Below are 121,896 nucleotides of genomic sequence, written 5' to 3'. Positions count from 1 at the left end.
AGGATATTAATATTTAGTAATTAGAAAGTTGTGCTACTTCACTGTAAGTTTCTTATATACTCACCAGCGTATGTCTGTGCCCGTATATTTCAGCTTTTCTAACATGGGTCTCATTGACTACAGATACAGTGGGAGTAGGGATAATAAATATTTGACTCACTGACGATTTTCCCACCTACAAAGAATGGAGAGGTGTGTAATTTTTATCGTAGGCACACTTCACCTGTGAGAGACAGAATCTAAAAATAAAAAACAAAGTCACATTGTAGGATTTTTACATAATTAATTTGCATTTTATTGCATGAAATAAGTATTTGATACAATAGAAAAACAAGTTAATATTTGGTACAGAAACCTTTGTTTGCAATTAGAGGTCAGATGTTTCCTGTAGTTCTTGACCAGGACTGCAGCAGGGATTTTGGCCCCCTCCTCCATACAGATCTTTCAGGTTTCAGGGCTGACACTGGGTAACATTGAGTTTCAACTCCTCCCAATATTTTATATTGGGCTCAGGTCTGGAGACTGGCTAGGCCACTCTAGGACCTTGAAATACTTCTTACGGAGCCACTCCTTAGTTGTCCTGCCTGTGTGTTTTGGGTCATTATCATGCAGGAAGACCCAGCCACAACCCATCTTCAGTGCTCTTACTGAGGGAAGGAGGTTGTTAGCCAAAATCTAACAATACATGACCCCATCCATCCTCCCTTCAATACAGTGAAGTCGTCTTTTCCCCTATGCAGAGAAGCACCCCCAAAGTAGTAGGTTTCCCCCACCATGCTTCATGGTTGGGACGGTGTTCTTGGGGTTGTAGTCATTTTTCTTCCTCCAAACACGGCGAGTGGAGTTGATACCAAAAAGTTCTATTTTGGTCTCATCTGACCACATGACCTTCTCCCATGCCACCTCTGAATCATCCAGATGGTCATTGGCGAACTTCAAACGGGCCTTAATGTGCTGGCGTGAGTAGGGGACCTTGTGTGCCTGCAGGATTTTAATCCATGACTGCATAGTGTGTTCCTAGTATGAGACTGTGGTCCCAGCTCTCTTCAGGTCATTGACCAGATCCCTCCCATGTAGTTCTGGTCTGATTCCTGACCTTTCTCACAATCATCCTTACCCCATGAGGTGAGATCTTGCATGGAGCTCCAGACTGAGGAAGAGTGACAGTCATCTTGTGTTTTCTCAACAGCTGCTTGCCTATTGTCCTGTAGCCTATCCCAGCTTTGTGCAGGTCTACAATTTTGTCCCTAGTGTCCTTAGATAGCTCTTTGGTCTTGGCCATGGTGGAGAGGATGTAGTGTGATTGCTTTTGTGGACAGGTGTCTTTTATACCGATAACAAGGTCATACAGGTGCAATTAATACAGGTAATGAGTGCAGAGTAGGAGGCTTCTTATAGAAAAACTAACAGGTCTGTGACAGACCATTCTTGATGGTTGGTCGGTGATTAGATACTTATTTCATGCAATTTAATTATTTAACAATCATACAATGTAATTTTCTAGTTTTTATTTTTAGATTCTATCTCTCACAGGTGAAGTGTCGCTACGATAAAAATTACAGACCTCTCTATTCTTTGTAGGATGGAAAACATACAAATTCGGGAGTGGATCAAACTTATTTTCCCCACTGTATATCACATCTCTCAATACCTTCATGTTATCGTCACTGTTAGTATGTTGCTCTTTTTCATGTTTTTTTTTTTTTTTTTTTCAAGCAACGAATTTCTTTTCTACTTAGAGGGACTCTATGAGCAGGATTTCACCCCCTAAACTATATGTATGTGGGTATAACAAATCTACATGTTAAAATGCCAGTTATGTCATGCAACAAGAAAATCCTACCAAGAAGAAACATTTCAGAATCTTTTCCACCTTTAATATCACCTATAACAAGGGGAAAGTTAAAATAAAACTGAAATAATGTGGTTGCATAAGTGTGAGCTCCCTTTTATAACTGGGGTTGTGGTTGTTTTCAGAATTAACCAATCACAATTACCCTCATGTTACAAAGTAGTCTGGGCACGGCTGCCATCATTTAAAGGGATTCTGATAACCCTCATATAAAGCTTTGCTGATCTAGGAGGATTTTCTTGACCTTTTTTTTTAGTTGCATATTGTAGTAAAATCCATGGTCTAAACAGCTGACAACACAGCAAAGGAAAGGGCACAAAATTGTTCCAAGGCATTATATAACCTCAAGAGCAAAAGGGTAACAATGTTTTCCAGGACGTCCTATCCTGACAGCACCATGGGGGGTTGTCCTTCCTTCATCACAGGGACCGGAAATGCACGAGAGGTTAAAAGGTCCCCTCCCACTCTCAGACTCCAGTGTTTTTCCTGTCCCTGTAAGGACAGACATGAGAGCGCCGCGGAGGAAGATAGCCGCGGCATCCAAGAGAGCTTACCAACGGGCCAGGGGGATCGAGATCCAGACATCAGCTCTCCCCGTCAGATGGTCCGAGGCGGAACCCCCTAAGGGGGGTTCTCCGCCAGGCATCCCGTGGAGCGCTGCTCCGGGACTTGGAGCCGCTTCCCCTCAGCGGGGCTCTCGGCTCTCGCCGTCACATGCCGCATCATCCCCAGGTCTGCATCACTTCCGGGCGCCAGATGACAGCTTCCGGTGGTATCCCAGCGTGGACGGAGCAGCGACGCGTCTGGAGCAGCAGCGCGGCTGGGGCAGCGACAGCTGAAGCGGCAGACGGCGTGAGGATCAATCGACACACTCAAGACAAGGTAGGACGATGGGGTGGGTCAGCGGCACGGAAGGCGCTGTGGAGACCTGGCGATCACCCTGAACCACCAATGTCTGTAAGTAGTAGACAGGATGGACATACTTAAGACAGAAGCTTTAACCAAAAAGCTCCTGTACTTTGATAGCAAAAGACAGCATTGACTCCTGCAGCTTCATCCTCCAGGAAACCAGGCAGAGCTAATACCCGTCCGTGCCAGCATGACTACATTTGTCAAAACGCCTAGCGTTAGCCGGGCAGATCACCTGGACTGACGTCTCTGCTGAGAAGGAACCTCGGCGGCTGCAGAGGATGGGAGACTGCAGAGGACAGGGCTTGAGATTCCCCCTGTGCAGTGGGGGAAACTTCACGCCTAATACAGCTATCCCAGGTGCTGACAAGTCCGTAAGCGCAGGTCGCACGGAGCTGAGATGCGCATAGGGGTCAGATAGGAGGTCCACACATGTCCCAGGATGGCTACCTTCTCGGTCTTCCACCCCACACTAAGAGGAGGTGTTAGGCTGAGCAGCCGGCGCTAGTCAGGTGTCAGCCGCTAGGCGGCCAGGATGAGAGTCCGGTCGATCATCGGACAAGTATAAATCATTCTAGAGGAATGGGAGGACGCTGAGAAGTGGCTCATTGTCACCTGAGACTTCAGGCTCTCCTACCATCAACCAGGTTAACACTTGGGATGGAGTTCCTAGGATCAACAACCCAGGGGGGTGTCAGGGAACACTTCAATTCCCTTAGAAGATTCCTCTAGCCCCCAAAAGACCCAGGGACAGGCTCCTAAAGAGGGCTTGGGTCTGCAGTAGCAGATAGGCCACATCGGTCGCCTGATCCACGTATCTAGGATCAACCAGTTGGAGCAGCCACCGGCTATTCTAGGCTGAGCGTGAGTGTATTCGTCAGGTGGCAGCCGCTGAGCAGCTTGAGCCTGGGCTGGGACCCGAATGGGAGACAAGCCCATGCTCTGAGGTCCGACAAGTTACAGGGGAAACCCCTAGAAGTGATTTCTTAGAGGACATTTCCCTGGGAGAGTTGCAGCTAGATTCCTGTTGGACGCTTTGGCCGTATCGGTGTGTTTGCGGCTAGGAATAATTCTGTACCCAAAACGGCTCGCCAGGCCTTATGGATGAAGATCTGGTCAGGGGTTTACCTTTCAGACAGGAAGGTAGTTGGACCGGTCTTAGATACAACACGGAAGAATGCCACTGACATTAAAAAAGGGTCCCGTGGGAAAGCAAAGGGTTTCCCTTCATAGGTCCCGTCCTTTCCAAAGGCAGGAAGATAGAAAGATTGTAAATCGACTCTCTGGTATCACCAGAAGGGGGGAAAAGTAGGATCCCCCTTCTCACTCAGGACAAAGTTCCTCAACAGGCAGTGACACCATACTGGTTGGGGGCGCCTCAAAACACTTCCTGGAACCAAGGGCTCATCCCCCAGAACCAGCGGATCCTGAATACAGGTTCCCAGTGCTATACCTGCGAATTTATAACCCCCCCAGCACGGTCTGTAGTTACGAATCCCGGGCCAAAACCCTTATAGACACTATATGGGCAGACGTAATAGATCTACTAAGATCAGAAGTAATGGTCCCTGTTCTAGGAACACCTCCGGTGGAGAGTCGGACCATTATAAAATTAGAACCACTAAACCATGGGATCCGATACAAAATTTCGAACGAAGTCTCGAAAACCACCATTTCCTGAATAGATCAGATCGCCACAACAGGCACAATAGATCCAGAGGCGCATACTATCACGTTCCCATCCACCCTTACCCTCAGAGGTTCCTGCGGTTCGCACTGGAAATAGGAAGTGGATACTACCATTTTAGTTTCAGGCTCTGCCTTTCGACCTAGCTTCAACACCCGGGGTTTACGAAGCCGATCGCCAAGATCAGGGCACACTTAAGAGGCCTAACCTGTAGGACTTTCTCAGCATCAGAGCTAAGAAAACAACTTGATGGGGTAATCGCCATGCCCGGAGACCTAGGATTGGATCCTGAACAATGCAGCCCGGTACCCGGGAAGAATTCCTGAGAGTCTCGTTAGATCTCAAAACAAGAATCTTGTTTATCGGAAGAAAGAAAGGAGGCCATCAGGAACAGGGTTCATCAGCTATGGCGAGATCAAATATCCAAAAGACTACACTAAAGGTCCTAGAGACCCTGACAGCAGGCATACCCTGCGTAAAGTGGAACCAGGCTCACACAGGAGTCTACAAGGAAATTCAGTCAAATAGGACAGAACAGCAGACCGCTCTTGACAAAAAGGCTCGACCGTCCCCAGCCTAAAATCATCTCCGAGACAGGGAACGGGTCACAAGATCCATCAGCTCAGGGGACCTCGGATCCTATCACCATACAAGACTATCATCACGGACGCCAGCAGGAAAGGGGGGCCCATCTGGAAGGTACCTTCAAGGACATGGCTGGAAAGCACCAGTTTACAGTCCTCAAACTACAGAGAGCTACGAGCAGTTGGGAGACACTTAAACGAAGCCGGTCGAGTCCACAGGGCCAACTTAGGAAAGCCAGGTCAAACATTGTAACCACAGTATCTTTCCTACACCACCGGGGGAAAGCTTCAGGACCTGGCAGCCCGCACCTTCACCTGGGCAGAGAACAAGGTTCGCTCCATATCAGTGATACACCTGCAGGGCCCAGGAACAATATATCCAACTATTTGAACAGACAAGAAGTCTGAGCCACCGAGTGGGAAGTGAGTGAGGAGACATTCATAGGCTTACGCCATCAGGGAGAAGCCCTCAGCTAAACCTCTTCGCGACAAGGAAGAACACCAAGCTACAGGGATTCTTCTCTCGGTCCAGCAGACCATCCAAAAAAGGGTTCGACTCCTTGAATGGGAGATGGAGTGGGGGACTGCTATATGGTTTCCCCCTATGCCTATAATACCGAGAGGCCTCAGAAAGATCCAGGGAAAAGCGAGTGACGCTAGTAATACTCTTCAGGCCCAGACGAAGTTAGTTCCACCTCCGGAAGAAAATGGCTCAGGAAGGACCGCTCCATCTACCAACGCCAGAAGATCTACTTTCCCAAGGCCCAGTTCGGCACCCAAATCTGGAGAACCTACAGCGGCAGCACGGATCCTGAGAGAGGGATCTTAAGATCCAGAGGTCTCTCCGACAAAGTGATCTCAACGATGCAAACCAGCTGTAAGCCCGTTACGAGGGCAATCTATCATAAATCTGTGAGAAGTTCTGCTCAGAAGGTGGTAGTATCCCCATAGATCCATCTTGCCCAGAGATCTCTCAAATCCTTGACTATCCCCAGGCAGGATTTAATAAAGGTCTAAGTCCAAAGCATATTGGAAGTTCGGAGAGCAGCTTGGAGTACTCTAATTCACCTTGGCCTCTCATCCAGGGATGGCTCGTTTTACAAAGGCCCCATTAAGACCCACAGTGCTCTGGGGGACCTAAATCTGGTACTTACCGCTCTACGCAGACCCCCCATACGAGCCAATATCAGAGATAAATGTCACAAGACTTACAAAAAAAAAAAAAGGAAAAGAAAAAGAAAAGAAAAAAACATCCTTTTGGTAGAGATCTCCTCAGCCAAGCGGCTGGGTAACAGCCAGGCCCTGTCAGTCCAGAACTCCTACATTCAACTATTCAACGATTGCATGATGCTAAACGGAACCCAGGATTCCTTCCTAAGGTAGTACCTCCCCAGAATTTAAACCAGGAGATAGTCCTACCCTCATTCTGCCATCCACGGAAGACGGAGTAAGATTCTTTCCCTCATTTGTCGTCAGACGAGCAGTCACATGCTACTTAGAGGCCACTCAGGAGTGGCGACGACGCAGAATTGTTTATCCAATACAATGGTAGAATAGGATAAAGGCGCATCTACGCACACCCTGGCAGGGTGGATAAGTCAATTATCTCCTCCGCATACGACACTGAGGGATTACCTACCAGGGACCTTAGAGCTCATTCAACTAGGGCGATAGCAACATCATAGGCAGAGAAGGCGGGAGCCTCAGTAGAGCAAATATACTGGGCCGCCACTTAGTCTACACTAGACACTTTCTGTAGACACTACAAATTGGACACGCTAGCAGCTAACCAGACGACCTTCGGTCGGTCGTAAGATGCTAAAAGCAGTAGTCCCACCCTAAGCGAATTCCTACTTTGGTATTCCCCATGGTGCTGTCAGGATAGGACGTCCTGGAAAACAGAGATTAGACCTACCGGTAATGTTATTTCCAGGAGTCCATCCTGACAGCACTGGTAGTTCCCTCCCGAGGATTTGTATTGGTAATAATATGCTTGTACTAAATCTAAATAAATAATAATTGCATCCATACTGGTGTGGTACTTGGAAAATCACTGGAGTCTGAGAGTGGGAGGGGACCTTTTAACCTCTCGTGCATTTCCTGTCCCTGTGAAGAAGGAAGGACAACCCCCCATGGTGCTGTTAACATTACCGGTAGGTCTAATCTCTGTTTTTCACTTTAACGTTCAGGCTGCAGATCTCACCATCCACTGCTGCTGCCTTGATGGTGAGACCACCATCTTTTTATAGACAATCATCTTGGCTATCTTATACATAAATGTGACTTGCAGCTATTTAGTGTATGATTAGTTATGCAGATTCTCGTCATCTGACTTCAGTGTTCCTGTTTTTGCCCTTAAAAATCGAAATATTTTTATTATTTTGTAAATCCACCTTTGGCTTTTACCACTGCCTGAACCCGTCTGGGCTGCTCTCGGTCAGATTCAAGCATGTCTCCACCGAAATCTGATCCCAGGTCTCTTCTACACGTTCCCCATGTTGGTGCCTACTGGTCACTTGGGTGCGTATACAGCTATTTCTTCACACCAGTGTTGGATTGGGTTGAGGTCTGGGGACTGTGGTGGCCAATCCAGCTCCTCTGCTTCACCGTCACTGAACCATTTCTTCTCCAGGCTCGGCCTATGCTTCCAGTCGTTGTCCTTCTGGAACACTATGTCATCCTTTTCATACCCATAGTACTCGCGTGTACGAGGTAACTCATCTTGTAGGATACTCGCATACAGCTCGGCATTGAGACCACCATGGATCCCGGTCAAGTATCCAACCCCTTTGGCTGTGAAACAACCTCATATCCTCAGGCTTCCTCCACCGAACATGACTGGTCCTTCAATTTCTCGGTGTTAGCCTTTTTCCCTTGTTTCTTCCCGAACCGTCATCTCATTGCTCGCAATCACCCGTTTCCAATCTTCCACTTTTCGAACTTCTTTTGCAAACTCGATCCGACGCTTCTTTTGACAATATTGAAGTTGAGTCTTCTTCACCTTTTTTCGAGCCACCACCAGACCTGTGTAACGTGCGTCGCACAGCACTCTCATGGATATCGTGATCTCACTTATGAAGCATACGAGCCTCCTCCACTGCCATGTTTCTTGCACCAGAACTGATCGACTTTGGGATGAGCTGATTGTTGAGTCCGATATTTTGCCTGGACGTCCACCTCTTGTCTTCTGAGTGGATGGACTTCATTTTGTGTTCTACCAACCGTCATGGAGCTCACATGATGCAGTTTGGCAATTTTCTTGGCCAAGAGACCGCTATCGAAGAGCTGGATGATGCTGTTTTTCTCTTCTTGGGAAATCTTCTGGCTGCTCCTCGATTCAAACCAGTGACCTTTCACTAGGGAATCAGCCTAATAACACACTGAGCTATTAGGGAATGTGAGGACGGGTTATACTCTGTAGTATTCAGGAAGAAAAAGATTATCCACCTTCAGGAGCGAAATAATAACAATTACAGGGACATGATGAGAATCTGCATAACTTTTCATATGCTAAATAGCTGCAAGTCACATTTATGTATGAGATAGCCAAGATGATTGTCTATAAAATGATGGTGGTCTCACATTGGAAGTAGTAGGGGCTGGTGAGATATGGTGCCTGAAAGTCAGAAGGACAAAACATTGTTACCCTTTCGGTCGTCTGTGCATTTCACGGAGCATTGTGAAGACGTCGTCAAGAAATGGCTTAAATTTGGCACAACAGTGACATTACCTAGATTTGGATGCCCCTCAAAACTTGATGAAAAGACAAGAATAAAATTGATCCTGGAGGCTGCCAAGAGGCCTACAGGAACATTAAAGGAGCAATAGGAATTTCAGGCAAGTACTGGTTGTGTACTGCAGTTGATGCTAATATCCCATATTCTTATGTGCGGGCTGTGGGGTAGAGTGGCAAGACAGAAGCCTCTTCTTCCCAAGAAAAACAGCGTGTTCTGGTCTGAGGAGACAGGTGTTGACCATAGTTGCAAAAGGTACGTTTAGTGCAAAGCCAACACTGCACATAACCAAAAGAACACCATACACACAGTGAGGCATGGTGGAGGCATTGTGCTTCGGGGCTCTATTTTTCTTGGGCAGCTGGAACTGAGGCTTTAGTGAAGGTGGAGGGATTTATGTACATTCCAAATATCAGTCAATTTTACAGCAAAACCTTCATGCCTCTGCTAAAAAGATCAAGAGGGATTTCGCCTTTTTGCGTGACCGTGACCTTCAAATCAGCAAAAGCACAGTTTCATCAGAAGATCTGAGTTTTTTTAATGGCCCCAATTTGAATCCAAGGTACAATCTGTGGTGACCTGAAGAGGGCGCTGTACACAGGAGATGCCCCTTCAATCTGACATGTGGATCTACTCAATGGAAGAGCGGGCAAAGATCACCAATTCTAGATGTGCCTCGCTGGGAGACTCAAAAAGACTGAGTGCTGCCAGAAACTCAGAGGGAATTTAAATAAAGTATTAATGTAAGGGTGTGCAAAATTATGCAACCACTTTTTTTCCCACCTGCAAAGATTCATTTCTGTGTCAATGGATTTGTACAGATCATGTGGCACAATAAAAGGTGGAAAAACTTCTGAAATGATTCTTTTTGGTATGAATTTCTTTTTTTTTTACGTGTTAAAAACACATTTTTAGCAGGGAGGTGTAGACTTTTAAGAACAACTGTAGCGCTTTCAAAGACAAGTCCAGCAATACCTTTACACGGCCAGTCCGTTCCTGAAAAATCAATGTTTAAATTGATATGCAAATCAGGCTAAAGATCTATGGTAGATCCGAAGCTGTATTCCCGATGCTTCATGTAATCCTGCTGACAGATCTGTTTTATACTTTAATCTTCACTTATAATATTACACTGCCCTCTAGTGCCTATCTAAGGGATTACTCCTCAACGGTGAAACAGCAAAACCAAGAAGAAAAAGGTGTAGAATTCTGGAAATCACAGGATGGATTGACGTGTTCCTGATCTGGAAAAACTGGAATCCCGCCACCTCCAGCCTCAGCTGCTATCACTGAGGTCATTAATGGTCATCCGAGGAAGGTTCTGCTGCTCAATGCACTTGGGTAAATGAAGAACTGCTGCAGATAGATCCCTTTACAATTAGACCAATGGCGGCCCTGATTTCTCCAAAGTGTCACAGGCCCCATTTGTCAGTATGGCAATGCCAGGCCACATGCTGCTGGTGCTACTGTGAGGAACCTGCATGGCCTATATGTGCCCCCATGGCCTCCAGCGTCTCCGGACTTGTCTCCTATCAGGGATGTCATTGGTCGGTCATCATACGGGAGCCGCCAGCAGCAGATCTTGATGACTTCCACGCCTAAGTGTATTCAGCGCTGCAGAACCGTCCTTACAAGACCAGTAATAGCCTCAGTGATCGCAGCCGAGGGGGTGTAAGTGTATTTCTACCCATGGTGCCCATACTCCATACAGAATAAATAGATGTTTTGAAAATGTTATTTCTATTTTTTTTTCTCCTTCATTTGCATATCATTACCATGTCTATCCATCCTGTGATTTCCGTAAGGCCACAACTTATCCTTTGGGATGCTGTAATTTCATTATTGAGGAGGGTATGTAGAGGATTACTTTATATCCACTAGATGCATACTGTTTAGTTCTGTACCCTGAGCGCTTCTCTTCGCTCTTTTTTGTGCACATTTTCTGCAGCTCTCTGAGCTCTGCTGTATTGCATCAATATCACAGCTCCGTCTGCCTGTGAAATGGAAGCTGAGAGTAACCTGCAGATGTCAGGTATAGTCACACACAGCTCTCCACTGAGTTCAGGAGAGCAGAGAGCCGCCATCACACTGGTGATCATCACGGTAACTCCCCTTCATGTAAAAGAAGCTCTGGGAGGCAGAGTTATCTTCCCAGCACCATCCTCCCAGAGCCTTATATAACGTGACAAACGATGACTTCTCACCAAGACGTCTGACATTAGACACACAGGGACCACTCTCCTCAGCAGTCTATACAGTGATGAGCAGGAGGAGGAGGAGGTGAGCTGTGACATCTCCTATAGGGAGTGGTGGATCTTGATTTCTAATACAGTTGTGGCCCAAAGTATTGACATCCCTGCAATTCTGTCAGATAATACTCAGTTTCTTCCTGAAAATGATTGCAATCACAAATTCTTTGGTATTATTATCTTCATTTGTCTTAAATGAAAAAACACAAAAAGAATTGTCCTAAAGCCAAATTGGATATAATTCCACACCAAACATAAAAAAGAGGGTGGACAAAAGTGTTGGCACTGTTCGAAAAATCATGTGATGCTTCTCTAATTTGTGTAATTAACAGCACCTGTAACTTACCTGTGGCACCTAACAGGTGTTGGCAATAACTAAATCACACTTGCAGCCAGTTGACATGGATTAAAGTTGACTCAACCTCTGTCCTGTGTCCTTGTGTGTACCACATTGAGCATGGAGAAAAGAAAGAAGACCAAAGAACTGTCTGAGGACTTGAGAAACCAAATTGTGAGGAAGCATGAGCAATCTCAAGGCTACAAGTCCATCTCCAAAGACCTGAATGTTCCTGTGTCTACCGTGCGCAGTGTCATCAAGAAGTTTAAAGCCCATGGCACTGTGGCTAACCTCCCTAGATGTGGCCGGAAAAGAAAAATTGACAAGAGATTTCAACGCAAGATTGTGCGGATGTTGGATAAAGAACCTCGACTAACATCCAAACAAGTTCAAGCTGCCCTGCACAACAACAGTGTCAACCCGTACTATCCGTCGGCATCTGAATGAAAAGGGACTGTATGGTAGGAGACCCAGGAAGACCCCCGCTTCTTACCCCGAGATATAAAAAAGCCAGGCTGGAGTTTGCCAAAACTTACCTGAAAAAGCCTAAAACGTTTTGGAAGAATGTTCTCTGGTCAGATGAGACAAAAGTAGAGCTTTTTGGGCAAAGGCATCAACACAGAGTTTACAGGAGAAAAAAAGAGGCATTCAAAGAAAAAAACACGGTCCCTACAGTCAAACATGGCGGAGGTTACCTGATGTTTTGGGGTTGCTTTGCTGCCTCTGGCACTGGACTACTTGACCGTGTGCATGGCATTATGAAGTCAGAAGACTACCAACAAATTTTGCAGCATAATGTAGGGCCCAGTGTGAGAAAGCTGGGTCTCCCTCAGAGGTCATGGGTCTTCCAGCAGGACAATGACCCAAAACACACTTCAAAAAGCACTAGAAAATGGCTTGAGAGAAAGCACTGGAGACTTCTAAGGTGGCCAGCAATGAGTCCAGACCTGAATCCCATAGAACACCTGTGGAGAGATCTAAAAATGGCAGTTTGGAGAAGGCACCCTTCAAATATCAGGGACCTGGAGCAGTTTGCCAAAGAAGAATGGTCTAAAATTCCACCAGACCATTGTAAGAAACTCATTGATGGTTACCGGAAGCGGTTGGTCGCAGTAATTTTGGCTAAAGGTTGTGCAACAAAGTGTTAGGCTGAGGGTGCCAATACTTTTGTCTGGCCCATTTTTGGAGTTTTGTGTGAAATGATCAATGTTTTGCTTTTTGCTTCATTCTCTTTTGTGTTTTTTCATTTAAGACAAATTAAACGAAGATAATACCAAAGAATTTGTGTTTGCAATCATTTTCAGGAAGAAACTGAGTATTATCTGACAGAATTGCAGGGGTGTCAATACTTTTGGCCACAACTGTATATGTATGTATACGGTACAATGAAGAGCAAAAGGGTAACAATGTTTTGAATGTTGGACTTTAAGGCTCCAGATCTCGTCATCCACTACTGCTCTGAACATGAGACTACCCTCATTTTATAGACAATCATCTTGGCCAATCCAGCTCCTCTACTTCATTGTAACGGAACCATTTCTTCTCCAGTCTCGACGTATGCTTCAGATCATTGTCCTGCTGGAACACTGTCGTCCTTGTCATACCCATTGTACTCAAGTGTTCTAAAGGTGTGTGCACACGTTGCGGATTAGTCTGCGGCTTTTTATGCAGAGAATCTGCATGGTAAAACAGATGCGTTTTTCCTGCGGATTCCTAGCATTTGTACAGCGGATTTGATACAGGTTCTAGTGCGTTTTGGCAGTGCGGATTGTGGAGAGAGTACACTGCAGTTGCTGTTTTAAACCACAGCAAATCTGCACGGAATTTTCCGCAGCATGTGCACAGCGGATTTGGTTTTCCATAGGTTTACATGGTACTGTAAAACGCATGGAAACTGCTGTGGATCCGCAGCAAAAACCGCAACGTGTGCACACACCCTTAGAATACACTCATCAGTGGCGTAACTATAAAGTTATGGGCCCCGATACGAACTTTCAAATGGGGCCCCCCATGCCAAAATACACGCACATCTCCGCTCTGTACACCTTGTACACACGCGGCTCTGCTCCATCCACCTCGTACACACCCGGCTCCGCTCCGTACACCTCGTACACGCACGGCTCCGCTCACCTCGTACACATCTGGCTCTGCTCACCTCGTACACATGCGGCTCAGCTCCATACACCTCATACACATGCGGCTCTGCTCAGTACACCTCGTACACATGCGGCTCAGCTCCATACACCTCGTACACATGCGGCTCTGCTCAGTACACCTCGTACACATGCGGCTCTGCTCAGTACACCTCGTACACATGCGGCTCAGCTCCATACACCTCGTACACATGCGGCTCTGCTCAGTACACCTCGTACACATGCGGCTCTGCTCAGTACACCTCGTACACATGCGGCTCTGCTCAGTACACCTCGTACACATGCGGCTCTGCTCAGTACACCTCGTACACATGCGGCTCTGCTCAGTACACCTCGTACACATGCGGCTCTGCTCAGTACACCTCGTACACATGCGGCTCTGCTCAGTACACCTCGTACACACGCGGCTCTGCTCAGTACACCTCGTACACATGCGGCTCCGCTCCGTACACCTCGTACACGCACGGCTCCGCTCACCTCGTACACATCTGGCTCTGCTCACCTCGTTCACATGCGGCTCAGCTCCATACACCTCATACACATGCGGCTCTGCTCAGTACACCTCGTACACATGCGGCTCAGCTCCATACACCTCGTACACATGCGGCTCTGCTCAGTACACCTCGTACACATGCGGCTCTGCTCAGTACACCTCGTACACATGCGGCTCAGCTCCATACACCTCGTACACATGCGGCTCTGCTCAGTACACCTCGTACACATGCGGCTCTGCTCAGTACACCTCGTACACATGCGGCTCTGCTCAGTACACCTCGTACACATGCGGCTCTGCTCAGTACACCTCGTACACATGCGGCTCTGCTCAGTACACCTCGTACACATGCGGCTCTGCTCAGTACACCTCGTACACATGCGGCTCAGCTCAGTACACCTCGTACACATGCGGCTCAGCTCCGTACACCTCGTACACATGTGGCTCAGCTCCATACACCTCGTACACATGCGGCTCTGCTCTGTACACCTCGTACACATGTGGCTCAGCTCCATACACCTCATACACATGCAGCTCTGCTCAGTACACCTCGTACACACACGGCTCCGCTACATCCACCCTGTAAACCTGACCCCACACATAAACTTACCAGCACAGAAGAGTCCTGCATACAGAGGCCCCTGATCATGTGACCCCTGACTCCTCCCCTCCTGTGACCTCATCACAGGTCCTGTGTGCAGACATCGTCGGGCCAATTGCAGCCTGGCAGCCACTCAAAGCAAGGAGTTGCACAGCCAATAAGCCGCTGTAACTCTGCGATCAGGCCTCTTAACACTCGGGGCCCCGTCGCAGCTGCGACCGCGGTAGTCCCGCCCCTGACACTCATATTACAGGTGCTTCTCACAAAATTAGATCATCAAAAAGTGAATTTATTTCAGTTCTTCAATACAATAAGTGTAATTCACATTCTATAGAGTCATTACACACAGAGTGATCTATGTCACGTGTTTATTTCTGGTAATGTTGATGATGATGGCTTACAGCCAATGAAAACCCAAAAGTCATCATCTCAGTAAATTAGAATTAACAATAAACACCTGCAAAGGCTCCTAAGTGTTTATAAAGGTCCCTTAGTCTTTTTCAGTAGCTCCACAATCATGGGGAAGACTGCTGACCTGACAGATGTCCAGAAGGAAGTCACTGACACACTCCACAAGGAGGGGAAGCCACAGAAGGTCATTGCTAAAGAAGCCGGCTGTTCACAGAGTGCTGTATCCAAGAATATTAATGGAAAGTGGAGTGGAAGGAAAAAGTGTGGTAGAAAAAGTGCACAAACAACCAGGATAACCACAGCCTGGAAAGGATTGTTAAAAAAGGCCATTAAAAAATTTGGGGAAGATTCACAAGGAGTGGACTGCTGCTGGAGTCATTGCTTCACCACACACAGACGTATCCAGGACATGGGCTACAAGTGTCACATTCCTTGTGTCAGCCACTCATGACCAATAGACAACGCCAGAAGCGTCTTACCTGGGCCAAGGAGGAAAAGAACTGGACTGTTGTCAGTGGTCCAAGGTGTTGTTTTCAGATGAAAGTACATTTTGCATTTCATTTGGAAATCAAGGTCCCAGAGTCTGGAGGAAGAGCGGAGAGGCCACAATCCAAGCTGCTGGAGGTCTAGTGTGAAGTCTCCACAATCAGTGATGGTTTGGGGAGCCATGTCATCTGCTGGTGTAGGTCCACTGGGTTTTATCAAGACCAAAGTCAGTGCAGCCGTCTACCAGGACATTTTAGAGCGCTTCATGCTTCCCTCTGCCGACAAGCTTTATGGAGATGGAAATGTCATTCTCCTGCAGGACTTGGTGCCTGTCCACACTGCCAAATGTACCAATACCTGGTGTAAAAACAACAGTATCACTGGGCTTGATTGGCAGCAAACTCGCCTGATCTTATAGAGAATCTATGGAATATTGTCAAGAGGAAGATGAGAGACACCAGACCCAACAATGCAGACGAGCTGAAGGCTGCTATCAAAGCGACCTGGGCTTCCATAACCCCTCAGCAGTGCCACAGGCTGATCGCCTCCATGCCACGCCACAGTGATTGATGCAAAAGGAGCCCGACCAAGTACTGAGTGCAGTTACTGAATATACATTTCAGTAGGCCAACATTCCAGATTATAAAATCATTTTTCAAGCTGGTGTTATAAAGTATTCTAATTTACTGAGATAATGACTTTTGGATTTTCATTGACTGTAAGCCATAATCATCAACACTAACAGAAATAAACACGTGACATAGATCACTCTGTGTGTAATGACTCTATAGCAGGGGTCTCAAACACACGGCCCGCGGCGCCCCACCTGTCTCATGCTAGAGAGGAGTGCGCTGCTCCCTTGTGACTAGACTCCAACAACCTCTTCACAACATAAACATCCCATCTCGTCACTCCTCCCTCCCATGTGACTGACCACATGACCGTCATCACTGCAGGTCCTGTGGGAGCAGTTGCAGCTTTCTCCCAGTGCGTGTGTGAGAGGACTCAAGTACATTTTATACAGCGCTGTGTGCTGGCGCCGGCTGTGGACTGCTCCATGCTATACAGCAGGGGCGGCTAGGGAGAGGTTAATAACTGCGCGCTTGTGTTACCCGCGCTGCACTGTGTCACGTGGGCTGCTCACCGGTAGTGGTGAGAGAGAAGGAGGTAGTGGGGTCATTGCAGGCTGTAGGCTTTCTTGAAGAGGTGGATTTTCAGGTTCCGTCTGAAGGATCCAAAGTTGGTTGATAGTCGGACTTGTTGGGGCAAAGAATTCCAGAGAATAGGGGCTATTCGGGAGAAGTCTTGGCGGCGGTTGGGTGAGGAGCGAGTAAGTGTGGAGGAGAGAAGGAGGTCTTGGGAGGACCGGAGATTACGTGAGGGAAGGTAGCGGGAGATTAGTTCAGAGACGTATGGGGGAGACAGGTTATAGATGGCCTTGTAGGTCAGAATTAGTAATTTGAACTAGATACGCTGAGGGAATGGGAGCCAGTGAAGAGATTTGCAGAGGGGAGAAGCGGAGGAGTAGCGAGGAGAGAGATGAATTAGTCGGGCGGCAGAGTTAAGGGTGGACTGGAGAGGTGCGAGGGTGTTAGCAGACCACACAAAAGGATGTTGCAGTAGTCGAGGCGGGAGATGATGAGGGCATGCACAAGCATTTTAGTAGATTGAGGGTTGAGGAAAGGACGAATTCTGGAAAAATATTTTTGAGCTGGAGGCGACAGGAGGTAGAAAGAGCTTGGATGTGCGGTTTGAAGGACAGGGCAGAGTCAAAGGTTACTCCAAGGCAGCGGACTTCTGGTACTGGGGAAAGTGTGATGTCATTGTTATAGCTAGGTCGGGTAAAGAAGATCTGTGAGATGGAGGAAAGATGATGAGTTCAGATTTGTCTACATTGAGTTTGAGGAAGCGAGAGGAGGATATGGCTGATAGACACTCTGGGATTCTGGACAGCAGAGAGGTGACGTCTGGGCCAGAGAGGTAGATCTGAGTGTCATCAGCATAAAGGTGGTAGTGGAATCCGTGGGACTTTATGAGTTGCCCCAGACCAAGTGTATAGGTTGAGAAGAGTAGGGGTCCTAAAACAGAGCCTTGGGGGACTCCAACAGAGAGAGGGTGGAATGAGGAGGTGGTGTGGGAGACGCTGAATGTGCGGTTGGAAAGGTATGAGGAGATCCAGGATAGGGCAAGGCCTTTGATGCCGAAGGAGGAGAGGATCTGCAGTAGGAGGCAGTGGTCAACTGTGTCAAATGCAGCGGACAGGTCTAGAAGCAGGAGTATAGAGTATTGTCCATTTGATTTGGCTGTAAGTAGGTCGTTAGTAATTTTGGTCAGGGCTGTCTCAATGGAGTGATGGGGGCGGAAACCAGATTGTAGATTGTCAAAGAGCGAGTTAGATGATAGGTGGGAGGAAAGTTCAGCGTGGACGTGCTGTTCCAGGAGTTTGGAAGCGAATGGGAGCAACGATATTGGGCGATAGCTGGACATAGCGGTTCGGTCGAGGGTTGGCTTTTTAAGGATATATGTATGAGATATCCAAGATGATGGTCTATAAAGTGAGCAGTAATGGATGGTGAGATCTGGAGCCTGAAAGTCAGAAGGACAAAACATGGTTACCCTTTTGCTCGTCAGTGTACATATACAGGGGTTGGACAAAATAATGGAAACACCTGGAAACATCAACAATAGTTTAATATGGTGTAGGTCCACCTTTTGCGGCGATTACAGCCTCAGTTCTCCGAGGTATGGGTTCCTACAAGGTGTGAACTGTTTTCAAAGGAATTGTAGCCCATTCTTCAGTTAAAAAACCCTCCAGTTCTTTGAGCGACGATGGCGGCGGAAATTGACATCTAACTTGAAACTCTAAATCGGCCATAAATGCTCAATAATGTTGAGGTCTGGGGATTGTGGGGGCAAGATGAGATGCTCAACTTCATTAGAATGTTCCTCGTGCCATGCTTTAACGATTCTAGCTGTATGAATTGGTGCATTATCATCCTGAAATATGGCGTTCCCCTCCGGGAACAGTGCTTGAACCATAGGATGCACTTGGTCGCCCAAAATGCCTAAATAATCTCAGCTGTTAATTCTTCCATGAAGGGAGATCATTGGCCCGGCGGATCTCCACGAAATAGCACCCCAGATCATCACAGAACCTCCGCCATGTTTTACGGTTGGGAGAAGGCAGTCTGGATTGAATGCCTCTTTCGGCTGTCTCCAAACGTACACTCGTCCGGAGGTCGGAAATAGGGTAAACGATGATTCGTCTGAGAATATCACATGTTTCCACTGCTCGAGACACCAATTCTGGAGGTTTCTACACCACTCTAAGCGCTTGGAAACATTTGTCTTTTAGAGCAGCGGTTTTTGAATTGCAGCTCTTCCGTGGAATCCAGATTTGTGCAGCTCCCGACAAACAGTTTTCGTGGAAACTGTGTTCTGTAGGTGTTCATTGAGCTCAGCAGCGATTTTTGGAGCCGTGGTCTTGGGATCCTCTCTCACAATTCGCTTTAGAGTCCGACGGTCTCTCTCAGTCAACTTCGACTTTCGGCCGGACCTGTGCTTTGCTGCATTTTTCCTTCTCTTTCAAACGCAGTCATTACTTTGGAGACAGTACTTCTTGACACGCCAAGCATTCGGGCACTTTCTGTTACACTAGCGCCTGCCATACCAGCACCAACAATTTGGCCTCTTTGATAATCCGAGAGGTCTGCCATTGGTATCAGGTTCTCATCAATGTTCTTACAATTCTGCAAAACAAATAGTTAATTTACATACACATCTCACTAATAATCAACTACAAAACATTACCATATGTCACGGTTTGCATGTTTATAACATGTTCGAAGATTATGATGCCAAAACGTTAGGTGTTTCCATTATTTTGTCCAACCCCCTGTACATATTGCAATAGATATCAAGATCCACCCCTCCCTATATGCGATGTCACAGCTCACATCCTCCTCTTCCTGTACAATGACTGATAACACCTCTATATACAATATCCACCATTTACAATAGGTGATGTCACAGCTCACCCCCTCCTCCTCTTCCTGTACAATGACTGATAACACCTCTATATACAGCAGATAACACAGGATCCACCATTTACAATAGGTGATGTCACAGATCACCTCCTCCTCCTCCTCCTTCACAGTGGCCTTTGCCCTAATCAGAGCCGGCTCATTACCTACTACATAGGGTCTGTGTCAGTCTATTGCTCCCAATGTTTATGTGGCTTTCCTGGAAAAACAGCAAGCGTGCTTCTAGAATTGGACCTACAGTCATGGCCAAAAGTTTAGAGAATGACACAAATATTAATTTTTACAAAGTCTACAGCTTCATTTTTTCTAATGGCAATTTGCATATACTCCAGAATGTTATAAAGAGTGATCAGCTTAACAGCAATTACTTGCAAAGTCAATATTTGCCTAGAAAATTAACTTTATCCCCCAAAACACATTTCAACATCATTGCAGCCCTGCCTTAAAAGGACCAGCTAACATCGTTACAGTGATTGCTCCATTAACACAGGTGTGGGTGTTGATGAGGACAGGGCTGGAGATCAATCTGTCATGATTAAGTAAGAATGACACCACTGGACACTTTAAAAGGAGGCTGGTGCTTGGCATCATTGTTTCTCTTCTGTTAACCATGGTTATCTCTAAAGAAACACGTGCAGTCATCATTGCACTGCACAAAAATGGCCTAACAGGGAAGAGTATCGCAGCTAGAAAGATTGCACCTCAGTCAACAATCTATCGCATCATCAAGAACTTCAAGAAGAGAGGTTCCCTTGTTGCCAAAAAGGCTCCAGGGCGCCCAAGAAAGACCAGCAAGCGCCAGGACCGTCTCTTAAAAGTGTTTCAGCTGCGGGATCGGGCTACCAGCAGTGCAGAGCTTGCTCAGGAATGGCAGCAGGCAGGTGTGAGTGCATCTGCACGCACTGTGAGGCGGAGACTCTTGGAGCAAGGCCTCGTCTCAAGAAGGGCAGCAAAGAAGCCACTTCTCTCCAGGAAAAACATCATGGACAGACTGATATTCTGCAAGAGGTACAGGGAGTGGACTGCTGAGGACTGGGGTAAAGTCATTTTCTCTGATGAATCCCCTTTTCGATTGTTTGGGACATCTGGAAAACGGCTTATTCGGAGAAGACCAGGTGAGCGCTACCACCAGTCTTGTCTCATGCCAACTGTCAAGCATCCTGAAACCATTCATGTGTGGGGTGGCTTCTCAGCCAAGGGAATGGGCTCTCTCTCAGTCTTGCCTAAAAACACAGCCATGAATAAAGAATGGTACCAGAATGTCTTCCAAGAGCAACTTCTCCCAACCGTCCAAGAGCAGTTTGGCGATCAACAATGCCTTTTTCAACATGATGGAGCACCTTGCCATAAAGCAAAGGTGATAACTAAATGGCTCAGGGAACAGAACATAGAGATTTTGGGACCATGGCCTGGAAACTCCCCAGATCTTGATCCCATTGAGAACTTGTGGTCAATCATCAAGAGATGGGTGGACAAACAAAAACCTTCAAATTCAGACAAAATAAAAGCATTGATTTTGCAAGAATGGACTGCTATCAGTCAGGATTTGATCCAGAAGTTGATTGAGAGCATGCCAGGGAGAATTGCTGAGGTCCTGAAGAAGAAGGGTCAACACTGCAAATATTGACTTGCTGCATTAACTCATTCTAACTGTCAATATAACCTTTTGTTACTCATAATATGATTGCAATTATATTTCTGTATGTGATAAAAACATCTGACAAACACACATAAAAACCAGAGGCCAGCAGATCATGTGAAAATATAATATTTGTGTCATTCTCTAAACTTTTGGCCATGACTGTAGTGTTATTTATAGAAAATTGCAAGGGTTTTTTTTTTTTAATTATTTTTAATCACAATCTGTTAGAAAACAATTCTCAAAAATAAAAATGCATGTAACATAAGCTTGATTAAAGCAGCGGGTCATTTTCTGATTTCACTCCCTTTAAAGAAGCGTTATATCCGCTCTTCTTCAGACGACACTTGTTTTTAGCAAAATCAAAGGAAAAAATAATGTGTGTGTATATACCCTAATGAAAATAAATAAGTAAAAAAGCAAGTGCATTAAATAATATAGGGTACTTGGTAAACACTGTTTTGATCAAAAAAGTATAAAGCTGTCCCACCACGGCAAGGTGTACCCATTTGAGACAGTAACTAACGGTTAAAACCTACCTAGTGTGAATAGTGGCAGAGTCTCCGGGTCCCAAACGGACACCCAGCTTCAGAGGGACTAAGTGAACTACACAGCTCAGTAGAAAGGAGGCCACACTATTTGTACTGAATACAAAAATGCTGAAGAAAAACACTATTCACACTAGGTAGGTTTTAACTGTTAGTGCAGTTACTGTCTCAAATGGGTACACCTTGCCGTGGTGGGACAGCTTTATACTTTTTTGATCAAAATAGTGTTTACCAAGTACCCTATATTATTTAATGCACTTGCTTTTTTACTTATTTATTTTCAGTAGGGTATATACACACATTGTTTTTTCCTTTGGTTTTGCTTGCTTTTATGGCCAGTGTGAACATGCTTTTACATCACGCATGTCATTCAATTCTACTCCAGACACTTGTTTTTGGAGTAAAGATGGAGCGCAGACTGAAAATCTACCCAAACCAGACTCATTTTAATGTAGTAGTAGCAAAAAAAAAAAAAAAAAAAACACTTCTATATTTGTCACATTAGGGTATCAGTGTCAGATTGGGAAAGCTCGCAGCCCATCATATTATGTGTTTTGCATTTAATTTATGCACTGTGCCCTCATTTAGGCATTTTAACATTTTACAACATTCCTTTCACCGTTGATTTCCTCTGTAACTGGGGTTGCTATATTATCCCCAGTTACAATGGAAATTTGGTCTCCTGACTGCATAGCAGACCAAACCAAGTATCCTATGACCCACACATGACCGCTGTGTATGGGAGGATGAGGCGCTGTCAGTGCTTCCTATACTGTATACCTAAGCACTAGTTCGGGGCTATGTATACAGAGATCAAGAAGGTAGTCTTGGTAATAAATCATGTTTCTTCTTTTATGGGGGAGTCTGTGTCTAACAGCCGACTCCCTGCCTCCACAGCTGCACGATCTCCTGCAAGCAATTCACTTTGCATCTATGTTTTATAACGTCAGTGCAGAGTTAAGTGGGGACCGTCAGAATGTATATAGTCTATGGGTGTTCTACAATTTTTAAATAAAAACCTGATGTCGACCTAGCGATAATTGGCACAATATGGCATGCAGAATGAGGCTGCCCATTCCAGGCGGTTGTCATCAGATCCTCCTGCCAGCAGGGCATCAATAGCCAGAATGTAGATGAGAAAAATCTTTTTATTAAGAATAATTAACTATATGTCAGTAAATAATCTCAGCCAATAAAAATAAAAGTAGATAAGGAGTGCGGCGCCCTCCAGAGGACCGCACAAGACCTTACAACAGGCCATGCTCATTCTGGTCTCTTCCGCCAGGCAGTTACACCTTGAGTGTCGTGATGTGACCCTTGGTAGGTGCAGCGGCGCTCGGTGCCGGCGAGTTGATGCTTTCTGGTTTGTAGAAAAAATATTCCTGAACAAACAAACAAAAAAAAATCTCCATTACTGATTGTTGTTGTGTCCATGCACATTACAGGGAAGTTCATAGGGGAAAAAATAATCATTGAAAAGGGGGTGACCAGCTTTTGGGACAAGGCTTTATTTTACTTAGGTGCATGCATTTTTTGCTACAAATCATTTTTTTTTTTGAATTGGGGTGTTTATTAAAAATATTGCAGTATTTGACACTGGCTGCAGAATGAGTTAACCGGGAATCTGTCAGTCAGCCTTTTTCCGCGCTCTTGGCCGATTTATGGCCGCATGCATTAATGATGAACGGGCAGAGAAACGAAAGAGCCTGGAAAAGAGAGACTGGGCTAAATTTTTAGTGACGCCCAAGATTTTTTTTTTTTTTTACATGCATATTTTTGGGGCTAAAGAAAATAAACCACCGTAAAAACCATCCCACTGCGACAAGGTGTAGCCAATCAGAATGGCCCCCCCATCCCTATCCATTTGCCTACCAAGGTCTTAAATAGATGGGGGCAGAGACAGGATCCATGTGTGACGCTGGCAGATCACAGCCCATGAGGTTAGACATACCTTGAAGCCTATGGCCAGGAGCACGTGCATTAGTACCATGCCCACGAGCATGCCCACTGCCACCATTTTATTGTCTTTGCGAACCTGTGGCCAGAAAGCAAGGACAAGGACGAAGCCAGAGAGACACATTGCCACCAGGAGGATGATCCAGCGGAAAATCTCATAAGGAAGCACACAGAGAACCTGACAGGAGAAATACGGTAAGGAAATGTGGTGTCTCCATGGTATCAGTCTGCACACAGACCATTTGCAGTCAGATCCTCCTCCTCATTCAGGGACATTGCTAGGACTCCAGCTCTTATGGGAATGCTGATAAGGGGCTGACAGCGAAGCCCCCTCCACCTGTCGAACACCTTGAGATAGTGCACTTGCTGTTGACCGCAGCATCTGAGTGGTTAGCCATCCCAAATGAGCCCCTCCCTATCTGACCAGGCACATGTTCAAGTTTCTTGGGTTTTTTTTTTCCTCGCACATGCAGGTTTAAGAGCTGGGAAAAAAAAAATTCTCGTTTGGACACATTTATGGAGATTCATTTTTATGTCATAGTCTATTTTTTTGCTGATACCAGTGGGAAAAAAAAAACAAACAAAAAAAGTATGAAAAACAGACTGTATTTTTATTATCATTTGCAAATAACCAAAATGGACCAGTAAAATATCTGAAAAAATGTGGTTTCTTTTCTGTACTGGGGCCAGTAATAGTGATATGAATTTATAGCGGCTTTTTTTTGTTCCTTTTTTAAATGTACTTTATATTTATTTTTCCATTTATTTCACATATTTTATATTTTGCCCCCTTATAAGGTCATAAAAAAAAAAATAAAAAAAAATGATCTCCAGGTGGGCTTTGCAGCATTTAGATACTTTATCTTATTTCCCCTGTAACTGAGGTTTGGAAATTAGCCCCGGTTACAGGGAAAACTCAGCCTCCTGGCTGCAGAGCATCCTGTAAACTAGCAGCTCCTGCTCCCTCTTTAGACCCAGCAATCACATGACCGCTGGGTCAAGAGGAGGAACCGCCGTTTCTATGGGGGAGTCTGACAACTGGTTTTCCGCTCTCACAACTACATGATTGCGCACAGTTGCTCAGCTATGCAGTGATATTTTGGAACATCACTGTAGAGTTGAATGTGAACCTGAAAGTTCATGGCTGTCCATGAGTAGTTAACGATCACTGCGGTTTTCCAGGTGTTTCCCATGCAAGGACAGTCTGTGACCCCTGGTGGACGGAACAGGGACATATCTCCCCTGAATATTTGGGCCTTAGCGTTGTGTTGCTGTTCACAGGTGACATCTCCGGTTCTCCCACACATGTAGGGTATAGAGAGACATCGGGGCAGGCCGTACTCACTGTGGATGGGATGTACGCAGACAGGGAATAGCCATAGACACAGACTGTCTCCATGAAGCTGTAGGTGTCCACTGCTGAGCTCACTCCTTTCCGCCACTGAAGAAACCCCCAGAGAGCTAAAGGCACCAGCCAGGCGTAGCTGTATATGATGATGCCGGCCACTGTAACTACGGGGGCGAAGTGGACAGATTGGTGACAAGGCCGGAATCACCCCCCACGTCATGTAACGCTGACTCACACCCACCTTTGTGGAACTGTGGGCTGTAGTTGTAGCCCGGGAGGCCGTGCATCTGAATAAAGGTCGCCAGGTTCCCCATCACCGTGACGGTGATCACCAATGTGGCGCAAATCCAAAAAGGTCCTAACAAGAGGGCACAAATTATTATAGAGGGCAGATAAGAGCACCTTACTCTGTTGGGGGTATAAACGGACTGCCTTATTAAAGGGGATCTGCTCTATCATATCGGTTTGGACTGACACCTGGCACCCCCACTGTTCAGCTGTTACAGACTCCAGAGGCAGCAATATATAAGAAATGAACGGAGCTGCAACTCAGCTGCCACGCCGTTCAACACTTCCTTCTGTCCGGAGCCTATAACAGATGAGGATTTGGGGTGTCGGACCCCCACCAATCTCACATTAATGACCTATACTAACAACAGGACTTTAAAGTCATTCTGGCCGGACAACCCTTTAAATTCCCGCCTATGTCTTCATGGTGGCAGGAGCGGGTTGACTTTGCGCCATGCACACTCACCGTACAGATCGGGATTATTTCGGAGGTGATGTCGGACAAAGTTCTTTCCAGGCATCGGGATGAAGGACGCGCGGATCCGGTCGAGCACCTGATGAGAGAAATTATTATTTTACCAGTCGGGGGCACCGCTGTATCTATCTTACAGCCGGCACCAGCCGATAACGGCACGACCACCACGCAATGGCTGGTGCGACCTGCTCAACACAACGTACTATTAAAGGAGCTATCTGGAAGAAAGCAACTCTGGACATTCCCTTTAAAAGTAAAAGGTTTTGAAAGGTACAGATGAGAGAAATAATTTGCAGCAGTCTGAGTCAGCGGTCAGATCAGTCGTCTGTGACCGTTGGACGGAAGCCCTGCCAAACGCCTCCTACCTGCCGCCATCCCGACTCCTGTTCTCATTTCCAGTCCAGCAACGACGATGTTGTACCAGGGCTACACATCAAAAGAGAAGCCAAGATGGCGGCAGGTAGGAGGCGTTTTGCAGGGTTCTGGTCTGGTGACTACGGGCGACTGACCGGGCCGTTGGGGTGGGGGGTGGGGTCTTGTGAATCGATTTGCGCCTGTTTAATTAAAGGATTAATATTCTAATGATAATACACCCGCAGCTCCCAGGACGGTCACTCTCAGTATTATCCTGTGGGACACAAGATAGGTGCCATGGATGTTACACCTTATGCCCGTCCAAAAATAAGAAGTCGCTCTCCAACGAGCATCCAAATAATGGCATCTTTATGAATATAAGGGTGCAGGCAGATGGCTGTATTACTCGGACGAGGATCGCATCGCAATGCTCGGACTGGCCATCGGCTCTTCCAACTCACACGTGAGATGCATACAAATACACGCTGTCCAGCTCAGGTGAAGAGAGCCGACGGCCAGTCCGAGCATTGCAATGCGATCCTCGTCCGAGTAATATGGCCGACTGACTGCGCCCTGAGGGCGGATATGTGGAGGACCCACCTGGGAGGTGTCTACATCGTAGAGGTCCTGGTAGTACTGGAAGGTCCAGAAGCTGGAGGTTTTCTTCTGAGGTGCGAGGAGCTGAGAACAAAGAACAGACAGTGAGATCTCACAGGGAGGTCAATGTCTCTGGTTGTTACACAAGGGGCTGCGTACCTCAGTCTGATCCGTCTCACCCTCCTCCTCGCTGTCACCTCCCATCTGTAGCGTGGCATGCTGGGGTCTTGTCTCCTCGCTCACACTCTTTGTTGCAGCATTTGGAGTTTCAGCGAGTAGATCCGCTGCCTCATCGAACTCTGCACAGAGAGGGAAATGATGTCACGCTGCAGCTCTGCGGGTAAATGCAAACTCAACAAAATGGCAGCAGAGTGGAGGGAACACTGAAATACTGCTTAGAGCACACCAGCAGAACTGCAGCGAGGCGACCACCAGGTGGCAGCAGAATAGTCAAGCCGGGTCAATACCAGAGAGTAGCGTAGTACCAAGAGAAATACCAAACGCAGAGTCAGAGGAACACCAAAAAGGTCAGTACCGGTCAGAAGCAAGAGACGGGATCAGGTCAGAGCCAAAGCTGAGTTGGGTACCGGGAAGTCCAAACATGAATGGAAACACTGAGACGGGACAGGGAGAGAGGAATGAACAGACACGGGCACAGTCAGCAAAGTACAGCAGGACAAATCAGGGTATACCCAGAGTCAGCTACTCACGCCGTAGACAGAACATATTACTGACACTGCCTGCAGCACAGAGAAATAGCCAACCTGACACCAGAACAAGGCAGAGAAACGTTAACCCCTGACATGACCAGACCAGGGAAAACCCGGTCTGGATCATGACACATGGGCATCTATCTATGCACTTTACTGTTCCCTGTTATCAGCGATCTGAGCCTTGGGTCCAATCGCCCAAGTCAGTCACTAACAGCAGCAGGTAAGCAGTATGATCCCGACGGGTCATCCATAAACGAGACTGCGGTATGCCAGTGGCATGCCATGCCCCCATGGGGGCTTAGTCAAAGCCCCCTCTTTCGTTATCTTCGTCATCACCACTGGCTGAGCTTCAAAGGAGGCTGTGAATATTATTATTACTATGATATACTGCAACAATGATGCTGCAGATCAGACGGCAGCAGGGGAAGGGAAGACGGGCCGGGGACGGGAACAGGCCGGGGACGGCGGCAGGGGAAGGGAAGACGTGCCGGGGACGGCGGCAGGGGAAGGGAAGAAGGTCCGGGGACGGCGGCAGGGGAAGGGAAGAAGGTCCGGGGACGGCGGCAGGGGAAGGGAAGAAGGTCCGGGGACGGCGGCAGGGGAAGGGAAGAAGGGCCGGGGACGGCGGCAGGGGAAGGGAAGACGGGCTGGGGACGGCGGCAGGGGAAGGGAAGACGGGCCGGGGATGGGAAGACGACCCGGGGACGGCGGCAGGGGAAGGGAAGACGGGCCGGAGACGCCAGCAGAGCAGAGGGGGTGTCACACGGCTGCCGGCAGGTGGTCACAAAATTTGCTGATGTGGCGGCTGCACCAAGCTCCTGAGAGTTGATTCTCTCATCTCCAATCTCTGTAAAATATCAAACTAAAGAAACCTGAAACGATTTCTCCCATGAGGGTGACCAGCTTCCCGAAGAAAAAAAATACTATGGGGGAAAAAAAAAAGATAGTAAAACAGATCGTAAGGTTGTAAGCAACAAAACTAATACAATAAAAAATAAAAGATTAATGGCATCGGTCACATCTTCTTGGGAGAAGGAGCAAAAAATGAAGAGTTGTCCCGCAGTGTGAGGCCACTGTATCCCCATTGTGTTCCCGGCCCCTGCTACGTCACAGCACACACACACACATATATATATATATATATATATACATACACACACACACTCTACTCCCCCCTTATCTCTTCTTCCCACAACCGCATACAAGACTTCTCCTGTGCTTCCCCCATACTCTGGAACTCTCTGCCGCAACACATCAGACTCTCACGATCAACGGAAACCTTCAAGAAGACCCTGAAGGACCACCTGTTCCGACAAGCCTACAGCCTGCAACGATCCTCGGTCTACTGATCCACCGCACGACCTGCTCTACCCTCTCCTACTGTATCCTCACCCATCCCTGTAGACTGTGAGCCCTCGCGGGCAGGGCCCCCTCTCCTTATGTACTTGTGTGTCCCTTGTCTAAAGGCCCTGTCACACTAAGAGATATCGCTAGCAATATCGCTATAACTAGTGACGTTATAGCGATATTGCTAGCGATATCTCTGTGTCTGATACTTACCTACGACCGGCTCCCCCGCTGATTATCGCTGATCGCGCGAGAACGTTCAGGACTGTTTCTCGTCGGTCACTTCCTGCTGTGAGGACGAGCGACGCATGGAGCCGGGCGGGAGGACGCAGGATCGCCTGGTGTGACAGGTAAGTAGCGACCCCCGTCCCCAGCTGGTGAGATCTGCCTGTGTAGCAGCTCACTAGCGACCACTTAGCGATGCACCAGCGATCCTGACCGCGTCATATCACTGGTCGGGATCGCTGGTGCATCGCTAAGTGTGACAGTACCTTTACACACGTTTACTATACTTGTCTATATTTCCCCTTTTCACATGTAAAGCGTCATGGAATAAATGGCGCTGTATAAATGCATAATACTATAACAGCCGCCTATCCGCGCTCCTGTCGTTACCTTGGAATTGCAGTTGGTCGGCAGCCGCCATCTTCATCGGCGCGACATGCCCCAGGTCATGTGACCACCGCACTGCCAGCAGCTCAGCGGCCGCGTCACCACAACGAGGACTGCACCAACTGCTCAATAACACTGGGGGAGGACTTTACCGCCATCCCACCACTGGCCTACATCTATAAGGGTAATTATAAGCATCACACAGAGTCCGCATCCTCCACTGGAAGCGCCGCAGATCTCATGGGTAATAAATGGATCATTAGAAGTAAATGGACCCTCCCTGTGTAATAGTTAAATAGAACATTCTTCCCGGCACAAAAATAACGGAACTTCTACAAAGGGCTACTGTTCCATGGAGGGAAAAGTATTAGGATGCACAGACTGAGAGTGTACGGAAACCGGAAGTGGCTCCGGTGTTGTAGGACAGACATGGCCGGGAGATGTGTAGGAGTCGTATTCAGGAGGTCGTGCTCCGGGTCTGCTACTGCAGTGGCTGCAGAAACCAAGCCGGGGTTTTGGGAGCGAATGAAGGACAAGAAGATGGGTGAGTGGTGGCCATAGACGATGTAGGCGATATAGTATAGGAGGAAGACGTGGGACAGGGCTGACACTGACAGATCACTGAGTGCAACCGAGCAACTCCGACAGGGACTGATCAGCACAAAACTGTAATACTGCCCCCTATGTACAAGAATATAACTACTATAATACTGCCCCTATGTACAAGAATATAACTACTATAATACTGCACCTATGTACAAGAATATAACTACTATAATACTGCCCCCTATGTACAAGAATATAACTACTATAATACTGTCCCTATGTACAAGAATATAACTACTATAATACTGCTCCTATGTACAAGAATATAACTACTATAATACTGCCCCCTATGTACAAGAATATAACTGCTATAATACTGCTCCTATGTACAAGAATATAACTACTATAATACTGCCCCCTATTTACAAGAATATAACTACTATAATACTGCTCCTATGTACAAGAATATAACTACTATAATACTGCCCCCTATTTACAAGAATATAACTACTATAATACTGCCCCCTATGTACAAGAATATAACTACTATAATACTGCTCCTATGTACAAGAATATAACTACTATAATACTGCCCCCTATGTACAAGAATATAACTGCTATAATACTGCTCCTATGTACAAGAATATAACTGCTATAATACTGCCCCCTATGTACAAGAATATAACTACTATAATACTGCTCCTATGTACAAGAATATAACTACTATAATACTGCCCCCTATTTACAAGAATATAACTACTATAATACTGCCCCCTATGTACAAGAATATAACTACTATAATACTGCTCCTATGTACAAGAATATAACTACTATAATACTGCCCCCTATGTACAAGAATATAACTACTATAAAACTGTCCCTATGTACAAGAATATAACTACTATAATACTGCTCCTATGTACAAGAATATAACTACTATAATACTGCCCCCTATGTACAAGACTATAACTACTATAATACTGCCCCCTATGTACAAGACTATAACTACTATAATACTGCCCCCTATGTACAAGACTATAACTACTATAATACTGCTCCTATGTACAAGAATATAACTACTATAATACTGCCCCCTATGTACAAGAATATAACTACTATAATACTGCCCCTATGTACAAGACTATAACTACTATAATACTGCTCCTATGTACAAGAATATAACTACTATAATACTGCCCCCTATGTACAAGAATATAACTACTATAATACTGCCCCCTATGTACAAGAATATAACTACTATAATACTGCCCCCTATGTACAAGAATATAACTACTATAATACTGCCCCTATGTACAAGAATATAACTACTATAATGCTGCCCCCTATGTACAAGAATATATCTACTATAATACTGCCCCTATGTACAAGAATATAACTACTATAATACTGCCCCTATGTACAAGAATATAACTACTATAATACTGCCCCCTATGTACAAGAATATAACTACTGTAATACTGCCCCCTATGTACAGGAATATAACTACTGTAATACTGCCCCCTATGTACAGGAATATAACTACTGTAATACTGCCCCCTATGTACAGGAATATAACTACTGTAATACTGCCCCCTATGTACAAGAATATAACTACTGTAATACTGCCCCCTATGTACAGGAATATAACTACTATAATACTGCCCCCTATGCACAAGAATATAACTACTGTAATACTGCCCCCTATGTACAAGAATATACTGTAATACTGCCCCCTATGTACAAGAATATAACTACTGTAATACTGTCCCCTATGTACAAGAATATAACTACTGTAATACTGCCCCCTATGTACAAGAATATAACTACTGTAATACTGCCCCCTATGCACAAGAATATAACTACTGTAATACTGCCCCCTATGTACAAGAATATAACTACTGTAATACTGCCCCCTATGTACAAGAATATAACTACTGTAATACTGCCCCCTATGTACAAGAATATAACTACTGTAATACTGCCCCCTATGTACAGGAATATAACTACTGTAATACTGCCCCCTATGTACAAGAATATAACTACTGTAATACTGCCCCCTATGTACAGGAATATAACTACTGTAATACTGCCCCCTATGCACAAGAATATAACTACTGTAATACTGCCCCCTATGTACAAGAATATAACTACTGTAATACTGCCCCCTATGTACAGGAATATAACTACTGTAATACTGCCCCCTATGTACAAGAATATAACTACTGTAATACTGCCCCCTATGTACAAGAATATAACTACTGTAATACTGCCCCCTATGTACAAGAATATAACTACTGTAATACTGCCCCCTATGTACAAGAATATAACTACTGTAATACTGCCCCCTATGTACAAGAATATAACTACTGTAATACTGCCCCCTATGTACAAGAATATAACTACTGTAATACTGCCCCCTATGTACAAGAATATAACTACTGTAATACTGCCCCCTATGTACAAGAATATAACTACTGTAATACTGCCCCCTATGTACAAGAATATAACTACTGTAATACTGCCCCCTATGTACTTATTTTCTCTCTTGCTTTTCCTCAGTTATCTGGACGAGGAGCCTCCTGCGTGATTATAAGGAAGCCTGTAAGGATATTGTAGTGGGAGCCAGGGAGCGCCCCTTTAAGGCCTCGGTGTATCTGTCCTTGCTGGCAGGGGTGGGGGTCTGCTCGTCTACAGCCCCCTCTGAGGACTCTTTCCAGTGCTCCCTCCTGGAAGCGTCGGCATGTCTTCTCCTCCTTTCGCCTTGGACGAGGAGCGGGACGTCTGATGGCCACGTGCAGTATCTCCTCGCCCTGAGCCAGCAGGGCCGCCTGCGACACGTGAAGCTGCTGGGTTTGTCCCTGGTGTACGAGGCTCCGTGTGACCCGGCCTGCGATCTGTACACCACCCAGTGCCCGCACCTGCAGCCCCGCGTGTCGGACTTTCCCGGCCGGGTCCTGGACGTTGGCTTCTTCGGACGCTGGTGGCTTCTTAGGAATAAGATGAAGGACTTTGACATCAATGAAGACGAGTTCCGTCACCTTCCTCCCAGCATGAAAACCATCGCCTATAATGATCTCCACTCGGAGGAAAACGAGAAACTCTATGAGCTCAAATTCCAGCCGGTTGTTATGTGTGAAGACCTCCAGTGATGGGATCGGGGGGCTGTATACTATCCAGACTGCTGTGTATTTATAGGTGCAGATTGCTGGAGGAGCGTGGCTCTGATCACACCGGCATCCATTGTAGCGCAAGCCGTGCTGCTCTACAGTGGAAAGAAGCTGATGAGGGGATGGGACACCTGTTCTGAAAGGGGCTGTCCACGACTAGAAAACATGGCGGCTTTTTATAGAAACGGCACCATCCCGGCCAAAGAGCAGTGTCTGTTCTTTATCACAGCCTGGCGTACCACACTATGCTCTAGGAATAAATACATATTGTTTTATACCAGTTATTGCCACTAGAGGGCAGTCTGTGTTGCTATTCAGGTCAATATAAAAGGTATTTTTATTTTTTATTTTTTTTAGAATTACTTATGAAGTTGGATTTCATAAAAAAAATGTTCCCCAATTTGCTTTTATAGGCTTTTTTTTTTTTTTGCAGATTGAACTCTGTCTTGGTCATAAATCGGGTAGGAAAAGCTCAGGAAAAGACAGATGAAGAATAAGGCTATGTTCACACTCAGCATTTTTTTCTCTACAGCCAAGATTGGCTCTCTTGACTGTGTATTTATGGAAAAAAAAGCGTTAAGCTCAAATTTTAGCTTTTTTTTTTTTTTTTTTTCTCCTAGTTTTCTAGGCGTAAAAAAAACAAAAAAATACTTGGGAACATGGCTTCAAGGAGCATTCACACTGCAGCTGAGTGGAAATGTCTGAGTGTTTGAGGAGTTTTTAGATTTGGAAGAGATTCTGCTGGGAAAAAAAAACTCCTTATGCACATAGCCTACAGAGCTCCCTTATAGATTCTCAGTTAACTCATTCTGCAGCAAACACCATAAGTGATTTGTTTTTGTTTGTTTTTTTGCCAATGAATAGGTACGGCTTATTGGGGCCAGCAGCAATGGCGTTTGCCCCCCGCAAAAGTGGCCATGCACGTGTGCGCCCCTCTATGACCTCCCCCCTCCTCTGTACGACATGCAGCATTAGTGCTTCCTGCGGGGTGGAATATCCCCCACCCACAATAACCTTCCTCTCCGGCGGGACTGTGTAAGAGCGACGCTCTGCTCCTCTCCCTGCTCTGGCTGATAACAGAGGGTAATAGCTTACGCTCGGCCTTTATGATCCGGTGGGTGGGGGGGGGGGGGGGTTAGACCTGACATTAATGATCCTCCATTAAACAAGAAAAGCTGAGAATGAGCGGAACAATGTGGATAAAACGTTACCGTGGCAACCGGAGCTGTCACCGTAATTAAGGCGGCGGTGGAATTAATAGCGCTAATTAAGAGCTTTATAATAAGAGGTTGTATCGTCAGAGCCGGGGAGCGGCGGTGTCAGGTGAGGGCTTGCAGCTTTACAGGTAATGCTGGGAGTCGTAGTTCAGTGCACATCTGGTACTGAGCGAGGTCAGAGGAGATTACATTAATGCCTCCCCCCCCCCCCCCAAACTGTCTTCTTTTGTGTATGGGAGGTCTTGCAATGCGCTGAGAGAAAGATGGGGCAGATAGATTTTGACATGTCTGATCGTTTGGGTCACAGGGAAAATATCTTGGGAGAGGATTTTGCATGCAACAGGAGGTTCAGGATGAGCAGGTCCTGGTTATTTTGCTGAGGGCTTAATACTAGAGTACACTATATTTGTGACCACTAGGTAAAGCTTCGCCCGCCCTCCGGTATTATATGGAGGTTGTGCACACAGTATAGCAGTGCAGCACACCCAGGCGGGATTACTCCGGCACAGCGGATTACTCTCCGGCACAGTAGATCCCGCCGTGTGAATAGCTTGTTGTTCGGCCGTATCTCTCCTCTGATCTGTAGGTGATTATCCAGGTCGTGTCTGGACAGGACTGTTTGTGTAACCAGGTACTTGCATCACTGCTGTATCAGGCCGGGGCCAGCCGGACCCTAAAAGAGAGGGAGGAAACTGCGCCTGCAATCCTTACAGCATAGGGGGTGAGGTTTTGGCCCAGTCATAGGGGCTTATATTTTAGGTGCACTGACCTGAGCGTCTAGGGATTTTGGAGGTTAGACCCTGATGTTGGGGGGGGGAGGCTGGGCTCACAGTCTCTGTTCAGCTGGTCAACTTCTTCCACCAAATTCCCCCTCAATATTTGTATGGAGCACAGTCATGGGGAACAGAAAAGGGTCTTCACCAAACATACCAGAAAGCTGGAAGATACATTTGTCACAATGTCTTATGCTGAAAATGTAAGACTTCCCTTTAGTAGAACTAAGGGCCCAACGCCGACCCCTGATAAGCGCAGAGCATTATCCTCCTCCACCGTCGGTACAGCGGGCCCAGTGTTGTCAAGGGGTAACGTTCTTCTGGAATCCACAAACCCAGACTCCTCCATCAGACGCAGATAGTGCGGTGTGGTCTGTCACTGCACAGAACACGTCTCCTCCAGAGTCCAGTGATGGAGGCTTTACACTACTGCATCCGACGCTCCGCCTTGTGCTTGATGTACGGCTGCATGTAGCTGCTCTGCCATGAAGCTCCCGGCGGGGGTGCAGTGTTTGTGCTGATGTTATTCCAGAGGAGGTCTGGACTCTGCAGTTATGGGGTCAGCAGAGCGTTTGTGAGTTTTCTGGCCTCTGCTCCTCAGCACTCGGCCCCCCGCTCTATAACATTACGGGGTCTGCACTTTGTGGCTGAGTTGCTGCGGTTCCTTCCACTTCTCAATAATATCACTCACAGGTGATGGGGGAAGAGTCAGGAGGAAGAAATGTCAGGGACAGACTTGTTACCCCGGTGGCCCTTATTACAGAACCGCGCTGGTATCAGTGAGTTCTGCACCACCGGCCGTTCTGGTTGTAAGGGTGGATGGCATGGTGGGGGGCCAGAGGGTATACACTGGGGGGATAAGGGGCAGGAGGTTATAGACCGGAGGGGCCCGATGTCATACGCCGGTGGACGAGGGGCCGGATGTACAGACACAACTCTATGGGCATCGGACATGCTGATTGTCTCCAGCTTTCCCAGACGCTGGCTACTGTCCATTATGGCCCTGACTAGAATGGCTTCTGTCTCTGGGGGGGCAGCACTAGGTGATACTCACACATTACAACCCCTGCTTTCCTGGCAGGTGGGGTCTGTGTTTTTCGTGCCTCCTTTCTCGGAGCCCTGGTTACCCTTTGTGTCCCGGCTTTCCCCTCTGAATGGAGCGCACCCTTCCGCTGCCGCTCGGCTCTGGTTATTGACATAAAGGCTTAGTTGTCAGAGCGCAGGTGACACACGACGGCTTCTCCTCCTCCAGGTACACAGCGCTGTATTTACCAGCAGCCGTGTCTCCCAACACAACGCCGCCGTGCCGCTGCCTGGAGAGGGGACGCTGCCGGCCACCATGGCATCCAAGACCAGTGGGAAAAGATCCTCTGTGGCCAGCGTGCGGATCAGCCTGGACAATGCTGACAAATCGGGGCCGAAAATGGTAAAGTCTTCACTGAGCTGTAACATTATAATGTCTGCTGTAGCGTTATAAGCTTATTACAAGCCTGACGAGCTACAGAATACGTGAGGATATCTGCAGGTTATATGTGACCCCGCGTGACCTCATTACCTGCCGCACATTCGTGGTCAGGGGTCCGGCCCGGCCACGACTCACCTGTTCCAAACTCAACAGTGTAATGTTCGGGTCAGGAGGGAGACCCCCGGCCGCTCCGGCCCTCACGATCCAAATTCGGACCATGAAGCAGAGATTATAGTAGAGATTACAGGCTCAATCCTGGGGTGGGGGCAATTAATTTTCCCAAGAGCCCACTGGACAGTCCATGACTGCTGTGGAGGCCCAACCAATAGGCTGAAGTTATTTTTGCTCAATATTAATTATGATTTTATTTTAATAATTGCGTGCCTTAATATTGAGCAGAATGAAGTATTTTAACATCCCCTATATACAGTGAGCCCCCACATGGCCTCCTATCTACAGTATGAGCCCACACATAGCCTCGTTTATATTCAGTATGAGCCTGCACATAGCCCCCCTATATACAGTATGACCCACACATCCCCTATCTACGGTATGAGCCTTCACATAGCTTCCTACAGCGAGGTCCATATATATTTGGACAGAGACAACATTTTTCTAAACACTGTATATAGTAGGCTATGTGCGTGCTCACACTGTATATAGGGGATGTGTGGGGGCTCATAATGTACATACAGTTAGGTCCATATATATTTGGACACATTTTTCTAATTTTGGTTCTAGACATTACCACAATGAATTTTAAACAAAACAATTCAGATGCAGTTGAAGTTCAGACTTTCAGCTTTCATTTGAGGGTATCCACAAACATGTGCCACCCTGTTTTTAAAGGGACCAAAAGTAATTGGACAATTGACTCCAAGGCTATTTCATGGACAGGTGTGGGCAATCCCTTCGTTATGTCATTCTCAATTAAGCAGATAAAAGGCCTGGAGTTGATTTGAGGTGTTGTGCTTGCATTTGGAAGGTTTTGCTGTGAAGGAAACATGCGGTCAAAGGAGCTCTCCATGCAGGTGAAACAAGCCATCCTTAAGCTGCAAAAACAGAAAAAAAACCATCCGAGAAATTGCTACAACATTAGGAGTGGCAAAATCTACAGTCCCGTGTTTGAGACTCTTAAATGAGGCTCCACGGACTTTATTTGCATATTCGTATTTCCCAGGGAGCAATGCACCTAGGATTTCACTGATTGAGCGCCTTTGCCGGCTGCCGCAGTGTTTTCTTTGACTGGTCTCCCTGAGGTCAGTGATTGTTTCGAAAATCTACAGTTTGGTACATCCTGAGAAAGAAAGCACTGGTGAACTCATCAATGCAAAAAGACCTGGGCGCCCACGGAAGACAACAGTGGTGGATGATCGCAGAATAATCTCCATGGTGAAGAGAAACCCCTTCACAACAGCCAACCAAGTGACCAACACTCTCCAGGAGGTAGGCGTATCAATATCCAAATCTACCATAAAGAGAAGACTGCATGAAAGTAAATACAGAGGGTTCACTGCACGGTGCAAGCCTCTCATAAGCATCAAGAATCAAAAGGCTAGACTGGACTTTGCTAAAAAACATCTAAAAAAGCCAGCACAGTTCTGGAAGAACATTCTTTGGACAGATGAAACCAAGATCAACCTCTACCAGAATGATGGAAAGAGAAAAGTATGGTGAAGGCGTGGTACAGCTCATGATCCAAAGCATACCACATCATCTGTAAAACACGGCGGAGGCAGTGTGATGGCTTGGGCAGGCATGGCTGCCAGTGGCACTGGGTCACTAGTGTTTATTGATGATGTGACACAGGACAGAAGCAGCCGAATGAATTCTGAGGTCTTCAGAGCCATACTGTGTGCTCAGATCCAGCCAAGTGCAGCCAAACTGATTGGTCGTCGTTTCATACTACAGATGGACAATGACCCAAAACATAAAGCCAAAGCAACCCAGGAGTTTATTAAAGCAAAGAAGTGGAATATTCTTGAATGGCCAAGTCAGTCACCTGATCTCGACCCAATTGAGCATGCATTTCACTTGTTAAAGACTAAACTTCAGACAGAAAGGCCCACAAACAAACAGCAACTGAAAACCACCGCAGTGAAGGCCTGGCAGAGCATCAAAAAGGAGGAAACACAGCGTCTGGTGATGTCCATGAGTTCAAGACTTCAGGCAGTCATTGCCAACAAAGGGTTTTCAACCAAGTACTAGAAATGAACATTTTAATTACAATTATTTAATCTGTCCAATTACTTTAGGTCCCTTTAAAAGCAGGGTGGCACATGTTAAGGAGCTGAAACTCCTAAACCCTTCATCCAATGTTAATGTGGATACCCTCAAATGAAAGCTGAAAGTCTGAACTTCAACTGCATCTGAATTGTTTTGTTTAAAATTCATTGTGGTAATGTCTAGAACCAAAATTAGAAAAATGTGTCCAAATATATATGGACCTAACTGTATGTACAGTATGAGCCCCCACACATCCCCTATATACAGTGTGAGCCCGCACATAGCCTACTATATACAGTGTGAGACCCATATAGCCTCCCGTATACAGTATGAGCCTGCACATAGCCCCCATATACAGTATGAGACCACACATCCCCTATTTACAGAGCCTCCTGTATACAGGGTGAGCCCCACACATAGCCTCCTATATACAGTCTGAGCCACGCACATAGCCTCCTGTATACAGGGTGAGCCCCGCACATAGCCTCCTATGTACAGTCTGAGCCCCGCACATAGCCTCCTGTATACAGGGTGAGCCCCGCACATAGCCTCCTGTATACAGGGTGAGCCCCGCACATAGCCTCCTGTATACAGGGTGAGCCCCGCACATTGCCTCCTATGTACAGTGCTTTCACCATCCTGACTATGATCTATCCATAATTCAGATATTACATTTCTGTGTTTTCCCAAGGCTGAAAATCCTGGCACTTGAACCCACAGAAGCGAATATGTCCCCCGATCACAGATCTCTCCATGGATAGTGTTGGTATCAGAGTATTGTAGGTATGTCCTGGAAATATTGCATTTCCATGTGATGTCCCTGGTGTGGGCTGGAGACGTCCAGTCTGCCTACTGGAAATTATCTTCCCTGAATACATTAGCGCCTTTTTTTTGGGCAGGAAACACACAGAACCCCTAACTATTGTGATTACCGCCTGTGATATCGGATTTTTTATTTCTCTTCTCCATGACATGTAGCATTATAACCTTACTCCAGCCGTGCTGGAATAAGCCAAGTATGATTCTATTGCACCTAGGATTAATGAGCGAGTAAATGAAATAATGCCGCACTTTTCCCATGTGTAGCCTATAAGGAGTAAGCCCTTCCTGGGTAATGTGTCCATCATTAATCAAGCATCTTGGAGTCTTACCGGTCTGCTCGCTGCCCAAAGAATGACCAAGAACCTGAAGGTAAGTCTAGCATGAACCAGGTGGATCAGGATGAACTTGTGATGCAAGGGAGTAATTTGGCCGGCAGTGAAGAGGGCTGCCGGCAATGGGTAATGGGGGGGCATTATAAATTCCGATAAGTAGGGGTTGAGACTTTTGTGGACGGCGAGCATGTGACATGTCAAAAAGAACAAAGTATATTATAAGGTTTAATATTACAACATATCATTACGCTATGATTATTTCGATATTTTGTAATACCACTTTTCACCAGTAGGGGTCAGCACTAATTCCAGTCACTGCCTAGAAAGAGTCCATTTTTCCTTAGCCACATTATGTAGTAGTGGAGACAGCGCCACCTGCAGGCTATAAAAGGGAAATAATAATATTGTGTATTATGATAAAGTACTTACAGCAGATGAATGGCGAACTGCGGCTTCAGATACACGTGACATGATGGGCAGCTCGGTGACGGACATCCATCTACAGGAGTTATTATGGGACCAGTTCTGTAGTCAGACCATATTCACTGCTCAGTGGACCTGAAGAGCCACTTTTTGGCTTCCCACGTCTCTTCCTGGCAGCAGAGATATTGCTCATTTTGTCTGGCACTGTGTATGGGGGCCATGCAGGTTGACAGTTTATAGACGCACTGTTTACAGGGGAGATTCCGACAGCGGATATTGGGCTATTCGCTATCTGACACAATTAATCGGGGTGCATGGTCACTGCACTGATTATGGGGCCATTCCCTGCATTGTATTCTTATTATCAGCAGTCTGTGGACAGTGATAGTTTATAGGGACAATTCCTGTCTGGCACTGGTTATAGAGAAACATTAGCATTTCTCAGGCTGACTCTTTTATAGCGCAGTCATTGTCCTATATCATTGCTCTCAGTCTAGCACTGTATATAGGGACACTAGCACTGCTTATAGCATGACAGACTATTTAGAGGGGAATTCTGACACTGGTTATAAGGGGACTATGACACTGCTTATGTGATCACTGTGTGAAACTGGTTAAAGGGGTGCTTTGGTACTCCGTATGTGTTCACTCTGTCTGAAACTGGTTATAGGGGCACTTTGGCAATGTTTGTGATCACTGAGGCTTACATTTTTTTTAGAGGGGCACTCAGTCATTGCTTATGTGATCACTCTCTATAAAGCACTTGTTATAGGAGTACTTTGGTACTGCTTATATGATCTCTTTGTCTGACACTGGTTATAGGGGCACTTAGGACCTGCTTATGTGATCGCTATGAGGCTGGAGGGGCACTAGTTATATGACCACTGTCTGACACTGGTTATAGGGGCACTTAGAACCTGCTTATGTGATGCTATGAGGCTGGAGGGGCACTAGTTATATGACCATTGTCTGACACTGGTTATAGGGGCACTTTGGTACAGCTTATGTGATCACTATGAGGCTGGAGGGGCACTAGTTATATGACCACTGTCTGACACTGATTATAGGGGCACTTAGGACCTGCTTATGTGATCGCTATGAGGCTGGAGGGGCACTAGTTATATGACCATTGTCTCACACTGGTTATAGGGGCACTTTGGTACAGCTTTTGTGATCACTATGAGGCTGGAGGGGTACTAGTTACTGTATATGATCACTCTTTGACTGACACTGGTTATAGGGCATTATAGCACTGCTTACGTGATTACTCTCAGGCTGACACTGATTACTTGGGCACGCTTAGGCTGGCACTGTCATGGTATGCTGGTACATTGCCAATCTTTATAGGAATACTCCTTTGCTGCCACTATTAATGAGGTCACTTTTAGAGTTTACATGCACTCTTAATTGGCGCACTTAGGCCAGCACTGATTATGGGGGTGCCCCTGCCATGCTGCAGTCAATGGCTTCTTAGACCTTAAATCTCCCCGTTCCCTGTTCCTGATGATGGCAGCCATGCTGTACTCATACCCTTGTATCTCGGTTAGGAGAGACGAGCCCAGAAAGTGGCGCTGGTGAAGAAGATTGAAATAGTAGAACCTCAGGTGAGTGATGCCATCTTGCCCTTTGGGTACCACCAGGGCAGCATTTGGATCATAAACGGGGGGTAGACATGATATATACCAGATGTGGCCCCCCCAAACATGAATTCCTCATAGACCACCCCCACTGTGAAACATGCATGCCTCTTCCCCTCAAACCAGTCACCTTCCTTACGGGCGCTATATACGCGTGTCGCGAGCGCCTCGATGGTCGCTGACATTGTATACGCGCCACAACTCCCGGGCCCATGCTGTCGTTGCCATGGCGACGAGATTTGCCAGCGTTCTGAGTTAAGCAGTGAAAAAGCCTCGGAACTTCATCAAATTCCGTAGCCATGGCAACAATAGAACGTAGCCGGGGTGACTTTTTTTTTTGCAGTTCTGAAGAAAAGAAATTTTACTTAAAGGGCCCATGTATTAAATATGGGGACATTTTTCCCAAAATAATAAATGCTTTTTTTTTTTTATAGTGTCCTGCTGAACTGAAGAAAGATGGATATTAATAGGGCTTCGATCACCCCACGCTCCTGTTATTATACCATTCGTCATACTACTTACTCAGGGGTGGCGCCAGCAATCCGGGGGTCCATGGTGACTGAGGGGGGGCGCACTCTGCCCAGGCTTCGGTTTAAAGAACCCAACATATGGTATCTAAGGCGAGGACTCAGGACTAACTGCTCGCTCCGATCGCAGTAGTGTAACCGCTTTAGGTGCCGCTGTCCATTCTGACCGTGACTTTCAGGAGGTTGGAAAATCATCCGAGTCCCCAAGAGGAGACAAATAAAAAATGTGAAAAATTTAAAAAATTATAAACGTCCAAATCGACTACTTTATCCTGTAAATAAAATCCAAAGAATAAAAAAAACAAAATTAAATAAGAATACAAATAATAAATAAATAAAATATTTTTATTTTTTAATTATATTATCACCATGTGTGCAATTGAAATAGCAAAACCACATCTTTTTGGTTACTTTACCCCTTCAAAAAAAAAAAAAAAAAGTCATGGGGCAAAAAGTGGTACCAATAAAAAACTGCAGCCCATACTGTAAAAAAGTAGAATAACCCGATATAACGGTATCAAACAAGAAGTTTAAAATTTTTAGTTAGAGGAAGGAGGAAAAATTGAAGGTGAAGAGGGTCCCGCTGGGACGACTTAGCCATGTAGTGATCTTTTCTACTTTCTCTAACCCCCCACAGCCTCCGTCTTTTGCCTCTCGGCCACCAGAGAAAGTCCAGGTCTCCGCCATAAGGAACATTCTGGAAAGTTACCTCCCGTTACGGTTGGGGGGCACCACTTATGACCCCCAAAAAGTGCCATCGCTAGTGAAGGAGATCAGCGAGGAGATCAGGATCCAGGTGAAGAAGGTGTTACCTGCACGATACAAGATGCTGTGTGTGGCCACCATGGGCGAGAGAGGGCAGGAAGACATCAAAGTGGTCAGCCGCTGCCTCTGGGACCCCCACGCTGACAATTATGCAGCTCACGTGTACCAGAATGATAGTCTGTTCTGTGTGGTGTCTGTATACACGGTATTCTGCGAGTGACACCGCGTGAGCCTACTATATGACTGTCACTATATGTCCTGTATGTCGTCAGTGTAACCCCGGCTGTGGGGCCAAGGACATTGCTCTGCCCGCAGCCAAAGAAACTATGGCGGGAAAAATGGACTTGTCAGGCTCTGCTGTTTCTAGTAGTTGTGGGGACATGGGGTTTTCAGGTGCTCATAAAGGGTTAATCAGTGGGCACTAAGGATGTCCATTACACAGCCCCCTGTATTGGAATCTGATGGTCTGCACACAGCCCCCAATGTCCATGGCGGCACAAAGACAGCCAAAAGCCACATATATATGTAATAACCCCGAAAACCGCTGTCAGCCCCGACCCCCCATCTCTGGACGTCACACGAGTATCCGACCGTGATTGTGATCTGTAATATGATCCAATAAACCTCCAGTGTCTCGTTACAGATTTACCTCAGAGTCCGGAGCGCAGCGATCCTGCATCATGCCCGATAACATTCACACCTGTATGACTGGAGCAATGGGAGCATAGGCGGACAATGGAAGGCCGGGGAGGACGAGGGACGTAGTGGTACCTCAAATATCAAATGCGTCCTTATCCTGCACCCCGAGTGTCATTATCCTGCCCCCCCAGTGTCAGTGTCATTATCCTGCACCCCCAGTGTCAGTGTCATTATCCTGTACCCCGAGTGTCATTATCCTGCACCCCAAGTGTCAGTGTCATTATCCTGCACCCCCAGTGTCAGCGTCATTATCCTGTACCCCGAGTGTCATTATCCTGCCCCCCCAGTGTCAGTGTCATTATCCTGCACCCCCAGTGTCAGTGTCATTATCCTGTACCCCGAGTGTCATTATCCTGCACCCCAAGTGTCAGTGTCATTATCCTGTACCCCAAGTGTCAGCGTCATTATCCTGCACCCCGAGTGTCAGCGTCATTATCCTGCACCCCCAGTGTCAGCGTCATTATCCTGCACCCCCAGTGTCAGTGTCATTATCCTGTACCCAAGTGTCATTATCTTTTACCCCAAGTGTCAGTGTGATTATCCTGCACCTTCAGTATCATGGTATCATGTACCTCGATTATCAGCGTCGTTATCCTGCACCCTTAGTATCAGTATCCTGTACTCCCACCAGTGGTGCTGCATCACTTGGCCACTGGATCACCCAGAACTGCTGCAGCTGATCAGTCATCACTGATTGTCTGCAGCGGTCATGTATTGCCCCTCACCTGTCTCATCAGAGGAGGAAGCTAGGAGCTGGTCGGGATTACTGGCGCCACCAGCCAGGTTGATGAGGCTGTTCTTTTACCAGTAGTGGAGACCCCCTTTGAGATGACGGCGTGCCTCCCTGCAGACTCACGCCGTCATGTGCTCACTGGAGAGGAATGAGCCTCGATCATCATCCACCCAACACATTTTCCAGTTGCTGTTCTGCCCCCACAACCTGCAGGCACGGAGATGGAGAACGGGGGCGGCTTTATCTCCACCGCAGGGCCACAATGCCTGCCCCCTAGTGGTCAGGGGCAGTGATGGAGCGTCCACACACCAGGACAAGGCGCCAGCTGTCCGCCACGTGTGTCATCAAAGCAGAAACCGCTGCAGGCCGTCCCTCAACACCTACGTACCCAAGTGGCGGCTACCAACACACAGCTGTGCCTTATTCACCCTCCCCAGGTCTAACGCTAAGCCGCTGATCCCAGGGCCTGTTATTACCTGTCACATCAACAGCGCTGCAGCCAATCACTGAGCTCAGCAGCTCTGCCCGAGTTCAGCTCATGACACAATGGAAAAATCCCTTTAATATTTTCTTAAAGGGGCATATTTGTGTTAAAGGGACATTCACAAGGAAGATGTATGCAAATGTATGCAAATTTTGTATAAAAAAAATACTGTAGTTTTTTCTTTCTGGCTGTATTACGCTGAAGATGGACCGGGGCTTTGATAAGTGGCGCTGCCCCAGTTACAGACGAACACATTGTAACCTTCTGCCATCACTTGCTTTTACACCCCATCCTTTCTGAGCCAGGGATGGGGTGCCAATCCTGGAAGTGGGGTCACACCGGTGGTGACCTGTACAACTCCATTAATATATCACAGAAAGGCCAACTACTACCCCAAGGGCTGGAGGGGCTCTGTCACGTTCTCCTCCTCAGCCGCAGTGGAGCACTGACTGCGCATGCGTCACTCTCGCCCAGTGCGGTTCAAGCCTCGCCCGAGATTGTGAGACGCCGCATCCAGCAGCTGATTGGCAGCCGGCGAATGAATGAGTGGACACGCCCCTTACTCATTCTCCAGCCCCCCTTTGTCACGCCCCTCGGTGTCACGTGGCCGGCGTGCTGAGGCCTGCGCCGCCATCTTGGTTAGGGAGGCCGCTCCATTCTTGTGGAAACAAAGGCTGTGAGGAGAAGTTACCTGAGGACTAGAGACGCTGTCCTGTAATAAACACGCGTGGGGGTTAGGAAATCTCCACTAAGGTCATGAATAAAAACAATTCAGGAAGTAATAACTTTATTTATAGTCGGTGGAAGCAAAAAAACATGAAACAGGGACCATAAAAATAAAATAATAAAAACTGATTATTTCATGGTTTCTGTTAAAGGAGCTGGAGAGAAAATCGTGGTGAAAAGTGGCTACGGCTGAACAGCCAGTGTCCTCCGACAACCCCCAATCCCAACATTCAATGATCTGTGGGGGTCCGACCTCTGGGACACCCCCTGATGTAGACATAGGGGGTCACTGCACGGCTCGAGGTCCGACCTCTGGGACACCCCCTGATGTAGACATAGGGGTCACTGCACGGCTCGAGGTCCCATCTCTGGGACACCCCCTGATGTAGACATAGGGGTCACTGCACGACTCGAGGTCCTAATCTCTGGGACACCCCCTGATGTAGACATAGGGGGTCACTGCACGACTCGAGGTCCTAATCTCTGGGACACCCCCTGATGTAGACATAGGGGGTCACTGCACGACTCGAGGTCCTAATCTCTGGGACACCCCCTGATGTAGACATAGGGGTCACTGCACGGCTCGAGGTCCCATCTCTGGGACACCCCCTGATGTAGACATAGGGGTCACTGCACAACTCGAGGTCCGATCTCTGGGACACCCCCTGATGTAGACATAGGGGTCACTGCACGACTCGAGGTCCCATCTCTGGGACACCCCCTGATGTAGACATAGGGGTCACTGCACGACTCGAGGTCCTAATCTCTGGGACACCCCCTGATGTAGACATAGGGGTCACTGCACGACTCGAGGTCCGACCTCTGGGACACCCCCTGATGTAGACATAGGGGTCACTGCACGGCTCGAGGTCCCATCTCTGGGACACCCCCTGATGTAGACATAGGGGTCACTGCACGACTCGAGGTCCTAATCTCTGGGACACCCCCTGATGTAGACATAGGGGTCACTGCACGACTCGAGGTCCCATCTCTGGGACACCCCCTGATGTAGACATAGGGGTCACTGCACGACTCGAGGTCCTAATCTCTGGGACACCCCCTGATGTAGACATAGGGGGTCACTGCACGACTCGAGGTCCTAATCTCTGGGACACCCCCTGATGTAGACATAGGGGGTCACTGCACGACTCGAGGTCCTAATCTCTGGGACACCCCCTGATGTAGACATAGGGGGTCACTGCACGACTCGAGGTCCTAATCTCTGGGACACCCCCTGATGTAGACATAGGGGTCACTGCACGGCTCGAGGTCCCATCTCTGGGACACCCCCTGATGTAGACATAGGGGTCACTGCACGACTCGAGGTCCGATCTCTGGGACACCCCCTGATGTAGACATAGGGGTCACTGCACGACTCGAGGTCCTAATCTCTGGGACACCCCCTGATGTAGACATAGGGGTCACTGCACGACTCGAGGTCCTAATCTCTGGGACACCCCCTGATGTAGACATAGGGGTCACTGCACGACTCGAGGTCCTAATCTCTGGGACACCCCCTGATGTAGACATAGGGGGTCACTGCACGACTCGAGGTCCTAATCTCTGGGACACCCCCTGATGTAGACATAGGGGTCACTGCACGACTCGAGGTCCTAATCTCTGGGACACCCCCTGATGTAGACATAGGGGTCACTGCACGACTCGAGGTCCTAATCTCTGGGACACCCCCTGATGTAGACATAGGGGGTCACTGCACGGCCCGAGGTCCTAATCTCTGGGACACCCCCATATCTAGACATAGGGGGTCACTGCACGGCTCGAGGTACGATCTCTGGGACACCCCCTGATGTAGACATAGGGGTCACTGCACGGCTCGAGGTCCGATCTCTGGGACACCCCCTAATGTAGACATAGGGGTCACTGCACGGCTCGAGGTCCGATCTCTGGGACACCCCCTGATCTAGACATAGGGGTCACTGCACGGCTCGAGGTCCGATCTCTGGGACACCCCCTGATGTAGACACAGGGGTCACTGCACGGCTCGAGGTCCGATCTCTGGGACACCCCCATATCTAGACATAGGGGGTCACTGCACGGCTCGAGGTACGATCTCTGGGACACCCCCTGATGTAGACATAGGGGTCACTGCACGGCTCGAGGTCCGATCTCTGGGACACCCCCTAATGTAGACATAGGGGTCACTGCACGGCTTGAGGTCCGATCTCTGGGACACCCTCTGATCTAGACATAGGGGTCACTGCACGGCTCGAGGTCCAATCTCTGGGACACCCCCTGATGTAGACACAGGGGTCACTGCACGGCTCGAGGTCCGATCTCTGGGACACCCCCTGATCTAGACATAGGGGTCACTGCACGGCTCGAGGTCCTATCTCTGGGACACTCCTTGATGTAGACATAGGGGGTCACTGCACGGCTCGAGGTCCGATCTCTGGGACACCCCCTGATGTAGACATAGGGGTCACTGCACGGCTCAAGGTCCGATCTCTGGGACACCCCCATATCTAGACATAGGGGTCACTGCACGGCTCGAGGTCCGATCTCTGGGACACTCCTTGATGTAGACATAGGGGGTCACTGCACGGCTCGAGGTCCGATCTCTGGGACACCCCCTGATGTAGACATAGGGGGTCACTGCACGGCTCGAGGTCCGATCTCTGGGACGCTCCTTGATGTAGACATAGGGGGTCACTGCACGGCTCGAGGTCCGATCTCTGTGGGACACCCCCTGATGTAGACATAGGGGTCACTGCATGGCTCAAGGTCCGATCTCTGGGACACCCCCTGATCTAGACATAGGGGGTCACTGCACTGCCCGAGATCCTAATCTCTGAGACACCCCTGATGTAGACATAGGGGTCACTGCACGGCTCGAGGTCCTAATCTCTGGGACACTCCTTGATGTAGACATAGGGGTCACTGCACGGCTCGAGGTCCGATCTCTGGGACACCCCCTGATGTAGCCATAGGGGTCACTGCACGGCTCGAGGTCCTAATCTCTGGGACACTCCTTGATGTAGACATAGGGGTCACTGCACGGCTTGAGGTCCGATCTCTGGGACACCCCCTGATGTAGACATAGGGGGTCACTGCACGGCTCGAGGTCCTAATCTCTGGGACACTCCTTGATGTAGACATAGGGGTCACTGCACGGCTCGAGGTCCTAATCTCTGGGACACCCCCTGATGTAGACATAGGGGGTCACTGCACGGCTCGAGGTCCTAATCTCTGGGACACTCCTTGATGTAGACATAGGGGTCACTGCACGGCTCGAGGTCCTAATCTCTGGGACACCCCCTGATGTAGACATAGGGGGTCACTGCACTGCCTGAGGTCCTAATCTCTGAGACACCCCCTGATCTAGACATAGGGGGTCACTGCACTGCCCGAGGTCCGATCTCTGGGACACCCCCTGATGTAGACATAGGGGGTCACTGCACGGCTCGAGGTCCTAATCTCTGGGACACTCCTTGATGTAGACATAGGGGTCACTGCACGGCTCGAGGTCCTAATCTCTGGGACACCCCCTGATGTAGACATAGGGGTCACTGCACGGCTCGAGGTCCTAATCTCTGGGACACTCCTTGATGTAGACATAGGGGGTCACTGCACGGCTCGAGGTCCTAATCTCTGGGACACTCCTTGATGTAGACATAGGGGTCACTGCACGGCTCGAGGTCCTAATCTCTGGGACACCCCCTGATCTAGACATAGGGGGTCACTGCACGGCTCGAGGTCCTAATCTCTGGGACACTCCTTGATGTAGACATAGGGGTCACTGCACGGCTCGAGGTCCTAATCTCTGGGACACCCCCTGATGTAGACATAGGGGGTCACTGCACTGCCTGAGGTCCTAATCTCTGGGACACCCCCTGATGTAGACATAGGGGTCAGTGCACGGCCCGGGGTCTGATCTCTGAGACACCCTCTGATCTAGACATAGGGGTCAGTGCAATGCGCGAAGTCCTGATCTCGAGGGGTCCAAGCAGTCGGACATGTACCAAACAGAAAGCTATCCCCTACCCAGTGTACAGAGGGTAACGTGAAGGGGTCGACCAGCAAAGGCGACGTCTCTTCCCTCTGTGGGGTAGACACTAGCTTACTGGGACCAGTGGATCCCAGACAATCAGCAGAGCGGGGTTCCTTTATGCCCGTTACAATGGAGCCACGTGCCCGCAGAGTTGGACTGACCCACCAGAGAAGTGGAGAATCCTCCAGTGGGCCCTGGCTTCTTCTTCAGGAGAATTCATAGCGCAAACCTTGAGTGGGGCCCTCACAATCAAGTCCTCTGGTGGGCCCAATGTTCTTCAGTCTGACCCTGTGTGCCTGCCCTTCCCCAACTCCATTCATTACCAATGGGGCTGTGAAGTTTTTCTGCCAGTCCCATAGAGGATGAATGGTGCAGCGGTTGGGCGTGTGCACTGCTCCATTGAAACGTGCATAAAGGTGCCCCGCTCTGCCGATTGTCCAGGATCCACTGGTCCCAGTAAGCTGTCGCCTGTCCCGTACAGTTGTGATGACTTCTGACTGGACAATCTTTTTATATGGGAAAAACAGGAGACAAGCAATTCGCCCAGCACTGCCCTGATCTGGTATCCAGTACGGACCACCGGGACAGGCGGCCTCCCCCCCCGCGGCCCACCACCCTGTCCCTTACTAGACCCCGAGATGTCACAGAACCTACCGAGCCCCCTCAAAATGACAATCTAAGCATACAGAAGAGAAGACTACCTGCCACGGTGGTCCGCACTGGACGGCATAAAGGAAGTGTGAACGGGGCGTAACGGTGGAAGACGGGGACTAATCCTAATGATTCGCATGTTTTCATTTCATGAAGGCGCTGGAGATCGGTACAGAACGCTTCCATTTGGGAAACCCCAGTCACACACCCGGGACATGCATTACGGGTACGATCGCTAATAATGGGCTCGTTATATAAGGAACAGCGCCCCTCGCTCCCCGCATGGGGTTACACACAAGTCACATGGAAGATGCCAAAATTACTTTTCCAACATGGTTGTTATAGAGTTAATGAAAACACTTGAAAAGGGGCATCTTGTGACTGTGAAGCCTACCAAGCGGCACCTGCCCTTATTAAAGATGGCGGCTGCTTCCCCCAGCCGTCTCCATGGCAATCAATGCCATCCTTTTTCTCTATAGGACAAAGAGGGAGCAACGTCGTGACGTCACGCCGCCCATGCCGCGCTTGGAGTATATAAAGCGGAGGGGGAGGGGAGCACAGCTTAGTTGAGCAGTGAGCACAGTGTTGGCCGTGGGAAGGGGGCTGCAGCCGGCTGAGTCCCGGAGAACGGTGGCTGCCGGCGGTGTAGAGAGGTGAGCGGCGGGGGCGGCTCGGCCTCTAGAGGGCGCTGTGCCCGGCCGGAGAGGAGGAGGGGAGCGGGCTGGGCAGTCATTGAATGAAGTGGGCGGGTAGTGGGAGGTGCAGCCGGGACAAAGGGGCCTGATTGCAGCGAGGAGCTCCAGGTATTGGGGTGCTGGGGGCAGGGCTGGCACTCACCTCCTGTGTGGGGCAGGGTGGGTGACACTGGGCACTGCCATTGCTTGTGGCATCATGTGCCCCCCTCTCCTATGGAAATCCATCATGTCTGTACTTTCTGTAAGTTGCCCGCTCTGCCCCAAAAGTTGGCGTTGACCTTAGTTTTTGGTGCCTACGTTGGGCAAGTCGCCGGGTCACCGTGCCCCTGGGGTGAACTGAGTGGCACTGGTTGGCGGGGTCACTATGGGCAGACCTGCGGATGTCGTGCCAGCCGTGATGGAGATGGGCGCTGGGTGGCACCGGCATGGGAATGGTTGGGATCGACTGGTAGTGCTCCTCGGTATGGAGGTGCCATGGCAGCGCCATTCTGTGTGCCCGCAGTGTATACGGCATGTCTGGAGTAGCCGGTATTTGCTGGATGGTGACTGGCGACTATTCCTAGATGGCTCCTGGATCCGGACGGCATCGTGGTGCCAGGCTGGCGGCGTTGGCTGCTTATTGCTGCACCTGTCCACTGGTTGGACATTACAAGGCAGAGCGTAATAAAGGGCAGATGCCTGGAGCCATAGATGACCGTTATACCGTGTAGATGACCGGTGTGCGGCATGACTGGCATCTGCCCAGACTGTAACACATTATGCCCATTGGTTTATCTGGGGCATGTGGGATGCAAATAAGGAGGATGCAGGCATGATGGGCAGGGGAAGACTTGGTCACTATGGTGGTCCTCTTTATGGTGCCGGTAACATACTTGATCTTGTGCTATGTCTAGACCCTCTTGTTTCCAGGGGCTGTAGGTGGTCACAGGTTATTTCTAGACCAGGTGGTGGCCTAAGACCCAAGACTAAAGGTGGTCGTATCGCCTCTATTCCTTCCGACTCCACCATACACATGCGTACTCGATTTGGTGGAGTGTGCTCCTGTAGTCGGTGGGGGTGAAGCGTAAGCTGCCGCTAGACTCCTCCGAGGACAACGCTGAGATTCTGCTGTCGAGACGTCATCGTAAGCATTAGACGATTGGTCCGTTGGGCTTGTGTATGGCCGCTTGCAGGGGGAGAGGGGGGCCGGCAGCTGCAGGACACATAGTCCATCTTAGAAGCGGGTTGTTGGCCCCTTGGTTTCCCCCATGTCTGCCCCATACACTCTAGGATGTTGGCGAATGCTATTGGCAGTAACGGATACAGGCAATGCTAACGTAAATCTGCGTCACAACACATCTCTTAGTTTAAGGGCTCCTTCACAATGGCGCTGAAGGAATTGGTGTGACATCTGTCATCACTTTTGTCAGTGCAATTGGAAGATGATCGTCAATGGTTCCTCTTGGTCTGTGGGTTCATTTATACCACCTGACATCAGTCTGTTGCTTGTAGTGGCCCTGGGGGTGGGATGATGCCAGTAGCCATTCTGGTGGGGGGGGTTTGGCTGATAGAGATCCTGGTGGTAGCCCAGGTGGTTGGGGGCTTAGCTGGTGGCCCATGGGGGGGTGAAGCTGGTAGCGGCACTGGTGGCTCAGAAGGGGGAGCTCTAGTACTGGCCCTGGTGGCTTGGGGGAGGGGATGGGATTCTGCTAGAGTCCTCGGTGGCTCAAGGAACGAGGTGTGCTGCAAGCGGCCCTGGTTTCTCAGGGTTGAAGAGTAGTTGGTAACAGCCCTTGTGCTATGGGGAGGGGTAGCTGGTGGCTCGAGGTGGTAACAGGTTGTGGCCTCAGTGGTTGGGGGGGTAGCTGGTAGGCGGTCCTGGTGGCTCGAGGGGTAGTGCTTCCTTGGTGCTTATTTCTCAGGAAAGGGGGTTGATTGTGGGGTTGTTGGTGGTAGGCAGGTCCTCAGTTGACCCCCCCCTTGCACCTGACAACGTCCAGTTGATAGATCTTGCCTTTCTTACAGGTGGGTACCCATCTTCTGTAGGACTCCCCATGTACCCCTGCATGCCATCATTTTATGATCTGTGGAGGTCCGTCCTCCACTGAATCAGCGGCTGCAGCGCTGGCTTAGAGCAGAATCCCGGTGTACGCATTCCCTGCACATCCAGTACTCGCCCCCCCCCCCCCCATTCACTTTAATGGGGTCTTGCACAATTTATGGCATTGCAGGTTGCGTGGTCATCCTTTGTGGTTCTCCCCTATTGTCGACTTTTGTAGTTTTCTGTCCCTGATGCTCCCAAAAAAAGCCGTTGTCAGAGGGTGAAAAGGAGGAATAATGGAGGTGACTGAGCAGAATGGCACCATTGTTCTGTACCAGCTCTTGGAGCTTTCTTCCTTCTATATCCTCCTGCCATCTGTGCCCGTGTGCCGGGCATTGCAGGCTACCGTCCCCTTATTTATGATTTATCCATAGTACCAGGGATTACTACTCCTCGTGCCATTCACCTGCCCTCCATCCACTGCATGGGTCGCTTCCGGCTCTTCCTTTAAATATTCTAGTCATCATTTGTTATTTCTTGAAGTCATGTTTCTTATTTATTGTCTTATTGCATTCGCCAACTTTGTTCCGCGACAAATTTTTAAAAATGGCGCGCACGCTCTATGAATTCAGCGGAGAATTAACATGCTTTTTGTTTTTCTTTACCCGTTCTTCTTTTGAAACTTTCCAGTGGTCATAAGTCCTTTAAAAATTAGCGATTTAAAAAAACTCAACTTGAAAACTCTTCCAGTAATGTTACTCTGGGCACGGACAGGAATGAGGATTGATCCCCCAACGCTTCCCCCCCCAAAAAAAAAAAAAAAAAAATGTGACATTTGGTAAAAGTCACATTTCACAACTTAGTCTACAACATCTGGATAAGCAAGGAAAAATAAAAAAAAAAGAATGTAAATAGTCCCATCATAAAAAAAAGGCAGGGTGGGTTCGGAGGCCAACGGTTGCGTCAGCCTTAAGGATGGTGCAGCAGCGGAGGCAACTGTTTGCGTGGGCCTAGAGGGGGGTGGACAGCGGAAGCTAATAGTTGTTGGCCTGGAGGGGTTGCATTGGCTTCGGGGGGGGGGGGGGGGGGAGGACGGTGGAGGAAGTTAATTGTTTCATTGGCCTGGGGGATATGCAGCAGCGGAAGCCAGTGGTTGCGTAGGCCTGAGGGGGGACAGCGGAAGAGGTCAATGGTTATGTCAGCCTGGAGTGGGTGAGGGGACAGCGGAGGAGACCAACGGCTACGTTGTCCTTGAGGAGGCACAGCAGCGGAGGCCAATGCTTGCGTTGGTCTGGAGGAGTTGCATCGGCCTGGGGGTGGGGACAGCGGAGGAGGCCAACGGTTGTGTCGGCCCATGGAGGGGACAGCGGAGGAGGCCAACGGTTGTGTCGGCCCATGGAGGGGACAGCGGAGGAGGCCAACGGTTGTGTCGGCCCATGGAGGGGACAGCGGAGGAGGCCAACGGTTGTGTCGGCCCGTGGAGGTGACAACGGAGGAGGCCAACGGTTGTCGGCCTGTGGAGGGGTCAGCGGAGGAGGCCAACGGTTGTGTCGGCCCGTGGAGGGGTCAGCGGAGGAGGCCAACGGTTGTGTCGGCCCGTGGAGGGGTCAGCGGAGGAGGCCAACGGTTGTGTCGGCCCGTGGAGGGGACAGCGGAGGAGGCCAACGGTTGTGTCGGCCCGTGGAGGGGACAGCGGAGGAGGCCAACGGTTGTGTCGGCCCGTGGAGGGGACAGCGGAGGAGGCCAACGGTTGTGTCGGCCCGTGGAGGGGACAGCGGAGGAGGCCAACGGTTGTGTCGGCCCGTGGAGGGGACAGCGGAGGAGGCCAACGGTTGTGTCGGCCCGTGGAGGGGACAGCGGAGGAGGCCAACGGTTGTGTGGGCCTTGAGGAGGCGCAGCAGCAGAGGCCTGGAGGGGTTGCATTGGTAAGGGGGGACAGCGGAGGAGGCCGTTTTATCAGCCTGGAGGGGGCACATAGGCCGATGGTTGCAGCAGCCTGTAGAGGGAGGGGAGTAGCAGCAGACCGCGCCGCCGTTCGTTGAGCCGCCTCTCGCCGCTGTGTCTTTTCTGTGGCACAGATAAAAATCGTTCAATAATTAATGCCTTTTCTTTTGAAGCTTCTTTTCTGCTTTTTTCCCTTCTCTCCCTCGTGCTTTTCCCCTTCATCTGGGTAAGCAGCGTCTTGTTCTAGAGACGCCTAGTGCTTTCTCCTTGAGAAGAGCAGATTGTGTTTTATCTCTCCTCCATCCTAATTTAATTTGTATTGTGCCGTACCTGGACGTTGGCGGCCCAGCCTTGTAATTAACGCAAGCAAGACATCAAAGTGCGAGTAATTTCCCGCTCCAATCATAGAAGGGCGTTAATCAGATTCTTTGCTTTAATTAAATCTCCCAGTGCCATATAAAAGGAGCTGCCAGGAAGAGCCGGCCGCCCCCTCCCGCTCCGTGCCATAAATCGCAGCATTACTGTCGGATGGCGGCGGCGAGCACCTACCAAACGTTCTCCTGTGTTTAGTCAGTGACGGTCGGTGGCGTGGGCGGCTGCGTGTAACCTGACAGCTCCATTTTCATTTTCTGCCTCCAGCCGGGAGCTGCTTGATCATTTTCATTTTTTTCCTGTTCTTGATTAATTTGCCTCCTCTGCATTGTGCATGCGGCGGGGATCTGCGCCCGTTGCGGAGCGTCTGCAGCTTTTCTAGACGGAGCTAATGCTGGCGAAAGCAAGCGAGGAAGACGCCTAGTTAGGAGGGCCATGTCCTGGGGCATCGGTGAGGAATGTCACCTTATCGATGCAATGAGTTTGCGTTAGAGGTTTCGATTCTTCCGCTCAGATCGCATTCACTTCTATACGAGTTGAGCTGCAGTACCAAAAATGGCCACTACACGGTGTATGGAGCAGTGACATTTTGTCTCGTTGCATCCAGCATCTGACTACACGGGGTCTGCTCGTAGTCTGTTACCATGGAGACTTATAGGTCTCTATGGGAACAGTAGATCTTGTACATATGGGGAATGTGTGATCTAGTGACCGCTGGTGGATTTTAGTGATGTAATCCTTCCAGATCTGGGATCTCAGACATGCAGGCCTAGGCCACATGAGGCCCCGTCAGTAGTGACAGCAGTATATAAGGGGTTTATTTGAGAGAGTTGTTTGCCTCTTTAAAGGGGTTGTCCACTACTCGTAGAATCCCTTCTCAGTCTGAATGTTTGCCCCCGTTAAAGTAAAACGCCTACGCTGGCGCCATTCCAGTAGATGCCATGGCCACCCAAGGCTAAGCAATGGCATTGAGATCAGCCAGCTACGGTGGCCTGTAAGACCGTGCAGGGTCTAACAGGCGGAAAGCTGACAGATCTAATATGCCGCACTACAGTACAGCCATCGGGCGAGAAAAAGCTACAGGGCCATATGAACGCTTACTGTAGTTGAGAAAAAGAAAAATTGTAAAAATAAAGGGTAAAAATAATACAAATAGCAAAATATTTCACCACAATTTTTTTTTTTTTTTTTTTTTTTTAATGTAAAAATTAAAGTGTCTGTCTACACTCGTCCGTAACGTCCCAGGATATAAAACTACTATGACCCATATGATGAACGGCGTAAATTAAAAAAAAAAAAGTGTCGTCTTCATTACACTGACGGAGAAAAATAGAATGAAAAGTGATCAAAAAGTGGAATAAAAAATTACTGAAAGTTGTATCTCAACTCACAAGGAAGGCAGCCCCTGTCAACGTAAAGTGTTCTTTCTTACTGAGGCCCGTTGACCTCTCTGGGTTTGAGACCCCTGGTCCAGACTGTGTTTTGGTGTGTTTGGGGCGCCCTCTGCTGGGCTCTTCTTTATCGGCTCCCCTCGTCCTTCTCTTTGGTCTGTATCGGATTTGCTAAAAATCATCCAAAACCCGTAACGCCTGCTATGTATGCAGCCGCAGTGGCTGCCCGTCAGACGGAGGCGGCCGGTGGTGCCCTCCATTGATTTGCACGCTCGGGCTTAAGCTGCAGTCTACGTCCCTTGGACTAAGGTCAATTATTGCTGAATTACACCAGGAATACTGACAGTGCAGATATTGCGGGAACCCTGGCTGCGGCTGCCGGAGAGCTCTCTACATCATCCTCGCTTTGTGGCATGGTCCTCCCAGCTCTCCATAATCCCAGCACCCCTGGGGTCATGATGTGGTATGTGTACAGTAGTTTCGGGGGCTATAGGAAATGTGGAGCTTAGACTTTTTTTAAAGGGTTGCTGAAAACTCAGAGCTTGGCAAGGTCATGGCAGACTGTATAATAAATTTTATTTCTATAGCGCCGACATATTCCGCAGCACTTTACATTTCAGAGCGGACTTGTACAGACAATAGACATTACAGCATAACAATAATCACATAGATCATAACAGATACTAAGAGGAATGAGGGCCCTGCTCGCAAGCTTACAGTCTATGAGGAAAGAGGTAGACACGAAAGGTGGGTGGTAACAGTGGCCCTGATTGTATGGCCCAGCCATAATGTTAAGTGTGTAACAGTACAAACACAGAGGGCTAATGGATGCATAAAGCATGTGGGAACATGATGCTGGGAACCTGGTTATGGTAAAACTTTTGGCTGTGCCACACAGGGATAGTTGGGTTAATATGTTGAGGTGATAGGCCAGTCTGAATAAATGCGTTTTCAGGGCACGCTTAAAATTGTAGGGATTGGGGACTAGTCGTATTGACCTGGGAAGTGCATTCCAAAGAATTGGCGCAGCACGTGTATAGTCTTGGAGACGGGAGTGGGAGGTTCTGACTATTGAGGATGCTAACCTCAGGTCATCAGCAGAATGGAGGGCGCGGGTAGGGTGGTATACTGAAACGATGGAGGAGATGTAGGATGGTGCTGAGCCATGGAGGGTTTTGTGGGTGAGGGTAATAAGTTTATACTGGATTCTGGAGTGGATGGGTAGTCAGTGTAATGACTGGCACAAGGTAGAGGCATCGGTGTAACGACTGGTGAGGAATATGATCCTGGCTGCAGCATTCAAGACAGATTGGAGGGGGGGAGAGTTTGGTAAGAGGGAGACCGATTAGAAGAGAGTTACAATAGTCCAGGCGAGAATGAATAAGAGAAACAGTAAGAGTTTTTGCAGACTCAAAAGTAAGAAAAGGTCGAATTCTAGAAATGTTTTTGAGGTGCAGATGACAAGAGTGAGCCAGTGATCGAATGTGGGGGCAAAGGAAAGCTCAGAATCAAGTATGACCCCAAGACAGCGGGCATGTTGCTGGGGAGTAATAGTGGAACCACCCACAGAAATGGCAATGTCGGGTATCGGCTGGTCCTTACAGCACAGGTCTTCCATGTTTATATGCCCATCGGGTCAGATTCTGCTTTATGGTAAATGTTGCAAATGATAAAGAACTAATGTCATCGGCTTCTTCTCTCTCACAGATAAACATTGATCAAGCCTCTGCACCTGTGCGATGTCCACCCCAGATCCGCCTATGGGCGGCACCCCTAGGCCTGTCCAGTCCCCAGGGCCGGGCCCTTCTCCTGGTGCTATGATGGGTCCTAGCCCTGGGCCATCTCCTGGATCAGCGCACAGCATGATGGGACCGAGCCCTGGGCCACCAATTCCCCCTCAAGGTCCCGGTGGATATCCTCCTGAAAACATGCACCAGATGCATAAGGTTAGTCTTTTTTGTGTGGGACTGGCTGGAAGACTGCGACAAATCTACCCGTCACTGCTCTCCAGGACTTGGTGCTGCCGTGTATTTACAAAGTTACTCACTAATTTTTAGTGGAGCAAAGCACAGCGAGCCTAAAGCTGCACCCCTGCCCCAAATCACTACCAGGGAGTGGCTACAAATTACTGGGGGTGTCCATTTGAGGACAAGACAAATGGTAAAAAATTAGACGCTTCCCCTCTCCCCAGTCCGTATGAAGGTTTCCTGCTATCCTCACATGATATCTGCCCAATAATCCCCTTCCTTATTGCAGCCCATGGAGTCCATGCATGAGAAGCCCATGCCGGAAGACCCACGTTATACCCAGATGAAGGGAATGGCCATGCGGCCGGGTGGCCTTTCTGGAATGGGGCCACCACCAAGTCCGATGGACCAACACTCGCAAGGTATATATGGTACAGATGGATTCAACATACGATGTACACCCAGACAGTGCTACCCCTATAAGTGGCATCTTCCATCTTCCCGATATCACGGCCTTAGTAACTTACTGATGTTGAGGGTTGCACTTCGCGTCGTTCTCGAGACTGGTATATTATGGTCTTTGTATTCCTCTTCTCACAGGTTACCCCTCTCCCCTGGGCAACTCTGAGCATATACCAAGTCCTGTGCCCTCTAATGGCCCTCCCTCCGGACCTCCAATGCCCTCGGGCTCAGTAGGGGTGAATATGGAAAACGTGGACCCTCAGCAGCAGCAGCAGCCGCCTTCTCAGCAGCCGCCTCCACAGCAGCAGATATCCCGCAGCCCAACGCCTTTCAACCAGAATCAGCTACATCAGTTACGAGCGCAGATAATGGCTTATAAAATGCTGGCCAGGGGGCAACCAATACCCGATCAACTACAGATGGCTGTGCAAGGCAAGAGGCCCATGCCAGGGATGCAGCCACAGATGCAAACACTACCTCCACCTGCAGCTTCCGGGACTGGGCCTGTGCCCACTACAGGACCAGCACCACCCAGCTACAACAGACCTCATGGTGAGTCGGGCAGCGATTTCCTTCCCAGTATCAATGGGCGGACATTCAGTAGTAGCGTCTCGCTCCTATACACCATCTCATATATTACATGGCTGTTTCCTTCCTATTGTAGGAATGGCAGGGCCAGCCATGCCACCTCCAGGACCTTCAGGTGTTCCTCCCGTTATGCCAGGGCATCCTCCAGGTGCTCCCCCCAAACCTTGGCCTGAAGGTAATGGTACAATAACATAATCTTGAGACCTGACTGTAAATGTGATCCTTTGCTTTCCCTGGTTTATTCTGTACTGCGTCTTCCATGGCACAGTACAATAAGCCCCTTGCCACCCTGGTGTGGTTATCCCCTCCACTCTGATGGCCGGGACTCTCTAATCCCAGCTGTGGAACACTCTGATTGGGTTAAACACTCCCATGTCCTGTACAGTTTCATCAGTTTTTTTTTTAATTCTCTCAGGTCCAATGGCTAATGCTGCAGCTCCCGCCATTGCCCCCCAGAAGTTGATTCCTCCACAGCCAACTGGCCGCCCTTCTCCCGCACCCCCTGCAGTGCCACCTGCAGCATCTCCTGTCATGCCACCCCAGACGCAGTCCCCCGGTCAGCCGGCTCAACCCCCGCCTATGGTCCAATACCATTCCAAAGCCAACCGTATCACTCCCATCCAGAAGCCCAGAGGCTTGGATCCAGTAGAGGTGCTGCAAGAACGTGAATATCGGTATGTCACAAGAAGCCACTCCTTCACCTGACCCCAATATAAAGGATATGCCATCATCTGACATCTCAATAAATATATATATATATATATACACACACACTCACTCACTGGCCACTTTATTAGGTACACCTGTCCAACTGTGTGTTAAGACTTAATTTCTAATCAGCCAATCACATGGCGGCAACTCAGTGCATTTAGGCATGTAGACATGGTCAAGACAATCTCCTGCAGTTCAAACCGAGCATCAGTATGGGGAAGAAAGGTGATTTGAGTGCCTTTGAACGTGGCATGATTGTTGGTGCCAGAAGGGCTGGTCTGAGAATTTCAGAAACTGCTGATCTACTGGGATTTTCACGCACAACCATCTCTAGGGTTTACAGAGAATGGTCCGAAAAAGAAAAAAAATCCAGTGAGCGGCAGTTCTGTGGCCCGAAATGCCATGTTGATGCCAGAGGTCAGAGGAGAATGGGCAGACTGGTTCGAGCTGATAGAAAGGCAACAGTGACTCAAATTGCCACCCGTTACAACCAAGGTAGGCAGAAGAGCATCTCTGAACGCACAGTGCGTCGAACTTTGAGGCAGATGGGCTACAGCAGCAGAAGACCACACTGGGTACCACTCCTCTCAGCTAAGAACAGGAAACTGAGGCTACAATTTGCACAAGCTCATCGAAATTGGACAGTAGAAGATTGGAAAAACGTTGCCTGGTCTGATGAGTCTCGATTTCTGCTGCGACATTCGGATGGTCGGGTCAGAATTTGGCGTAAACAACATGAAAGCATGGATCCATCCTGCCTTGTATCAACGGTTCAGGCTGGTGGTGGTGGTGTCATGGTGTGGGGAATTTTTTCTGGGCACTCTTTGGGCCCCTTGGTACCAATTGAGCATCGTTGCAACGCCACAGCCTACCTGAGTATTGTTGCTGACCATGTCCATCCCTTTATGACCACAATGTACCCAACATCTGATGGCTACTTTCAGCAGGATAATGCGCCATGTCATAAAGCTCGAATCATCTCAGATTGGTTTCTTGAACATGACAATGAGTTTACTGTACTCAAATGGCCTCCTCAGTCACCAGATCTCAATCCAATAGAGCATCTTTGGGATGTGGTGGAACGGGAGATTCGCATCAGGGATGTGCAGCCGACAAATCTGCGCCAACTGTGTGATGCCATCATGTCAATATGGTCCAAAATCTCTGAGGAATGCTTCCAGCACCTTGTTGAATCTCTGCCACGAAGAATTGAGGCAGTTCTGAAGGCAAAAGGGGGTCCAACCCCTTACTAGCATGGTGTACCTAATAAAGTGGCCAGTGAGTGTATATATTTATTTTTTGTGTATAGACTCCAGGCCCGCATCGCACACAGGATCCAGGAGCTGGAGAACCTCCCCGGGTCTTTAGCTGGTGACCTTAGAACCAAGGCGACCATAGAATTAAAAGCCCTGCGGCTCCTGAACTTCCAGAGACAGGTTTGTCCCCGAGTCCTATGTGGTAGGCGAGAGCGTGGACCTCTCCAGACCATTCAGGTTTTTGTTTTTCTGCTTTCCAGCTCCGACAAGAGGTTGTGGTCTGTATGAGGAGGGACACCGCTCTGGAAACTGCTCTGAATGCCAAGGCTTACAAGCGCAGTAAACGTCAATCACTACGTGAGGCCAGAATCACAGAGAAACTGGAGAAGCAGCAGAAGATCGAGCAGGAACGCAAAAGACGGCAGAAGCACCAGGTGAGGAGGGGTTAATAATCGGAAACTATTCTTAAAGGTAAGTGTCTGCAGAAGACTCATGGCTTGGTCTTCTCTGCAGGAATATCTGAATAGCATCCTCCAGCATGCCAAGGACTTCAAGGAGTTCCACCGCTCCGTCACCGGGAAGATCCAGAAGCTGACCAAGGCCGTGGCCACGTATCACGCCAACACGGAACGGGAGCAGAAGAAGGAAAATGAGAGGATCGAGAAGGAGAGAATGCGGCGTCTCATGGTAGGTCCTGATACAGCCACGTTTCCTCAAGCGGGGTTCACCCCTACGTAGGAGGTGATGCCTGCACACTATGGTCAGGTCTCGTGCACCCGTTCTGTTGATCGGCAGTGAGACGGACATGAGCGACACCAGTGCACCTTCTTAAACATTACCCGCCGCAATCTTCCAGGCAGAAGATGAAGAGGGCTACAGGAAGCTGATTGACCAGAAGAAGGACAAGCGCTTGGCCTACCTCCTGCAGCAGACGGACGAGTACGTGGCTAACCTCACGGAGCTGGTGAGGCAACACAAAGCCGCCCAGGTACTAAAAGAGAAGAAAAGGAGGAAAAAGAAAAAGGTAAGACCATCACATGTGTACATGCAGAGAAATGGTGCTGCACCTGTCATGAACCATCTGATATACCGTGTTGTGTATGTGCCAGATCCAGGAGAACGCGGCAGACGGAGGACAGCCGGCACTGGGACCAGACGGAGAGGTGAGGACAGGAGACGGATATCGGTGAAGTACGTGTTAGCAGGTGTGGGGGGATTGCCTGGGATAACTACCTCTTCTCCTTCATAGCCTCTGGATGAGACTAGTCAGATGAGTGACCTTCCTGTCAAAGTTATGCACGTGGAGAGCGGCAAGATCTTGACTGGTGTGGACGCTCCGAAGGCCGGACAGCTGGACACCTGGCTGGAGATGAACCCTGGGTATGTGAGAAGTAATGACTAGTGATAAGGGAACGTGCCGGGATAAAGTGTTATCTGGGCATGCTCGGGTGCTGAGTGACTTCGTTGTGCTAGAAAAATGTTTGCGTCCCTGCTGTTCGACCACTGCAACATGTTTAGGGATTGCCTGGTAGGCATGCCGAAGACACTCGGTTAGCACCTGGTCATGCTAAGATAACCTTATCCGGACACGTTCGCTCATCACTAGTATTGATGTGTCAATAATCTCTGTGCAGTGAGAGCCCCCTAGTGGTACTTATGTGGTAAGTTCAGTTTTCTTTTGGCCTTTGTGAAGTCCATGACTCCGATTCTTTCTTCTTTATAGCTATGAAGTTGCCCCCCGATCGGACAGCGAGGAGAGTGGATCAGAGGAGGAAGATGAAGTGAGTGATTCGCGTAGAGTCTTCATCTATACCTTCACTTTATTCAGTCCGCTTCATGTGTTTTGATAATTTTACATCTTAATTCCAGGAGGAGGAAGAGGAGCAGGTGGCGCCCCTTGTCACCAACTTACCTGCAGTGGATGAGAAGATTCCCGACCCAGATAGTGATGACGTTTCAGAAGTCTACGCTCGGGTGATTATCGAGTGAGTTTTTCTCTTTTGCGGGGTAATGCTGGATGGAGGTTATTGGGCGTGCTTTACTGGACTCCAGTCACATCTAACATTAAGAGGGTCTCCATCCAAAGCCTGCATATTGTATGCAGTGTACAGGTGGTCTTTCAAGTGCCGTCAACTTCCATTCTGGTGAATGGTGTAGATGTAGCTGGACCCAATTCTCCTGGATGCTGCCAGTCACCCCTTGACAGTCTCTAAGAAGGCAAGGCTGTTGCATCAGTAAGGGAGGGGATAAAGCGCATGACAGAAGACTCTGGAGAAATGCTCAGTTGCACTGCAAGTGGAAATTTCACATGCTGAGCTCCAGAAGAAACAAATGTTAATATCTCCGCTATGGAGCAGAGCAAAATGGATAAAAGTGTCAAAATCGGGGGGAGCGCAGAGACTTTTACAAGCTATTTCACTCAATGTTTGGGAGAAGTTGTCGTGCTCTTTTTAAAGAGGTTGTCCACAGGGTATCCGTCCATTGTCCTCTCCATTCCTTCTTCATGGGGCTACTGAAGAGCCAAGCACAGCACCAGGGAGAATGAATGGAGCGCATTGACACACATGCACTGCAGATCTAGTCTAACAAGGCTACAATCGGTGCAGGTCCCAGTGGTCCGACCCCCACTGGTCAACAAGTTTTCACCTAATCTGTCACCAACACCCCCTGACTTTCCCTCCACTCAGGAACGCCCGGCAAGATGTGGACGACGAGTACAGCATCTCGCAGGTGGAGGCCGGCCTGCAGTCGTACTACGCCGTGGCGCATGCTGTGACCGAGAAGGTGGAGAAGCAGTCTAGTCTGCTAGTGAACGGCATCCTGAAGCAGTATCAGGTAAGGGCTATGCGGTGGCTGGGCGAGAACAACATGGCGCTTGCTGATCTGGACTTTTTTTTTTTTTTCCTTTCAAGATCAAGGGGCTGGAGTGGCTTGTGTCTCTGTACAACAATAACTTGAACGGGATCCTGGCTGATGAGATGGGTCTGGGGAAGACGATTCAGACCATCGCCCTGATTACATACCTCATGGAACACAAGCGCATTAATGGACCCTTCCTCATCATCGTGCCGCTGTCGTGAGTAGCTTTACTGTCTCTAATCTGTAACTTCTTACTGACAACTTTCTCTATCAGATTGGTGGAGTTCAGGGGTGTCAGACCTCCGCTAATCTGCTATCTTGTCTCTCTTGTCATATAGTCATAGTATATTTTAAGCCAGGTCAGGTCACCCCCTCTTTGGCACCGTTGAAAGTAAAACCTAAAAAATAGCCAGAATTGCATTTTTTTTTTTTTATTTTTTTTTTTTTTTTTGCCGCTGCCACAATACAATGAGTCGACTAAAACATTGTATCCGCCCTAAAATGCAATAAAAAGATAGTGATCAAATCTTTGTACCCCAAAGTATGTACAGCTAAAAACATCAATGCATTCTGAAAAAATAAAAATGATTTTTAATGGTGGTTTTATTTACAAATTTTTTTTTTTTTTTTTCTCCAAAATGTAAAGAAATTAAACAATTGCAATACCGCCGTAATAATACTAACCAAGAGAATAATTTTTCCAGGTCATTTTTACCACGCAACGAATGTCATAAAAACAATGGCCGAATTGAGGTGGGGGGGGGGGGGGTTGCAGCTGCCAAACCCCCCTACCCCCCACCATTTTCCAATATCCTCATACTATGGTATCAGCGGTAAAACAATAGTTATATCTGTTGTATGAAGCCGCTCTGTGGGTGGCACTGGCATAGTGACTTGGCACCCACTGATCTGGTAGCCGGATAACCGGACGATTCGCCCTCTTATGCAGAAGTTTAGGCTTTTATTTCCCATCCATGTGCATGGAGGATTGCTGTCTGATAGGGAATTGTCCGATTTATTTTTTGTCTTTAAGGACGCTGTCTAACTGGGTTTATGAGTTTGACAAGTGGGGGCCGTCGGTGGTGAAGGTGTCGTACAAGGTAACGTGAAGCATCTTTTGGCTACAGCGTCCAGGGCTCACCCGTAGGTTGTGTAACCTCCGCTCCTTCTTCCAGGGCTCCCCTGCTGCTCGCCGCGCTTTTGTTCCCACACTACGTAGCGGGAAGTTTAACGTTCTCCTCACTACATACGAATACATCATTAAGGACAAGCACATTTTGGCCAAGGTATCGGCAGCTGAGGCTCATAGGAACATTTGTAGTTTGGGACCTGAAGTCTTGGATTCTTTAATGTTCTTCCTATCGTTGGTCTAGATCCGCTGGAAGTACATGATTGTGGATGAAGGTCACCGTATGAAGAACCATCACTGTAAGCTGACGCAGGTCCTGAACACCCATTATGTCGCACCGCGTCGCCTGCTGCTCACCGGGACGCCTCTGCAAAACAAGCTGCCAGAGCTATGGGCCCTCCTAAACTTCCTGCTCCCGACCATCTTTAAAAGCTGCAGCACCTTCGAGCAGTGGTTCAACGCTCCCTTCGCAATGACTGGAGAGAAGGTATGAGGCTGGAGGGGATGGGAGTTGACTCCAGCCCCCTTGCTTTACCATAACCATAAACTGTGTGGGGCATAGCTGTTGCCATCTGTTTAGCTACTGTGCAGGCGAGCACTTTTCCACCTTCAACCTCTGTAGATTTTGGGGTGTGCTGATCTGTAGCAAACCAAGGTCCCTATTGCAAGACAGCATCTAGGGTATGTTTGGGCTCTGCAGCGCTGCAAGTGTCCTCCAAACCCTATATATGCTGTTCACTGCACAGTAATGACCTTTACTTGCATAGTATGACACCACCAGGTGTTCAACTTGTATATCCTTGTGCATGTCCACCTAAGGTGAGCTGTGTGCAAGGAGACAGGTAATGGCCATCATTTTCCCAACTTAGAGAAAATGTTGCCCACACGGGTCTACAATCAGCTGTAGCTCAAGGGTTGCAGTAGGTCTGGTAGCGGTCAAGTGACAGCAGTATTATTGCAGTATGTAGGACTGCCTGAAGAAATTAGTTTTCATGTTCTGTCTGAAATTACGATCGTGGTGAACAATCGGATGTGTTAGTTCCAGAGGATAGGGGATGACCGAGAGAAGCCTTGGAGACAGTTGTGGGAGGAGAGGAGGTCTTCTGAGGACCAAGGATTATGTATGGAAAGGTTTCAGGAGATGTGTGGAGGAGACATGATTCACTGGGGAATTGGAAGCTAATGAAGTGATTGGTAGAGGCGGAGGAGTAGATAGGGGAAAGGAGGATTAATCGAGCAGTGCAGTTAAGGATTGTCCAAGAATGTAGTAAAAGTGTTTCTGTCGCATAATTCAAACTGCAGCCTTTCCTAGTCGCGTATCAGAACGTCCTTCAGTGTGGAAAAAAAACGCAGCTCCTGAGACCTGTGTCTTAACTGTCAGAGGAACTGTGTAGTAAATAATACAGACTTGAGCTTCTGGAGAAGGGCTGTGACAGGAGAGGAAATGTTTTCGTGAGGCTTTGATATGTGTGCTTTGTAAAGATTAGAAAATCTCTTCATGCAACCCTGATCCATGGTCCAGGTCAGTGTTCTATGGCTGTGTACAAAATTTGCACAAAATTCCATACCCTCTGGGATCCCAGGCTAAGCTTTTGATTAGCTGGATTGGTGAAAAACCATCCATGCATTACACAGATGTCACGCCAGGTCGGCAACTTATACGCATCTACGACGAGGAACATGGAAGCTCAGGAAATTTGTGCAGATCCTGTCTACGAGCAGAGAGCACTTATCTGGACCATGGATAAGGGTTGTGTGCAGTAATCTACTCTTCTCCAGTAATTAGGATACATCTTCTCTGACAGTTGAGATGCTGTTCTCATGAGTAGTGTTTCTTCAGACTGCTGCCTATTCTAACACGTGACTAGGACAGGCTGTTTAAATTATGTGAAATGGGTCATTTTCTTACATTCCTGGAGAGGCAGCCAGTGGACTTGTGATACAGGGGAAAGCAGGTATGTCATTTGTTGTGATTGATAAGTTTGGTCAGGGGGGAGTGAGATAGAAAACAGATCATTTCTGCTTTAATATTGTACATAGCGCCTAAATCACTGCCCATACAGTGTATAAAATATATATATATATATATATATATATATATATATATATATATATATATATATATATATATATATATATAGTTTATATATATTTATTTTTTTTTTTTTTCTTTTTCATACAGTTAATTGCACTTTACACTGTTAGTGAATTAAAACCTTTATTGTTTTTACCCAGAGACTGCAATGTCTACAGGATTCACATGATTTCAGTTGTAGCGGCCACGTTGGTAGCCCATGGCCACCAGACCAGATCACTGCAGGCCTCTTTCTACCTGTCTTCAGCCCCTGCGATGCTGGCAGGTAGGAGAAAATTCAGTGCTCTGGTTCGACAGCCACAGACTAGTGACATGGCCACTCGACCAGGGTCTTTACAATCGGTTTTCTTAGTCTATGGAGCATATTAGAAAGCTGTAGGACAGTTTCATAATGATTTTGATGCATTGTTCCTACACGGGTCAGAGTTGTTGATCGCTACAATCGACCCCGGTTCTTCTCAGTCGTGATGTCTTTCTTTATCGCCTTATTGGGGGACACAGATAACCATGGGTGTATGCTGCTGCTGCTAGGAGGCTGACACTATGCAAAACAAGAAAATTAGCTCCTCCCCAGCAGTATACCCCCACCGACGGGCACCAAGCACCTCAGTTTGTGCTTGGTGTCTGTAGGAGGCGGACCGGGATCTCCCCAGATCCACATTTAATCTTTTTCTTTTCAGGTTTTTTAGTTAATTAATGTTTTCCCTTTATTTTCCAGATACAGCATCAGGAAACGGGATGTGAGTTCATCCTGCTTTTCCAATTAATGCGGCTGAGCGAGCAATGTGGTATTGCCCACATCGCAACTCTCAGGCCCGCAGGCAGGACCTTCCCCTATCACCCTCGGGTGCTATGGGCCATGGATGGGTGCCCGGTCCTAGCCGATTGCCCTCCTCATCCCTCTCCCAGGACAGGGCTGAGAGGAAGACGGCGGTCGCCAGCGGTGACACTTCCCCTGACACTGGGATTGGAGCAGTCTTCTGCACCATACGGACTGGGTGCGGGCACTGAGGATTGTGTGTCCCAGCGGCCTCCGCTCTATCGTGGGCCCCTGCGATCATCCTCTTCAGGGACATCAGGTAAGCCTATCCCTTCAGCCCCGCTCTCATAGACCTACCATGGACACATTCAACCCTGTCTGCAATCACAGCCAGTACAGCGCCGTTTCTCATATGCGACCTGCAACCCCCACACACGCTTTCAGAGCGGCACCTCTCTCCTCCTGTTTGAATTTTGAATTCCCTGCTCCTTTGGCCAGCAGGCTTGCGCTTCTTCTGTCACGGGGGGGGTCCGGCGGGGGCTTCCTCGGTCAGCATCCCCGGTACCCCCTTCTCCAGCCCATCTCTCAATCTGCGGTGGTATGCGCTGGTTATTGGCCCCGGGCGCGCCATCGCTAGTGAAAGCAGAGGGAGCGCTTTCATTTTGAAGCTCTGTCTTCCCTCTCCCTGTGCGCGCTTTCTTCGCGCGCTTCTTCAGCCTATCTCAGGGCTGCTTTCGCTTCAGCCCTGTCAGCATGACATTAACCGCGCCCCCCCTCCTCGGGTCTCAGCCAATCGTGCGGTACAGCGGCTAAGCCCCACCCACCGGCAGCGTCTCTTTCCTGTCTTTGCTGAGCATCTTCCTCCCTCTTCTCCGGATCTTTTCCTGGGGGACACAACGCTGTTCTGTCTGCTTCTGAACCTCGGTAGGCTCGACGCTGACTCTCCATGACACTTGACTTAGCTTCTCCCCCCAGTTTCATTCAGGTAGTATTTCTACCACAGAGACTTATGCCCAACCCTACAAGGGCTTTCAGTTCTAGACCCACCGCTATTCACTACGCCTGCGCGTGCTGTAGAAAGAAGTGGGCATCAGGTCAGTCGTCTCCCCTCTGCCCGTCCTGCAGCCCTTCTTCCATGTCTGCCCCTCAGGAGCACTCCGAGCCCCGGGTGGAGACCACCCCACCCCCTGAGTGGGCCGTGGCGATGTCTCAGTCGGTTTCTGATCTGACAAAAGTGTCTCAATCGCTGGTCCAGGTCTTAGAGCGGTTACCTCAGTTATCTGCAGCCACCTGTGCACCGACCGCCTCTCACGGTGAGTCGCCAGCACCTGACCGCGACCCTCAGACGGAGACGCCGGGTAGGGGCTCAAGGAAGCGGGTCCTGTCTGGCTCTTCTTCCAGTTCGCAGGGTCCCTCCGCTTCTCTCAGGCTACGCTCTTCGTCTCCATCCTCAACAGACGATCCTAGGTCAGACGATGATTCCCAATCTGGATCTGACTCAGAGGCGGACAACATAGCTAGATCTCGGGATATGGTAGATAGTCTCATATCGGCTATATACCAAACACTCAAGATCAAGGAGGATAAGGCACCCCCGCAGGAATGCTGTTTCCTTTAAGAAAGCGAGGCCTCCATCTCGAACCTTTCCTAATAACAGAGTTCGACACTTCCTTAGCCAATCACTGGCAACATCCTGAGAAACGTTTTTCAGGTCGCAAGTACTTAGATGTACTATATCCCTTTGATGCGGATCTAGTCACGAAATGGACCAAAGCTCCCGAGGTAGATCCACCAGTTTCTCGTATTTCCTCTAAGACGGTTCTTTCCCTTCCGGACGGAGCTTCTCTTAAAGACCCAACGGACAGGCAAATGGAGTCGTTGGCTAAGTCAATTTTTGAGGCATCCGGCGCCTCCCTCTGTCCTATCTTCGCCTCCGCTTGGGTGGCGAAGGTCATTTTAGCTTGGGCAAAAATTCTGCGCAGGGGCATTTCAGCGGCAGCTCCTCTGGACAAGCTGGCAGATTTAGCAGACCAAATTAATCATGCGGGCTGGGTGCGTAGCTAGAGCTAACAGCAATATAGTGGCCATACGCCGCATTCTTTGGTTGAAGTCTTGTAATGCGGACACCACCTCAAAGAAGTCGCTCACCAACCTGGCATTTCACGGCACTAGGCTCTTTGGCGCCAAGCTGGATCAGATAATCTCGGATGCCACTGGTGGAAAGAGCACTTCCCTTCCCCAGTCCCGCCCTAAGAGGTTCTTTAACAGGAAGGCTTCTCGGCCATTTAGGTCCTTTCGCCCCTTCTCTCCCGCAGAAGGTTCATCCCAGCAGGACCGGCATCCTGCTTCCAGAGACCGGAGAAAGCCTTCCTATAAGCCGGCTCCCCGCTGGAGATCCAGAGGTCAGCCCTCCAGGTCCTCAGGCTCCCGATCCGGCAGATTTTCATCTAAGTGACAGGCCACCCCCACCTGGAAATGTTTCCAGGGTGGGAGGCAGACTTTCCTCTTTCAAGGACGCATGGCTATCCGTTGTCGACGACGCTTGGGTCAGGGAAATCATCACATCCGGATACAAAATCGAGTTTTCTCCCCCCCCCCCCCCCCCCCCAAACAGTCGCTTCTTTCTGTCTCGATCCCCAAGACAGCGATCACAGATTCCAGGGTTCCTTCAGGCCGTCTCCTCCCTCCTTTCCGCCGGGGTCATCGTTCCCGTTCCTACAAACGAACGGTTTTTAGGGTTCTACGCGAATCTCGTCGTAGTCCCGAAAAAGGATGGCTCTCTTCGTCCAATTTTGGATCTCAAGTTGCTCAATCGCCACATGAAGATCTGCCACTTCAAGATGGAGTCTCTGCGTTCGGTAATAGCCTCGATGGAACCCGGAGAGTTTCTCTGCTCTGTGGACATACAGGATGCCTATCTCCACATCCCCATTTCTCTGCGGCATCAGAAATACCTCCGCTTTGCGATTCAGGACAATCACTATCAGTTCACGGCCCTCCCCTTCGGACTAGCCTCCGCTCCCCGTGTCTTTACGAAGGTGATGGCAACAGTCATGGCCATCTTTCGATCCAGAGGGATTCTTATCATTCCTTACCTGGACGATCTCCTGATCAAGGGCTCGTCCCGCCAACACTGTCTTCACAGTCTTCAGATAACCTTGGATGCCCTCAGCCACCTCGGATGGATAGTCAACAAGAAGTCCATCCTGTGCCCTACCCAGCGTCTGACCTTTTTGGGCATGGAGTTCGACACGAATCTAGCCCGGGTGTTTCTACCGAGGGACAAGTTTTCAACCCTTTGCAAGGGGATCCAGTCCCTACGACGCTCGAGGATCATGTCCCTTCGGTCCTGCATGAGTGTCCTGGGGAAGATGATAGCTTCCATGGAAGCAGTGCCCTTCGCACAATTCCACTCTCGCCCTCTCCAACTGTTCCTCCTGTCAGTCTGGGACAAGACCTCGTTTTCTCTGGACCGTCCCATTCCTCTTCCGCTCAGAGTCAGACAATCGCTGACTTGGTGGACATTGCCGGCGTCAGTTCTCCGCGAAAGGTCTTTTCTTCCGCCTCGGTGGCAGGTCATCACCACCGATGCCAGTCTCCTAGGATGGGGGGCGGTTTACCATCAGAAAACGGCCCAAGGGCGCTGGAACGCCCAGGAAACTCAACTGCCCATCAACCTTCTGGAGATCAGTGCAATCTTCCTTGCTCTCCTTCGTTGGCAGCATCTCCTTGTAGGCAAACCAGTTCGCATTCAATCAGACAACGCCACGGCGCATAAACCACCAGGGCGGTACTCACAGCAGGCAGGTGATGTCAGAAGTGGCAAGGATCCTGTGCTGGGCAGAGCGTCACGTTCCGGCGATCTCTGCCGTTCACATTCCAGGGGTGGAAAATTGGGCAGCCGGCTTCTTGAGTCGCCAAGGTCTAGCGTCAGGCGAATGGTCCCTTCATCCCACAGTCTTCAGTCAGATATGCCAGCGTTGGGGCACCCCGGACGTCGATCTCATGGCGTCTCGGATGAACAACAAAGTTCCTCACTTTGTAGCCAGGTCCAGGGATCCGCGACGCCCTAGTAATTCTGTGGTCCCAGTTCCAACTGCCTTACCTGTTTCCTCCCCTTGCCCTCATCCCAAGAGTGGTCAAAAAGATAGTCAGAGGGCATCCTAGTGGCTCCAGTCTGGCCGAGACGCCCTTGGTACGCGGAGTTGGTGAACATGCTCGCGGACGTTCCCTAGAGGCTTCCATACCGTCCAGGTCTTCTCTCTCAAGGCCCCCTTTACCACCAGAATTCTCAGTCTGAGTTTAATGGCATGGCCGTTGAGGCCGCAATCCTGAGGGAATCAGGGTTGTCCAGCCGGGTCATTCAGACCATGATCAAGGCTCGGATGCCAGCTTCCTCCCGCATTTACCATAGGTACTGGAAAGCTTTTTTTCCGTTGGTGCGATGATAGCGATGTTTTTCCACTGTCATTCTCCATTCCATCCATTCTTGGTTTCCTCCAATCTGGTTTAGATGTGGGCCTATCCCTCAGTACTCTCAAAGGCCAGGTGTCTGCCCTAGCAATCCTCTTCCAGAAGGATCTAGCTTCCTTACCGCAAGTGAAGACTTTTCTCCAAGGAGTTGCCCATGTGGCTCCTCCTCATCATTCTCCGATAGATCCATGGGATCTCAATCTTGTTCTTGGCGCTCTCCAGAAGGCGCCGTTCGAACCAATCTAGGACATCCCTCTGTCTTTTCTTTCATGGAAGGTGGCTTTTCTGATCGCCATTACCTCCATCAGGAGAGTTTCTGAGCTGGCGGCCTTATCCTGTCGTTCTCCGTACCTTATCCTCCACCAAGATAAGGTTGTTCTCAGGCCAGTTCCTTCCTTCCAAAAGTGGTATCTCCCTTTCATATTAACAAAGATAACGTCCTTCCATCGTTTTGTCCTGCGCCTGCTCATCCTCTGGAAAAGTCGCTCCACAAACTGGATGTAGTGAGAGCCTTGGGTGTTTACCTTGCCAGGACCGCTTCTTTTCGCCAATCTGATTCCCTGCTGGTCATTTCTGAGGGTCGCTGGAAAGGTCTTCCGGCCTCCAAATCCACGATTGCTAGCTGGATTCGGTCTACCATCCTGGAAGCCTACCGACTTCAGGAGAAACGGCCCCCTCCGGGAGTGAAAGCCCACTCCACCCGGGCTGTAGGGGCTTCTTGGGCTGTGCGACACCAGGCTTCGGCCTTACAACTTTGCAGGGCCGCGACCTGGTCGTCTTTGCACACCTTTGCGAGATTCTACAGGGTTCAAACCCAGGCCTCGTCTGATGCAGCTCTTGGTAGGAAGGTTCTGCATGCGGCGGTCGCACACCGGCCGACCTAAGCCCTTCCTTCTGTCGTTCCTTTATTGCTATTCCCACCCTCGGGACTGCTTTGGAACGTCCCATGGTTATCTGTGTCCCCCAATAAGGCGATAAAGAAAGAGGGATTTTGGGTTCTTACCGTAAAATCTCTCTTGGAGCCTTCATTGGGGGACACAGCAACCTCCCTGTTTAAGTTGTACCGTGTTGGGTCTTCGAGTCCCTTGTTGGGTTGGTACATATGTTCATGGTTTTTGGTTGCTTCTCCTACTGCTTTTTCACCAACTGAGGTGCTTGGTGCCTGTCGGTGGGTGTATACTGCCGGGGAGGAGCTAATTTTCTTGTTTTGCATAGTGTCAGCCTCCTAGCAGCAGCAGCATACACCCATGGTTATCTGTGTCCACCAATGAAGGCTCCAATAAAGAGATTTTACGGTAAGAACCCAAAATCCCTCTTTTGTTCACATCTGTTCCTGAAAGAAATGGGTACAGCAAGACTCACTTTTTTTAAAGGGAATCTGTCAGAGAGCCCGATTCCAGTGATGTCACCTACTGAGCTGCATGTTCAGCTATGATAGTCCCTGCTTTATCAGCAGCAGATGTAGCAGTTCTCTGAATGCTGAGCTCTGTATAACTCTGCCCACACCACTGATGGCTGCTTTCCAGGCACACTGTGCATAGACAGAAAGCTGCCAATCGGTGGTGGGGTTAGACAGAGCTCCTAAATATGTAGGACTAGATGGCAGCGGTTATTAGTGCTCTAGTGATCTCTAGCCCAGTAAGTAACACATCGCAGGAGTTGGGGTCTCTGCCCCTTCATCATGCTGCTCTCACATTAGGTGGCAGACTCCCGTATATAATAATTAGGAGAGCAGTGTCTCCGTCCTGATATCTGGGCCGATACGAGTGACTGATCTCGGCTCTCGTTTTCCAGGTGGATTTAAACGAAGAAGAAACCATCCTGATCATCCGACGTCTTCATAAAGTCCTGCGTCCCTTTTTACTGCGGAGACTGAAGAAGGAGGTGGAGGCGCAGCTGCCGGAGAAGGTGAGTGGTCCTGTACAGGCAGCACCGCTATAGTGACGTGGGCGAGGCTTAGGATGTCATGGCGTCTTATTGGTGATCCATTAGAGGCAATGTGATTTTTCCATTTGGATGACTTCTCATCTGTCTTCAGGTGGAATACGTGATTAAATGTGACATGTCTGCCTTACAACGGGTCTTATACCGACACATGCAGGCCAAGGGCGTTCTCCTCACAGACGGATCGGAGAAGGATAAGAAGGTAAGCATCCAGCCCCGCTGCCTCCGTCTGTACGGGATCGGGGCGGATGCCACGTGGTGCTCAAGGGATGTCACTATTTCTCTCGCAGGGTAAAGGTGGCACCAAGACCCTCATGAATACCATCATGCAGCTTAGGAAGATCTGCAATCACCCATACATGTTCCAGCATATAGAGGTGGGTTGTGTGCACTAATATGTGTGATGGTGGCACTTTTGTAGTGTCTCGCTATGAAATGTGGGGATTCAGGAACCTTCTTTATACCTACCGATATCCCAGTTTTACTTCATTTCACAAGGTCCAGGGCAAACGGTGCTTGCCGTAGAACCGCATCCATCTGACCCTTTTGTTGCAATTTTTCTCCAGGAGTCTTTTTCTGAACACTTGGGGTTCACAGGAGGCATTGTGCAGGGGTGAGTCTTCCATATAATGGCACAATGCTATTCTGTAGGGCTGTACTGTTACACTTCGCTGACCCCCAGCTATCCCTTTCTTGCCCCCTCCATAGGCAGGACCTCTACCGTGCCTCTGGAAAGTTTGAGCTACTTGATCGCATCCTTCCAAAGCTACGAGCCACCAACCACAAAGTCCTGCTCTTCTGTCAGATGACCACTCTCATGACACTCATGGAGGACTACTTCGCCTATCGGGGTTTTAAATACCTCCGGTTAGATGGTGCGTAAACCCCCAACCCTATCACTCTGTCAGATGGACTGAGCCTGTAATGACTTCTACCCTGTGGCTCCTAGTCCTACCATGATGTATGGGTGTGCACACTCCTTATCCCCCGTGATCAGCCATATTTCTCCTGCACTTATAGACTTATCTTGCTCGTTCATTCTTTTACTTTATACATTTTTCTTTTCGTATAGTCTGCACTAATTGAGTCTTTATTTCCCCTCCTTCCACTAACCAGGAACCACGAAAGCTGAAGACCGTGGTATGTTACTGAAGACGTTTAATGAGCCGGGGTCTGAGTACTTCGTCTTCCTGCTCAGTACCCGGGCCGGGGGTTTGGGTCTCAATCTGCAGTCGGCTGACACGGTTATCATATATGACAGCGACTGGAATCCACATCAGGTATATACTATCGCCACGCCATATATTTGTGTGTGGCGGAGGCTGGTACAAGCTGAAGTATGTGGGTCTGTGTTGCAGTACCAGACCGGACCACATGATTGAGTGGCGCCTTTCTGAGAACTTCTTTTTTTTTTGAGTGTCAGTCCACCGTAGCCTCGGACCACTGCGGTCTTGATCGTAATTCCAGTGATTCAAGTACCGTATTTTGCAGATTATAAGACGCGCTGGTTTATGAGACGCACCCTAAATTTTCAGGAGGAAAATGAGGGGGGTGGGGAGAATTTGTAATAAAATTGTGCCATGTGTTATAATCGGCTTTTACGGTAACATACCTGATGGGCGGCGGTGATGAAGCCAGGTACTGGGTTGCATGGTCTATGCTGCTGGCCCCAGGATGGTAGGACATGGTATTCGGCAGTGCGGGGGCCCTGCCAACATTTTGTGAAAGCCTGGATTCCTGCATATTCCATACTTTTTAATGTATTCGACTCTGGGGAAAATGGCCGAGATCTCAATCTGCGTGTGCGCCACCTCCGGCAGCCATTTTCCAGAGACCACCGCATTGAAGACTAAGAAAAGTGTGGGGCTCCAGGCTTTTACAAAATGTCGGCTGAGGCCCTGCACCTCTGAACGCCCTGTCCTACCAGCCAGGGGCCTGCGGCATTGCCATGCTGGTGCCAGAATATTCCTTCAGCAGCGACCTTGGGACCCCGCTCCACCACAGCTACAATTCGGATTTTAAGAAGCGCCACCATTTCTCCTCAAATTGGGGGGGGATGAGGGGAGTGCGGCTTTACAATTCTAAAAATACGGTCTATATGCAACTTCCTAATATTCCAGCTACGGCTGTCCTCTTACGAGTGACCATTCACTTTTTTTTTTTTTTTTTTTTTTTTTTTTTTTTGGGACCTAATCATTAATAATTTTGCAGGACTTGCAGGCCCAGGATCGCGCTCATCGTATCGGACAGCAGAACGAGGTGCGCGTGCTGCGTCTGTGCTCGGTGAACAGCGTGGAGGAGAAAATCCTGGCGGCGGCTAAATACAAACTGAACGTGGATCAGAAGGTCATCCAGGCCGGGATGTTCGATCAGAAATCCTCCAGCCACGAGAGGAAAGCCTTCCTGCAGGCCATCCTGGAGCATGAGGAGCAAGATGAGGTTAGGAAGCCATAAGATGTATATGTTCTGACCGGCACTATCACATTAGAGGTCTGCAGTATACCGCTGGCGGAGATGTTGGGAGTTGTAGTTCCATGACTACTGGAATACTTCAGTTTTAGGTCACTGAATACAATATTGGATAGTGATAGTGCGCGTGTGTGACCACCAGTCCATTCACTTACATGGGACTGTCTATATACTAACTATGGAGCTATGTCTGCCATCAGGAGGAAGATGAGGTACCTGATGACGAAACTGTCAATCAGATGATTGCAAGACATGAGGAGGAATTCGACTTATTCATGGTAAGTCCCATACAAGGCTTTTTTCTGCACTACGGGGTTAATGTAATGTCTATTCTGGTGAGAGGTGACCCCATTTTTGCACAGCTCTGGGCCTCTGCTCCTTTTAGTGTTTGCAGAACTTTCTCACTTTTTGCTCTTTTTTTTTTTTTTTCTTTTCAGAGAATGGATTTAGATAGGCGGCGAGAGGAAGCCCGCAATCCCAAACGCAAACCCCGGTTAATGGAGGAGGATGAGCTTCCATGCTGGATCATTAAAGACGACGCCGAGGTGGAGCGTCTGACATGTGAAGAGGAGGAGGAGAAGATGTTTGGACGTGGATCCCGGAACAGGAAGGAGGTGGACTACAGCGACTCCCTCACAGAGAAGCAGTGGCTAAAGGTTTGTGCTATTGGGTCTTTCTGAGGCAAGTTGCACACTTCCGTGTTTATCAATAGACGGTTGCTGGTGGTCTGACACAAATTCAGCCTCATGTTTGTCTTGAAGGCTGTTGAATTCATGTTAGGAGACCAGGCCGTGCTCAGTCTGTGACTATCGGATGAGTAGTACCACTTGTGAGACGAAACTCCACCCATGTGGCAAACAGTCGCCGCTGTGGGCGTAGTTCTATCCCATCCATGGCGTCGGTGATGTGGCCTCCTGAGCCACATGCACCATCAGTTGACATCTTGCATTTGTTCTCTTCCAATGAGGTCTAACATTCTCAGCACCATCTTTTATGTTAATGTGAGCAGCCGGACAGCCATCTAGGAAGGGTAAAGCTGTAAGTAATTGTGGAAATAAGTACTTTATTTTCTGCAGGCCATTGAGGAAGGGACATTAGAGGAAATAGAGGAAGAGGTTCGTCAGAAGAAGACCACCCGTAAGCGGAAACGAGATGTGGACTTCGGGACCCCAACTACCAGCGTGCGACGGGAGAAGGAGGATGATGGCAGAAAGAAAAAGCGAGGGCGACCCCCGGCAGAAAAGCTTTCCCCCAACCCTCCTAATCTCACCAGGAAAATGAAGAAGATCGTAGACGCTGTGATCAAATACAAGGACAGGTAACGGCCCACACCTTGTCACCAGCTAGTGGTATGCTAAGAAGCACAATCCGCCTCACCGTCTTTTCCTGTGGCAGTGGCTCCGGGCGGCAGCTCAGTGAAGTTTTCATCCAGCTTCCATCTCGCAAAGAGCTCCCGGAGTATTATGAGCTGATCCGGAAACCGGTGGACTTCAGAAAGATCAAGGTTGGCATTGGATGGCCCTGATCGCCGCTCAATATAGGGTTTTCCTGCAAAACACAAATGAATCTGGATGTGGTTTGTTTTTTCAGGAGAGAATCCGAAATCACAAGTATCGCAATCTGAATGATCTGGAGAAGGATGTCATGCTGCTGTGTCAGAACGCACAGACCTTCAACCTGGAGGGATCTCTGGTGAGTCAGTCCACAGTAGACTGCTCTCGACCACCTCATCCACTAATCCATCATCCATGGCAGTGGTGTGTGACTAGCAAGGCTGGGGTAATGTCTTTGCGGCGCACAGGTGATGTCTCGCCATCTTGTCTAATCATAAGCTGAGAATTCAGATGCGTATAGACGGCAATACACGAATCGGCCACGGATATCCTGGCCCCAAACATGCCTGTATGGCTGACGAGCTCGGGTCTTGACCCATGTCTGGTCCATGCATTAGAAATAAACATGAGCCCAATACTTTCAACAAAACAATGCGGCAATCCATGGAACTAAGCTGCCATAATATTATGTTCCGCTCCATAAACATACAAATTTAGGAGAAAAAAGGAGCAAACGAATCCAAGTAGTATAAAGATATCAAAATCCTTTATTAAATGCGAGCACAGACTATATATATGTAAATAACCAGCAAAGTTGCATATGACAAATAGACACCAATATTAAGAAGGCAGGTGGGGGTGAAAAAAACAAAAAAGACTACACGTGTGTGTGTGTGTGTGTGTGTGTGTGTGTGTGTGTGTGTATATATACATATATATATATAATATTACTGATCTCCTTGAGAAAGCTCCTCCTGAGCGCGAAACGTACGTCGGAGGTTTGTTCCATGGCTGATTATTTATATATATATATATATATATATATATATATATATATATATATATATATATATATATATATCAGGAGGCGCTTTCTCAAGGAGATCAGCATATGTTACAAACTATCCTGGCTAATGTTATATGCAGGTGTAGTCTTTTTTGTTTTGTTTTTTTTCACCCCCACCTGCCTTCTTAATATTGGTGTCTATTTGTCATCTGCAACTTTGCTGGTTATTTATATATATTGTCTGTGCTCGCATTTAATAAAGGATTTTGATATTTTTATACTACTTGGATTCGTTTGCTCCCTTTTTTCTCCTAAATTTGCTGGTCCATGCATTGTAGTCCCTACTCTGACATCTGAATTCAGCATAAAAAAAAGTAGTTAAGCTTGCCCTACAAAAAAAAAACCATCCTCCCGCAGCGGCATCACACAACAAGAGGTAAAATTTGTCTCCAGTTCTTGGATTTTAAAGGGGGTCTTTTGTTTGATGTTCCATTGTAATCTGCAGATATATGAAGACTCCATCGTGCTTCAGTCCGTCTTCACCAGTGTTAGGCAGAAGATTGAAAAGGAAGAGGAGAGTGAGGGAGACGAGAGCGAAGAAGACGAAGGTGAAGAGGAAGGATCAGAATCTGAGTGTGAGTGTCTCGTCTGAAGATGGCAGCATGCTATTAGGATTATGATATGCTGTGCCTTTTCTTACGTCGTCCATGTCCTGTGTCCCAGCTCGGTCCGTCAAGGTGAAAATTAAGCTGGGTCGTAAGGAGAGGATGCAGGAGCGAATGAAGGGGCGCAGGCGCACCAGCCGAGGATGCAGGGCCAAGCCTGTAGTCAGTGATGACGACAGTGAAGAGGACCAAGAAGAGGTGAGTGACCTTACTGCAGCCCGTGCGCTCATCTATTGTCACACATTAAGGTTTGGCATCAACTCCTGACATTGCAAATGGACATTTAAAGCTCGATGGTGGGGATTAATGAAAATAGCTCTGGCACAGCTCAATTGATTGCAGGCATTAGTGAGAGTGTATGAGGAGAAGCTTGCAGAATTATGAATGCAGCTCCGACGTATAAAGGTACCCGAGGCACAAATGTGGCAAAAAAAAAAATGTCTGCAACTCTCTCATTCATCTGAAAGTGGCTAGTCTGTAATGGAGGCAGGATGACTAATGGAGGCCCCAGGCTTGTCACATCTACTTCAAACATGGCCGGCCACAAGCAGAACTTGAGTCAGTCAGGTTACCACTACCACCATAGACGTATAGTTACAGACAAGGTGGGCTCCCCCTGTCTGCTTCAGGTTCCGACAGTGAGCCTGCATCTCTTCCGGCACATGTCAGCTGATTTGAACAGCTGACATGTGCCCCGAACAGTTGTGGGTGGAATCGTGATCCACCCGCGGCTGTTAACATGTCAAATGCAACTGTCAAACATTGACAGCGACATTTAACATGCACACACCGGAAGCGCATCACTATTCCCGCCCATCAGTGCCCGTGTCACATGACGGCGGGTCGCCGATGGGTTGGCACGACAACCCTATAGTTGTCGTAGTTGCATAGCTTTGAGCGTCGCCCAGCTTTTAGTCTCCCATGGAGACCATTGAAGCAAGTGTAAAGTGAGGAAAAAAAAATAAAAAAAAAAAAAAAAAACATAAGTTCAAATCACCCCTATATTTGCCATTCAAAATAAAACAATAAAAAATACACACTTCTCTATCGCTTCATTGGGGGACACAGGAAACCATGGCATCTTCCCTGGAATCTGGAAGGGAATCATGCAGAGGAAAATCTGTCAGGACTGGACCTGGTGGATCTACCTTGCACATTACAGGGACGCCAAGAGGGGGTGGACTTAAAGGAAGTCCTTTTCCTATCCTGGCGATCCTGTGACCTCTCTTGGCGGGAGAAATCTTTTGTCGAAGAGAGAGGACCGAAAATTGTACTTCAAAGGAGGATGGCGAGGTTTGGCCTGAGGAAGGAGAGAACTCGTCCCTCTGGTGGCCTACGTAATAATTTGGTCCAACTTGGAGCCAAATGGACAGGCACCCTGGAAAGGCAAGTTGGGGAGGAACTTTTTAGAAGACAAGTCCACCTGCCATGCCTTAATCCAAATACCATGGTTTCCTGTGTCCCCCAAACAAGGCTCCTAGAAACCAATTTTAAGGTGAGTAACCAAAAATCCTGTTTTGGTATCGTTGCGTTCAGAATCAGCCGATCTAACTTTGCATAAAAAGAATTAATCTGATTGGTAAACGGCGTAGCGATTAAAAAAAAAAAAAAAAATAGAAATGCCATAATTACGCTTTTTTTGGTCTCTGCAACATTGCATTAAAATGCAATATCGGGCAATCAGAAGATCATTTTTTTTTTTTTTTTTCCCAGTGTGCAGTACACTATATGGCAAAACGAATGGTGTCATTCAAAATTACAACTTGTCCCGCAGAGACCAAGCCCTTACACGGCTATATTGACGGAAAAATAAAAAAAAGTTATGGCTCTGGGGAAAAAGGGGAGCAAAAACCGGAAACTCAAAAACTAGAAAACCCAAGGTGGTTAAAGGGGTTAATTATAAACAAAACACAAATTCATGCTACATATTTTTGTACCTTTCTGTTACCATTAGCTTTATAGATCGAACACTATTTTACACTATTTCCCCATCCCCCATATGGGTTCAGGGCTTGTGTTTTTTAAGTACTTGGGTAGGTATATTAGCCACAGTTACAGGGGACATTCAGCCAACTGGCTGCAGAGCTGACCTCTCTTACCACCCAGCAGCTCCTGTTCACACTCTTTAGACCCAGTGAGGCAGAAGCGCCATCAGCGCTCACATACTGTATACGCCGAGCTTGTTTAGTTCTATGTATACAGCAGTCGGGATGGCCGAGCCGGTAATAAGCAATCTTTGCCTTCTCTGTGGGGCTCTCGACTGTATCCGGTTCCGGCAAATAGACAATGGCGGAGAGCTGCTCTACTCTGCAGCCACATGTTCCACACGTCCTTGCAGAGGTTACAACAACAAAATAAGTGTGTGGGTTTTTTTTGTTAGATAAGTTGTAGTTTTGATCACTGCTATTTCTATTTCTACTTTGCCTCATTGGGGGACACGGGACCATAGTTCATGCTGTGTCTCCTAATGATTGGCTCAGAGAAAAGGATTTTACGGTGAGTACACAAAAATCCCTGTTTTGAACTACCTTTTTTTTTTTTTTTTTTTTGTTGATGCTCAGTTTTTTGTGTTTTTACCCTTCCCACCCCCATCCTCCTCTTTAAATGTTCATTGTAAGTGGATAAATACTTTAATTTATTAGTTTGGAGAATTATTAAAGCTACAACCTGTGTTTTCTTTTTGTTGAACCTATATACCAAACAGCAATCCTCAAAAAAAGCAGGGGAGAGGGGTAATAGAGCCAAAATGGATGTTCTATATATAAAAGGATTACTCCTGATACTATAAATTAAACTTGTTTTGCAAATTAGTTTTTATAGTATCGACTAATTGTAACTTAAAACACAAATTAAATAAAACTCAAAACATCACATTACCACGATCAAGCACTAGATGGCAGAATTTCACCCATCTTCACCCCCTGAAGAAGTTGAGTCGAAACATGATATTCATCCCGTCCTTCTCCCTCTCCGTACATGACCTCCTTTCTCCGATTACTTTGCAGGACCGCTCTGGCAGCGGAACAGAAGAAGACTGACACTTACAGAACATTCCGACTGATAGTTCCATGTCTCATTCCATTGCGTGCCAACAGGACGCCTTCTCCGCCACTCTGCCCGCCCTTCGCCCTCTTCTCTTTCTTTAGGACGCTAACGGGTAGCCTGAAATGTAGTGAACTGTACAAAAAAAAAAAAATGAAATTCTTCCATATTTATATAACTGAGGAGTCGTAGGGACGGTACCGCCTGTAGCATTAACTATCTGGCTGCACCATGAGGCCTCTCAGGATAGGGTAAGAGGAATATGACTTTTTGATTATATATAAATCTATTTTTTTTTTTTTTCTTTTTGTTTTATTACGGCAGTACTGTTGGAGTTACAGTATGGGAATCACTGTAGTGTCAGCTGTGGATGCATGCAGGTAGCAATCCACTCATTAGTACTGTATTTTACAAGAAAACAAAATAAACAGGTCAAGATGCCGCCGCGTCCCCTTCCCCCTTCTCGCACTGCACAGGGAGGGGCCCGGCAGTGGTAGCTGTATGTTTGTGTGTCAGTGTCACTGGATTATAAATTAAAACCAGATGAAATACCTCGTCCAGACTGACTGGTATCTTTCTGTATAGACTTGGGCTCTTTTTTTTTTTTTTTTTTTTTTTTATAAATTTTATTTTTAATGTTATGGGACAACAAAATAAAATGATGAAATCATGTCAAAGAGCAGAGCAGCAGGAGTTGTCTGTCTTCATTCTGACAGGTGTGGTTTTATTTCACACGAGTAGAGGGTTAAAGACTGGAATAGAGCATTGGACTATGGGGATGTTCTAGATGGAGAAAAGTAATGGGCGTCTTTATGATTGTATTTGTCTGTCCTGGTGGGTAGCGTCTGGTCCCCGTCGTCCGCCCTGGTGGGGGGGGGGGGTAGCGTCTGGTCCCCGTCGTCCGCCCTGGTGGGGGGGGGGGGGTAGCGCCTGGTCCCCGTCGTCCGCCCTGGTGGGGGGGGGGGGGGGGGTAGCGTCTGGTCCCCGTCGTCCGCCCTGGTGGGGGGGGGGGGTAGCGTCTGGTCCCCGTCGTCCGCCCTGGTGGGGGGGGGGGGGTAGCGTCTGGTCCCCGTCGTCCGCCCTGGTGGGGGGGGGGGGGGTAGCGTCTGGTCCCCGTCGTCCGCCCTGGTGGGGGGGGGGGGTAGCGTCTGGTCCCCGTCGTCCGCCCTGGTGGGGGGGTAGCGTCTGGTCCCCGTCGTCCGCCCTGGTGGGGGGGTAGCGTCTGGTCCCCGTCGTCCGCCCTGGTGGGGGGGGGTAGCGTCTGGTCCCCGTCGTCCGCCCTGGTGGGGGGGGGGGTAGCGTCTGGTCCTCGTCGTCCGCCCTGGTGGGGGGGGGTAGCGTCTGGTCCCCGTCGTCCGCCCTGGTGGGGGGGGGGGTAGCGTCTGGTCCCCGTCGTCCGCCCTGGTGGGGGGGGGGTAGCGTCTGGTCCCCGTCGTCCGCCCTGGTGGGGGGGGGGGTAGCGTCTGGTCCCCGTCGTCCGCCCTGGTGGGGGGGGGGGTAGCGTCTGGTCCCCTTCGTCCGCCCTGGTGGGGGGGGGGTAGCGTCTGGTCCCCGTCGCTCCCATCTGCTGAACTATTGGGAACTCTACCACAAAGTGGAGACCCTGTCACATTACAGAGCGGGGAGCTGAGTCGCCAACGCTCTGCTGACCCCATAACTGCAGTGTCAGGATCTCCTCTGGTATAACATCAGCACAAACACTGAGCGCCTGCTGGGAGCCTTATGGCCGAGCAGCTGTGTACAGCCTTGCATCACCAAGCACAATGCCGAGTGTATGATGTAGTAGTGTAAAGCCGCCACCGCTGGACTCTGGAGGAGATATGTTCTGTACAGTGAGGGATCACACTTCTCTTTCTGCGTCTGGAGGAGTCTGGGTTTGGTGAATGCCAGGAGGACATTACCCCCTGACTGCATTGTGCCCGCTGTCCAGTTTGGTGGAAGAGGATAATACTAGTGGATCTATTAATCTGCTAGGAGAAGCTCATTGATTTCTGAACTGTTGAAATGAATGATGTTGTTTTTTTTTTTTTTGTTTTCTTTCTGTAACAAATATACCATGTGAGAAAATACAAAGTCCTTACATGGCTTTAGTATGTTTTGTATTGAAAAAAAAATGTCTCCTGGCAAGGAGATGCAGGAGATTCTTCCTCGCCCTTTGTGTAATCGGGCAAGAATTGTCCCCCCCCCCCCCCCCCCCCATTCCATAAAATTATGCGTAGGAGGTCAGTGTTGATTTTATTCACGTCTTTGCCTAAACTTTTGGATCATCCCATTTTCTTTTTTGTAATTTTTAAAATGTAAAACACATTACAGCAATCTGCATGGTTAGTACCTAGTATTACTCCCCTTTTGAAAGTATCACAGATTTTAAACACTTTTTGTAGCCAGACAAGAGTCTTTCAATTCTTATTTAAGGGATTTTCATCCATTCTTCCTTGGAGAATTCCTCCAGTTCTCTGAGATTCCTGGGTCTTCATGCATCCTCTATTTTGAGGTCTAGCCACAGATGTGCAATGATGTTAAGATCAGGGGACTGTGAGGGCCATTGTAAAACCTTCAGCTTGTTCCTTTTGAAGTCATCTATTGTGGATTTTGTCGTGTGTTTAGGATCATTATCAATTATCATTATCTTTTCACATTCATCTTTTTTATACATGTTTGCATTAAGAATTTGTTGAAATTTCATTGAATCCATTCTTCCCTCTACCCGTGAAATGTTCCTTGTGCCATTGGCTGCAACACAACTCAAAAGCATGATTGATCCACCTCCTTGCTTAATGGTTGACAAGATGTTTTCCTGAAATTGAGGACACAGGAGAGGTTTTCTTCTGATGACTCATCCATGGAGGACATATTTGGAGATGTCTCTGAACAGTAGAACAATGTACCACAACTCCAGAGTCTGCTAAACCTTTCTGAAGGTCTCTTGCAGTCAAGCAGGGGTCTTGATTTGCCTCTTCAGCAATCCCGATGAGCAGCTCTCACTGAGAATTTGCTTGGTCTTCCAGACCTTAGCTTGACCTCCACTGTTCCTTTTAACTGACATTTCTTAATTACATTTCAAACTGAAGAAGGGGCAACTTGAAAACGCTTTGCTATCTTCTTATAGCCGCCTCCTGCTTTGTGGGCCTCTACCATTGTCATTTTCAGTGTACTAGGCAGCTGCTTGGAACCCATGGCTGCTGTTTTTTGTTTTTTTTTTGGAACAAAGTTAGAGATGGCTGGAGTTTTATAAAGCTGGGAAATTTACATAATCTGGCCATTCCTAATGATGGTGAACAAGTCGTAACCCCAACAGGCTAAGGTCTGAAACCTTGGTCAGTTATCTAAACACTCAAATCTCCAAGTGTGTCCAAACTTTTGCATCGGCCCATTTTCTCTATCGCTTCATTGGGGAACACAGAAACCATGGGTTGTATGCTGCTGACACTATGCATAGAAAAATGTTAGCTCCTCCTCCGCAGTATACACCCCACCGACCAGCAGTAATTTCCTCAGTTTAGCTTAGTGTCAGTAGGAGGTGGACACGGGTCTTTCTTTAGACCCTTATCTACCTTGATGTGCGTTGTTTCTTTTCAGGTTATCTGGAGGGATAGAGTGAAAAGTCACATCTGTACTCCCACAAAGAGACACTGAGTACGGCGTGTACTGCCACCCCGTATCCTCACAGCTCTCCGCAGCAGGACCAGCAGCTCTTCTGGCTGGCCGCCAACACTAATACGTGTCAGCGATGGAGAGGGTCCTTGCCTTCCGTCTCCCACCCACTCGCCTACCAGAGCCTGTCGGTTGGATGAGGCGCAGACATACTCAGGACAAGCAAGGTACCTTTATTCAACTCTGGTCTGGGATAGGGTGAGTATTGGGTACCCATTCTACTCAGGCAGCACGGTTGCAGCTTCAGCGTCTTCTTTGGGGCGGGTGGCTGTGGCAGCGCTGTGGGCTTCCACGGCCGTCCCGCGCCTCCAGGCAGCCTCTGCATTTGCCCTCCAGCCCCCTCCCGCCCCCTCCCTTCACCCCGGCCAGGATTCTCTCAGCAGCGTTCAGGATGCGTCACCTCTGCGCTGCCCCTTGCTGACAGGCGGCCGCCGCTATTAATTTAGGCCCCGGCTTCACTTTGGGCCTACTACAGCTTCGCGGCCATGTCCCCCGCCGTCATTCTCAGGCGGGCTTCCCTCCCGCCCATCCTAGGCCCGCCCACCGCCTCTCCTCATGCTCCTGTCGCACTCACAGCGCTCAGCCCACCTTTTACAGCGGGCGGTACCTTTTTTCTCAGAGCGGCATTTAGCTCCGCCCTTCGTCTCAGAGCGCGCTTTTCCCTCAGTCTCCTCTGGTGGCCGCCATTTTCCATGATCTGGCAGCTGGACACATCAGCCGGACTCCACACTCTCCTGCGACCCTGCAAGTACGCGAGCTGCGCAGCATCGCTTACTGGGGTTATCCACAGGGCAACGGACCGTGAGTAGCTCTGCTTCTGCAGACTGACACCCTCCTCCCTGTCCCCCAACCTTCCGGCACTCCTTCAGTGACTGTCCCATTATGTCTACCTCTAAGCCTGACCATTCTCGCCCCCCCCCCCTGCTCCCACGGGCACTTTAGTCACGTTCTTTGCACGTTCTTCTTGCAAACGCAAACTTCCCTCAGGTCAGCCCACTCCCCTCTGCCTCGACTGCAGCAATGCCATTCAACCCGATGCCCAGGAGCTCCCTATGGCTACCCGTGAGACTGAATCCCCCATTCCTGACTGGGCTTCTTCTCTATCACAATCAGAGGGGGATCTTACTAAGGTGTCTCAGTCCCTAGTGGTCGTTCTTGATAAGTTGCCCCTGGACACTTCTACAGTATTCAGCAGGGGTACAAGAGGTTCCATCTAAGCCAGCCAGCATGAGCCGCAAAAGGCCCAGGCAGGATTTCTGGCTGGAATCCTCCCCTCGCCCCATCTCACCGCATAGTCCTTCCCAGCAGTCTCCTTCCCATGCCTCCTCACCCGAGTCAGGCGAGGCGTTCTCGGACGCGCCATCCAAGGAGATTTTAGAGCTGGATTCGGACCATGACGCGGACATGAAGGTTACGGTACAGAACCTCATTGCTGCGATTAACCACACTTTCTAAATCAGAGACTCCCCTGCGAAACCCTCGGATCAGGAGGTTTCGTTCAGATGGGCAGAAACACCTTCCAGAGTCTTCGCCCCGCACTCGGAGTTTGACGAGCTAATTACCAGGGAGAGAGAAAATCCGACCAGGCGCTTTCAAAGAGGGAAGCGCCTCGGCGTGCTGTATCCATTTTCAAAAGAGCTCACCGACAATTGGTCGGCCTCTCCCTCTGTAGACGCTCCCGTGTCCAGACTATCTAACAACACGGTCCTCTCGATTTCAGGTGTGGCGTCTCTGAAGGATCCTAACGATAGGATCATAGAATCCTTAGCAAAGTCAGCGTTCGATGCGGCTGCGACGGCGCTGAGCCCTGCTTTTGCTTCAACTTGGGTAGCTAAAGCCATAGCTACTTGGGCGGAGGATCTCCGCCAGGGCAAACGGAGCGTTTGGCGGAGCTAGCCAACCAGATCTCCCATGCAGGGGATTATCTGGTCTCGGCCTCCTTGGATGCTGCATCTTGCGCAGCTCAAGCGTCCAGCGACGTGGTAGCAATCCGACGTACAATTTGGCTCAAGGCTTGGCAGGAGGATTTGTCTTCAAAAAAGTCTCTTACCAATCTGCCTTTTCAGGGAGCGTGTCTTTTCGGATCCCAGCTGGACCAAATTATTAAAGACGCCACTGGAGGCACAGGCTCTCTTCCTCAGTCCAAGCCTCGTAGACCTCCTCCAAGACGTCAGTTTCGGCCCTTTCTGTCTTTCCGCCGCTTCGCGACGGCAGAATCCTTTTTCCAACCAACAAAGGTCGCAAGCACGCCAGGATAGGAAGAAAGTCTCCTTTTAGGCCCACTCCCTCCTGGCGATCTCTCTCTTCCCAGGGAAGATCCTCCAGGTCCAGAACTGGACGGTCCACTTCAGCATGACTATCAACGGAACTCCGAGGCACCTTCCCACCTGGGCGGTCTACTCCTTTTCTTCAGAGACGTCTGTCTTGCTTCAGTAGAAGACTCTTGGGTCAGGGAAGTTGTATCCTTAGGATACAAAATAGAGTTCCCCTCTCGACCCCGGGATCGTTTCTTCGAGTCCCGACCTCCAAAGGACCCTGCCTTGGTTCCAGGTTTCTTTGCATCCATCGCCTCCCTCCTCAATTCCGGGGTGATTGTGCCCGTTCCCGAGTCAGAACGTTTCACAGGGTTTTACTCAAACCTGTTTGTTGTACCGAAAAAAGGCGGCGCGGTCCGGCCCATCCTGGACCTCAAGTTACTGAACAAGAGTCCGCCTACGACATTTCAGAATGGAGTCTCTTCGTTCAGTAATAGCTTCCATGGAAGCGCAGGAATTCATGTGCTCAATAGACATTCAAGACTCCTATCTGCATGTTCCCATCTTCTCCGGGCATCAGAAATTCCTGCGTTTCACCAGGACCACTACCAGTTTGTCGCCCTGCCGTTCGGTCTCGCCACCGCGCCCAGAGTATTTACAAAGATCATGGCGGCGTTGATGGCCTCGTTGAGGAGCAGAGGTCTCGACCTTTTTCCGTACGTCGACATTCTAATCAAAGCTCTGTCTTTTCACCAGACTCGCCAAAGTCTTACCATCCTTCTTGACACCCTGTCCAATTTCTGGTGGCTCGTCTACAAAAAGAAGTCCTGCCTTGTTCCGACTCAACGCCTTGTGTTTCTAGGCCTATTGTTCGACACCCGTCGAGCGAGGGTTTTTCTTCCACAAGAGATGTTCTCTCTGCGGCGAGACATACGATCACTGCAGAGCACTCGGCTTCCATCTCTCCGGTCAGCCATGAAGGTTTTGGGAAAGATGGTGGCGACGGCCGAAGCGGTCCCCTTTGCCCAATTTCATTCAAGACTGCTTCAACAGGCCATCCTGTCTCGGTGGAACAGGTCTGTCCTTTCCCTGGATCGTCCAATTCGCCTTTCGCGCCGAGTCAAACAATCCCTCAATTGGTGGCTGACGTCACCCCTCATTTCCCTAGGCCGGTCATTCCTCCCGATTCACTGGCAGATTGGGACAACGGACGCCAGCCTTCTCGGCTGGGGTGCAGTGTTTCGCAATCACACTGTTCGGGGTCGGTGGTCGACTCGAGACAAGTCTGCGTATCAACGTCCTCGAGATACGAGCGATTTATCTGTCTCTCATTCACTGGGAAAGACTTCTCAGGGGTCTGCCAATCTGGATTCAGACGGACAATGCTACAGCAGTGGCATATGTCAACCACCAAGGGGGAACTCTGAGTTCCTCTGCTCTAGCGGAAGTGTCCAAGATTCTTCACTGGGCAGATATATCAGTCCCAGCGATTTCCGCAGTGCACATTCCCGGCGTGGACAACTGGGCTGCCGATTTTCTCAGCCGCGAGGGTGGTCCTTACATCCGGACGTCTTCCATCAGCTTTGTCGTCGTTGGGGGACTCCGGACGTAGATCTACTGGCGTCTTGCATGAACAGGAAGGTCCCACAGTTTGTATCCAGAGCCCGAGATCCTCTCGCAGTGGGCACCGATGCTCTGACCGTTCCCTGGTCTCAGTTCAAGTCCCCTACCTGTTCCCTCCCGTTCCTCTTCTTCCCAAGCTGTAGAAGAAAATCAAGGGGGAAGGAGTTCCGGTCATCCTCATCGCTGCAGATTGGCCCAGAAGAGCTTGGTTCTCGGAAATCGTCAACCTGCTCACGGACGCCCCCTGGAAGATTCCAGACAGAGCAGATTTGCTGTCTCAGGGTCCGATTTGCCACTCCAATTCTCGGCCGCTCAATTTAACGGCGTGGCTGTTGAGACCGCGGTTCTGAAACGTTCAGATTTTTCAGATCGGGTTATTCACACCATGATCCGGGCTAGAAAGCCTTCGTCTTCCAAGATTTATTATCATACATGGAAGGCCTATTTCACTTGGTGTGAGGCCAATGACATTCCGCCCATGGCCTTTTCTCTCCCTTCTGTCCTAGCGTTCCTCCAGTCAGGCCTTGATTTGGGCCTTGCCCTCAGCTCCTTAAAGGGTCAAGTCTCGCCGCTTTCCATTCTGTTCCAGAAGACGTTGGCCTCCCGTCCGCAGGTCAAGACCTTTCTTCAGGGAGTGGCTCATGCGGCACCTCCGTACCACGCGCCTGTGGATCCATGGGATCTTAATCTTGTTCTCGAGGTTCTACAAGGTCCTCCCTTCGAACCTCTCAGGGAAGTTTCCCTTTCCCTTCGGCGCTTGTCAGTTGGCAGCCCTTTCTTGTCGCTCTCCTTTCTTGGTGCTCCACCAGGATAAGGTGGTCCTGCGGCCCCCGCCCTCTTTCCTTCCTAAGGTGCTATCCACTTTCCACCTGAATGAGGATATTGTTCTCCCATCCTTTTTTCCGGGTCCAACTCGCCCTCGGGAGCACTCCTTGAACAAGCTAGACCTGGTCAGGGCGATGAAGGTCTACCTGGCTAGGACGACTCCTTTGCGGAAGACAGATTCTCTCTTCATCATTCCAGATGGGGCGCGGAAAGGTCAGCCGGCCTCCAAAGCTATTGCTCGCTGGATCATTTTGGCAATTTTGGAAGCCTACCGGGTCAAACATTGAGTGGCCCCTCCTGGAATTAGAGCTCACTCTACCCAGGCAGTGGGTGCCTCCTGGGCGGTGCACCACAGAGCTTCCGCACTGCAGCTTTGCAAAGCTGCAACCTGGTCATCTGTTCACACGTTTGTGAAATTCTACAGGGTTCATACCTCATACCTACGCTTCAGTGGATGCTAGCCTAGGAAGAAGGATCCTGCAGGCAGCGGTGGTGAGTCCGCTGGCCTGATGGAAGTTTGCTTCTCCCTCCCCAGGGACTGCTTTGGGACCTCCCATGGTTTGTGTCCCCCAATGAAGCGATAGATAAAACAGGATTTTTGGGTCGCTTACCGTAAAATCTGTTTCTTGGAGCCTTCATTGGGGGACACAGCACCCTCCCATGTTCTGCAACTCCTGTTTTCATGTTTGTTCTTACAGTTGAGTTGTCCTGTTTCAATCTATTCTGTTACTTCTCCTACTGCTTTCTCACTAACTGAGGAAATTACTGCTGGTTGGTGGGGTGTATAATGCGGAGGAGGAGCTAACATTTTTCTATGCATAGTGTCAGCCTCCTAGTGGCAGCAGTATATAACCCATGGTTTCTGTGTCTCCCAATGAAGGCTCCGAGAAACAGATTTTATGGTAAGCGACCCAAAAATCCAGTTTTCCTTTTTGTAACTTTTAAAATGTAATAAATGAGGACTCCTTTAAATGTGTCATCTTTTAATTTCAGGCCTTTTAGAGATCATTTTATCTTCAACTTGCTTAACCGTTCACGATAACTGTAATCTTGCATGCCACTGTAGCTGAGGACTGTGCACCACTACAGCTCCATTTAAGAAAAAAACAGCCACTTTAGAGCCCCTTTCTCAGGACCAGTGGGAGGGTCCCAGCGATTAGTAGTTTCTCATATTCTGTGGATAGGTGATAATGTGCTAAGTTGGGGATGACTTCTTTTGAGATGTTCATTGGATGAAAGTTGGCAATATCTGCAGATTTCACCAGGACTGACCAATCATCTAAGGCAGACCTGGGCAGGCTATGGCCTTTGGGCCATACCTGGCCTTTTGCCTGTTCCGGTCCTGCCTACTAGGATATCCACAGAGCTGGTAACCTCGCCACACAGCTGCCCACTGACTGTTTCAATTTCGGGGAATTTGCATCCTCATGATGCAGACACAAATTTAATCTAGTCCTTCTTCCCGTAGGAAGTCAATGTCTGAGTCACAGCGCAGCAGGCACAGTGATGGCATTAGATTGTACCTGCTGCGTGGAGTCTCAGTCCACATGTTGCACAGAGCGGAGCAGCGCACCAGGAGGACTGGGTGAGATTAACTTTTTTTTTTTTCCGGTCAGTCTGTACTTGTGGGGGCATTATGTTGTATTTGCAGTAGGAGCTAGCCAAAATACTTAATTCTGCTCAATATTAAGACATAAAAAATATTGAGCAAAATTAAGCTCCCTTGGAAAAAGTCATTTCCCACCCTGATTTTATGTCTATGGGATGGCAGATGTGAGAAGGGAAAGAAGGATCAGACATATATTGGATTTCAATAGAGCTAAAACCTCTACAGCGAGCTCTGGCCGCACCCCATGTCCCTCTTCTTATTGAACACATGCAAGCTCTTCAAAACTGAGGGTGCATGTGAAGAGGCTTGGGCACAATGTTGGCCAATGAATGTGTCAGTCCTATTCACACCTCACTTGCCAGAACCTTTCATCTTCCCTTCGATTATAATTTATGTAACTTAATGAGACTGGGGATATCACCGGGGTGATACTGATCAGACAGTAGGGGGCGCTGGAGCTTTGCTTAAAGTAAATCAGTCTGAGCTGATGTCTCTGTTTTACGTCATCATCCGACCGTTCACATTAGTTCCTTCCCCCCTGATGTGTTTGCGTATCCGCTACATTACCGTATGTTCACATGTAGCCTTTTTTTTTCCTGCATGGGAAACAGATGGTCACCAAAATCTACAGTGGAAAGTGTACACTTTTTTGAGGGTTTTTTTTTTCATCACTTGTTTTTGTGCTAAGCCATTTAAAAAAAAAAAAAAAAATCAGGTGAACTGTAGTCTCATTTTTGGTGGGGAAGTTCTGCCTGTTTTTCCTTTTGGGGGGAAAAAAAAAAAAGAGATCTGCTTCTTGTTCACAACGTGACTGGTGGCCGCCCGTTCTCATCAGTGCTTAGTTTATCACAATTTCTAGGTTTTTTCTTTGTCCTTCCTCCACTTATTGAACGACCATAGGTTTCCAGTAACAGTGAGATCGGGGGGAGAGTTTTTTTGATGTCGCTGTTTTGTTCCCTGAGCCACTTGGTCATCACATTCGCCTTGTGATATGGTCTCCATCATGCAGGCATTATTCATCACCACCTTGCTCCTGGACTGTTGGGGAAGTTACTCTTGGAGGAGACTTGGATCCCATTTCTTATTCATGGCTGTGGTGTTAGGCAAAATTGTGAGTGACTCCCCCCTAGATGATTGAAAAGTCCCCACTTGTGAATGGTCTCAGAATACTTTCCTGTTGGCAGACACAGGACTCATTGCTGGTCTCATCTTTTCTCCTGCAATCTTTCTGCCAGATGTCCCAAATAGTCTGAAGGGGGGCTTCCTCTGGGAAAGTAATGTTACCCCAGTCCTCTGCAGTCCAATCCCCATTCTTCCTGCTCGGTGGTCTCCTGACCTGAACTAACAGATCATCCTCAATAATCCTGCGGTCGGGGGACCTATTGCCTTCTGAATAAGGCCCAATTATTATGTTTTGGTAACGGTCTCTCTTAAAATTCCCCCCCACCAAACCTGTGTAAACATTAGTGTACGTCAGTGTGTTACTGTGCACGCCTATCTCTGTTCTCTCTAGTATCCAATGCAGTTTTGCTCCTTCGGCTAGAGTTGACATTCATGCACTCAATGCCGACTTTTATTCCCCATTGACGTCGGGTTTCGGACGAAACGCCGACTTTTTTTTTTTTTTTTGCCCTAGTCGGACCAGTTTCATCTGAAACAAATTTTGTTTCCTGTGAAACAAATTTTGTTTCCTGAAACCCGATCTGACTAAAGTCGCTCAACTCTAGTGACGGCGATTCAGACTCTCCAAGTCACAAGTGGTTTTACTATCTAAGCCATAGAGCGTCAGAGGTGGCAGTCGGTCAGTATATTAACACACTGATACTACACCAACATCTCGGCCTAGCGGCTTACATATTAGAGGTGGCTACACACACACACTCTCTTACACATTTTGATTTTGACAAAAGACATGTCATAGACTCCACAAATGTATGAAGGAAGATGCTGTTGTCAGATGAGACCAAAATTGAATGTTTTGGCCACCAAGGTGAACACTTTGTCTGGTACCAAACCAACACAGCTCATCACTCCAAGAACACCATCCCCACAATGAAACATGCTGGTGGCAGTATCATGCTGTGGGGATGTTTTCGGCAGCATGGATAGTGAAAATGGTCTGAGTTGATGGATGGTGCGGAATATAGGAATATTCTTGAGCAAAACCTGTGTTTGTCTCGGTGATATGAGACTGGGATGGAGTTTCACCTTCCAACATGGATCAGGGTACATGACTTTTTCATTTTAACTACCTGTGCAGAACTGTGGTTTTGATGCTGCCAGGACTTAATGTTGCCAGGAGGAAAAAAAAGGGAGCTCCAGCCGAAGAGCACGATAGGTCCACACGGGGAGGTATGGAGTAGAAAGGTTAAAACTCCATTTACTTCGTAAGGGGGAGAAAGATTCCTATTCTCCCTTCCTTTCAGGTCAGCCTCACCTCCTCCGTTCATTGATTGCGTTTAAAACCGCTGCATGCATTGTCGTCTTACTGTCTGTAAGGTAGCGCTGTGATTACTTACTGCTAATGAGACACACATGCTGTTCTGCTGCACACTGACTCTGCACGATATGCTGCCCAGCACGTGAAACACAATTTCTCTCATGACTGGTATAAAAGGGGTGAGAATAAAATAGATTAATACCCCACCCTATCTTGCCTTGTATACCTTCATAAAGGGGTTATCCACTACTGGTACAACTCCATGTTAAATACTGTTTTCCCAAGTGTAAAATAAAAATAACAGATACTGGCACAATACTTGCAATGTTCGTGACAGGTCTTCTGGCACACTGGCTGCAGTGCTTTCTCCCATCAGTGGCCATTAATAGGCTGCACTTCTCATGTGCTATAATGTCACACAAGTGTAGTAGATCTGACACTGACATCACTGTAGCGGCACCGGGGTACCAACAATTTTGACCACGTTTGTAAAACAGTGAATTTATCACCTGCTGCCCTGTAGTCCTAAATATTCATGGGCTTAGTATAACCCCGGCCCCACCAATGACTTGACAGATTTCTGTGTACACGGTACATAGGCAGAAAGCAGCCAATCAGTGATGTGGATGGGGTTATACAGAGCTCAGCCTTCAGAAAACTGGTAGAGCTGCAGCAGTAAAACTTTGTATCAAAACTGCAGCCCAGTAAGTTACACATCAGTAGATTCAGTGTCTCTGCCCCTACATCATCCTGCTCTCAGATGGAGTCACAATAGCCTGCTCAACGATTCCCTTTTAATCATTTCATAGAGACTAGTGGCTGTAAAAGGTGTCCAACGTCACGCTGCACAGTACACAATGACACGGCTTAATGACAGGAAGAATTTGGCAACGCGCCCACATCCTGCTGCTGTAGCATGCTCTGATCTGTATTTAACCTCTGTACGGAGGGATTGTACATCCCCACAAGAGCACTTACTGTACATAAGGGGATGGATCCTTTGCTATTAATAGGAAGTATTTCTACATCTGTACTTTGCCGACAGAAGAAAGCAAGGCATATAGTAATAACTAGCGAAACCTTTGACATGCAATACCTGACCCAGCCTATGGACAAGAGTGGCACAATTTTTATTTATATTATTTTTTTTTATTTTTTTTTTTTAAGAAACCATGGTTATCTAACTTCTTCCAAAACCTACAAGTTTCTTAAGTTTAATCACCCCCGGTCAGTACCTGTACCCATCATTCCGTAGAGAATTTTGGGCACAGCAATGGGCTTCCTGCTTGCCCAGTGCTGTGCTTGAAGGCTAAAGATTTGCTTTTGATATACAGTGATATCCCAGATCCCACTCGTATTGTAAATATTTCCTTCCTATTTTTCTGCTGCCGGAAGGGGGTTGAGCTGCGGAGTGGTGTGATCTTTCCACGGGCGTGTTTCCCCTCACCTCCTGGTAACCGCCTGCGTGCACGTTTGTTTGAGTACATGGGTAGAGGGAAGTTCGTGGTGCAGGGAACAAAGCACAAAGCAGACGCTAAGGAAACACTGTTTGTAAACAGTGATACAATAGTGATACCATAACTAAGGTGTGGGGGGGGATTTAATATAAGACTACGTGCTGGACACTTTCTTTCATAGCACCTACATAGAGTGGCTCCCGAAATAATCAATTTGTTTGGCGGCACCGGGCCACCCAAACAACCCAGGGCAGTCCTCACAGTCACGGAGCCCCATTGCTGGCACAATGCTCATTACAGCCACAGTGACCCCAATATTAATTAAAAAGAAAAAATAACAATACTTACAGCCAGTGTGCCCCATTGTAGCCACGGGGCATCCATAAAAGCCAAACTGACCCAATTATGCCATTATCTTACGCCATTACAGACGCAGTGCCCCAATTTTAGCCACAGATCCCCAAAAATAGTCACTTTGTCTGATTTAGGATCACTAGTGCCACCAAAATAACCATAGTGCCATAATAGCAGTCACAGTGCCCCAATAACTGTATGGTGCCCACTATAGCCATACTAACACTAAAGAAAGACATGAGACCTCTATCACACCACATTTTTTCCCCCACTGGACCCAGTTACAGACACAGTGCCCATAAACAGGGCCATTATCACAGCCACAATACCCCTCTAACAGTCAGTGGGTCCCATTACCGCCACAAATCCCTCATTGGGTGCTTTTCTGTTCCACGTTGAGACTTTTGGTTTCTAGGCTTCAGGTTCTGCAGCCCTGGTTTACAGTTGTGATGGCTGCACAGGGAAAGGAGACCAATGGGTGTGGATTACAAATGAAGATCTCTGAACCCAGAAATTGAAGGGAATCAGGTTCACAGTCTGCTCTGGTCGTACGCCAGCACTAGGATCGCTGCATGACTAACACAAAGGGAAAGGCGCCCTAAGCAAACGTTTAGGGAGCTGCCTTGGATAAATCTTGGTTCATGGTTAGAATTTAACATAATCCGGCCTAGGAAGTGTCTCACGAGGTGGGACAGAAGCTTTGGCTGCAGCAGCTCAAATGGACGGAGTCTATGCTGGAAGCTTCTGACTATCGCACCAGAAGCCTCTTCATTATTTATCACCTAATCTCTAATCCACTAATGCCAAGTACCAGACAGCTGATTTACAGGAGTGTACTCCAGAGCTGCATGCACGATTCTGCAGCGTTTGAGACTGAAACATTTCAGTATTTTCTCGCCATCTCAGTCTGTTTGCAAAATAATGAGTGCAGCTCTGGAATGTAATACAGACTGTAACTCGGGCTTAGTAATGAAGTGTGTGTACAGTGACACCACCAACAGAATTGTGAGCACAGCTCTGGACACAGGATACAGGATGTACAGTCATGTTCGAAAAGTCGCTACCTATAACAATCAACAAGCTTCTGACACCTCTCCACTGGAATTTTGGAGCACTCTTCTTTTTCAAACTGCTCCAGGTCTCTCGTATGTGAATGTGCCTTCTCCTAACAGTAATTTTAAGATCGCTCCACATTTGTTCAATGGGATTTAGATCCAGATGCATTGCTGGCAATTTCAGGATTCTCCAGTGCTTTTGTTTCCATCCATTTCTGGGAGCTTTTTGACGTATGTTTGGGGTCATTGTCCTTCTGGAATACTCATGTCCTAGGATGCAAATCCACTTTTCTGGCACTACAAGATCCTGTAGTAATCTTCAGATTTCATGATGTCTTGCACACAGTTTAGGCACCCAGTGCCAGAGGCAACAAAACAATCCCAAAACATCTTTGATCCTCCACCATATTTGACTGTAGGTACTGTGTTCTTTGCAGGCCTCATTCCGGTTTCAATAAACAATAGAATGATGTGCTTTACCAAAAACTATCTTGGTTTCATCTGTCCACAAGATGCTTTCCCAGAAGAATAATGGCTCTTGTATATTTTGCCAAACTGCAGTCTAGGTTTTTTTTATGTCTGTCTCAGCAGTGGGGTCCTCCTGGGTCTCCTGCCATAGCGTGTCATTTATTTCAAATGTTGATGGATAGTGTGCATCGACATCCAGAACCTGCAGGACAGCTTGAATTTCTTTGGAACTTGATTGGGGCTACTTATCCACCAACCAGACTATCCTGCGTTGCAACCTTTCATCAATTTTTCTCTGCTGTCCACATCCAGGGAGATTAACTACAGTACCGTGAGTTGTAAACTTCTTGATTATGTTGCATATTGTGGACAAAGGAACATAAAGATCGCTGAAGATGAACTTGTAACCTTGAGATTGTTGATATTGTTCAACAATTTTTGTTCTCAAGTCCTCAGACAGTTCTCTTCTCTTTCTGTCGCCATGCTTAGGCTAGTTTCACGCTGCATGCGCCCTGCGTCCCCTATCTTTATCACAGGGGGCGCAGGTCGTGCGCAGTATGCGTTTGGCGGCGCATGCGTCCTTTTGACGGTGCGCCGAACGCAACCTGCTGCAGTTTGGTTGCGTCGGCGCACCGTCAAAAAGGCGCATGCGCCGGCAAACGCATACTGCGCACGACCTGCGCCCCCTGTGATAAAGATGGGGGATGCAGGGCGCATGCAGCGTCATGCGCCGGTGGGCGGAGCTACCGGTGGGGGGCGGGGCTTAGCGGCGGCCGTGCGCAGGCCGTCGCTGCGCTCATAAATGCTAGTGTGAAACTAGCCTTAGTGTGGGACACACAGACACACAATGCAAAGACTCAGTCAACGTCTCACCTTTTTACCTGGTTTCAGGTGTGATTTTCATATTGCCCTCATCTGTTACTTGCCCTCATCTGTTACTTGCCACAGGTGAGCTTGAAGGAGCATCACATGCCAGAAACAAAGTTATTTACCCACGAGTTTGGAAAGTTGCCAACAATTTTGTCCTATTTGGGGGGTTTTGTGTGAAATTATGTCCAACTTGCCTTTTTTTTTCCCCTCTTTTTTTTTTTTTTTTGTGTAGTTCCAATACACAAAGGAAATAAACATACAGTATGTATAACAAAATGTGTAATTGCAATAATTTTATGGAAGAAATACTTTATTTTCTGGAAAAATTTCAAGGGTGCCAACACTTTCGGCCATGACTGTAACTCGCGATCAGTACACAAAAAGTAATATGTGTACACAGTGACTGCACCAGCAGAATAGTGAGTGCAGCTCTGGGGTATAATACAGGGTGTAACTCAGGATCAGTAATGTAATGTATGTACACAGTGACTGCACCAGCAGAATAGTGAGTGCAGCTCTGGGGCATAATACAGGAGGTAACTCAGGATCAGTAATGTATGTACACAGTGACTGCACCAGCAGAATAGTGAGTGCAGCTCTGTGGTATAATACAGGGTGTAACTCAGGATCAGTAATGTAATGTATGTACACAGTGACTGCACCAGCAGAATAGTGAGTGCAGCTCTGGGGCATAATACAGGAGGTAACTCAGGATCAGTAATGTATGTACACAGTGACTGCACCAGCAGAATAGTGAGTGCAGCTCTGGGGCATAATACAGGAGGTAACTCAGGATCAGTAATGTAATGTATGTACACAGTGACTGCACCAGCAGAATAGTGAGTGTAGCTCTGGGGTATAATACAGGATGTAACTCAGGATCTGTAATGTATGTACACAGTGACTGCACCAGTAGAATAGTGAGTGCAGCTCTGGGGTATAATACAGGATGTAACTCAGGATCAGTAATGTAATGTATGTACACAGTGACTGCACCAGTAGAATAGTGAGTGCAGCTCTGGAGTATAATACAGGATGTAACTCAGGATCTGTAATGTATGTACACAGTGACTGCACCTGTAGAATAGTGAGTGCAGCTCTGGGGTATAATACAGGATGTAACTCAGGATCAGTAATGTAATGTATGTACACAGTGACTGCACCAGCAGAATAGTGAGTGCAGCTCTGGAGTATAATACAGGATGTAACTCAGGATCAGTAATGTAATGTATGTACACAGTGACTGCACCAGCAGAATAGTGAGTGCAGCTCTGGAGTATAATACAGGATGTAACTCAGGATCAGTAATGTAATGTATGTACACAGTGACTGCACCAGTAGAATAGTGAGTGCAGCTCTGGAGTATAATACAGGATGTAACTCAGGATCTGTAATGTAATGTATGTACACAGTGACTGCACCAGCAGAATAGTGAGTGTAGCTCTGGGGTATAATACAGGATGTAACTCAGGATCAGTAATGTAATGTATGTACACAGTGACTGCACCAGCAGAATAGTGAGGGCAGCTCTGGGGTATAATACAGGATGTAACTCAGGATCAGTAATGTATGTACACAGTGACTGCACCAGCAGAATAGTGAGGGCAGCTCTGGGGTATAATACAGGATGTAACTCAGGATCAGTAATGTAATGTATGTACACAGTGACTGCACCAGCAGAATAGTGAGGGCAGCTCTGGGGTATAATACAGGAGGTAACTCAGGATCAGTAATGTAATGTATGTACACAGTGACTGCACCAGCAGAATAGTGAGGGCAGCTCTGGGGTATAATACAGGATGTAACTCAGGATCAGTAATGTAATGTATGTACACAGTGACTGCACCAGCAGAATAGTGAGGGCAGCTCTGGGGTATAATACAGGAGGTAACTCAGGATCAGTAATGTATGTATACAGTGTACAAAGAAAAACCACAAAGAGTTTGGTATCTAGTCGGGGGCCTATAATCTTATGATAAAACGTAAAGGGAATCCATCAGCATTTTTCTTGCAGATGCCTCTTTTATCAATCTCCAAGGTTTTGTTTACTTACATAGTAACATAGTTATTAAGGTTGAAGGAAGACTTTAAGTCCATCTAGTTCAACCTATACAATGATTGATTTAGCACACATAGCTTACCATTGCTGTGACTAGCTGGACTGTGAGCCTTGGTCCAACACAACCCATCCTGTGATAGGCAGGTTACTGTCTATACACATTGTATGTACAGAGCCTGGTGTGGGTGGGGTTAGCTTCCTCAGCTCTGCTGCATTGCTGAGTCGAAAACCTCTGTGTGAGAATGGCAGCACTCAGTAATGTAAGTGATATATCGCTGGGTTCAGTGTCTCTTTGCCTACATCATGCTGCTCTCACATGACATAGCAATAACCTGCTGATACTCGCTTTAAGCTTTCAGGTGGTAGGGTTACCCACATTCCATCATCTGTCTTTGTGGATAATGGTTGTATCTTGGTCTTCTACCAGGGGCAACCAAAGCTATGTCACAGGTGAGGAGACACCATGCACTTCATTGCAAACTATGCTGTGCAGGGATGTCGGCCAGCTGTATGTGTCTTGTGTGGTGCGTTAGGTCACTCATTCAGCCGTTGGCCTCGCTCCTTCCCTTATGCGATCAGTACAGCATAATGTATTTCCAGCGGTCCGTACGCCACTGCTTATAGTGACTTGCCTACTTCAAAGGTGGACGTACAGTGCATAAATTTAAACCTCTTAAATGTAATATTGGCCGCTTCTCCCAACACAGTCGAAGAACAACTCCTTGTTTTTAAGATACATTGAAAACTAGAAATCTGCTGCAAAAAAGGATGTGTTGTCAGAAAAAAAACTTAACTTTTAATGTAGCTTTAAAAACATATAACAACAAAAAGTGCTCGTGCTGAAGTGATTAAAAAATGATTCAATGCCGCCTGAAATCACCCATATGGAACAATGGGGCACTCATTATATCATTATAAATTAGGATGAGTGGTCTATGGCCCCACATATAAATTGTCCTTATATGGTTAATACTATTCTCTAGGCTCTATAACAGTCCATATAGGACATGAATATAAACAGAAAAGTGAGCCACTGTACATACATCAGACACCCTCAGAGAGGAAATGTATAGAGTCTCCTTTAGATTACTGACCACAAATCACCTCTCTAGAGTGTGAATAGATCATAATGTACTTATCTCAGATAACGACGGAACCCAAATACTGCTCACAGCTAGGGGGCTCCACATATCAGCGCATCGCTGGGAAGCTCGATTCCCTCTATATGTCTCCCAACGCGTTTCATCTACCACAAATTTATCAGGGGAGTAGTGGCATATAGTCCAGTGGCATTGCGCGCCATATCGCGCTCTCGTTATCTTTTAAATACTTTCAGAAGTCCCGCGGTCTATCCCCACTTCCGGACGCCGGGGTTGGCACTTCCGGTTTCCATCTTGTTCGGGCCCCTAGACTCCTCTCCTGCCCCACTTCCTGGGCATGTCTAAGGGACGAAACGTCACATCCGGTGACGCGTATTGACCAGATCATATGCCCCACTTCCTGGGTTCGTCTGGACGTCAATAGCGTCACATCCGGTAAAAACAGCGATGTAAACACATCGCGTTCATGTGACTCGCCCGTGCCCATAGCAACCAGCCGCTATTGTACATGTCTATCTAGCGTTGGGCATCTCCTTCTAGAGAGTAGGGCTCGGGCTAAAAAAGAAAATTATACAACTATTCCCATTTAGATAACACTAGTATCAATGCATTAGAGACGTGTATAATAACAAGAGATCAGCAAAAAACATTTTTTATTTTTTGCTGATAACCCAAACAAGGGACATTTTCAGTGCATTCCTAAGTCCAAAAAACAATTTTTACACCATATTCAGGATACAAAACGTATGATTAAAATTTCAGAAAAAATAGTCAATTGATCAATAGATGTTGCATGGTAAATACTGGACACCACGGAACTTTTTAGGGAAGGATAGAGAAGGGTGCTCACTAGAACTTACCCTATTATACCCTCTCTATATGTCACCTACCTAGCGCGGAGGTTGGCACCCTAATTCCTGCGCAAATGGCGCCCCCACTCGACGGCGGCTCTCCCTATACTTTGATGGCCCTATTAAAGTACTCCCTACAAGAAGGAAGAATAAGTGAGGTGTTCATTAAGTCCCTTGGGATGTACTGTTCGTAGTGAGAAAATCCAGAAGGTTTCTCTCCGGAGGATTCGCTTATCCCAATCACCTCCTCTTTGATTTTTTGGGTCTTTTTCAATGCCTATGAAACTGACAGCCTTAACATCCCCATTGTGGGCCTGGTTGATGTGATTCGCCACTGGTGTATCTCGTTTGTTTATGATATCCCTATGATGCTCTCCCACTCTCACTCTGAACTCTCTCAGGAAGTGGGTCATATGATCTGGTCAATACGCGTCACCGGATGTGACGTTTCGTCCCTTAGACATGCCCAGGAAGTGGGGCAGGAGAGGAGTCTAGGGGCCTGAACAAGATGGAAACCGGAAGTGCCAACCCCGGCGTCCGGAAGTGGGGATAGACCGCGGGACTTCTGAAAGTATTTAAAAGATAACGAGAGCGCGATATGGCGCGCAATGCCACTGGACTATATGCTACTACTCCCCTGATAAATTTGTGGTAGATGAAACGCGTTGGGAGACATATAGAGGGAATCGAGCTTCCCAGCGATGCGCTGATATGTGGAGCCCCCTAGCTGTGAGAAGTATTTGGGTACCGTCATTGAAAACAACGTTATCTGAGATAAGTACATTATGATCTATTCACACTCTAGAGAGGTGATTTGTGGTCAGTAATCTAAAGGAGACTCTATACATTTCCTCTCTGAGGGTGTCTGATGTATGTACAGTGGCTCACTTTTCTGTTTATATTCATGTCCTATATGGACTGTTATAGAGCCTAGAGAATAGTATTAACCATATAAGGACAATTTATATGTGGGGCCATAGACCACTCATCCTAATTTATAATGATATAATGAGTGCCCCATTGTTCCATATGGGTGATTTCAGGCGGCATTGAATCATTTTTTAATCACTTCAGCACAAACACTTTGTATGGCACTTTTTGTTGTTATATGTTTTTAAAGCTACATTAAAAGTTAAGTTTTATTTAAAACTGGTCCGTACCAATCTGCTACAAAATATACATCCTATCTTTGGTATATACCCCTGCTAATAATTTTGTCAGAAAAAAAACCCTGGAAAACGCTGAAAGAACTGACAGGCTGTAGATATGAAACTGCCTCTAATCCGCAAGGAAAAAATATGCAGCGTGTGCAAGAGATCTCAGAAAGCTCGTTCACTTTCCCGGTGCTATAAAATGCTAATGTTCTTTTTCTGCTACAAAAACGCCATGAAAAAAAAATAAGCAAAAATGCAGCATGTGCACATACCCTTAGATGTGCGGCTCTTCCTTCTGAGCTGCCAGCAGATGGAGAAATGAACATTTAAGGAGATCACTTAGCTGATCTTTGGCTGTGTAGGCAAAACAATGAGCTTCCTCTTTAAATAATTAAAGACTACAACAGCATGGTTTGATATCGGGAGCAATGTCCAATAAGCAGAACGTCCTGAGGAAACTGAAATGATCGGAGTTTAGTTGAAAGGCTCTGCTTCTGTTTAGTGCCCCGGAAACGGCGCTAGGAGTGACTGCATTGCTTCATTTACTCCTCAGCAAGTGTACGCTGTGTATACAGGAGCCCTGGCTGGAGCCTGCGTTACTCTTGTTACAAAGTCATTCAGAGAAACTCTGTAATGCACACTCCTCAGTCAGGGCCAAGGTTCTCCTTAATCAGGTATGTGACCTTACAAGATGACAAGAGCAGTCAGTAGGTGTGAATAGCAGGCAGCCGATCATGCACAGCGCAGCCTCCTGGAGGAGTCTCCAGTCCTCCACAATCACTTCATTTATGATGATGGTCAGTGGGAACAGCTCATCATCCTAAACTAATCACTGTGCAACATTTCCTTTCACCTACACTTGTTACCGATGTTTGGAACTTCAGAGCCAGAACAGCGCGGCTCTGTACACTACGTAGCGGCTGAGCTCAGGTATTGTGGCTCAATTCCTCTCCAATCCGGTTTCCGCTCCTTACACTCTACTGACACTGCCCTCACTAAAGTCTCCAGTGATCTACCAACAGCTAAATCTAATGGTCACTACTCCCTGCTGATTCTCCTGGATCTCTCTGCAGCATTCGACACTGTGGATCATCAGCTCCTCCTCACTATGCTCCGCTCTATCAGCCTCAAGGACACCGTTCTCTCTTGGCTCTCCTCTCTGACCGCTCTATCACAGTATCTTTCGCCGGCTCCTCCTCTCATCTCCCCTTATTGTTTGTGTTCCTTAAGGCTATTTACCCACGTGTGGATTTTTCGCGTATTTTAGGCGTTTTTGCTGCTTTTTTTTCCGCCGCAAAAACGCACAAAATAAGCAACCCATTGAATGCAATGGCATTCTGCTCATGCTGTGCTAATGCTGTGTATTTTTCCGCAGCTAAATCACATCGTGGAAAAATATGCAGCAGGCTCGTTCTTCGGAAAATGTGCGGATGGTACGCAGGGTCTGGAGGAGAGGAGACTCCCCTCCACGCCCTGGGTACCATATGCCTAGAAGAAAAAAAAATCGTTGATATTCTCACCTTCCGGCATCTCCAGTCCTCAGCGATGCTCCCGGCAAGTCCTGTTCCCAATGATGCCTTGCGCGACAATGACCTGTGATGACGTAGCGGTCTCGCGTGATGCTACGTCATCAGAGGTCATTGTCGCAAGGCATTGCTGGGACCGGGAGCATCGCGAGGACCGGGAAGGCTGCGGCGGACGCCAGAAGGTAAGAATATCACAATTTTTTTATTTTTTTAAATTTTTTAACATTATATCTTTTACTATTGATGCCACATAGGCAGCCTCAATAGTAAAAAAGTTGGTCACACTTGTCAAACACTATGTTTGACGAGTGTGATCAACCTGTCAATCAGCATGCGGATTTCCCGCGGCAGGGAGTTGCGGAACTGCAGCGGAAAATTCCGCGAAAAATCCGCACAAGGGTACACAAGGCTCAGTCCTGGGCCCCCTTCTCCTTATACATCACCCTATTGTACAAACAATCAGTAGATTGGGATTTCGGGACCACCTCTATGCTGATGACACCAATTATACACATCGTCTCCTGACATCACGCCTGCCTTACGACAAAATATCAGTGATTGTCTAACATCCCGCCCTCCCTCTGTCTGACACTGAATCTGTTAAAAACTGATCTCCTTGTGTTTCCCCCCTCCACTACCCTACCTATGCCGTTATTGCCATTTCTCTGTGTGGTTCCACCACTACTCCTCAGTAACGTACATGGGGCAGTATTATGTCATCGTATTAGATATCGGTATTATAGCACACCATTGTGTTTATGACAAAATGACGGTTTTAATGAATCCGGACCCTAGTCTTTACAATGTAGTTTAGCATTATTAACTGCCGCACAGACTGGTAATGGACATGAGTAGATATAGCTTCCTACAATCATGGTGTCGACGCACTTGATTACTGAAAAGGTTATTACTAGTTGTGATATCATTCTATATAGTACAAAGCAAAGACCCAAGTAGCTCTGATAAGGGACCAATGGTTGAGTTCAAATTGTGTTGATACAAAAATAATATTATTGTATCCTGATCCAATAATCATCCTTTATTGCTGCTTTTGTCATTTCTTATAGATACACCTGCCATCTAACCGTCTTATAAAAGGAAGTTGTGTTGCTATGATCAGGGTTGTAAATAAGGGATATGTTGTCAGCGCTTCTGATAACACCACCAACATGATATTATCGCCGTATACTGTTAATTTCCTGGCTAGTTGAAATATCTGTATCAAGTAACTAAAACAGCCTAGCCGGATGTAAACGAGAAAATCCCAACAAGGTTCTTGCTTTCCTGTCTATCACAGATGATAGAAATGTCTAGCTGTTGTGGGATATGTGCCTTGCCCCACGGTGCCGGGATAGGCTCACAGTTTTGGAGGGAAGACATTTCTATTGTCCCATAATTGGACATTGTCTGCACACTGTCAATCGCCCGACAAACGGAAATTAATGGTGAAATGATAGAAAGTTATAAAATCAGTTGTGGCATCATTGAATATATGGGAACAAGGCCATTAATAGAACATGCAGTGCTAGAACAGTGCCCATGTTCAACCAAGGAGGCAGCAGAAAATGTAACTTCTCCACTTTTATCTTTCTCTATATCCATGTAATGATATATCAGGGAATTGCTTGAAATGGAAAGTTCTTAAAGGGCTTGTCCAGGGCTTTGTAGTTGCTAACAAAAGCAACTACCTGCCTGTTCTACCCGGCGCTGGCTCAGAGCAGTCACTGGCCGCTCCTGCCGGCGATTCAGCTGCTCCACGTCAACAGAGCAGAGTTTCCTCTTCTGGGCTGATCTGTCAACGGGTCCTGACTGCCGACGTCATGCGGATTGACAGATGGCTCCCAGTGGAGAGCTGGCTGTCAATCAGCATGACATCGGCAGTCACGCCCCATCAAGAGAGCAGAGAGAAGCCACTGTCCTGTCGACGTGACATCAGCAGAAGCCGCTGGGATCAGTCTGTGGATGCTGTGTGCAGGCAGAGATCGGCGCCGAGCACAACAGGCAAGTAGCAACTACCTGCCGCTTGTGAAAAAAATGAAATAGCCCAGGATAACCCCTTTAATACATCGATGAAATATCTGTATCCAGCTCATTCTTGGGGAGACAGTTTTCTGATCTGTACTCCCTTAGGGTGTGTGCACACGCTGCGGATTCTGCTGCAGTTCCACAGCGGATTTGGCCGCTGCGGGTCCGCAGCAGTTTTTGCTGTGGTGTACAGTACCCTTATTCCCTATGGGAATAAAAAACTGCTGTGCAGACGGTGCGGATTTTTCTGCGGTTTTGAAACCGCAGAAAGAATTGACGTCAATTCTTTCTGCGGATTCCGCTGCGGTTTGCCACCTCCTCCATTGTGGAGATGAAAAACCGCAGGCCAATCCGCAGGTAAAACCGCTGGTCTTTTGACCTGCAGATTTTACAAAATCCGCGTGACCAAATCCGCACCCCAATCTGCAGCGTGTGCACATACCCTTATAGTCACGGTGAAGCCAGTTATTTAGGCATCTGTAAATGCAGAACACCACTGCCCCATCATGTTAGTGGGCTATGTGGGAAGCCCTAAACAGATCATAAACTGGTATCGATAAAGAACAGGAGATCGATATCAGTAACCCTGATCTGTAACACTCTTAGTGGCCAAGGAAAGGTTCTCTGCACCCCCAGTACCGTCAGTATTAGCAAATGCTTGAACACGGATGACAAGGAAACAAGTCAATTCCCATTCGCCTCTATTCCAGGGATTGAGCTGGAAAAGTCATGGTGTCATTATGGAAATGGTAAATCTATAGGTAAAGCATGTGAGTCTTTGTGTGATCACATGCACAGGCTAAATCCTGGCCATTACTACCAGTCTATATATATACTCATCTACTGGTCTATTCATAGGACAGGACAAATGCTGCATAGACCGATCTCCAAGTCATAGAATACAATGTGAATACCAATTCTTTATAGGAAAGGGAATAAATAAATAAAAATTCTGAGCACATTTTTATGAAATAAAACATATTTTATTTTGCAACTTATTTAATGGGTATTTGCAGAACATTGTTTTTCTTTCTCTTTATTACCTTCCACGTAAAAGGAAACTCTGTAATATTGAGGAACATTTACACTGCACGATTATCGTGAACGAGCAACGCTCATAATCCAATATAAACAGGCTGCCAATCACCCGAAGAATGGGCAAAATTATTTTTAAGCCAAAATATCATCATTTTGGGTACCACATGGTCCTGTGTAAACCGATCAATGGCATCCTAGGCACGCAGGTCGGCTACAGGGGCTAATAAATTACTGTCGTATGGCAAATATGTAGCTGAACAGCGGTCATGTCTGGCTGCATGTCCTGTAGTCTTAATGCATCCTTAGGGTGAGTGCACACAGTGCAGAATCGTCTGTGGATTTGCAAGTAAAACCGCAGGTAAAGTGACTTGCGGATTTGCCTGCGGTTTGACACCTGGGCAATGGAACAGGTGTCAAACTGCTGCGGAATCCGCAGAAAGAATTGACATGCTGCAGATTTAAAACCGCAGCAAATCCGCAGCATGTGCACTGCGGTTTTTAAATCCCATTGATTTGCATTGTACTGTACAATGCCTGAGGATCCGCAGCAGAATCCGCAACGTGTGCACTAGGGTGACCGGATCTCATATGGGGGGAAAAAAATGTTGGAATCTTGTCCGTCTGGACCCCACAAAACGATTCCCCTTTCCAGATATTGAGATAGCCAAAATTTGAGCTCGATCAAACGACGTTAACCCGTGCCGCTCGTCGCTCAAAGTTTGAAAAAATCCAAATTGAGGTTTTTAAGATTTAGGTATTTTGCATAGTCTGTTAGACTATAAAGAATGTGACAACAACATTGCAGAAATAGCCCTGACCAAATTTTCGAACCATTTGTGGTATTTGAATGCAGAGTTGGTGGGATTATCGTTTTTTGATCCCACCATTACAGACAATGAAAAGTTGTTAATGGCTAATAAATTGCTCAGTAGCACAGATGAACCATCAGAGCACGCTAACCTACATGAGTTGATAATTTTACATAGTTATCTAATCTATTCTAGAGCTTTTGTTAAAGTAGTTTTTGAAACGTCAGAATATAATGCTCGGCATTTGCTTACAACTTGCAGGACATATTGCTTTTGTTCTTCATCTTTTGTCAGAAGGTCGTTAAAGTCGGTTACTTCCTACCTCTTTTAATTTTTCTTTCCTAACTTTTGGATTTACAACCCTAGCGTGCTCTGATGGTTCATCTGTGCTACTGAGCAATTTATTAGCCATTAACAACTTTTCATTGTCTGTAATGGTGGGATCAAAAAACGATAATCCCACCAACTCTGCATTCAAATACCACAAATGGTTGGAAAATTTGGTCAGGGCTATTTCTGCAATGTTGTTGTCACATTCTTTATAGTCTAACAGACTATGCAAAATACCTAAATCTTAAAAAACCTCAATTTGGATTTTTTCAAACTTTGAGCGACGAGCGGCACAGGTTAACATCGTTTGATCGAGCTCAAATTTTGGCTATCTCAATATCTGGAAAGGGGAATCGTTTTGTGGGGTCCAGACGGACAAAATTCCGACATCGATTTTTTGCGGTCACCCTAGTGTGCACACACCCATACAGGTTTCTTTCTGCTGGCCACTGGTGAGTTCCCAGTAGTCATTGTATCTATCAGGAACTTTATCATTCCAGGATCACCGGAGAACTTTGTGATAGGCGTATTGTCCTCCTGGAGACTAGGTAAGTAGGATGACACCATTACCCACTACAATGGAAAATTATTTGAGGTTTTGTACTGTATTTTAGACTCTAACTGCTATAGTAATCCTAACCCTCTGTCGTGCAGGTGGCCTCGTTTCCTTCTCCTGAGACAACATGACCAGACACAGCTCAGGCTGGTGCTTCTTATATGGTCCTCTGTTTCCCTCACTAAAACCTGGCAAAGCACAACTTTGTAGTGACTGATACTCACACCCACTTGCCAGCTAGCTATAGTACAGGCATTTTTCCGTGTGCACTATTTCTCCTACCCTGCCAGACTGAGATACTGTATATGCATGCGTCTGGCCTTTGCATTCACAGGTCCATAATTTGTGGTCTGCGTTACAGCTGCAATGTCCGGCCGCACTGCGAGTCTCCTGCCCTGAACTAACAGTCTGTTACATAAGTTCAGGAGCCTACGGTGGAACCTGGCAATCAAACAAAATACGGATGTGCAATTGCACCCTGATGGGAAATTCCTGACTTTTAAGCCCACTTGATGCTACACAAGCATATAGGTGCATGCTAAAGCTGAGCCCAGGTTGCCCTCTGACCCAACCATGTCACCAGAAACTCAGTGGAGATATAAGGTCACGATGCAAAATCCATGATTCTACTAGCGATATGTCAAACTACTAGCTCTGCCAGTAACATCTAAGACACTTTGTGACCCGGACCACATCTCCGATTTACACTAATCACTCAGTCTGAACTCGTTACTTCTCTATACATAACACATGCATGTCACACATATGTCGCAATTCTGTCGCATCCCACGTAATTAAAGTAAACATTAATATGGCGTGTTGTACATATCTAAATAAAAGGGCAAAATATTACCTACAAAAAAAAAAACATTTGCTGGGGGTACTCTGCACATTTAACATAGAATTTTTCACATGACTGCCCTCTACCAGCATTGGATAATCCTCACGGTGTACTGTGAGTACTCACAAGTCTGCAGTCATATAGAGTGTCCGCAGGTTTGAGCCTGGACAATCCCTTTAAGGCTTCAACTTTCGGACTACTCCTAGAGAATATACATCATGTACGCTTCTGATTAATTTGGCTTTCTATGTCTGCTCAAGGGTAAAATGTGAATGTACTAGACTTTTGGAGAAAAGTTGCTAATATTGCTGATGATCTAACCAGCGTCCTTGTGCAATGACGTCGGACAGGTCACAAGTCAAGGACTGGGCTGTCTGATCTCCTATCTGTGTGCTCTACAGAGAAATTGTAATGCACTTTGCTCAGTAAATAGTCAGTTCATGATGTGTTGAGGATCATAAGTGACTGACATTTACAGTGTATGTATACAGTAGCTCTGCTGACCTTCCCTTTATGGTTCTCGAAAAGTTATGGAACCACAAGTTCAGGTTTTTAAAACTCAATAAAAGGGCTCAGAAGCACCAAATTGTCTCCTGAAGGGACATCAATGACCCCAATGGGCATTAGTGGACTTGTACAGTATACCACTGGTAAACATCCATTAGGTTTCCCAATAAGAGGGGTCCTGGCTGGTCGCTTTAAATGCGTCCTAACAGAAGAACATATCCGTTCCTTTTAGTGTATGATTAAAAGGAGAAAACTGTTCTGAAACAAACTATATGGAGTAAAGTGTTGGGACACATGTCTTAATCATCAAATTTGTATTTGTGGAGTGAATAAGTGTGGAGGAGAGAAGGAGGTCTTGGGAGGACCGGAGGTTACGTGAGGGAAGGTATCGGGAGATTAGTTCAGAGACATATGGGGGAGACAGGTTATAGATGGCCTTGTAGGTCAGTATTATTAATTTGAATTGGATACGCTGAGGGAGTGGGAGCCAGTGAAGTGATTTGCAGAGGGGAGAAGCGGAGGAGTAGCGAGGAGAGAGATGAATTAGTCGGGCAGCAGAGTTAAGGATGGACTGGAGAGGTGCGAGGGTGTTAGCAGGGAGATCACAGAAAAGGATGCTGCAATAGTCGAGGCGGGAGATGATGAGGGCATGCACAAGCATTTTAGTAGAGTGAGGGTTACGGAAAGGACGGATTCTGGAAATATTTTTGAGCTGGAGGCGGTAGGAGGTGGAGAGAGCTTGGATGTGCGGTCTGAAGGACAGGGCAGAGTCAAGGGTTACTCCGAGGCAGCGGACCTCCGGTACGGGGGAAAGCGTGATGTCGTCAATTGTTATAGATAGGTCATGTAAGAAAGATCTGTGAGATGGGGGAAAGATGATCAGTTCAGATTTGTCCACATTCAGTTTGAGGAAGCGGGAAGAGAAGGAGGCTATGGCTGATAGACACTCCGGGATTTTGGAGAGCATAGAGGTGACATCTGGGCCAGAGAGGTAGCTCTGAGTATCATCGGCATAAAGGTGGTACTGGAATCCGTGGGACTTTGAGTTGCCCAAGGCCAAGTGTATAGATTGAGAAGAGTAGAGGTCCTAGAACAGAGCCTTGGAGGACTCCAACAGAGAAAGGGTGGGATGAGAAAGTAGTGTGGGAGTGAGAGATGCTGAATGTGCGGTTGGAGAGGTATGAGGAGATCCAGGATAAGGCGAGGTCTTTGATGCCAAAGGAAGAGAGGATCTGTAGTAGGAGGCAGTGGTCAACTGTTGAAGGCAGAGGACAGGTCTAGAAGCAGGAGTATAGAGTATTGTCCGTTCGCTTTGGCTGTAAGTAGGTCGTTAGCAATTTTGGTCAGGGCTGTCTCAGTGGAGAGATGGGAGCGGAAACCAGATTGTAGATTGTCAAAGAGCAGGTTAGATGAGAGATGGTAGGAAAGTTCAACGTGGACGTGCTGCTCCAGGAGTTTGGAAGCGAATGGGAGCAGCGATATTGGGCAATAGCTGGACATAGCGGTTGGGTCGAGGGTTGGCTTTTTGAGGATAGGCGTGATTGTGGCATGTTTGAAAGCAGAAGGGAAGGTACCGAAAGTTAGTGATAGGTTGAAGAGGTGGGTTAGAGATGGGATAAGAGTAGTTGCGAGGTTGGGGAGGAGGTGGGTTGGGATGGGGTCGAGTGCACAAGTGGTGAGGTGTGATTTGGAGAGAAGATGAGCAAGCTCCCCTTCAGTGATGTTGGATAAGAAGATTATGGGGTTTGGGCATTGGTCTGGTATACAAAGGGGTTGTGGTGGTTGAATAATAGACTTGCCATGTTTGGTCTATATTGTTTTTGAGTGCATGGTGAAGTCCTCAGCAGAGATTAGGGAAGTTGGAGGGGGCAGTGGTGGGAGGAGGAGGGAGTTAAAAGTAGTGAACCACTGTTTGGGCATGTGGTGTTGTGAGTTCATTTTCCCCTTCACCGTTGAGGTCTGATGAACTCCCTCTTCTGGTGAAGGAGGGTAGTGAGGCTGATTGCCAGGCACCTGAGCAGGATGATGATGACTGGGTGACGGGAGTTACTGACTGGATATAAGGCAGCTGACGCCCTTCTGCCTTGCTAGTGATCTCTCTGTGGGATTCTAGGAGTCCAGTCTGATTCCTGCTCCTCAAAAGCTACGTTTTCTGCTCTACTTTTTGCATTTGTGTTTTGGTATTGTTTTCCTTGATTTCTGCCATTCCCTGCTGGGGTGAGCTGAATTCCTTTTTGCTCTGTCTTCAGAAAATACCTGAGTGCTGATATAGTCTTTTTGAGGCCTAGCGTCTTCAGGGCTTTTTTCCCTATCAGCTGTTGGCTCTTGTTGTGATAGAGTTTTGTCCAGGGAGCAACGTCAGGAGTTCAGAAGGCGTAATAAGCTGTGTTTTTTTTTGTGGAGATGCCTCGCATATTATTTCTGTCTGTCCTAAATGAGAGAAACATTTTGCACACACGTTTTCTGTGGGTGGTGTTCAACCTAAGTTTCTTCTGGCAATTACTCTGATCTGCTCCCTGTCCACATTTTCCGCCAAGGCTTTTGTGGATTCGGGAGCAGCCCTGAACCTAATGGACTTGGATTTTGCTAAACGTTGTGGATTTCCTATGACACCTCTGCGGACGCCTATCCCTTTGAGGGGGATTGATGCTACTCCTTTGGCTAAAAATAAACCTCAGTTTTGGACCCAGGTGGTAATGCGGGTCGCCCCAGACCATCAAGAAAATTGCAGATTTTTGGTGTTGCATAACTTGCATGATACCATTGTTCTGGGGTTTCCCTGGTTGCAAATTCATAATCCAGTTTTGGATTGGAAATCTGTGTCTGTGGTGAGTTGGGGTTGTCAGTGTGCCCTTAGTGAGGCTCCGGTTTTTTCCACCTCCCCTCAGTCGCATGATGTTCCTGACTATTTGGCGGATTTTTATGATGTATTTAGTGAGAATGAGTCTGCGTCTTTGCCTCCTCATAGGAGTTATGACTGTGCAATTGAACTGAGCCCGGGGTGTAAATTTCCCAAGGGTCGGCTCTTCAATTTATCTGTACCCGTGCACAAGGCTATGCGATCCTATATTAAGGAGGCGTTGGAGAAGGGTCATATTAGACCATCCTCTTCACCCTTAGGTGCTGGGTTTTTTTTCGTGGCCAAAAAGGATGGTTCATTAAGGCCTTGTATTGATTATCGTGCCCTCAACAAAATTACTGTTAAATATCAGTATCCGTTACCCCTGATTTCGGATCTATTCTCCAGAGTTAAAGGTGCTTGCTGGTTTACCAAGCTTGACCTCAGGGGGGCGTATAATCTTATCCGCATTAAGCATGGGGATGAATGGAAGACGGCGTTTAATACTCCGGAGGGACATTTTGAGTACCTGGTGATGCCTTTTGGGCTCACTAATGCCCCTTCTGTCTTCCAGTGCTTCATGAACAATATTTTCCAAGACTTTGTGGATAAATTTTTGATTATCTGAATGATATTTTGATCTTCTCCAAGGATTGGGATTCTCATGTGGAACATGTTTGGACTGTGTTCCGGATCTTGAGGGAGAATTCCCTGTATGTCAAAGGATCGAAATGCCTTTTTGGGGTACAGAGGATTTCTTTTTTGGGATTTATGTTGTCTCCGTCAACTATTGAAATGGACCCGGCCAAGGTACAGGCCATTTATGATTGGGTTCAGCCCACTTCTTTGAAGGCCCTCCAGAAGTTTTTGGGTTTTGCTAATTTTTATCGGAAATTTATAGCAAAATTTTCTAGTATTGCCAAGCCATTGACTGATCTGACTAAGAAGGGTGCTGATGTGTTGAATTGGTCTCCGGAGGCTGTTTCTTCCTTTCAGGAGCTGAAGCGAAGATTCACTTCTGCCCCGGTTTTGCGGCAACCTGATGTCTCACTCCCGTTCCAGGTAGAGGTGGACGCTTCTGAGATTGGTGCAGGAGCTGTTTTGTCCCAAAAGGATCCTGTAACATCTAAAATGAATCCCTGTGCTTTCTTTTCCTGTTAGTTCTCTCCATCTGAGCGTAACTATGATGTGGGAAATCGGGAACTGTTAGCCATGAAATGGGCATTTGAGGAGTGGAGACATTGGTTGGAGGGAGCTAAACATCAAGTAGTGGTCCTCACTGACCACAAGAATTTGATTTACCTGGAGTCGGCCAAACGCTTGAACCCTAGACAGGCTAGGTGGGCCTTGTTTTTTACACGTTTTGATTTTGTGGTCTCTTTTCTTCCTGGCACTAAGAATGTCAAGGCTGACGCTCTCTTTAGGAGCTTCTTTGCTGATTCTCCTGTGGTGACCAAGCCTGCTACCATCTTAGGCGAAGGGGTAGTTCTTTCTGCCATCTCGCCCGATTTGAGACGTGCTCTGGAAGAGTTCCAGGAGGACAAACCTGAGCGTTGTCCCAGTGGAAAGTTGTATGTTCCTGACCAGTGGAAGAAGAGAGTGATGTCTGAAGTTCATTGCTCTGCATTGGCTGGTCATCCAGGTATTTTTGGTACTAGAGATCTGGTGAGTCGGTCTTTTTGGTCGCCCGCCTTGTCTCGTGATGTCAGGAATTTTGTGCAGTCCTGTGGGACTTGCTCCCGGTCTAAGCCTTGTTCTCGCTCTAGTGGGTTGTTGATGCCTTTGCCGGTGCCCAGGAGGCCATGGACCCATATTTCAATGGATTTCATCTCTGATATGCCTGTCTCTCAGAGAATGACTGACTGTTATTTGGGTGATTTGTGATAGGTTCTCTAAGATGGTTCATCTTGTACCACTCCCTAAGTTGCCATCTTCCTCTGAGTTGGTGCCCCTGTTTTTGCAACAGGTGGTTCGCTTGCACGGGATTCCTGAGAACATTGTATCTGACAGAGGAGTTCAGTTTGTGTCTAGATTTTGGAGGACTTTCTGTTCCAAGCTGGGAATTCAGTTGTCCTTCTCCTCTGCTTTTCACCCTCAGACCAATGGGCAGACGGAGAGAACAAACCAGACCTTGGAGTCGTATTTGAGATGTTTTATTTCCACTGATCAGGATGATTGGGTTTCATTTTTGCCCTTGGCCGAATTTGCTTTAAATAATAGAGCTAGTTCTGCCACTTTGTCACCTTTTTTTTTGTAACTTTGGGTTTCATCCTCGATTTTCTTCAGGGCAGGTGGAGCCTTCTGCCTGCCCAGGTGTTGACACTGTGGTGGAGAGAATGCACCAGATCTGGGACCAAGTGGTGGATAAGTTATCTCTCTCCCAGGAAAAGGCCCAGTGGTTTTCCAACCGACATAGGACCAATGGTCCCTGGTTTAAGGTTGGTGATATGGTTTGGTTATCATCAAAAAATATCGCTATAAAGGTGGCTTCTCCTAAGTTTAAGCCTAGATTTATAGGACCTTACAAGATTTTGGAGATTATTAATCCGGTCTCTTTTCGTTTGGCTCTTCCTGTTACATTTAAAATCCATAATGTGTTTCATAAGTCCTTGTTGAAGAGGTTTGTTGAACCAGTAGTTCCTGGGGTGGCACCTCCGGACCTTGTATTGGTTGAAGGTAACATGGAATATGAGGTAGAGAAGATACTGGATTCCCATCTGGCTAGACGGAGACTCCAGTATTTGATTAAGTGGAAGGGTTATGGTCAGGAGGATAATTCCTGGGTCTCAGCCTCTGATATTCATGCCAAAAGATTGGTGCGTGCCTCTCATCGGGCTCACCCTGATCGCCCTGGTGGCGTGGATGAGGGTTCAGTGACCCCCTCCTCAAGGGGGAGGTACTGTTGTGAGTTCATTTTCCCCTTCACCGTTGAGGTCTGATGAACTCCCTCTTCTGGTGAAGGAGGGTAGTGAGGCTGATTGCCAGGCACCTGAGCAGGATGATGATGACTGGGTGACGGGAGTTATTGACTGGATATAAGGCAGCCGATGCCCTTCTGCCTTGCTGGTGATCTCTCTGTGGGATTCTAGGAGTCCAGTCTGATTCCTGCTCCTCAAAAGCTAAGTTTTCTGCTCTACTTTTTGCATTATTGTTTTCCTTGATTTCTGCCATTCCCTGCTGGGGTGAGCTGAATTCCTTTTTGCTCTGTCTTCAGAAAATACCTGAGTGCTGATATAGTCTTTTTGAGGCCTAGTGTCTTCAGGGCTTTTTTCCCTATCAGCTTTTGGCTCTTGTTTTGATAGGGTTTTGGCAGATTACAGACAGCAGCTTTTCTATCCTGTCCTATCTAGTTAGCTTGGGCCCCATCATTTGCTCAGCCTATCTTTCTATCTGTGTGTGTTTTTCATCTTGCTTCACCTTCATTATATGTTGGGGGCTGCCTATTGCTTGGGGTCTGCTCTGGGGCAGTTTAGATTTCCCTTTCTGTCTTTAGGCTATGTAGTCCTCCGGCTGTGATCGAGGGGTCTAGGGCACCGTAGGAACCCCCCACGGCTACTGCTAGTTGTTGTTGATAGGTTCAGGGGTCTGCAATCCGATAGCTGCCAACTTCTCTGGTTTTCTGGACTTGGCAAGTATTTCTGTTTTTGCCTCCTACGGTGACTCATTCATAACAATGTGGGATAAGAAAGATACAAGGGATGTAAAGTAGGCCTGTGTAGCAGAGGTGAGAGCTGATTTGAATGCAAGTGTTGCTTGTTTGAGTGCAGTGAAGTCGTCTTGGGAATGCGTTTTTGTCCAGCGCCGTTCAGCAATTCTGGATGCTTGTCGAAGCTTTTTAGTGATGGTATTGTGCCAGGGTTGTCTATTGATTCGATGCACTCTGTTATGCATGACAGGGGCGACCGAGTCGATGGCTGATGCAAGAGAGTGACATTGTAGTAACTAGTGGCAGTGTCTGTGTCACGGAGTGAAGATATGGAGGACAGTGGTAGGATAGAGTCAGAGAGTGTTTGAGTGTGTAAGGTTTCTGCGGGAGTGCACGTGCTGCTGGACATGGGTGACAGGTGAGGAGTACAGTGATGAGAAAGAGAGTAGATGGTGGTCAGATAGAGGGAGAGGGGAGGTTGTGAAATTAGATAGGGAGCAGAGACGGGTGAAGACTAGGTCTAATGTGTGTCTGTCTGTGTGGGTGGCTGAGGAGGACCACTGAGTAAGTCCAAAGGATGAAGTAAGGGACAGGAGTTTGGAAGCTGCCGACTAGTGGGTGTCAATGGGGATGTTGAAGTCACCCATGATGATGGTGGAATGTCAGCAGAGAGAAAGTGAAGGAGCTAGTTGGAGAATTGGTCAATGAAGGCAGTGGTTGGGCCTGGAGGTCGGTATATGACAGCCACTTGGAGGTTGTTGGGAAAGTAGATGCGGACAGAGTGGACTTCAAGAGAGGGGAGGACAAGGTAGGGAAGAGGTGGGATTGGGTTGAAGGTGCAGTTGGAAGAAAGAAGAAGGCCCACTCCTCCACCATGTTTGTTTCCAGGGCGAGTTGTGTGGGTGAAGTAGAGACCGCCATAGCATAGCGCAGCAGGGGAGGCTGTGTCAGAGGGTGTAAGCCATGTTTCAGTGAGGCCAAGGAATGAAACATTGTGAGAAGTAAAGAGGTCGCGAATCACATGGAGTTTATTGCAGACAGCGCGGGCATTTCAGAGTGATCCAGAGAGAGGGAGCTGGGTGGTGGGCGTCAAGGGCACGTATTTGAGGTTGGAAAGATTTGGGGTGTTTATATTGGATTGGAAGCAATAAAAGGGGGTATTAATGGAAGGTATGAGCTGTGGAGGTCCCGGATTGGGAGATATGTCGCCAGCAGTGAGGAGAAGCAGAGATAGGCGGAGGAGAGTGGGCGATTTGTTTTGTGTGTTATTAGGAGAGATCTGAGGTTGAGGAGCAGGTCAGTGGAGGAGGTCAGGTGGGGGGGCAAGAGGGAAGGAGAGATTATTACTTGGTTAGAGGGTGCTGGGGTCTGTGGATAGCGAAGGAGAGTCAGGAGTAATGGAAGCAAAACCATTAGAGCATATGTCAGCATGGTAAGAGTAGTTGTGGAGCTAACAGAAAGGAATTTAGTATATGTAAACAGAGTTTAGGCGTAACTTCTGTTCACTTCTGGCTCATTTCTTGCATATTTCTATTGTTATCCTTAAAATGACATCCTTGTAATGACAAACCAGGGTCTAAACATACCAATGGCTTTGAATTTATAACAGCTCAAATGCACATCAAACAGGCCCAGGTGTAAACAGGAGGGAGGGGCAGCAGGGACAATGGTTACACACACAGGAGGGTAGAAAAGTCACCAACGCTCCGATGACTCCAAAACTGCAGAGTCCAAAGCTCCACAAAAATTTTCCCCGCCGGGATCTTCATAGGAGAGCAACTGCATATAGCCTTACATCACCAAGCACAATGCCGAGCGTCGGATGCAGTGGTGTAAAGCCGCCGCCACTGGACTCTGGAGCAGAGAAAACATGTTCTGTGCAGTGACAGATCAAACTTGATGAACATAGGTCTTTTTTTCAACCTATGTAACTATGTAACTTCTCTATCTGGCATCTGATGGAGGAGTCTGGGTTTGGTGAATGCCAAGAGAATGTTACCCGCCTGACTACATTGTGCCGCTGTACAACTTGTTGGAGGAGGATAATGCTATGGGCTTGTTTTTTCAGGCGTCGGCCTAGTCAACTTAGTTCCAGTGAAGGGAAATCTTAATTCTTCAGCACACGACATTGTGGATAATTGTAGCTTCCAGCTTTGTGGGAACAGTTTGTGGAAGGACCTTTTCTGCTCCCCATTATTGTGCCCA

The 121,896-nt window shown here is 47.9% G+C and overlaps 4 protein-coding genes across 6 annotated transcripts; 3 read left to right on the top strand and 1 right to left on the bottom strand.

Annotated features, from left to right (window-relative positions):
- Positions 1-22,856: 22,856 nt before the first annotated feature.
- On the bottom strand, positions 22,857-44,993 carry YIPF2 (Yip1 domain family member 2). 3 transcript variants are annotated; one of them, XM_073587528.1, is made up of 9 exons: positions 44,741-44,993; positions 42,547-42,823; positions 26,904-27,043; positions 26,748-26,828; positions 25,785-25,872; positions 25,272-25,388; positions 25,028-25,194; positions 23,678-23,860; positions 22,857-23,108 (listed from the first exon to the last, which is right to left on the bottom strand). In XM_073587528.1, exons 3-9 carry the CDS (start codon positions 26,946-26,948, stop codon positions 23,016-23,018), a joined length of 774 nt encoding a protein of 257 aa, XP_073443629.1. In that variant the 5' UTR covers positions 26,949-27,043; positions 42,547-42,823; positions 44,741-44,993; the 3' UTR covers positions 22,857-23,015. The 3 variants fall into 3 exon arrangements, with proteins under 3 accessions (XP_073443629.1, XP_073443627.1, XP_073443628.1); XM_073587526.1 differs by lacking the exons at positions 42,547-42,823; positions 44,741-44,993 and adding an exon at positions 29,420-29,606; XM_073587527.1 differs by lacking the exons at positions 22,857-23,108; positions 23,678-23,860; positions 42,547-42,823; positions 44,741-44,993 and adding exons at positions 23,871-24,164; positions 29,420-29,606.
- TIMM29 (translocase of inner mitochondrial membrane 29) lies at positions 29,638-33,411 on the top strand. The gene is made up of 2 exons (XM_073587529.1): positions 29,638-29,960; positions 32,522-33,411. The coding sequence occupies exons 1-2, from the start codon at positions 29,789-29,791 to the stop codon at positions 33,109-33,111; spliced, it is 762 nt and encodes a 253-aa protein (XP_073443630.1). The 5' UTR covers positions 29,638-29,788; the 3' UTR covers positions 33,112-33,411.
- LOC141099305 (dynein light chain Tctex-type protein 2B-like) lies at positions 35,673-43,956 on the top strand. Its single transcript, XM_073587530.1, has 4 exons — positions 35,673-36,545; positions 39,897-40,001; positions 41,935-41,991; positions 43,189-43,956. The coding sequence occupies exons 1-4, from the start codon at positions 36,459-36,461 to the stop codon at positions 43,534-43,536; spliced, it is 597 nt and encodes a 198-aa protein (XP_073443631.1). The 5' UTR covers positions 35,673-36,458; the 3' UTR covers positions 43,537-43,956.
- Positions 44,994-51,133: 6,140 nt separating the features above from the next.
- On the top strand, positions 51,134-84,358 carry SMARCA4 (SWI/SNF related BAF chromatin remodeling complex subunit ATPase 4). Its single transcript, XM_073587525.1, has 34 exons — positions 51,134-51,271; positions 58,748-58,986; positions 59,297-59,429; positions 59,608-60,021; positions 60,134-60,232; positions 60,473-60,731; positions 62,078-62,204; positions 62,285-62,458; positions 62,538-62,711; positions 62,881-63,048; positions 63,134-63,187; positions 63,274-63,404; positions 63,748-63,805; positions 63,894-64,009; positions 64,712-64,859; positions 64,937-65,100; positions 65,917-65,983; positions 66,059-66,169; positions 66,257-66,499; positions 75,135-75,248; positions 75,379-75,486; positions 75,575-75,661; positions 75,851-75,897; positions 75,993-76,159; positions 76,401-76,564; positions 77,496-77,723; positions 77,954-78,031; positions 78,191-78,409; positions 78,830-79,071; positions 79,149-79,257; positions 79,344-79,445; positions 80,599-80,728; positions 80,817-80,956; positions 83,764-84,358. The coding sequence occupies exons 2-34, from the start codon at positions 58,780-58,782 to the stop codon at positions 83,794-83,796; spliced, it is 4,815 nt and encodes a 1,604-aa protein (XP_073443626.1). The 5' UTR covers positions 51,134-51,271; positions 58,748-58,779; the 3' UTR covers positions 83,797-84,358.
- Positions 84,359-121,896: the final 37,538 nt, after the last annotated feature.

The sequence above is a fragment of the Dendrobates tinctorius genome, unplaced genomic scaffold, assembly GCF_039654945.1.
Source record: "Dendrobates tinctorius isolate UK_male_01 unplaced genomic scaffold, ASM3965494v1 ptg000099l, whole genome shotgun sequence".
NCBI lineage: Eukaryota > Metazoa > Chordata > Amphibia > Anura > Dendrobatidae > Dendrobates > Dendrobates tinctorius.
The sequence above is the reverse complement of the archived record's forward strand: the minus strand, read 5'-3'. Positions and strand labels throughout refer to the sequence as shown.

Coding starts and splice junctions, on each gene's coding strand:
- LOC141099305 (XM_073587530.1), top strand. CDS start 36,459: ATGGCATCCAAGACCAGTGGGAAAAGATCCTCTGTGGCCAGCGTGCGG. Junction 40,002..41,934: donor GAATGACCAAGAACCTGAAG/GTAAGTCTAGCA, acceptor TATCTCGGTTAG/GAGAGACGAGCCCAGAAAGT. Junction 41,992..43,188: donor TTGAAATAGTAGAACCTCAG/GTGAGTGATGCC, acceptor AACCCCCCACAG/CCTCCGTCTTTTGCCTCTCG.
- TIMM29 (XM_073587529.1), top strand. CDS start 29,789: ATGCACAGACTGAGAGTGTACGGAAACCGGAAGTGGCTCCGGTGTTGT. Junction 29,961..32,521: donor AATGAAGGACAAGAAGATGG/GTGAGTGGTGGC, acceptor GCTTTTCCTCAG/TTATCTGGACGAGGAGCCTC.
- YIPF2 (XM_073587526.1), bottom strand. CDS start 29,456: ATGAAGATGGCGGCTGCCGACCAACTGCAATTCCAAG. Junction 26,829..26,903: donor GTGAGACGGATCAGACTGAG/GTACGCAGCCCC, acceptor CTTTGTTCTCAG/CTCCTCGCACCTCAGAAGAA. Junction 25,195..25,271: donor CAGCCCACAGTTCCACAAAG/GTGGGTGTGAGT, acceptor TCGCCCCCGTAG/TTACAGTGGCCGGCATCATC.
- SMARCA4 (XM_073587525.1), top strand. CDS start 58,780: ATGTCCACCCCAGATCCGCCTATGGGCGGCACCCCTAGGCCTGTCCAG. Junction 64,010..64,711: donor TACGCTCGGGTGATTATCGA/GTGAGTTTTTCT, acceptor CCCTCCACTCAG/GAACGCCCGGCAAGATGTGG. Junction 65,984..66,058: donor TGGTGAAGGTGTCGTACAAG/GTAACGTGAAGC, acceptor TCCTTCTTCCAG/GGCTCCCCTGCTGCTCGCCG.